The sequence below is a fragment of the Festucalex cinctus genome, chromosome 3, assembly GCF_051991245.1.
Source record: "Festucalex cinctus isolate MCC-2025b chromosome 3, RoL_Fcin_1.0, whole genome shotgun sequence".
Classification (NCBI taxonomy): Eukaryota; Metazoa; Chordata; class Actinopteri; order Syngnathiformes; family Syngnathidae; genus Festucalex; species Festucalex cinctus.
Genome location: NC_135413.1, coordinates 15,955,601 through 16,082,781, shown reverse-complemented (window position 1 = coordinate 16,082,781; position 127,181 = coordinate 15,955,601). Strand labels below are relative to the sequence as shown.

At 37.8% G+C, this 127,181-nt stretch overlaps 8 protein-coding genes across 13 annotated transcripts; 4 read left to right on the top strand and 4 right to left on the bottom strand.

Annotated features, from left to right (window-relative positions):
• The first annotated feature begins 6,012 nt into the window (after positions 1-6,012).
• Positions 6,013-9,004, top strand: svip (small VCP interacting protein). 3 transcript variants are annotated; one of them, XR_013282803.1, is made up of 5 exons: positions 6,013-6,368; positions 6,552-6,602; positions 7,949-8,065; positions 8,183-8,269; positions 8,356-9,004. XR_013282803.1 is itself a non-coding variant. In XM_077516094.1 (5 exons), the coding sequence occupies exons 1-4, from the start codon at positions 6,306-6,308 to the stop codon at positions 8,028-8,030; spliced, it is 243 nt and encodes an 80-aa protein (XP_077372220.1). In that variant the 5' UTR covers positions 6,013-6,305; the 3' UTR covers positions 8,031-8,065; positions 8,183-8,208. The 3 variants fall into 3 exon arrangements, 2 of the variants coding, with proteins under 2 accessions (XP_077372220.1, XP_077372219.1); XM_077516094.1 differs by lacking the exon at positions 8,356-9,004 and adding an exon at positions 7,503-7,549 and having other exon boundaries at positions 8,183-8,208; XM_077516093.1 differs by having other exon boundaries at positions 8,183-9,004.
• A 762-nt stretch (positions 9,005-9,766) lies between these two features.
• On the bottom strand, positions 9,767-37,881 carry gas2a (growth arrest-specific 2a). 2 transcript variants are annotated; one of them, XM_077516091.1, is made up of 9 exons: positions 37,627-37,881; positions 36,880-36,974; positions 29,820-29,974; positions 27,048-27,178; positions 21,068-21,209; positions 16,273-16,336; positions 15,937-16,135; positions 15,755-15,862; positions 9,767-10,491 (listed from the first exon to the last, which is right to left on the bottom strand). In XM_077516091.1, the coding sequence occupies exons 3-9, from the start codon at positions 29,962-29,964 to the stop codon at positions 10,261-10,263; spliced, it is 1,020 nt and encodes a 339-aa protein (XP_077372217.1). In that variant the 5' UTR covers positions 29,965-29,974; positions 36,880-36,974; positions 37,627-37,881; the 3' UTR covers positions 9,767-10,260. The 2 variants fall into 2 exon arrangements, with proteins under 2 accessions (XP_077372217.1, XP_077372216.1); XM_077516090.1 differs by lacking the exon at positions 36,880-36,974.
• Positions 37,437-38,956, top strand: fancf (FA complementation group F). The gene has a single exon (XM_077516092.1). It carries the CDS (start codon positions 37,793-37,795, stop codon positions 38,822-38,824), a length of 1,032 nt encoding a protein of 343 aa, XP_077372218.1. The 5' UTR covers positions 37,437-37,792; the 3' UTR covers positions 38,825-38,956.
• An 8,108-nt stretch (positions 38,957-47,064) lies between these two features.
• Positions 47,065-62,732, bottom strand: slc17a6a (solute carrier family 17 member 6a). Its single transcript, XM_077516089.1, has 12 exons — positions 62,281-62,732; positions 61,031-61,286; positions 60,793-60,911; positions 56,100-56,214; positions 53,741-53,828; positions 53,455-53,541; positions 52,036-52,178; positions 51,793-51,942; positions 51,360-51,492; positions 51,172-51,282; positions 49,897-50,024; positions 47,065-49,648 (listed from the first exon to the last, which is right to left on the bottom strand). The coding sequence occupies exons 1-12, from the start codon at positions 62,367-62,369 to the stop codon at positions 49,319-49,321; spliced, it is 1,749 nt and encodes a 582-aa protein (XP_077372215.1). The 5' UTR covers positions 62,370-62,732; the 3' UTR covers positions 47,065-49,318.
• A 1,185-nt stretch (positions 62,733-63,917) lies between these two features.
• Positions 63,918-85,402, bottom strand: ano5a (anoctamin 5a). Its single transcript, XM_077516088.1, has 20 exons — positions 85,120-85,402; positions 83,816-83,877; positions 77,530-77,631; positions 75,967-76,038; positions 75,610-75,894; positions 74,239-74,358; positions 74,024-74,139; positions 73,811-73,945; positions 73,615-73,720; positions 73,478-73,538; positions 71,950-72,101; positions 69,991-70,068; positions 69,583-69,805; positions 69,306-69,484; positions 69,142-69,239; positions 68,932-69,062; positions 67,917-68,122; positions 67,614-67,807; positions 67,244-67,349; positions 63,918-65,895 (listed from the first exon to the last, which is right to left on the bottom strand). The coding sequence occupies exons 1-20, from the start codon at positions 85,187-85,189 to the stop codon at positions 65,710-65,712; spliced, it is 2,682 nt and encodes an 893-aa protein (XP_077372214.1). The 5' UTR covers positions 85,190-85,402; the 3' UTR covers positions 63,918-65,709.
• A 4,152-nt stretch (positions 85,403-89,554) lies between these two features.
• LOC144015766 (anoctamin-9) lies at positions 89,555-111,865 on the top strand. Of its 2 annotated transcripts, none has more exons than XM_077516083.1 (24): positions 89,555-89,969; positions 94,830-94,904; positions 96,233-96,355; positions 96,451-96,587; positions 96,833-96,882; positions 96,959-97,017; positions 99,152-99,231; positions 100,118-100,252; positions 100,330-100,423; positions 100,491-100,551; positions 101,984-102,066; positions 102,157-102,261; positions 102,472-102,636; positions 102,713-102,749; positions 106,781-106,892; positions 106,968-107,025; positions 107,099-107,196; positions 107,285-107,481; positions 107,561-107,713; positions 109,346-109,493; positions 109,588-109,710; positions 109,791-109,884; positions 109,968-110,080; positions 111,230-111,865. In XM_077516083.1, exons 1-24 carry the CDS (start codon positions 89,949-89,951, stop codon positions 111,252-111,254), a joined length of 2,346 nt encoding a protein of 781 aa, XP_077372209.1. In that variant the 5' UTR covers positions 89,555-89,948; the 3' UTR covers positions 111,255-111,865. The 2 variants fall into 2 exon arrangements, with proteins under 2 accessions (XP_077372209.1, XP_077372208.1); XM_077516082.1 differs by having other exon boundaries at positions 96,227-96,355.
• A 2,746-nt stretch (positions 111,866-114,611) lies between these two features.
• Positions 114,612-119,546, bottom strand: mterf2 (mitochondrial transcription termination factor 2). Of its 2 annotated transcripts, none has more exons than XM_077516080.1 (2): positions 119,427-119,546; positions 114,612-117,755 (listed from the first exon to the last, which is right to left on the bottom strand). In XM_077516080.1, the coding sequence occupies exons 1-2, from the start codon at positions 119,512-119,514 to the stop codon at positions 116,596-116,598; spliced, it is 1,248 nt and encodes a 415-aa protein (XP_077372206.1). In that variant the 5' UTR covers positions 119,515-119,546; the 3' UTR covers positions 114,612-116,595. The 2 variants fall into 2 exon arrangements, with proteins under 2 accessions (XP_077372206.1, XP_077372207.1); XM_077516081.1 differs by lacking the exon at positions 119,427-119,546 and adding an exon at positions 117,856-117,913.
• A 2,689-nt stretch (positions 119,547-122,235) lies between these two features.
• LOC144015763 (uncharacterized) lies at positions 122,236-124,887 on the top strand. The gene is made up of 2 exons (XM_077516079.1): positions 122,236-123,154; positions 123,219-124,887. Exons 1-2 carry the CDS (start codon positions 122,260-122,262, stop codon positions 123,383-123,385), a joined length of 1,062 nt encoding a protein of 353 aa, XP_077372205.1. The 5' UTR covers positions 122,236-122,259; the 3' UTR covers positions 123,386-124,887.
• Positions 124,888-127,181: the final 2,294 nt, after the last annotated feature.

Here is a 127,181-nt window from a genome sequence, read left to right as displayed (position 1 = left end):
CACATCATTTAAAAGAAATTTGATTCAAAGAAGTATGATTCAACCACACGTTGCTTATCTGCTGAATTCAATCAAAATTTAAAAATGTGCAGAATTTCAGGAGTTACTTCATGTTAAAGATTAGATAGCTCTTAATATGAAAATAAAAATGCCTGATCTTTCACCAACGTCTTACAAATGCAATTATGCCATCTAGTGGCAGATAATTGACATCAACACAAATCAATATTACACTCGTTTTTTACAGTACAGCACATCTTTTTAATTTTAACTAGATTTTATGAATTATTATGAAATTACTGTATCATTGACTAAAAGATGCAGAAATTTTTCTATTAGATTAACCTTTTTTCTCCACTTTTATGTTAACAAAAGTAAGAAAACTACATTTCATTGTACTTTTAGAACAGTTACGAAAATCACAATTGCAAATTGTAATTACCTTACACCATTAGTTTTAACGTATTTTTACACAACTCCCATTAACAGCAACATATCCCAAAAAGACCTCTCAGCAAAGATGATCAATTGCGCATATTGGTGGTGCAAACTCACCGGAGGTCTGCTCGCTTTGGGTGTCTCCAGAGTGGTTGTGGCCAGGCGAGGAGCAGCTCCAGGAGGCTGATTGGCTGAGGCCAGCGGAGGAGCGGCAGGCCCAGCTGTCCAACAGGGGCACCCAAATACAACTGTCCTGATGACATGATCCTCCTGCATAACAAGCGCATGTCATATTAATGATAATAACAACAATACTACTACTACTACTACTACTACTAATAATAATAATAATAATTCTAAAATTATTATTATTATTATTATTATTATTATTATTATTATTATTATTGTTATTATTATTATTATTATTATTATATTGGGTATTATATTAGTGCATTATTTTTTAGTTAATTTAAAGTTCCTTTAATGCCACGTTTGTTTGTTTTTTAATGCATAATTAATAACCGCCCCTTACTTGGAAAGCCTGTACAGGGGGAATTCCAGTTGCAACGCAGCAAAACATGTCCATGTCAAAATTGAGCAGGAATAAATGTAATAATAATGCATATATTTGTGGAGAATGGGGTCAAGTTGTATTTTACGATTTTAAAAATGTGCAGAATTTCACAAGTTAGTTCATGTTAAAGATTAGATATAGCTCTTAATATGAAAAAAAAAAATGCAATGAGCAGTCACCAATGTCTTACAAATGCAATTATGCCAACTCGTGGCTGAAAAATGACCTCAACACAAATTAAGCTCACATTCATTTTTTACAGTACAATACATATTTTTAATTCTAACTCAATTTTATGAAATATTATGAAATTATTGTATTAATGACTAAAAGATGGAGCCATATTTCTATTAGTTTAACATTTTTTCCATACTTTTATGTTCACAAACGTATGAAAACTTGAAAAAAATATTTTATTGTACATTTTACTGTACCTTTGGAACAAATATAAAATTTGCGATTAATTGTGATCTAACTATTGAACTCATGCGATTAATTACAATTAAAAATATTAATCACCTGACACCCTAATATATATATATATATATATATATATATATATATATATATATATATATATATATATATATATATATATATATATATATATATATATATATATATTTATTTATTTATTTATTTATTTTTTCCTCCCCCTACATAGTTTCCAAACATCCTGACTCAGTGACGAATCTCCATGCACAGGTTGGCCTACATGACGTCACAATGATGGATCCCCATAAGAAACGAGGCAGTTGCCAGACAGGCTGGTGCATACGGTATTGGAAGAGTGAATTTTGCCCATGACAGCAGCAGCAGCAATCATTACCAGCACGGCTTGAAGCTTCAGAGTGGAAGCCGAAGCATTTTCCCCCTGAATAAGCATATTTAGTCAAGTCCCAGTGGGGCTCGTCTGCCATTAATAAAGATTATTGCACCAACACTGATTGGCAAAGTGCAACTAGACATGCGAGATCTTTTGGCAAGTGGTCAGATAAGAGCGAGAGTGTTTCGGACTAATATGACTGCACTCTCTGAGTGAAAAACTGTCATTAAAAATTTCAGAAGGCATGGAGACATTAGATTAGATCGATACATGAGCAGGTGCTTCCTCGATGAACTTCCTGCCTGGCTGATTATTTATTTAAACAAGAGACAGTGTAATGTCATTACATTACATTCCTCTATTTAAGAAAATGTCCATAACATGCCACTATTGAGAGGGTTAAAAAATGTTATGTGACCATACACTGAAACAATTGTCATTATTGGAATTGATGTGCACGGCCTGATTGCACAAAAATCTTCACTTACCAGCTACTTGATAATAAAACAAAGGGGATATTACCAGGCTGCTATCACGTCATACATAAATACAGTATTAGGTAAATTAGTGTGTATATGTTCGTGTGCAAGCCTGAAGGGCATTTTAATTGCAGCGTGTCCATTACAACATGGCCTCTCAGAGCCTTAAACAGCCTGCATTAGTGATTGCTAAAAGCCCAAAACATTTTCCATCAAATCAGAAGACATCTTTGTTAGTAAGCAGCAAAATCTGGAGCTCATGTTAGCCCTTTCCAAAAAGTAGTCAGATCCGCTTCACTGTTTGTATAGTTAATTTACAGCCTTTCGCTAAAATCAATAAGATTTACATTATTTTCTAACTTAAAAACCAAAAATCCATTTCGATAAAGCAAAAATTAAATTTGATAAAAACTTATGAGAAAATGAAAAAATATATACTGTCCAAGATGATTGAAGACTGGTGTTCAAAATGTGATTTAGCTTCACCCTTACAGGCTTGCATGTACTGGATACTATAGATTTGTGGAGGTACTGTATACAAATAAAAAAAGTACTTTTTTTCTGAATAAGTTGTACAGCAAACTGACAATTAGATATTGGTGTATATGTATGAGTTCAGATGATTCAGAGTTGAAAAATAGTTTGAAATTTAAATTTAAATGAAAAGAATGAGGATTGTGACTTCTTAAAGTTATTGTCTAGTATGACAATTCTCTAGTAGTCTATTTGATTTATGTCTATAAGACTCCAGAGGCTCTATTTTCATAGAAAGCATAAAGCGTATACAGATTTTCACATCAGTGCAAGGCTTGCAGAGTATATTTTCCATTTTGGCGGAGAATCTCCGACACGCATGGCAACTACCTGATAGTTCATAAACCCTAAACCTGCTCGTACTATGTCGAACAGCGGCGCAAGGTAAACACCTGGTCTAACGCCAAGTTTTTCATTTATAAAATTGTGAACAGCAAATCAAACCCTCTGAGACATTATATTTTTTGCCATAATAAAAGTCAGCTCTGACCACTCCTACAGAGGCGCATTATGAAGATCCACCAGCCTATACTAATCTGCAAAATTACCAATACTGGCTCTAACCTGCCTCTGTGCAGAGTTACACCACACATTGTGCAGGCTTAATGCCAGTCACGAAAATAGATTTTTTTTTGGCTTTAAATGATTTCCAGCCCTAAAGAAGCAACAAATGTATTCCACTCAGAAAAAAAGCTTGATTGATAAGTCTCTCATCTTTATCTTATTAATAGCTTAGCAATAGTAAGAAGGACGAGGGAAAAACCTTAAACCCTGTCAAGTCAAATTTATTTATATGACCCTCAATCACAAAAGAGTCTAAACTATCTCAACAAATAGCCACACTGAGTTCAAAATTCAAGGAATGAATTCAAATTCAAGGAATGATTGAGCTATTGAAAAAGGTTTGAAGCTATTTTGCGAACAAGGAACCATATTTCGCAACATCAGTGGTTCTGAGAATGGAGATTTCTCACAGCCAATCAGCAAAGAAAATAATGATAATAATGAAAACGTTGCAAAGATATATATAGTATAGTGACAATAGGAATTTAAAAAAATAAAAAAATAAAATACCAGGTCAACACAAGCTTGAAATTATATTTCAATGTTCTCTCATATTGGCCTTTTAATTTCATTTACTGCAATAAATGCCCTGTGAAGGTTTAACACAGGTTTTTAAACTGGGCTTCAGGCTTCGTGTCCACACACACATATATGTAAACATTGTTCTATTAGCAATCAGAACATAACCACAGTGTTTACATTTGTGTGTACGTATGCCTCGTGATGATATGTACAGTAATAACTAATAGAAGATGCAGTATGCAAACTTGCGCGCATTCAAAACCAGCTCATTAAAATGAATGGCTGTCATGCTCTGGGGCTCACCTATGATATTTATGCACATAGGATAAAATTTGTTCCTCACTAACTGGCAAACATTTGAGTGGAATCATTTTTTCAAAATATACTGGGATATGACTTCTCCATGTGTTGATTGAAAGGATATGGAAAACAACATGACGACTTTGCATGTCTGTCGTATGTTGCATTGTATGTTGCAAAGGTCATGAATAAATCATTACTAAAAGATCTGTTTTCATCTATTGTTTTCTATCCAAAGGTTCGGCGAGTCAACAGCATAACTTTAAGGGATGACACGAGTGAATTATATACTGTACTTGGTGGTTTGCAATCAACTTAAGAAGTTCACGGTGTCCAAAAGATGCTTTTTGGGACTGTGGTGAGATCAATTACTTCTATTGCAAGCAAGCACTGGTAAAGTGATAGCAATGTTGTGAACTTTTAGTCTAGGCCGTTTGTTATGGTCGATGATCACTAATCTGCCTATAATGTCACTGACATAACATTCTTAGCTACATGTTTTAGAGTATTACAATTTTAACTGAAAAAGGGTGATAGCCAAGAATGCATTTGGTGATACACTATGTCTATCATTATAACATAAGAAAAGTGACTTCAGTATTGAAAATATGTTACAAGATGCACAAATAAATGTGAGTTATCTGTGACTTCCTTTCATTGAAAACTATCCTGTTTTGAGTAACTTACCCGAAGAGCCACCAACATCCTGAGATACTTTCCCGTCCATGTGTCATCAATGTAAATCCTCCATCAGTAACTTTGTGATTGACACATGTACACCTGTAAGGGCTGCACAATCAAACGAGGCTGCCATTCCCCCACAGTGCCGCACTTTGAGCTGTAAAATAACCTGGACCGCCGCAGCCGGGATGGAGGGGAGGAGTTTAAAGTGTTTGTTGGGTGAAATCGGCTCCAGCATTAAACTGTCAGGCTTGAGAATACTGATTTGATGGAACTGCTTTATGGAGCATCACTCACCCTCTCAAAAGGCTTGGACGTCACTCTTCCATCTCTCAACCAATTACAACAAGAGGACAATATATTTTCAAAAGTGGGCTTGGGTTGAATTTGGAGGAATAAATCAATGTTTAAAGGTCATAACTTTGTTTCATTAGATTAATGAAATTTTATCGGATGGAAGTCCCACTTCAGGTGTTTCAGCAGCAAAACATTATGGAATTTGTCATTCAGGCTGATTGTGTATTTTAAAAAAAAAAAAAAAAGAAAAGAAATGAAAAAAACGTTTGTGTCGTGGTTACATGATCAAATTGGATTTATTGTGCCAGTCAGGGAGGTTTTCAAAAAGCAGTCAATCATAACTGTAGAGTAGCTGTACTGTTTGAACTACAGTACATTTTTCCTGAGTGTTGACGATTATGCTTCTTCGCCACAAGATGGTGGTACTGCACCAGCTGTTGAAAATGCACGTTTACGTAATTCCTAGTTGTGTTCAAGATCCTTCTGTTAAAACGCAATTCTTAACTAATGAATGTATTTACACAACCTTGTTGACAAAAATATTTGATGTTATTATTATGAAGAGAAACAAGAACAACAAAAATCATATTTTCTCAAAAACAGAGCAACATTTTGTTGTACAATATGTTGTTATCCAAAGTGTAGCATTCATATAGTTGACTGTTCTTGAACATAGCACATTAGGAGTGAGTTACTGTATACCATATATGTCTATGGGTTAAACTGTCATAAAGACTCACCAGAATATTTGGCGTTAAAAGACTACAAATGCAGCGGTGTATAAACAAGAGGTGCGAAGTGAATATGTGTATATCCACTGGGTTGGATGTATACGTCACTCTTGGCGCTGTGCTTCGTAGTTTTAGCTTGAACGCTAATGTCAGCGGAAGCTAACATCGACGTCATGCCCCTGCACGTAGTGTCGCCAGCCTTTAGTAGAAGCTGCTTCTTTCTTCTCTTTTGACCACCGGTTTCAAAGAGTCGCCCAGTTAGTCGTGCATTAGTTAGTTGGCAGTTTTAGCGTCAACACAAAGCAGACAGACGTCGAAAAACTAATTTTCCAACGTTGCCTTTTGCTGGGAAGTCCAGAATGGGGATGTGCTTACCTTGCTTTGGTGGGGCAGTTGACGACGCTGCTGACAGTACCGATCTTGTATGTAACCACGACAGATCACTTTAACACAATGTCTGTGCTATTACTCTGGCATACTAGATTTCGAGAGTACCTAGAAATTGTGTTAATGCTTAGTATTACACTGGCATGCTGGGCCTAGCCTAGTTAACCAAATTTGGGTTTGTTTACTTGCGAAGCTAAAGACTTCGGTCGTTTTTCCAGGAGACGAGGAGGCGACATTTGGCTGAGGCTGCAGAGAAAAGACAAAAAGAGGTAACATTTTGAAAAAGAAGCTATTTCACTGCTTAATACACGACAGCCCTGCAGTAGTAGTAAATAATCCTACATTCATGAAGCTGTCACGTGACGTTTCAGGATGTTATTGGATTTTTGGAAATGTTGGCGTTTTAATGTGCCAGAAAAGTTCATTTATATTCAATAGAACTTTTAGAATAGAGTCCAGGCTAACACAGGATCAAATGACATTGATAAATAGGTATAACAGACATGTTAAAACATTGGAAATACAATAAATCTCATAAGGGAAATGGTGATTGATAAATAAGATGTAAAAGAAAAAAAAATACAGAAATACATATACTATACACCTATTGGAAGCAATAATACCTGTAGAAGACTTGTCTGGAAAAGGCAACAAGTCTTGACGGTGGAGCAATTCTTAAGAGTATGGACTCAAGAGTATGTAATAAAAATATAAGAAAAGTAAATTAGTGTTGCAATAAGGAGTTGTTACTCAAAGTGCATGTAAACTAAGTGAATTTGTGTTCTAAATTTGACATACCTGTGTTGAGATTTATTAACCACACCCTGCCAAATTTGAATGATTAAAACAAAACTTCCGTCTATCTTATTGTGATGCGCGCACACTCTCGCTGGACAATGAGGCACTATAATGCAGCCATGCCAGCTGACTACAGAAATCAGATGTATTTATTATTTTTATTTTTTTTAATCAGTTTTGAATCAGAATGTTTGTTTTTTTAAAGGTATTTTTGAGAGTTGAACTAATCTTTTTTTCCTAGTAAACAGATGTCTATTGTGAACAGAGGATTTGTTATGCAGAGCTCTGTCTTGTGTCCAAGTCAACTGATATATTTAAAAAATAAATAAATAAATAAGATGGTCATTAGTGAGCTATGTTTTACTGTCTAGAGAAGCCACTTGCACACCCGTAAGAGCCACACAAAAGCTGCTCTAAGGTAAGTGGACACAACTAGGTGACTCTGGATTACCCCTTACCTCATCTACCACATCCTCCTTGGTCCCTGTAAAAGAAAGTAAGAGTGGAAGAAGGCTCACTCTGGCATTGTGCAGAATAAAAACTGCTAGCCTCACTCTTACTGCCACAAATAAAATGCTGGATCTTAACCCACCCCTATATTGCAGCATATCTTTTGTGTACGGCGTCTCTGAATGTCATACTTTTCTGGCAGTTACACTGTATGTCGCTTTGCTGGTTGCGATGCACCCTTACTGCTTAATGTATTTTTTTTCTTGCAAAATAGCACGCTGTTTGGACCCAATCCTAGCCCTGTATATATTTGTATGTTCTTTTTCAAAGCAACACCTGCAGTTTAATGTTCTTGGCTCTTTATCAGACATCACACAGGGGTGTCAAAAACCCAGAAGTGCTTGAAAGGAAAAGAAAGAGGCAAGAAGAGATGGCGAAACAGGCGATGAGTAGGTCTGCGGCTGGCGACGGCAGCGGGTTGAGGGTAAGCCATTTTGTGCCTCTGTGCATGAACAATAACAAACGAGAATTGATAATCGAATACACTGACATCAAACGTCGCACACGATAAAAACAATTTTTGTGTGTTTTTGCTTCGTAGTGGCAGATGGGCTGAAACGACGAGACTCAAAAAGTCCAAAACCACAGAGGGATCACTGCGAGATCTTTTGAAAAGCTGTCCACATCTGTATTTATGGCCTTTATTTTCACAATAATTTGAGAAAAAAAATCTTAAAGTGCTTAATGCTGATCCGTTTGATTTGATTGACGCAGGAATACAAAGACTGCAAGCCTTGTTGCCAAACCAGCTGGAAAAGCCCAAGTGTGTCTTACCATTTTCAATTTTCATCAACTCGATAACTTCAATATCCAACATTAGGGGTCCCATTTTCCAAACATGATTTTGACTCAGTACACTGATAAACCCATGAAAGTTCACAGTTTGGACTTCCTCATTCATGTGTTGCATTTCACTGCATGTTGGAGTTGATTATGTAAACAATGATTTTATCGAGTATCAAGACTTTCAAACACCACAACAAAAGTGTGACTAACAACCAGTTGCGGGTGCATCACCTATGACGAAAAACACTACATTTGTTCATCTTATTTTGAGCACAATTTCACTTTACTGCCGTGAACTTCATGTATGAGAGCCACGCGTTTAACCTGCTGAATTTCTTATGAACTGCATTGCCATATGTAAGCTTTTTTTCCCCAGCACAGTTGTCTGTGTGTGCACTTGAATTAGCAGCAAACTGCAATGTGAAGAGAATATAGTGAAGGATTAATAATTAAAGTATTTATCTTTGAGATAAGTGCATTTCTCACTGCTTTGACTTGATCTGTAAACACTTTCGACATTTGGTCGCAAAGATAATCATGCCAATGTAATTTGCTACAATAAATCACATTTCTGATATGGCTGTGTGGATTCTGTTTGTAGATGTTTACTGCACACTAGGAATATGAAATATACATACATTGGTGACACAAGTTGCAATGCCTCATAAGTGCTGCTAATGATTATATGTTGGGATTTCTTTTCCGTTTTACTCACCCAAAGTCAGACACTTAATTAGATTTGAATGACGAACCCTATACTTGTATTTGAAGGTGTGAAACCTGGCATTTATTAATGAAAAGCTACCGAATATATGCATCAGCTGTACATCCTCGAAGAGTGCAAGAACTTTTATTCACCTTTAGGGGGCAGCAAAGCAGAACAACTAAAGCCAGGAGAGATGGACCAGTAGTCAACAGTATACCGTAATCCGTAATGTACATCAAACCTGCCGGTAAATGGGCCATTCCACGAAATAGCCCTAAATTATGTTTTTTTTTTTAAATAATTGTAATAGTCTTAGTGTCAATGTGCTATTATCATAAATATGTGGCTATATTTGCTAATTCTATGCTAAGAAAAAAAAAAAATCACTCGATCCTGTTATTTTTCATTTATGTTACACAAATGAAGAGCTTCAGTTAAAAACAAACAAACATGACTTTAAAAAATGAAGTCGTCTGAGATGGACCTATACACATTTTGAGTAGTTTATATTCATTTGTATGTATATTGAGAAGATTAGAGTTTGAATGTCCTGTCGAAGGACTGGCCCATAAATCGCTTTTCAAGACACTCAAACATGCAGTATCAATTAAATTCAAATCAATATACTGTTGGTGTGTTGTACAAGTCTTTAAAATGAAGAGTAGATAAAATAAGTAATGTATAAACAAATGAGGTTTCCATTTCTTAGAACGTAAACATGTGAGAGTGCTCTGTGAAAAGGCAATACAGTATGGGCTATAGGCTCGGCTTCGTTTGCTTTTTTTTTTTTTTTCTTTGTAAATCAACATTCACTTAATTGTCACAGTTGCATTTTTAATGCTGCACCAACGTGTCAACCTCGTTACCAGAAAACAAACATTGAAAGTCCACTTCAGCTATAGCTACCAATTCGAAAAGTCCAATACCGGGTAAGTTACATTTTTAACAATAAAAGGTACAGTCTTATGAATTCAGATACATAAAGAAAAATAATGTGCAAAAGATATAAACCTAAACTGGTTATAATATTATGAAAGTATATATACACCATGTATAGCCAGTTGACTCATATTACAATGATGAGTTTTAAATGTCTCTACATGACCATATCACAGCTAAAGTCTTCCTCATGGTGCGGTCTCCTGTGTTGGCTTTTTGCTTCGGTAGTTGGCTGCCACCACCAAGTAGCTGTCAGGCGTCAGGTCCTTGATGTTGAGGCCTTTCCCGCCGACGGGAGACGTCTTCCCTTCCACGCGGGAGATTTGGAGCATGCGGCACGGGTCGTGCTTGAGCAGGTAGCTCTCGAACGTCTCCCAGCCTCCGCCAACACGTACCATCACGTGCTTGTTGTGCAGCATCTGACAACACGTAGGCAGGGTTAGGATGCTTGGCATTTCCCTTATTAGGGATTTGGCTTGAAGATGAGCATCACTTTGATGTTGTCGTTGATTGAATTGAGGTAATAACATGGACAGCAAGCTAATACAGGGAGAATCTGTTCAAGAGCAAGTCAACCTTAAACATTTCTTTACCATAATGTTATATGTGATTTCATTCGTCTAAATATGACATTCTGATTAATATTACATTTGTAGAATATGAGTTACGAAGCAAAATCCAGCCATTTTTATTCATCTCAGGGGGTGGCCCGTACTATGTATACTATTGGAACTAGCCACAACAGTTATTAATTTTCTAAAAGCTTCTGTGGTAGAGCAAAGTCAACATAAGGCATCGGCAGGCTGTGCGTTTGCTAACTCGGCGTTCGGCACATACCTGACTTAATCTACCTCTGTCAATACTATAGAAAATTATAATTGTGAAAAGCTTTGCTCTGACGAACCAATCAGAAGATGACAAAATACTGATGATGCCATTGAGGATCAGTGTTCTGGCCCTGTGAGGACGAATTTGAATTCGGACTGGTTGAAGAAACAGTCCTATTGCTGAATTTACATTGACTGGCAGATTAAATAGACATGGCGACACATAGAGCTTGAAATCTGATCTGAAGAAAAAAAAAATCCCACATCAACATAAACTGGAAGCAGACTAGCCAAGAGAAACACGGCAAAATTAAGAGTATAAACTGTTGGGAATAAAGTAATCCAATTTCAAAGAGCATATCAGAATTTAGGTTGTGAATGTCAATCATTTTCACTTCAGTTCATCATCGTTTTCTACTTCACTGGTTGTTGTTGTTTCTGCTCAGTTTTTCTTCCAAATTGTGCCCCCTGCCATATCAGGATACATTCTCACGCTTGGTTACCATGGCAACGTCGTCGAAGAAATAGAGGCTGAGACAAAAGCATTGATCAAGGTCTCATTTTGGAAGCATTACACCAACTACCTCATTAACACATCATTACACGTGACCTACACAAGATGCGTCACAAAATATCCTTCTCAGGCTAAAGATCAAACAGGTATTTAAAAACACAGTTGTTTCCCAATGCAAAACACTCCGCTTGCTCAATGGCTCCAAAGTGAGATCCAGATTGTCACCTCAGTCTGAGATATGAGACTTCCTGCCCCGCAGCAGCGCAACATGCAACATTTATAAGCCTCTTAAAAGAATCAATCTCGAGCCATTGGCAGGGCGGCGCTTCCAATCAGTGACAGCGGGCCTTCAGGCTTTGTAACCGTGGATTTAATGGAGCTGCGTGTCGCTGAGGCGTTTCAATCACGCCGCTTTGGGACGCAAGCCGAGTCCGAGTAACTGGCAGCCCGAGAAGGATGGGGGCCGGGGGCGTGTATTTGACACAGACTCTCACAAACACTAAGGAGGTACTGGAACTACAGACACCTCATTTATTTTTTTCGCAGGTCTGACCTACACATCGTGGCCAACCAATGATTATTTTTTTGCTGTTTTTTTTTTGTTTTGTTTTTTTTGTAGTAAAAACAGCTGCGGGCTGTTTAATTGTTAGCAGAATTTTGATTGAAGTATCTTGAGTGAGTACTGAGTGACACTCAGAGGTCAAATGATTTATATCACGCTTTTCTCATTAGCCCCATGCGAACTAGGGTTATCATAGTTTGGAATTATAGTTAGTTCATATTTTGTTTTGATTATTTTTTTTAAATTCAGTTCATTTTCATTAGTTTTTAGACAGGCTAGTTTTTTTTAATTAGTTTTTATTATTTTCAAAATCCTTAATTTTAGTTTATTTTTATTAGTTTTAGTATTAGTTTTTTAATGTAGAATATTTTATGAGTGCAAGATAACAAAGGGGAGGGACCCCAGAAGCTCATGCTCATGTATTAATTGACAAAGATGAAAACAAACTTGCACTATAATTATAGTTATTTTTATTAATGTAAGATGTCAGTTAGTTTTCGTTTTTTTCAACATTTCCGTTTTTATTTTATAGTATTTTGTCAGTTTTTGTTTTTATAATAACCTTGACCTGAACACTCTAATGAGATATTTTAGTAAGTCTGCCAATCAAGGATAATAGCTTCCAGATATATATTCATTTGAAGTATATGGAATCTATGTACATGTATAAAAAGGAAATTGTTTTATTTAACATATTAAAGCTGCTCCCTGTAACAATTTGGCCAAAATTATCTTTGAAATAGCCTTTTTATTTGACCATTTATGACTCAAACATGTTCTAATTAGTAGATTAACACCTTGTCCCAATAATTCTGAGATAGAATTCGAGTTCAAATTTCCTATGTGCGTGTTGTGTATGTGAAGAAGGGAAAATGCAGTTTCATTTTTCGGCCACAAGTGGCAGTAGCGATTTGAAATTCAATTTTATGCGCCCAACAGCTTTAATATATTAACATAGATGGATCTGGCTGTAAACTGTGAATTTAATTAAGGATAAATAAAAAAAACAAAAACAAAAAAAACATCTCTGACTGTGCCAATGCAAGTGATAATTTTTAGCTTTTAAAGGCTTTTTTTTGTTTGTTTTTTGCGATGCAGCCCTTATATTGAACTCCATTGTATGTTGCAGGTCTACCTAATGTTGTGACCAGTGAGTGTACATAAATATAACACAAAAAAAAACAAAAACAAAAGAGAACTGAGCCAGAACACATAGTTGGACTGCCTGCATGACATTTGTGTCTGACCTGAACAAATTCCTTTTCCGTAAACGATGATGTTGGCATGTTTGTGAAGCCCTTAGAGGCGAGGCAAATTGATTCCAGGCTATATAAATAAAAACGACTTTACATGTACACTGGGGTGAATAAAGACAGAGTGAGCTCTTCTTCGCCACCTGTCCTTGGTTGCTCAGCAACCAAGCCATCAAGATTAAGGTATTCAGTCATTCAACAGAAAATGATGAAAAAGAGCTTACACAACATGTCGTGCTCTTCTCGCTGTAAAGATTTTTATTAAATAAAGTGGTGTGACCTTCTTTAAAAGCAAAACAGCATCTTTAACTCAAACTCGGTTTGTGATTTTATTACATTTGATTTGGGGAAGCTGCTATGTGATGTGCTGACAGTAGAGGACAGCCAAGAGTAAATCCTCTGAGGTGTGAATCCAGGTTGTGGGTTGCCAAGTAACCACTATCTCAAGGGGACGGACAACACATGAATTGAATCGAATATCTACCAACTGGAGAATACATCTCCCATTTCCGTACTCATGGAAAGTTGAGTAACATTTCCTGGACGAGTAGATCCTGACGGTCAATGAACGGTAATTGATCAAATATTTTGAAAGGAATATTTTTGGTCAGCGCTTTGCTCTTATTTTGTCTTTATAGCCAATGAGTCACATTATGCTTGGCTGGGGATGGAAATGTGCCCGCCTAGCATTTTCAGTCAATGAGAACAGCAGCCTCTTTTGCACAATGGATGACTTTCATTCCAGAGTGTGCGTCACTTATCAACATATACTCATTGGCTACAACATTAGGTACACTAGTGCAAATCTAATACAACAGCACCAACAAAGCCTGCAGTGCATCAAACTCAAAACTCTATCAGAAGCAATGACACACATAAAGTATTTATTTTTTTGTCCATTTACATTTAAAATCTTTCAGTGCTGCGTCAATGCCACACTGAAACGTTTGAAAGAGAAAATTGAATATGGCTTTGTAAACGTGATGATGATAAAGTGCTATACAAGTGCACTATGATTTGACATTTTGATAAAACTGGATTTTTCATTTGTTAGACTATATTTTCCAGAAAATACCAAAAGGTGAATGAATTCGATTGTCATTCACTGACAAATAACACAAATGGCAAGTGAAGTGATAAAACCACTGATTGGTTTGCATTATTGTTATTTTGCAATCTGATTCATGACTTGTTTACGCCACACTTGTTTGGTTGTATTTTGTGAAGTGAACACTGAGCAAGTCTGACTCTGCAGTCTTAGCAAGACTGCAAGTGAGTCTTTAGTAAGTTCCATCCATCCATTTTCTTGACCACTTATTCCTCACAAGGGTCGCGGGGGGTGCTGGCGCCTATCTCAGCTGGCTCTGGGCAGTAGGCGGGGGACATCCTGGACTGGTTGCCAGCCAATCGCAGGGCACACAGAGACGAACAACCACTCACACTCACAAGCACACCTAGGGACAATTCGGAGCGCCCAATTAACCTGCCATGCATGTCTTTGGAATGTGGGAGGAGACCGGAGTACCCGGAGAAGACCCACGCGGGCACGGGGAGAACATGCAAACTCCACCCAGGAAGGCCGGAGCCTGGACTCGAACCGGAGTCCTCAGAACTGGGAGGCGGACGTGCTAACCACTCAACCACCGTGCCGCCCTCTTTAGTAAGTTAACAACTCAAATTGAAGTAGATAAGAAAACAAAACTTTCATATTAATTCATGGTTCATTTGTCTATATTCAAGCATAAGCTTGACCTATAAAACTAGAGTATTTGTTTTTTCTAAATGATATTGTCTATTGTAATATATATTAATTTATTGCTTGTGTTTGTTGAAAAATACATGGGAAGAGGACCTTGAATAAGTAACTGCACATTAAATCACAAATTATTTTTCAAAATCATTATAATTATTACTTACTAAAATAGTGCTACTATACTTTACTCATTAGCTCCCATCCATTTTAACAGAAGCAATCCCGTTTTACTGGATTTTGACTGATTTTGCAAGGCCCACAGAATATTGTGTTCTATTGCTATAAAAACATGGAACCTATCAAAAGAAAGATTCAAGTATCTTCTTTCATCAGAAAAAAAGTATATTTCTATCTGTTTCCGTTTTGCTGCAATTAGCATTATAATATAGCTAAATTTAATCAATTTTCACAAATCTATTTAGAAATGTGAGTAAATGTGAGTTTTTTTTCAACATGGCTCTGGTTGAGCTCCTTTGCTCTGCTGCCACCTGCTGGCCATTTGTGTAATAACTACCATTTCTGCTACTGTTCTTTGCAATTGAGAGGCTGCATCAAAGCCTTCTGTATGCTCTAGCATTAAAAAAACAAAACAAAACAAAACAAAACAAAAACAAAAAAAATGTATAAATACGTCTTACTTAAAACATTAAAAAACGTATTTATACGTTATTGGGAGCAAATGAGTTCACAGTATTTGTAGTGCTTGTAATAAATTCTTCCATCTTTTAAATTTAAAACGTCTTCTGATGGATGACATAATGACATATACTCACTCGTATAAAAAGTGTTTTTTCCCCAACACGGTATCGGCCTTGTGAATGCCTCTCCACGTGGAATTTATTGGGACACCTGCAGGGTGGGTCGTCGGCGATATGTCTTACCTGAAAACCGCAAACACACGGGTTATATTGTACACGTTTGCCTTCCGAGGCCACGAGCGCAATTGCTGACTTACAGCGTCATCCAGCAGCTTCCCGGTGCTCTTCTTGCTCGAGGTGACTTTGGGAGGGGTCGGCGATGGGGAGGGTGATGATAAGGGTGATGGAGGGAGGGGCTGAATTGGGGATGCGTGCGACGGTGGAGGTAGAGGGGCTTTCTCTTCCTGTTCGATCTCTTTCTCCAGTTTTATAAGGCCGGGAGGCTCCACGTTGTACCTGTGGAGGCAAAGAGTCCAGTGTCACTGATTTCATATGGATACATTTATGCTGATGAGCTGCTTCAAAAAACATGTCCTAAATAACATTACTATTTTTGACTCATGATAGTGAGCATATCAAAAGTTAAACAGTACCTGGATGCTATCCGGCCCAACTCTAACAGACAGAGGCAGACTTCTCGAGGCTGCTTGTGAAGAACTTCAAAAAGAAAACTGTGTTAATTTGTGGTCATCAGACTATACATTTTTGATGACTCGTGAGTCGTAACAAGCAGTGAATGAAGAAAACAATTCAAAACAACACGCACACACAATACTGTAGAATGGTGAATAAAATCAAATGATTTCAAAAGCATGCTAACATGCTTAAAGTAACCAATAATGTTTCTCGATAGCAATATGCTTACATGCTAAGTTAGCTACTAAAGCTAAAGCTACTTACTACTACCCAAGCCCAGTTTGAAAAAAAAAAAAAATCCATTCCTAGGTGAGTTTATGATGATGATAATGAATATGAATTATATCACAAATGTACATAAATATTTCATCAACCAGTGGTCATGATATTGCTAATGGACCAGTAGGCTAACGTCACAACTTTGGAGCAATTCATGCATTCTTAATCCTATTAGTGTCACAAACTAAAGAACGTGTATTGTTTTTAATTGAAGTAGACATATTACAGCAGACAAGTGACACAAGTAGTCCACAGTACAAAAAAAAAAGAAAAAAAGTAAGAAGTGCTAATGAGAATATAGGGAGAGAGGAGGGGTTCTCTCACGCCCCTCCACTACTCTCTAAATTCTCCTTAGCTGTCGTTTCCCCCCCCCCATTTTCATTTTGCATCGTGTGCAAAAATGAGCAAACAATTGCATGATGTGATAAAACAAACATGAATAAAAATATTCTTGCTTGTACAAGTGTGACCATTATAACCTGACAGGCCACGGTGAACTTATTTGGCTGACTCGAGGTTTTACAAGCAAGAGTGAGAAGCACGGTGGGGTCAAAAAACAAGTTGCGATAGTGTGGCGGCAGCATATTTTTTAGATCTGTTTTGATGACAAATTACTTTTTCCATATGTAATATACTGTTAAGTAGGGATGTAACGATATCCAAACATCACGATACAATATTATCATGATATGAAGCTCACGATACGATAATTATCACGATATTGTGGGGAGGTTGGAGATATTTACAACAGGTCAAAATATTGTAAACAAAATTACCACATACTAAAAAAAAAAAAAAAAAAAAAAAAGCACAATACTGTGCTTTTGTATAATATATAAACTACCTACAATCTCTAATATTTAATATTTACTTGTTAATTGCACGCATACATTGAGTTCCTCCACATATTGACTCGAGTCGGTTCACAGGCATATTACGTTCCCCTTCATCTGACAATTAGTGTAGATTTACATAGAAGGGCCAAAACATCCCTAATGAAAATTAAACTGCACTAAAAACTAGCTACCAGAGGGTGCTAGAACTGCACAAATGGAAATCAACTTGACTTTTTGAACAGATGTGTTGCTTTTAACTCATTCAAACCGAGACATGTAAATACGTTTTTAATACATTGCCCTTCATTCCCAAAAACGTATTTATACGTTTTTTTTGGTTTGTTTGTTTTACTTTTTTTTTTTTTTTTTACTTTTTTTATGCAAGAGCATACAGAAGGCTTTGATGCAGTTTCTGATATGAAGAGGTGGCTTAAAGCAATGGTAGTTAATGGGCAGCAGGTGGCAGCAGAGTATAGGAGATCAGCCTGGGCCATGTTGCAACAAGCTAAATTAATTAAATAAATTAAATTAATTAAATTTAGCTATATTCTATGCTAATTGCTGCAAAACAGACACAGATACATCCATCCATCCATCCATCCATTTTCTTGACTGCTTATTCCTCACAAGGGTCACGGGGGGTGCTGGCGCCTATCTCAGCTGGCTCTGGGCAGTAGGCGGGGGACACCCTGGACTTGTTGCCAGCCAATCACAGGGCACACAGAGACGAACAACCATCCGCACGCACAAGCACACCTAAGGACAATTCGGAGCGCCCAATTAACCTGCCATGCATATCTTTGGAATGTGGGAGGAGACCGGAGTACCCGGAGAAGACCCACGCGGGCACGGGGAGAACATGCAAATTCCACCTAGGAAGGCCGGAGCCTGGACTCGAACCGCAGTCCTCAGAACTGGGAGGCGGACGTGTTAACCACTCGATCACCGTGCCGCCCGACACAGATACAAATGTACTTTTTTTCTAATGAAAGAAGAGACTGTAATTTTTCTTTTGGTAGGTTTCATGTTTTTATAGTAACACAATATTCTGGGGGGCCTTGCAAAATCAGTCAAAATTCATTAAAACAGTCGTGAGCAAAGGGGGTTTGCATCAGTGAAAATGGCTGGGAATGAATGAGTTAAATATCGTGAACATGACGATGATGACTATATAGTGGCAGTTTTAATATCACAATATCACAATACCGCCCTTATCGTTACATCCCTACTGTTAAAGTGAGCTACCAATCAAGTTGGGGATTTGCTGGCCCACACTATGCCACTGCACGTGACTCACACCACAACATACATTACACACAATATCAACAGTAGCAAACCTGGTGGTGTTGAACTGACAAATTCCTTTCAGGGAAAGAAAGAGGCAAAAAAAAAAAAAGTGAGACAGTTGTCATCTGCTCAGTGTTACGAGGGTGTTCACTGAGCGGCTGGCTCAATAAGTGTGAAACGTGGCCTTCAAAAAGGATTTGCATAGCCTGAATTGCTTCGCGGTGGTCCAGCGGCTATTTGTGAGAAAAATTACGATTACATAAACATTCTTGGAATTTATGATACTTCGTGATTCACATGTTGTACATCTGACTTGATTTCATCACAGGCACTGACACGAGATATCCTTTTTTGACAACAGAGGATACTGCGATAACAAGAACTGGAAACAGAACTGTGCCTACTCTTGGCTGAGGAAAACATTTGCATAGTGTTGGCCTACTTTCCTGACACTCTTTTGCCTGTGCTTTTGTTTGTACTGTGAATGCTGAGAACCAAGAATTCATACTAATGTTAGTATGCATGATAGAAAATACTCTTAAAATCCGTTTTTTGTTGTTGTTTTTTTTTTTTTTAATGCTGTGTGCATGACAGCATTACCATTTCCAAGCACATATCCCAAGCACAGACCTCCCCCAAGGCCAAAGAAAAGGATACAAAGGTGAGATCGTGGCAAGGCTATAAACTATAAACTATAACTATAAACCCAGATCATGGGTCAACAATAGGCATATGTTACCTGAATAAAGAGAAGTGTTTCATTCTGAGATGAGGCATCATTTTATTTACAGTTCTTCAATAGCTAACAAAGGCTAACAAAATAACTAAAGCTACAATTAAAAAACATTAAAGTAAAAAAAATATAATGAAAACTAGTTTTTTATTTATAACTTAATACATTTGATGTTCCCAAAACTAAATCTGGCTTCAATTGTGGCAAAAATATCCTTTGTTTTCATTATTAGCTATCTACTGAATGTTAACTATTGTTTTTTGATGCTTATGTGTTATCTTTCCTCGTGTAAAGCACATTGAGTTGCCTTGTGTATGAAATGTGCTATACAAATAAACTTGCCTTGCCTTGCCTACTGTATGCATGTATAAATGTATGTATCTCTCTTTTATTAATATCACACACAAGATATGTCATCTAAAAAAAAACAAAAAAAAACCTAATACTAAATCTAAAAAACTAAACTGAAGCATTAAAAAATTAAATAAATACAACTAAAAACTAGGGATGTTCAATACCACTTTTTTTTTCAGCCCAATATCAGTATGAGTACTCAACTCTTCAGTAGTCAATACCAAGTACCGATACCACTGGTACTTTTGATGCATACAATTTCTATTAAAAACAATTAGATAATTTAAAAAAAGACCTATACAGTGTTCCCTCGTTTTCTACTGTGATTGAGTTCCAAAAAATGCCCGCAATAAATGATATCCGCAAAGTAGTTAGCTTTATGTTTTACATTTATTATAAATGTATTAAGGCTCTAAAACCCCTCACCACACAGTTTATACACTTTTCTCATTGAGGCATTTACATGTTCTCACATTTCTCTCTTGTTTAAACATTCTCAATGTTCAAACCTTCATACATTTTATAAAACAGGTACATCACTGTAAAAAACAAACAAACAAAGTATGCAAAATTGCACTTAAAAAAAAATCCACGAAACAGCGAGGCCGCGAAAAGTGAACTGCGTTATAGTGAGAGAACACTGTATATCTCAATATAGCATTTCCCTTAAAATTACAGGAAATTAATGTCAATTTTCAGATTCCTAATTTCTAGTTCCTGATCGTAAAACGGTGGCAAGTGTGCGGCCGATGCGATCCTGGTATCGGCTGCCTTCACGTGTACCTTGAAATAAGGCCAGGTATCGGTACTCACCAATCCTTAAGAAAAATAAATAAAAACTAACAAAACCACTCTAAAAATGAATTAAAAAGAAATGAATATTTAAAACAAATCTAAAAATAATAATACTAAATATAAAGAAAATTAAAAAAACTATAAACAACACCGATCATGGTATTAAAAACAACAACAAAACAAAACAAAACAAACAAAAAAACAAAAAACCAATAGGCATATGTTACCTGAATAAAGAGAAGTGTTTCATTCTGAGATGAGGCATCATTTTATTTACAGTTCTTTTTCGGCCTGTCTGCCTGGCAACAGTGCATCCCAGGCAGCAATCACATTCCATTTTGGTCAAATTTTAAGTGTTTCATTTGAGAAATATTTTTCCCATGACTTCTGTTCACTGGTCGCCTGTGTTATTATCGCCACATGACGTTGGCGATTTCCACAGCAAGTACAAACAGAGCGTGCACTCACCTAAACCCTCAGACTCAAACAAACACGTTTCCCCCACTCCAACATCACGACACCAAGACAGAAAGTTGGCTGTGTTGTCCCGGGCAAAGAAAGATCCAGACGGCGCAGTCCGCCGGCATGGGATCCTCCGGAAAGGAATAACCTGGTTGAGATAAACAGGTGAGCAGAAAATCCGAATCAAAATTGATCATTCGTGAATAGGTGCATGTAAACCTCACTGCACATAGCACATCGAGCAAAACTTTTCCCACCACCATTTCCTTCTCCATTTGCCAAGAGGCTCTTGTTTCAGCCCAGGATGGGCGACCTTTTTGCACACAGATCAATATGGTAGATGGCGGGTCAGAATAGTGGGAGCTACTTTACCAGGCTCACAATGATTGGAGATCAGATGACATGCTCATGGCCCGCAGCCCCCACATGGTCTCTATGGGGAGATTTATGCGCCGTACTGTGGTTTTATACAGGATATGTGCGTCTGTGCTCGGAGAAAAGGTGCGATGACATCATGCTGGAAATATGCAGTCTTCGTGGGTATGTTTCTTTTCTGTCCAGGCTCTCGTTGGGCTGTTTTTGTCTGGAGGTCTTTACTGTCGAATTGCCTTTCCTGGCCACAATTTCATTTGGTGTGTGAAGTAACAATCTGTGTTTTCCCCACACCTTTACGAATGACTTCTAAGTGTTTTTTTGTACTGTAATAGTGACAAATACTTTAACTCTTCATCATTAGGCCATTATAATCATCAGCACTACTAACATTAGGAAACTACGATAGTGCTATGGACAATTTAGAGTAGTGGTTCTTATCCTGGGTTCAATCAAACTCCATGGGTTCGATGAGTCCGTCTCAGGGTTTTGGTGTGTTTTTTTTGATGATACACCCCGCTTGGCCATCATTGGCTGCAGGTGATCTCATTACATTGTTTGGCCTATCTGGACTGCAAAGACTTCGGTACGCTCAGTAGTCGACTTTTGACTGTTGTGATTGTACGTCGTGTGATTTCTTTATTATTGTAATCCCTTCATACTATGTCAAGCAAAAAACAAAAAACAAAAAGTGATCTGACGAATATGTGCAATATGAATTCACATGTATAGCAGAATGTATGGTGTTCCACAGGGTTCAATTCTGGGGCCTTTGCTTTTTTTTTAATTTTTTTTAAACAGTATCTACTGCCTCTTTGTTCCATCTTAAGAAAAGAGAGGTGATTGATTTAAAGTGCCCTATACATATAGTGTTGAGCGATGGGAGTCAGTGTCCTAAAATTTGCAATGACAAGTTCAGCAATTCTAGTCCAGCACAACAAGCTATCTAGTAACACTAAAAAAACATTCCCTCGAAATGGGGAACACAAGAACACAACCCTTTTTGAATTCAAGGTGAGAGCCAGATTCGATGAGAAGCCTACTCTCCCTGTTCATTTTATCAAATCAAAGCAAATTTTATTTATATAGTACCTTTCATACATTCCAATGCAACTCAAGGTGCTGAACAAATAAAACATCCATAATGCAATATAAAGAAAAACCCACGACTCTCTACCATTTTATTCACTAGTAAACTCTACATATCTTAAATTTGAAAATGAAATACTTTTTTTATCTTTTCAATAATGAAGGGTCCCTTAATTAATCAAATAACAAAAGCAGAAAATACAATTCCTTCCACTGACTGCATTCATATCCATATTTCCCTTAAAACTAACTGCTTGTGCTTTTGTCTTTGCTGGAGCTCGGACCTGCTGCATATTCTCAACACTTCTGCCTTCACATCTGTACATACTCAAACTTCAGCCGCTGAAACAGCAATAAAATTCACGAGATAATGATGTGGTTGTATTGAGCGTACCCCATGGTGGTAATGACGAGAAAGACATATCATCTTCCTGTTTCATGATATTGAAGCAAGACACAAGGGGATGGTGGCGAGACGGCAACCACAAAAGAGTACTTTATCATTTGTCTCTGCTGGAATCACTTAGTCCCACAAAACGTAGGAGTATGGCAGATTGAACACAGATGGACGTTTGCTTAATTGTGGTGAAATATTACATTAAGTCTGAGTCCATGACGAGCTGAAGCATGGAACCTGAAGAGTATCATGTACACTGTTTGATGTCATTGATTCTCCATGTCTCATTGCTCTCAGTGCGACAGTATTAAAAAAAAAAATCTGCGACAATAATATGTTCTATGCAATTTGTATCAGTATCAAGGCGGCCATTTTGCCACTTGCTGTCGAATGAAAATAACATCACAGTTGCTCAGGGCTCAGGTAACAACCAATCACAGCTCAGCTTCAGAAAACAAATGAGCTGTGATTGGTCGTTGCCTGAGCCCTGAGCAACTGTGATGTCATCTTCAGTCAACAACAAATGGCAAAATGGCCGCCTCATGAGATGGATAAGAATGCTGGATTTTGTTTCGTAACTCATATTCCACAAATGTAATGTTAATCAGAATGGCTTGTTTATACTAGTGAGTTCACATACAACATATTATTGCCAAGAAATGTTTAACGTTGACTTCACCTTTAAAAACAAAACAAAACAAAAAAACACACTCACTCTAATACAGCATGTTCTCTTGCACAGCAACATAATACAAACTTTTGTGATCAACTTTTTACTTTGCGACAGCTGTCTGAGAAGACAACCGTCATCTTCTCAGAAGACCATCTGAGAATGTGCCTGCTGTCCTTTCTGAGTCTCCAATGAGATCAATAGCATCTCTATAGCAGGAGCGTCTGTGGTCCCACACTCTTGACCTCAAGCATTTCCTCACATCTGTGCTGGGATCAGGAGACCCACCGTCATCAGCACAACCCTGGCCCACTGCAAACATCAACAACTCGCACTAAAGCGCCAACAAAGGAGTCTTGTGCTTCCCATTTGCCCTCTAAACAGAAACTCGAGCTGATCTTGTTTTTTTTTTTTTTCTCCCTCAGACAGAAACATGTAATCACTCTAGCATGACATGTCTGAGCAAATATCACAACTGAATGACATGCATCAGTCTTTTATATCATTCCTCTTGGATAGTATTCATTTTGAGTCTAGACAGATTTTCCTCATGTCGAATTGTCCCTTTCAAACTTGTCATGGACAAGTGCTGACCAAAAGCATTTGTGTATGAATGAAATCAGTTCATTAATAAATTGCGGCACTGTTTACGTACGGTAAGTAAATGTGGTCCTGTGTGAGGGGCTCACCTCAGATTGAAGGAAGATTCATGAGGCGGTAGAAAATTAGAAGTTAGAAATATTTTCGGAAAATGAGATGATGCTCCCCTTGATCTCATTTCATGCAGATGGAGTGGTGCAGACATCTATTAAAGATGATGTCACGTCATTGCCACGCGTAACAAATGAACCGTCTGCATGGCGGAATTACTACTATCAACACAAATGTCCACTTTATAGCTTCATGTTTCAAGTGGGATTCAATTAAAGCCAAATATAAAAGTAACCCTGTTCCTCTCAATAACTTTTCACATGCACAGACGATTGTCAGTGGTCTCCCGAGCATCGTCCCCCACCCATACAGGCGACATATTTGATGACGTCTAGGTCAGGGGTCTGCAACCTTTCCTGTCAAAAGAACCATTTTTAGGCAAAATAAATAACCAAAAATCTCTATGGAGCCGCAAAACATTTGAAGATTGTGATAAAGAAACATTGCGTTAGTGTTAGTCTAAAGTAATGAGGGCCCAAAAGCTAATTAGAGCTGCACCACAATACAAAAATTTGCAGCATCCAATACTTTGACATTAATTTTCTTCTACAAGTACCTTTCCTCTTCCATTTTTTGGATATATATGTTGTTGGTTTTTTTGTTGTTTTTTTTTAGTAAATTTTCATACATTTTTAGGCTTTTCTGACTTTCTGTTAAAGTTCTAACATTTTATTTCGGGATTTCTTTGTTTGCTTTTGGACATTTTATAGTTACTTATTAAACATTTTCATTTTTCTGCTTTTTTCAAAATACATTTCCCGACATCTTTAGTTTTTGGACATTTCATAGTTACTTTTTGAACATATTCTTTTCTACCTTAAAAAAAAAAACCTGACTTTTTTTGGCAATTCCAAAAATACTTTATTGTCATTTTCTGCCTTTTTTGTTGTTGTTGTTGTTTTTGGAAATTTTATGTTACTTTTTGAACATTTTTTCTGCCTTTTTTTTTTTTTTTTTTTTATTCAATTGTGACTTTTTTTTCTCCTTTTCGTGTTCCATTTTGGACATTTTATGGTCACTTTTTGGAAATTTTTGTATATATTAGGGGTGTTAAAAAAAATCGCTTCGGCGATATATCGCGATACTACATCGCGCGATTCTCGAATCGATTCAATAATAGGCAAAATCGTTTTTTTTTTTTTTTTAAATTTATTTATTTATTTATTTTTGGATTCACACCTTAAGCATGGAAGAATGTTATATGAACGGAACATTAAGCCTTAATATTTTATTTTAATGCTGTTTAAACATGAAACAGATTACAACCTCTATAAGACTGAAATTTCAGATAAATAAATAATACATTTTCATATAAATCTTACACTCTACAAGCTTACTGATTAGTATTTTCTAAATTTGAATGAAAAAAAATCGCAACAATCGACTTATAAATTCGTATCGGGATTAATCGGTATCGAATCGAATCGTGACCTGTGAATCGTGATACGAATCGAATCGTCAGGTACGAGGCAATTCACACCCCTAGTATATATATATATATTTTATTTTTTTTCTTCATCTTTTTCTGACAAAAGTTGGACTTTGACATTTTTGGAATATTTAATTCATTTTTTTTTAAATCAAAATAATAAATTAATTTGAAGAATAATTTATCTAAAAAAATACATATAAATAATGTAAAAACAATATTTATATTAACTCATTTGCTCCCAATAACGTATAAATAAGTTTTTTTAAAATGTTCTAAGTGTCCCAAAGACGTATTTATACGTTTTTTTGTTTTGTTTTTTTTGTTTATGCTAGAGCATACAGAAGGCTTTGATGCAGCCTCTCAACTGCAAAGAACGGTTGCAGAAATGGTAGTTATTACACAAACGGCCAGCAGGTGGCAGCAGAGCAAAGGAGATCAACCAGGGCCATCTAGAAAAAAAAAACGCTCAATTACTTACAATTTTAAATAGATTTGTGAAAACTGATGAAACGTAGTTCTCTTCTAATGCTAATTGCTGCAAAACGGAAACAGATAGAAACATACTTTGTTTTCCTGATGAAAGAAGAGACTTTAATCTTTCTTTTGATAGGTGCCATGTCTTTATAGCAATCGAACACAATATTCCGTGGGCCTTGCAAAATCAGTCAAAATCCAGCAAAAAAAAAAAAAGCCGGGAGCGAACGGGATTGTTTCTGTGAAAATGGCTGGGAGTGAATGAGTTAATTTCTTTTTCTTTTTTTTTCTTTTTTTTTTAAGAGATCCACAGAGAGCCACTGCAGGAGAGGGACTAAGGAGCCACAGGTTGCAGACACCTGGTCTAGGTCAAATGTGTATGGATACACACAACCTGAGCGATCATACTGCAGCCTCGCTGGTTAGCTGTCAAATTCATATCCACAAACAAATGAGGCCCAGGTCGGATTTGGAAAAAAAAAATGTTCATATTCACATTGCATGGGGAAAAAAATGAAAATAAAAAAAATCATATACATGTCTCATATGGGCAAAGAAAAAAAAAATTGAACCTGACCTTCAGTTTTGCCTACAAGAGGCTTCTATTGATCTTGAGTGAAACCTAATAGTAGCATATATCTGTCTTTGAACTTATAGGAGTCAATACAACCTGACTGCTATCGCCCTGAAGCAATCTGTCTTTAATCAATTAGAAAAGGGAGTGCTAACTCATGACGTGTGGGGTGGTTTAATTTGTCTCGAAACGAATAGCAACAGGTTTGAGCATAGTCATTACCATACCAGACTAATGTAATAGTGACAGAGTTTTTTTTTTTACTACCTTTGTGTTGTTGACGGCCGGCAGGACTCCAGTATTTTGCCTGAACTTCTCCTGCAGCGTCTCAGCCAGCTGACACAGGAGGAAGCCGTTGTCTAAGCGCTCCATGAAGCTCTCAGCGGTGATTTCCAGGCCTGATCGGGGGACGCATAAATTAGAATATAGGGAGAATCCAGCACAGGAAATTCACATCAAAATGTGAATAGATATGAAATATCCAGTCCACACCCAGTGGAAGTGGAGAGTGATGCAAGAAAAGACACGCATGGTTGAACTGGGCTTGTTCAGCTCTGCAAATGTTACAACTTACAAAAGGTGCTTCATTACGAGGGTGGCATAGCGAAAGTAAAACGGAAATGTGTACCTGCACAGTTAATCTAATTATGCTGCACACTAAGTGGAGATACAGCAGATTGGCAATCAAAATGTGATGTCCAATTAACTGACTTCCAGCGGTTCATTCTTTCTCAGTGAGATCATCGTGAAATAGGAGGTGGTGGCAAGGGGGTGTCTGTGGAAAGAAACCAGATTTTTTTTTTCATCCCTTTCTGTTTCTTATAGCAGGGGTCTGGGGGGGTTCACAGCATTTAATGAGTTCCAAATGTTGTATTGCGCCCAGAAAAGGCGATTGCAATCTTGAGAAATACTCAGTGAGCTCCCGACTTACAGAATACGCACATGCTCCCTTCAACTCCTGCTGCGTGAGGACAATTTATTCCAGAGAGACTTAGAAGAAGTATTTCATTTTGGCTCCTCGGTCCTATAAATGCCTCTGCCTCCCATCACCACATGACTCATCAATACATCCGAGTGTCATCCACCCACTCAAACGGTAGACTTTTTCCATACTTCTCCTCCCATCGAAACTCTGCTTAGCATAACAGCCCCTTTGCATGTGCTCAATCCCGAGAAGACAGCTTAAACTAATAGTACTGTTTATACAGTATAATGGGCAACACTTAATGGCTGCTTCTAGCCCAGCTGGCTACAATGTACCTGCAGATATCAGGCTTCTATCTATCTATCTATCTATCTATCTGAGGTTCTTCGCGGCATTTCCAAATGTATGCTTAAATACTAATGACATACTACTAAGTAATGTTACACATAAGCAGGACAGCAATTAACTGTTTTGAGTCCCATTTAATTAAGGACAGACCGAAAATCGGCCTGGCGCCGATATTGGGCATTTTGATGAATACCGTATCGGCCTTTTTTAAAGATCTGACGGCTGATATGAGGTTAATCTAAAACCATTTTAAACTCAGGTGACTATTTATTTAAATTTTCAGTTAACTTTATGAGCGATGCTGTTGACCCTGGGAACCTTCTGAAACTTGTTTTTGTTCGACATTAAAACAAGGGAATATGAAAGTTTAAGATTTCAGGTGTTTTTAAATTTTGGGGAAAAATATTTTCAAACTATAGAAAGTCATGGTATTTACTTGTTTAAGTTTCCATTCAAGTTTTTAAGACATACTTAAAAGCTTGGGAGTCTCCTGAACATTTTTTTCTTTAGAAATTCAAAATGAAATATATTGTTGGATTTAAAAAAACAATTTTACACATCGAAAAATTGTTCAATAAACATGCTTTCAGACATTACAAAGTAATGATTGGCATTTGCATTTAAAGAAAATTTTACGCCAATTTTTGCCCCAATTTTTACCGCAAATGAATATCGGCTTCATATATCGGTTATTGTCCTCCTTGAGTATAGGTACTAATAATCAACATCAGTTAAATATAAATATATATATATATATATATATATATATATATATATAAATATATATATATATATATATATATATATATATATATATATATATATATATATATATACATATATATATATATATATATATATATTAAAAATCGATTCGGCAATATATCGCGATATTACATCCCGCAATTCTCGAATCGATTCAATAGGCGGCTGAATCGATTTTTAAATATCCATTTTTGATGGAAAAATATTCACTAAAACGTCTTAGGGTTCACACCTTAAACATGGACGAATGTTATGTTAATGGTACATTAAGCCTTAATATTTTTATTTCAATGCTGTTCAAACATGAAACAGATTACAACCTGTATAAGACTGAAGTTTTAGATAAATAAATAATAATTTTCATACAAATCTTACACTGTACAAGTTTACTGATTAGTATTTTCTAAATTTAAATTAGAAAAATCGCAACAATCGTCTCATATATTCGTATTGGGATTAATCGGTATCGAATCGAATCGTGACCTATGAATCGTGATACGAATCGAATCGTCGGGTACTAGGCAATTCACACCCCTAATATATATACACATCAGTCTATCTCTACCTATAATCCACAAACTGAGCTGACTTACTTTTTCTCAAGTCGTATTATTTACTATAAGCACATACCTGATTTAAATCAAATTAGAGCTACTATGTTATTCATGCATTTGTTTTGTCAATGCATTTCTGTTTAACAAGAGAGCACGCAGTGATTTATTAGACAATAGTAACCCTGCTGCTTCTCTTCCACTCCCCCTCACCACTGGCGCTGCATTATCCCAGAGCCGTAATGACGCCCATTATTCAATTAAGGCAAATCTATAGGCGATTATGTCAAGACTGGTGGTTCAGCTTGACTTAAATTTACAGTAATGCACCTGGAAGAGTTGATTCAAAGGGTTTTTGAGGGTGAGCTATTTTTAAGTCAATGCACTTTCTATGCTTGCATTTTCACAAGGTAACCTGATAGCGGGTTGGCGGGACAAAAATGCACTCACCAAGCATATTAGTGAGCCACAGGGCGAGGTCTTCCTTCATAGGCAACAAGCTGGCTTCATGTCGACTCGCCAGCCACTGGTGGTACTGCTGCATGTCTGTCAGGCCTGGGCTGCTTGGATGTTTGGGACTCAGGGAGCTGCACATTATGGATAACCTAAGGCAGTGAGAGACAGAAGACAGGAAGCATGAACATCCGTATGCATTGGATCAATTTTATTATTATTATTATTATTATTATTATTATTGCCAATAATGCTTTGTTTTGACATTTGAGACAGTGAGCGTCAATGGCCAATTATATTACTACATCTTATTAGATTGTGCCTAATGAAATGGCCAGTAAGTACGTGCGTGTACGTTCCTACGCTAGCGATGTAACCCGAATTTCGACTTAAGTTGAATTTCGCCATTAAAGTCAATATTCACATCAAAATAATTTGCATAAAAAAATCGAAAATACATTAAAAAACAAACAAACAAAAAAACCAAGACGCTGTCCGACTGAAGCTGAAGTCTTTGCCGATGTTCGTCGGTGTCTCTCCCTTCTGTGATCATTTTATGATGTCTAGCGTCGTTTCCATGGTAACTGCTTTTCTTTTCACTGGGCCAACATTGATAGAAGATGTAGCTTTCTTCTTTGGGGCCATGATGTGGGAAAAAATAAAAGAGGCAGAAAAAGCCAAAAATACTCCCACAAGTGCACAAGCGCAAGCTAGCTAAGGGCTAAATAGCGGACAGTGAAAAACACTGCAGACGAGGAGCCAAAATGGCGGACAGGGTGTAAGCGTTGTAAAGTCAAAACGCTTTAGGTCGAGTGCGCCTTAACTCGAGTACTCCCTGTACTTTTACTTTTGTGGCAATAATGTTCATTCTTCAAAATATGTGTGATATAAAGCCAAACTGAACAAGGAGGTTTTAACATGTGATTTGTGTGTGGGAAGTTTTGTTCTAACAGCTGACATTCCGGCCTGTAATTCCCACAAGGAACAGAGGTGCCTTGAACGAAAACAAGAGCAAAAAGATTTTGTCCTGTGGGCCAAATAGCGATGTGGTTTACAGTACAGTACACGTGATGACATCAATGGATGACAGATAAGAAGCACGTTAAAACAGCTGGACTTCTTTTCAGGAAAACAAAATAGCGTCTTCCAGTCCATCGTGTGTAGTTTAAGTTGCTTCAGCAAACTCAACAAGGCGGCAGGCCGTATGAATGCAGCCTGGCGAGGGACTGCACTTGCCATCAATATTCAAAGCCATATTTAACCACTCCTCAGCTCCTGTAATGTCATTTCATTGACTCAACACAGCCTTCCAATATTCAGCTTTGCCAAGCGTTGGAAATCGTTCGCATTTTACTCCACAGATGCAAGTTGGGAATTCCAACGCAACGACTGCTGGCATGGTAACGCGGCTGTGCAGACATGATGACATACTGAGCATGATTTATTGAAAAACAACACATCAAACGTTCCTATATGATTTTGGAGTATTTTTTTTTAGCATGTTATTTCTCTGTACTTTGACTACTGAGGTGCCAAAGGTCTTTGCCCCAAGTTGCTATAGGGCAGTGCTTCTCAAATAGTGGTGCGGGCCCCCCCAGTGGGGCACGAGGCTCCATCAAGGGGACGTTTGACCTCGGGGAACATGCTTTTTTTAATGTTTTTATTTTTATTTTTTTCACTGTCCTAGAATAAAGTGCAATTGCACCTCCACTACATTAGGGGGCAGTGGCACGCTCATTATTTGCAGCGTGTGCGCAGGGAGCATTCGCTCGGTGTGTTGGGGTTTTGTTTGCACTGAGCATGTGCGCTTTGCACACAGCAAAAAAAATAAAAAGTAAAAAAATCAGCACAAATTATTTTATATATTTTTGTTTTGCAGGTTAAACGTTTTTTTTAATATTGTGCTTCTGAGTTAATGTTGGTGATCAGTTTGAATACATTATTATTGATTGATTTTATGTAATTTTATTTTTCCGTATTATATGGTTTGACATGGTCAGTCAAAAATTTTTTATAGTTTAATTAAGGATTTAATTTTATTTTTGAATTTCAGATGTAGTTTAAATCTTTTCTGTTACAGTTAATAAAGCTATTCTTTGTTGTAAGTTGGTCCATATTTCTTCCTTTTTTTTATTCTCTTATACGTTCATACGGATACAGTTTTATGCTGAGGTGTGCTTATAACAATTTTATAGACAATTGATACTATTTATAGTCGCACGAGCGGCGGGGTAGGGGGTGGGGGTGGGGGGTTCTTCTTACTGGGGGGCATGACAGAAAATAATTGAGAAGCACTAAGTAATAGGGTGAGTATGACTATTGTATACCATTTTCAAAAACCTGATTACAATTGTTTTTATTTACCGTAATAATTTCAACATTATGTTACAGTATTTGAAAAATATTTAATTAAAATAATGTAATTAGTTAGCAACAAGAGGCCATTTGAGGAAAACAATGACAGTGCTGTGTGGAGTTAAAACATGAAAACAGTATTATTGCTTTTCTATTGTTATGACTTACTGTTGTTGTTACGTTTTACGACCACTTTTTGATAACAAACGGTCAATTCCAAAGGGTTCACAAGCGTTTCTTTACAATTAATACTGGAATTAGATTAGATTTTTGTAAAAATGACATTGTAAAATTAGGGGTGTCAGGCGATTAAAATTTTTTGTCGTAATTAATCGCATGACTTCAATAGTTAACTCATGATTATTCGCAAATGTAATATCTGTTCTAAATGTACAATAAAGTATTTTTTTCCAAGTTTTCATACTCTTGTTAACATAAAAGTGGAAAAAATGTTAAATTAATAAAAATATGTCTGCCTTTTTTACTCAATGATACATCATCTTCATAATAATTCATAAGAGTTCAAATAAAAAAGATTTACTGTACTGTAAAAAAACAAGTGTGATACTGATTTGTGCTGAGGTCATTTTTCTGTCACGAGATGGCATAATTGCATTTGTAAGACATTGGTGACAACTCAGCGTATTTTTCTTTTTACAAGATCTATCTAATCTTTAACATGAAGTAACTTTTGAAATTCTGGACATTTTTAAATTTGTAAAATACAACTTGACCCCAAGTCTCAAATAGATGCATTATTATTAAATTTATTACTGCTAAATTTTGACGTGGACGTGTCTGCTGTGCTGCGACTAGATTTCCCCCGGTAGAGTTTATAAGTACATGTTTTAAAAAATTTGTGGTGTTAAAGGAACTTTAACTCAAAATTTAATGCACTAATTTTGACACCCCTTTAAAACTCATTCACTGCCAGTCATTATAGAAAATTTTTACATTTCCAATACTCACGTGATATTACATTCAATAATTATATATAAACCGAATCTACCAAATAACAGAATAGACTCCCTACTTTTTGTCCCGTCCCGTTCTTTTATAATTGACAGCAGAAAAATGTAGGTTTGCCAAAATACAGCCATTTCTCCCATGGACTCTGAAACTGTGTTTATTTCCTATAAAATGGGGCAATGATGTCATCTACCGGTTGTTGGGCATCAGTAAAGTTGTTTCCAAGTTTGATATTTACAGTGGAGCATGCTCAGATTCGCCCCCATTTAGCACCGCTCTAAAAAATACAATTGACAAGTATACTTGTCAATGGCATTGAATGAGGTAAAAACTTATATAAAATCATCATATCATTTTTAGATTGTTGTGGCGGTCAGCCAAAGTCAATGCAGAATGAGTTTTCCTTTTGACTCAAATATAACACATATCAGCCCTCATGGTACGCAAATAGCCTCATATGCAAAGTTCAAGAGGAGCTTTTTCAAACAATGAATGTAAGCCTCCCTATATGTTCAAAGAATACATCCAGGACTCTCTCTAAACCTGGATCACACAAAATCATACTATAGACATCTCAACGTTGACATGCCGCCAAGGTCATGTTTTCTTCCTGGAAACGAGCACACCTTGAACTGCCTTTACATCTTAAACTCAGAAGGCGGTCAGCAGCAGCACACAGGTGCGACATTCCCACCTGCACGATGAGCAGACTGGCAGATAGAATGGGGGCAGAGGGACAAGTTCTCATGTCTCACAGCTTCAAACAAGAACATTGTAGGCCAGTCTGGTTGATTTAGCATTGGTTAGCCTCTCAATCAGTGGGGAAAGTTCATTCAGCAGCTACTATATGGTGCATATTCTGTAGCTCTCGCAACTTTTTTTTTTTTTTTTTTGCTTTATGGAACAACGTGCACAATCAGCAATATACATACAAATCAAATTAAAAGTAGTGCAAGTTTAAACAACAACTAGGGCTGCACAATATATCGAAAAAATATCGATATTGCTATATTGGCCCTTGCAATATGTATATCGCAAAGGCACGCAATAAGTTTTATGTGGAATTTTATGCTTTTTATATGAATTTGACCAGTCAGATGCTGACTAAAATGTGCAGCGCCATTCCATACTTGAAAATTATCAAGACATAATTACAATTCATTAACTAAGATTACCTGAAGGTTGCTTATTTTGCCCCATGGAAAATGTTTTTCTTTCATTCGGTAATAAAAATGTAATTTCTTTAGGTACATGTTAAATATCGCAATAATATCGATATCGCTATGTTCAGCAAGCATATCGCATATCGCATGTTTTTTCAATATCGTGCAGCCCAAACAACAACAAGAACAATTATACAACAAAAAGGCTACAGCTCTTTCAACTATATGACAACGCTTGACTGAAGAACTACTGCTTAAAACCTCAGCCATACCAACTATTTTTCTTATAATCTATTAGATTATTTATTTATTTTTTGGAAGCATTATCTGCTAGTCAGTGCTCCACTCCCGAAGTAAAATGAAAACGTTCAAGTATGAATAAACAAGATAAAAACATACATGGTTCTGCATATGGCTGGGTTTAATAAATAAATAATCAATATTGAATCGAATTTACTTTTTAAAGCCTGATATCTATTAATAAAACCCCAAAACTATTATTTTAATAGCTCTTTTCCCCACAAATTTATAATAAAATTAATTTTAATGATGAGGTTTTTTTTGTATTTTACTGTTTTCTTGACATTTACTGTTCACATGAATTTTAAATATGAATTTTTAATATTTGTGACAAACTGACTTACTGACAATTCAGAATCGGAAATTATACTTACAATTATTGAATTAGAACTATGAAAATATTTTCAACTGATCCTTGCTGATGCAAATGTTTGCGTAACACTTAAGTGATTATAACACTAAATCATTTAACCAGTTACTTCATCTTCAAAATTTAATTTGGAATTTAATGTTTGTGGAGTTTTTATCATGTCCTTGATATGTAAAAAGACTTAATGATCCATAATTAATCAATATCGGATGGAAGTGAAGTGAATCAAATCAAATTGAAAGCAAAAACAGAATCAAATCAAACTGAACTCTTGTGAATCGAAATCAAATCGACTGAGGAAATTAGAATCGATACCCAGCCCTAGTTCTTCACCAGTAAAGCCACGTTCAATTACCTATGAGTAAAATGCATAAAATTATGCATATGTTGTTATTTTATTGCTTCTTTATACTGTATTCAAAACCTGACACATACAACACAGAGTTGAATTTAACCTGATCAATTCTGTTGATCTACATTGCCACTCCCACAAGCTAACACACATTTATGTCATGAAATTTTGCCCTAAATTGAACAGTCTATTTGTTGACTACACTAAAAAGTACATTGCCCTTGATGGATACATTGTGAGTCAAAGCACATAATCTCAGTGGTTGATGATCCACCATGTAAAAAAAAAATGTTATTGACCTCACTTAGCAATTCCCATCATTAGACATACTGTAGCTCGTTTGATTTGTCTACATGTATCTCAAAAGCTGCATTGTTCTCTAGAAATGTGACTCAAACATCTCAGTGAGGTTTAAGCCACATCTTCCTTGGGAAATGTCTTTAAAAGAAACAACCAATTGTTGTTCTGGCCTGGCACCACACTGTTGCCTGACCTCCTCAAGTGTGGGTCAAAAAACATACCCGACCTTGCCTCCCTGTTGGACTTTTTGTACGTATAACCATCCCACTAAACCGTCCCGGCATCAGATTCCAGATCCAGATGTTGACTCAGGATTAGGAACAGAAGACCTGCGCAATAATGGTCAAATATACAACGAATATAAAGGTAAACATTCCTCAGACCGAGAGGCCTCATGACTGCCGTGAAGGCTCCATAACATACCGTGACTGGCTGCAGATTGCTGCAGATGAATCAATTACAAAAAAAAAAAAATCAAGAGTGTCTCTGCTGGTTAACCGTTTTCTGCATGTCATGCACTCGGGTCTCGAGATCTGGAGCAAGATTTGTCCATTTCAACAGGGGCAAAAGTTCACTGTGTTCACATGTAAATGTTGCATGTGCCCTCACTGCCGTAAGTCAATTTGCATCATCTGCTGCATTTAACAACAACTTTATTTCTTCTGAACTTGCAAGAAAAGTGTTTCACCCACGAGTCATAAAACCTCATCTGTGATCATGTGCCATGCAGTTAACCCTGGGTTCGTTCATTTTGAAACAGGCTACAGCAGGCCTTTATTAAACCATGTGCTTCGCATACACTGTCAATAAATAACGTTTCGGTTAGTCATCCTATTATAAAACATATGGATGTGTTCATATGGAAATTCCTTCACCACACATGATTTGCCGCTGTGCCTGAATTCAACTGAATAAAATTGTTCTTTAATCATGCTGCATTTTACCACAGCAATGTTGATATATTTCAAACTCATCAGAAAATCCACCACTAATGAGTTATGACACAAATCAAAGCGTCCACTGCCTAATTAAAACCATCCCCACAGCTAGAACATACAAGTCATCATTTATATTAATCTAAACAGCATTTATCGGCTTTTAGCTGTCAACAAGTAACATTTTATTTAATCCTAGAAGTTGCTAAAACTTTCACTGCCATTTAACATGAAATTCAAACAAGTTGGGAACAGGAGTGAAGGCAAGCAGTGCATAAAGTGTACAAAAAGGCAAATTGTTATCAGTGCTCACCCTCAGGTTTCAGCTGCTGGGTGCACACCTTCCTCTCACTCGTCCTCTGAGCTGCCCGGTCCCACTTTTCATGCTTTTCACTGCCGTGCACCCTCCTACAGGTTAAGCTGCAGAACTCAACTACAGATTGGACCGGCAAGATCTGCACAACGAGCTGACTACATGAATACACATAGTTGATGGGAGGGAAGTTTGATCTCCCCACCTCCCCTCACTAACATGCTGCCTCATTCACTGGATTACATTCATTCAATAAAACAGCTCGATAAAGTCACCCATGCACATTGTGCTGTTTCATTTTATTTGTGTGATGATGATAAGGTAAATAGTTGAGAATGCAACGATTGTGAATTGTTTTACACTTATTTTAATCAAAATAAATCTTTCAGCAAAAAAAAAAAAATGCAAGTGGGTAGAAATGTGTCAAATTTATCCGTTTGTGCAATTTGTGTTACTTAGGTTAACAAGTAAATAAGTACAAAGACAATAATAATAGTGTACCACTCAAGGGTTAAAGAGGCATTTATTTTGAAGGAAGTGTACAAGCGTCAGCCCTCCAAAGCGCATGCGCACTAGTCCAAGCGGCACATACAAAAAAGATCAAGGATAATGTGGAAAATTGAACGTAAGTTTAGTGGTTTATAAAGTCTTACGTTAAACAAGCGATGTATGTAGCCCATAAACGTTGTCTGTATTCGGGAGGAACATTTTTAAAGCGCTTTCAATTTACGTGACGTTCGAACTCACCACGCTATCATTGCAGCTAGCCGGTTCATGCTAGTTAACGTGTAGCTTCGAAGGCGCCGCGTTGCTCGTCATAAGGAGAACATTTGGGGGCTATTTCTGCTGCCCTCCGTCTGAGTCGAGCACCGAGGCTGCTCGGCGGTGTTCCCGTGCTCGCCGAGAGCCCCGCATGGAGGCGGTGCTGAAGAACTTGTCGAGGACGGTCGAGTTGCTGGCGGTGGCGGCGCGCAGCAGTGACGTCCGTCTGTGGGAGCGACAGTCTCTCTCTCGGGCATTTCACTGGGCCTGCTACTGCGAGCACCTTTTTTCCAAATTCCACCAAAACCCCGGAATAAGAGGGATTATGGAGATGCAACTACACAACACTAATTGCAGTTTGCGAGCTGTCTTTGCTGACTACGCTGACATCTCTTTTTTGGACCTATCACAATGCCAGCACTTGTTGCTGACAGGGCTGCTGAAGAACCCTAATCTGCCCCTCTCCATCATGAAGATCCTCTTTGACACTACAAAACCGGCACACATCAAACCAAGAGAGTATCAGGATGTCACCGGGATCATTCAATGCAAATCTGCTCAGAAAATCTTGAGTCCTCTCACGGTTCAGTCAGACGCCAGCGCTGAAGTGCAGGCCGCCATGTTGACGGAGAGCCTTCACGCCCTGCTGAGCCGAGGCGGTGGAGTTTGCCGGGCACAGCGTTTTCTTGACTCGATTCTCCAGGGATGCAAAGAAGTGGAACATTTGTGTCTGGTCCTCGCTGCCGCTTTGCTGACTGGAGAAAACGTGCATGGACGAACTGCTTCACTGGATTTTCTCCGGGACTGGCTCCAGCAAAAACACAGCCTGCTGCAGAACATGTGCTTCATACTGCCTACATCTCTTCTTAAAGACCTGACCAAAAAACATGTCAAATTTAGGGACATGTACTGTGTTGTTCTTAAAAAGTGGGTCGGAGATATGGAGTATTGTGTCGACGATGGCGAATGGGTGCAAAGAGGCACAAGTCCCAAAGTGACTTTTCAGGAAATAAGTGAGCGTTTTGTGGTCTTATTCGAGGCATGTCCCCTTCTAAGAAGTAATGTAGAAAAAGAACTAAATGATTTGAGGATATCAGATGGAGACTTTGATGTCAGAGGACTAAGTGTGTGGGGAGATCTCTTAACAGAAATACGCAACTATCAGTCGCAGCTAGAAGGATAACATATTTTCAAGGTTATATCTACTAATTTATTTTAAAATGTCATCTATATCTTTTTTTTTTCTCTTCTGTAAAATTGTCATTAAATCAGAGAAACAACATGCTGAATAAATTTAGAGAATGGGGAAAATAAATTCTGTTTCCTGAACATAAGATATATTTTTTCTTTGCTGGCTCTAACATTTACATCGCATTTATGTTATTAGGTACACAAAGATTTAAGATTTGAGGACTCCTTATGTGTGCCTGGCCTAAGATTAAGATGCTCCTTAACATGGTGGCCTGAAAACAACTTTGGGTTGTCGTTGAAGCATCGAGGAGCTAAGAAGGTTTCAATTAAGAGTAGGGATTGACTGATTATTGGCTGGGCCTATTATAAGCATAGATATTCGACATTTTGACGCATCTCGGCATCTGCCTTTTTTAAAAAAAATTATATCGCCAAGAAGAGATGGTTTAAATGTTCATTAAATTTATAAGAGATGGTGTTGAGCCTGGAATGCTGCATGTTTTGTTTTTGTTTGAACATATAACAAAGCTGAGTGAAATTTCAACAATTCAGTTATATAAACATTTTGGAAAAAAATATTTACTGTAGAAAACTTTAGCAAGCTATTCTAAGTTTTCATTAAAGAGATAGTTCGGATTTTTTTACATGAATCTCTATTTCATCCTCACCTCCAGTGTGTGCGATCATCACTGACTTACCCCTGACAGCGTTCTGTGATACGAGTTCTGGTCCGGTGTTGGTCGAGAGGACAGTAGTCCAGCAAGTTGGCTTGGGTCACAGAGAGTTTTTCTTCTAAAAACAATTTGTGTTCAAAAGAGTGATACATTTGCATCACTAAACTCCTTTCTGGGAAAAAAAAAAAAGTCAGACGCCATTATTACCTGTGGTGTGGGGTGTGCTCACAGTGATACTAACGAACAGAAAAATAAAAATAGTGCCCGGCGGTAATGGCGTCTGACTTTTTTTCAGAAAGGAGTTTAGTGATGCAAATGTATCACTCTTTTGAACACAAATTGTTTTTTTTAGAAGAAAAACGCTTTATTTCCGTGACCCCAGCCAACTTGCTGGATTATTTTCCTCTCATCCAACACCGGACCAGAACTCGTATCACAGAACGCTGTCAGGGGTAAGTCAGTGCTGATCACACACACTGGAGGTGTGGGTGAACTAGAGATTCATGTCAAAAAATCCGAATTATCCCTTTAAATTTTAAGACATGTTGATGAACCTGGGAACTCCCTGCACATTTTGTTTTGTTTGTCCAAGACAAAAATAAAAATAAAGGGAAACTCAACCCAAAAATGTTAGCAAGCATTTTTATTCAAATTTTCAATATTTTGCGTCTTTCTGTGTCAGACAAATTTTGAATTCACACATGGCTGCTTATAGGCCACATCACCTCTGTGGCAAGGGATCAATTAGGCGCATCCTGTGCGTTCAATCACAGGCTGCACAATAGCTGGTGTGTGCTGCGCCGCCGATTCCAGGCCCGACATCGCGTGCATGCAAACACCAACACAGCCACGGCTCGTTTAACACGCCGTGAAAGCAATTCACGCGGTGACAGACAAGGGTCACAGAGTAACGGCCCGCGTGTACACAACCAATTTATTTCCGAGGCGGGCTGAACATATGTGGCTGACAAAAGGGGATGGATTAAAGGGGTCTCACCTGCTCCTCTGTTGTAAAAACATGCAAATGATCGCGATTGGATTTTCATCACGCAGATGTAGCACACTAAAACCAATTAGCAATTCCGCAAGTCCAATGGCAATTTCCACATTTCCAAACAGAGTTAACATGTTTGGGACTCACTTTTTTTTTTTTTTTTTTTCATAGTCTCACACACACAATGCACAGCGGAAATGTTGCCATGGTGATGATTACTGTCAGCTCCCACATGAAAAAGAAACACACCTTGACTGAGATGAAAATAGTTCTATTCTATCTAATTGTAATACATCACAATATTTTAATGAGCTTTTAGTTGACGTTTTTGAACAGTGAAGGTTACATTTTCATTTTTGCCTTTGCTTTCTTTATTAATTAAAAAACCAACATCCAATTCAAAACAGAACCGTGCTGTCGAAAAAGACACAAAAGAGAAAAAAAAGCAACACTTAAAAACAAACAAACACAAAGGTCGAATCAGACAATAAATTCTTCAAGTTATTAAATACCAACATGAAAAGCGAAAGTACTCTAGCAGCATCTACTACATCTCAAACACCCCCTGGTGACAGATAGTGGCATTGGGAAAATTTTATTGCTTTAAAAAATGCATTATTTCCAAATTTCATGAATATTTTTATTCAAAAGTTATTTTTAACACATGAAAAAAAGAACAATACATGCTTTTTAGTGAGCACCAACAGAATGTTTTGTCACACAAAACCTTTTAAAAATGGTGCATTTCACCAAGTCATTTTTTTCTTCTCTTTGGTGCACGATTAAATTATTTTCTCATAATAGAGCTTCAATACCATAGCTTATGTCCACTCTTGATTATTGTGTTAATAGTTTGCAGCAGTTGTTAATTTAGAGCAGTGGTGTCAAACATACGGCTTGCGGGCCAGATCAGGCCCGCAAATGGGTTTAATCCGGCCCGTGAGATAATTTTGTAAAGTAAAAAAAATTGTAATCTCGGACTAATTAATCAGCCGGCCACAATCAAAACATATAGATTTGTAATTTCACAAGCAGTCCTCAGATGAGCAATGCAACTTGTACGGGGAATCGTCATCCTTGATGTCATAATTTTACACACAACTTAAACTACGGTTTGTTTAATTATTATTTTTTTGTAATCATACACCGACTTAAACGTGTTAAATGCGACACAAATTCAATTACTGGTAACACAAATAGATATGACAAGGATTAACATCCTTATAACATCATTAACTGCACCATGCAATGCATTATGGTAACAATATATATACAAAACAGGTCAATTTAACACGTCCGGAACGTATACCGGCAAAGTGTTGCCGCCTTCCATTTGCATTCGTGTTATTTTTCGGAACAATATAATTACAGTTGAGCTCCGTAATTTAGGCCTGGTCCACGAAAATCTGCGTATAAATGACGGCAATTGTTTTTGTTATATACCGTTATTTTCCCGATGCGACCCACTTGATAATGTATTTTCCTCCATGCGGCCCCTGAGCCAACATGAGTTTGACACCCCTGATTTAGAGGGAGGAACAATTGGTTCACATTTGATTATTCCTAATGAAGTGTCTTCGGAGAAAAAGTCTTACTACCCCCAAACACCCAAACAAACTGCAAGGAGACAAGTGGAAGGCGCCTTTTATAGCATGATGAGGGATAGCATTCATTAAAGGTCTCCTCCATCCCCCATCTGGTGGTTTGAATAGAGGCGGGTTGGTTGGGGGGGGGCTGGCGAGGGTTTAGAGCCCTCTCCCTTGGCACGTGCCTAAGATGCTCCGGCGTTGGCCTCGTCTAGCCCCTGCAGTGACAGATCACAGAGGTGGGGGTGTGGGGGCCACTCTTCACACCTGTGTCCCACACCACTGAGGATCATCAACATGCAGAGAAGTCTTCTTTTTTTGTTGTTGTTACCACCAAGTCTTGGGAGAATGCACATGAGCAGTTTTTAGGGACATCTATGAAAAGTGCGCCATCAGACTCCCCAATAAGCTTTGTTGTGCATATACTGCCGTGAAAACACAACTATCCAGTTTGAGCTATTTCATTGTAATTGACAGTCTACAGTACACAACATGTAGCTAATTATTTGACTCTAATGTAATTCTTTGTCTGTTTTTAGGTTAAAACGTTATGCAGGTATCTTCCAAAAGGTCAACATTGACGAGAATACTGCATATGGTAAGAATTGAATAGATGCAGCAACTTTCAACTTTTGTATTCTGTTAAACAGAAACAAACAAATCACTTGATATTTGATCAGTGGGATGTTTTTTTTGTTTTTTGTTTATTTATTTATTTCTTTATTTTTAGCCTTTCACATACTCAATATTTCGGTGACATTATTTTCTACACAATGACATTTTGTTATATCAATTTGAAAATGTGTAGGTCAAGGTTATCAAAAAATGTTATTAAGAGTTTACAATATTTTCCCGTCACTCAGCGCCATACAAATGAGAAAAAAAATATTAAAACTCCAAAATATTAGTCTTAGTTGTACCCAAGAATATTAATCAAAAATATATGAAATTATTTTCCTCTGCATAGCTCAACAAATGTCCCTTTTTAATTACTTTCAAATATTCCTCCGCATTACCTGCACAATTTATCCACATTGTGATCAGAAGTGCTTCACCAGCACAAAGGCTATCTTGTAAAAATCTTATCAGCCTCTCATCCCTTTGTCTCCGTATGTGATACCAATATGAACACACCGCAGAGAGGAGAGCTATGAAACTGTCACCCTAATGTGATATGGGGGAGGGGAACTGGATCAACTTGTGAGAGATGAATTTTCATACAAGCTACAGGATCTGAGCCCCACTTCCATGTCGGAAGAAGTCACACAACGGATAGTATTTAGAAATAGGTAATAAGCAGGTCTGAAAATGTAACCCTCATATAAACAAGTCTTCATCAAAAGCGCCCTGCTGCATTATGGGTATCCAGTTTGGTATCTATAAATGTTTCAGTAGGATGAGAAAGTAAGCCCAGATGAAAGCTTAAAATGAGCCTCATGCTTCTCTGCTGCTCACACTCAACAATCTCTTTTCCTGTAAGAGAGTTTGTATTTAAGAATGACTACAACATATGCACACGTGTGATGTTAATGTATGTAAGCGGGATTGATTGGGACGCCAAGCATGCAGCCATTACTGTTTTATTAATGGGAGGAGGTGTACAATTCAATTGCCCGAGGTGGTGTAACGCCGCACGTGATCGGCTCATAAAACACCAATTACTCCAATGCTACATTTGGAATTTGGGCTTCTAATTACAGCCAGTGACTTGATGGAGGATTATTGGAAAATGAATGACTGTGCGGGCGGCAGAGGAAAGGAGAGGTGGCAGGGTACAATTTGGCAAAGGGGAGCACGGCCAGCGGGATAATTGCATGCAGGCTGGCTCCCTGGAGAGGAGTGCAAGCCCGTCATCAAACACTCATTCGGCTGGGGCCTCATCCCATTACGGTCCCCCAGGAGCCAAACTGCACCTGCCCCACACACCAACAACAGACCGCCCTCTCCCTTCTGCTTGCACTCTCACTATTTCAAAACACTGACATCAACATGATGGTGCACAAAGTCAGCAATGTCACCAAAGCTGCTCCCTGCTATGAGTAAAAAACCCTGACTCGGGATTTAGTCCAATTACATCGTATGCTTACCTAACAAGCTTGTCACCGGTGCAGCAGCCATGACCACTGTGACTGGTGGTGTGGCAGGAGGAAAAACACGTTACGCATGACTTGGGACACAATTGGGTTTTCTGTCAACTTAACACGTGCACTGAGAAGGCGGGCGGTGGCGAGTGTTGATGGGTTTTTACCCTCCTCCTTCACATCCTCGGCCGATGAGGCGATCATCCGAGGAGGCACTGAGATTTATTGTAATTGTTTGCTGCTTGCATAGAGCTTGTGATCAGACAGCGCAGTAAACACTAACTTGACTTGAGCTATATCCATCTTGGGCGCAGAGCCACGTCGGCACTCACCCTGCTGTCATGATGCTGAATGATGCTGTCAAGCTAAGTGGGGAAAAAAAATGAACATGTTGCTTAATATAAGATCTAATGATTTGCTGTAGAACTGAACTGAACACAAAGTTATTGAGCTCACTTAAGAGGCAGCTCCACTCGTTACTAATGGACTATTGTTGAAGTCTGTAACTGACTTTTAAGACACTATTACATGTTTAATGTGTAGCCTATATATCATGATGTGTGAACTAAATGGTCGGGATTGTTTACCTTTGCGCGAATGCTAATCGCGATTGTTGTTTTCCATCCATCCATCCATTTTCTTGACCGCTTATTCCTCACAAGGGTCGCGGGGGCTGCTGGCGCCTATCTCAGCTGGCTCTGGGCAGTAGGCGGGGGACACCCTGGACTGGTTGCCAACCAATCGCAGGGCACACAGAGACGAACAACCATCCACACTCACACGCACACCTAGGGACAATTTGGAGCGCCCAATTAACCTGCCATGCATGTCTTTGGAATGTGGGAGGAGACCGGAGTACCCGGAGAAGACCCACGCGGGCACGGGGAGAACATGCAAACTCCACCCAGGAAGGGTCCGAGCCTGGACTCGAACCGGAGACCTCAGAACTGAGAAGCGGACGTGCTAACCACTCGACTACCGCGCCGCCCTGCGATTGTTGTTTTGCATAGGCTAATTTTGTTGGTGTTTAATAATGCTCGTACAGACAAAAAATAATTAGTAATTATATTCACTCAGTTCAATTCATGTAGATATAATGAGGTATGTGTGAACTAAATGGTGGTTAGTGTTTGTTTACCTTAAATGGTAATTGCTCCATTTACCATAGGCTAATTTTGTTGATTTTTAATAATACATTTGTACATAAGATAACAGGGAGTAATTATATCCACAAAATTCAACTGACATTCATTGATAATCAATTTTAAAAAGATTCAAAAGTGACAGTCTTAGTCTCTATTATTTGGATCGCACCCTAATAATTTCTTCTCATGATCCGTGTTGTAATATATCCTCCTGACTACCAGGAAAAAAAAAAACATTGTCCAATCATGCTTATTTTGATATTCCCCATTTTTGTGAAGTAACTGGAATACTGCAAAAGAATAAAAAAAAAAAAAAAAAAGTTTTTATTTTTAAGCTATGATGTGTCCACTACAGAGGACATTTTTTAAAACTTAAATGCTAGTCTCAAATACAGTTAAATAATCCAACCAATACTTTAATGTGTTCTTAAGAGTCTTATAGAAATACTTTTTTACTGTACTTAAGGGATACTTGACTGATTTAGCCATTTTCAGCAATAAAAAGGTCCGATTATTATCTACTAAAAGCACACGTTTTTCTTTACTTTTGTATTGGACCTCATTAGATTGTGCAGATGTACATAATACTGTATTACGATTGAGCACAGTGATATTCCATTCATGAGACCATCAAATCCTTGTTGCTGCAGGGGAGGGGGGGATGAGGCTCACAGTAACGCATGTGAATGGATGGGCGCCATCTTTGCTCTAAATTATTCACTAGCTCTCAAGCGAGCTTCACCAAGTGTTAGGCTGGGCAAGGCACTAACATGGCTGCTCATAAAAACAAAGACTGAACACAAATGACTTTCATTCATTTTCTATACCACGTATCCTTATTAGACTGGTCGTCACGTCAGTCAACCGTAAGGCACATTGACAAACAACCATTCACTCGCATCCGACTGTACAAATAAACACACAAACACAATATTGTGTAGAAATACCTTCAAATGGATTCGGTTATCGCTGGCTAATGGTAAAGATTAAGTCACTGCTTGTTTACAATGTCATTGATGGTTTGCAAATGTGATCGCAGTGTAATTGCAGTCTTAGTTTACATTTGTTTTGATTGCTTGTCCTCCAAAATTGGCAAACAAAAGCTGCAACGTGACCTTCCCTTGTTGTCAACTCAATTGAAACTTTATTGTTACACTTGATTTTAAGTAATCCGTTATTGCGCTTTGGAGGTATTGATTTGCCTGTCTCGTGACTAGATTTAATTTTGGAGCCAGGTCAATATGTGCTGCGTGTAGCACGACTGACCTCAGAGGTGTGGAGAAGGACAACCTGAAGTGTTTAAGGTGCCACACTTTTGTTATATGTCTCCACACAGTGCACAAATATAACAAAATGCCCTCTATTGTTATTGATTCACTTAACTGTAGTGCAGTCAGTGTGGTTAGCAATTCTTAGGTGGATAAACAAGACAAAAATTAAACATATTTTTTCCTATAATTTAATTTCGTCCGTGCATAGGCTTGAATAGAAGGATTAATGATTCTTGCTAGGATGTAAACACCAGTCATGCCATTACCATTGCTGTTCCTCCCATCTAGCACTTACCATGCTACCAAATCCAATACTTTGCTTTGGACCCTAGAGACTTCTGCCATTGATTTACTAATGAGAAACAAGAAGAGAATGGGAGCACAACATTCTGATTTGTGAAGTTGCTTAACTGGTCTGTTTGCTAAACACCTGAAGAATCATTGCTAAACCTCCACACGACATGAAAAGATGACAAAATCATGCTTTTTACGTTGTTTTCTTTATATATATAAAATGAGCATTTTGATAGCACTTTTCAACATCAACATACCTCTTTGTTAAACACAATATTTGTATCCATAAAATCACATTTATCTGTATACATTTACTTCCGGCATAATACCGTGATAACATCTTTTGGTCATCTTACACATTCTTAAATATTCATATATTTTAATTAAACATCCTTGCAGAGTTCATACAGCAAAGTGGTGGAACCAAATAGCAAAGAAATTCAAATGGAAGAGCCTTTTATGAATGAATGTGGTCCATTCACGTGTCCATAGAGTGGCTTGAGTGAGAACAAGCAAGAAACACCAAAAGAGTCATCCACGTACTGTTACTGCATTCCTCACTGTCAAAAGTCAGCACCATGAGCACTAAAGCTGGATTCTCGGGACACGAGTAAAATTGTTGAAAACGCACATCTTCATCGTTGATCATCACATGACTCCAAAACAAGAACAGTTTGATATAGCAAGCCAGTGTTACGTTTACAAAAACAGAAGGTGGTGGGTAGCAGCCGTTACACAGGATTTATTGCAGTGCACACCAAACTTGAATGAACAACCGCCTTCTGATTTGTCTCACCTCAACCTGCATCTCATTGCGCAAACTTTATTTTCTCTTCTATTATGGCGGGGCGGATGAATGAGGACAATGCTGCATCTCAACATTGATTGGCGCAAAGTCATGCAACAAAACACACTACAATCCTAACGTTCACTCGCCCTATTTTTGTCTTCGAGAGTATTACAGTTCTCGCTCGAGACCTTTTTTGCAAGCAGACATCTCCCTGAAAAGGTGCTGTCCATGAAAAATATGGCCTTTTTATATCAATGTTAAACACAGATCAACGACCCAAATGCACAATAGTCTCACAGAAACAGTATACAGGTATATACAGTACATAAAACACAATATAATCTGCTTTTTTTCTTCGTTTTCTTTTAGAATTCTTGTGGTACTTTCAGTGCAATAGGAGAGAGACCTTGTGTGATGGTCTACTGCAGTGTCATCTGGCTCATGTTGTTCAAGTAAACTGATGAGGTTGAGGTGGCTAAGACTACAACACTATGGCGGACCAAAACTGCCAAAATTAAAAATAAACAAATAAATGACTAAATAAATAAATAAATGACAAAAAATGAAAATAAAAATGGATTTAAAAAATATAATTAAAAAAAGTAATAATAATAATAATAATAATAAATGTGAGAACAGCGGATTTTTATTGATTTATATTTAATTCTATTTATATATTTATTTTTGCATTTATTTCAACATTTATTTCATATTTATTTCAGTGCTGTCAAAGTTAAAGCATTAACTAATTAATTAATCACAAAAAATTACCGCATTAATCATGTATTAACTCAGATTAATCACACTATTAATTTTGACAGCGAATGGTTACGTTAAAGATAGCAGGTTGTGTTTGAACATTAAACATAGCTACATGCATTAAAGTAAAGCATTTAATAAATGTTTGTGTATGACGTTCAGAATATTTGTTCATGTCAAAATATTGTGGTCATTTTTTTCCCCCCATTTTAAATTATGCAAGTAAGTAACTGATTAGAAAAAGAGGAGGATGGGCATGTGCAGTGTTAAAAAATGTTGAAGACGTCCTCATAACATTAAATGTCGAAAGAATTAACACGTAACAGGTGTTCTTCAAATTTGGTAGGCAAAAAATAAAACCCTTTTTAATTAAGTAATAATAATAAGTGATTAAAAGTGATTAATCATGATTAATTACACAAGTTCTAAGATGTGATTAATCTAATTAAAAATGTAATCGTTTGACAGCTCTAATTTTTATTTTTATTTTTTTAATCTCTTTATTTTTGTATTTGTTATTTTCGTTGTTTTTTATGGCTATATATATTTGTTGTTGTTATTATTTCCATTTATATGTATTTTATTGTTTAATTATATTTTTATATCCATATTTATTTTCAATTTTAGCCATTTATTTATTTATTTAGTCTTTAATTTATTTTTGAATTTTGGCAATTTTGGTCCTCCATACAACACAGGCCTGCAGCTTCCTATGCAACCTTTCTACACTGACTGTAGATGTCATAGGAAGTGTGTGAGAATCTAACATGGACTCCCCTTTACACCGGCCGTTAGAAACTAAAACTGCCGTACAACTAGAATACACAGAATGGATTCATCTATCGCGAATGTTGGATTGTGCAATCTTTGATGGAATATTGAACATATTCTCTTAAGAGTAGCCTCGCTCCGAGTACATCTTCCCGGCCGGTTCCTGGACATACTCTTCCGTCTTATCCCAGTCCTGCACCCATCCTCCATTGAGTTGTGCAGTGGCTCCGTAGCTTTTAGCGGGGCCGCCCATGGCGCCGTAACCCTGCGTGATGTCACCTGTCTCTTCGGCCAGCTCGTCCTCATCAATGAAGCCGCACTTCTCGTCGCTTGTCTCCTCCGGGTCGGCCCATGGCTGTTTTTCCCCGGATGCGAAGATCCCATAGAACACCACGCCCCCATAATGCACCAGCGAGGCAATGAGGAAGACATACTGCCACTCTTCCCGAGTCTGGGAGCAAAAATAGTGGTTAGACTTTGTCACAATTTTTAAGCTGATTTAATAGTTGCCAAATGCCAACACTGCAACAATGTAGTAGGATTTAATACCAAAAGAAATTGCACAAAAATAGATTAACACATTTTTTTTTGTCTTAAGATCGCAAGATGCTGACTGAATGCACTTGCTTGTTAAGTTTCAGAGTAGAAGCCATTGCATTAGCATTCTGATCGCTACCTGGCAGAACCAAAATAGCTCACCTTATTCTTTGTCATGGCTCCCACGATTAGAGGGCAGACCATCCCTGACAGGGTGCCCACGCCATTGGAGATGCCCATGAGGATGCTGGCGTAGCGTGGAGCGATGTCTAAATGGTTGACGTTGAAACCTACAAACAGAAGTTTGCATTGAAATTTTCAACCACCCGTAAATGGTGGGTTCAAATACAAATTGCAAATTACATTTTATTTTATTTTATTTATTTTTTTTTGACTAAGTGGAGTTTTTGTACCCTTTACTCCTCAGTTTGACAAGATCATGTGCTACTGATTTTAATTGTTAAAGATCTGGATTGCTTGAGATCTTTAGGACTTATAAGACGGGGGAAAAAAAACAGACAACATGCCGAAACATGAACTGAGGAGGATTTACGTTGATGACGTGACACGTTAGGAGAAAAAAGATATTCGCTATGACCTGATTTAAAGATTTGTTGTTTGAGGTCGGCTGCAAGAATGATTAATGGCGGATATGTTGTCTTTTGCCACCTGCTTTGGCGTTTCAAAAATCTCTGTCTAATCGTTGTTTCATATGAACAGGTATGGTGTACTTTTTTTTTTTTTTTTTTTTTAATTATCCTTAGCTAATTTAGCATTTTCAATTAGGTTCCCATAGCTTTGTTAACATTGTGAAGGAAATAGTTGTTTTGGTAGTTCAAAGGCTTGAGCCAACGCTAGTTAGCACTTGTTTGAGAGAAGTAAATGTTTGTTTTATTGTGCCAAGTTATCAAAATGGGTGTTGTATACACTTGACGGTATTTTTTTTTTTTTTTAATTTAGTAAATTTTAAATGCTAATTTAATGCTTTAGCTAATTTAGCATTTTCTATTTAGTACCTTCACAATGTTAGCAAAGCTATGGGAACCGGTTGTTTTGATAGTTTAACAATACTTGTTTGAGAGAAGTAAATGTTTGTTTTATTGTGCCAAGTTATCAAAATGGGTGTTATATACACTTGACAGTAAAAAAAAAAACAAATAAAAAAAAAAAAAAAAAACAGTAAATTTCAGAGCACATTAATGTAGAATGTAGCTTTGGTGAGAGACTCGTAGGGAGAAGTGAAGTCAAGACTACTGTATATCTAAATCTTGCTAGCAGTAAGAAAACGACAAACTTAGCTTTTACAGGTAAAGCAGTCACATCACTACTTCTACTTTTACCACAGTATTTTTTAATTTTATTTTTTACTCAAGTAGAATGTAACAACATTTCACCATCTGTGCCTAGAACATAAACTGGATTTACTTCAAATCTCACCTGATATTGCAAAGCCACTAAAGCCCACCGCGAGCACCAAGAAGGAGATAGCTATCCCCTTACTGTGCGAATAACCCACCACGAGGAGAAGGGTGGCCTCCATTCCGAATCCTAAAATCAGCCAGACACATGGTGAACTGAAGCAAACTTGTCATCGCTTCACTATTTACACGCATACACTAGCCCACCTCCACAGTTCATGATCTTGCGGACCGTCGTGGTGGACATGATGTTGTGCGTACGCAGGTAGTCGGCTAACTGGCCTCCTAGGGGCACGATGATGGTCATGACCAAGTGGGGGAGCGCTGACACGATTCCAACCTGGGAAGCACACATGAAAAAAGAAAAATGACCCTTTCCGTGCTGGGGTCTAATGTCTGGGCTGTATATCACCCTCAGCAATCACACTCTCCTCCTCAGCCTGAATCACAGCTGCCAGACAAGCTTGATTCATGCTTGTCTCACATGAGGGAGACGAGATTATTCCGTTTGAAGATGAGACAGTCACTGATTAGGACACCACAAATCTAACAAGCACTTCAACTCCAAATTTGTTTCTGTTTCAGTACAGTTGAGTGTCTCTTAAAGGGAAACATTAGACCATTAGTTTTATAGCCTTACCTTGCTTATTTCAAAGCCAAACACCTCTTCAAAGTATGCAGGCTGGCTGATGAGGAGCAGATAAAAGGTCCAGCTCCTGCAGAAGTTTGCCACAATAATTGCATAGACGGGCATGGAGGTGAAGAACTTTCTCCAGGGAGTCTTGAATTTCTGATTAAGAATGGGGGTTGGGGGGGAGAAAGATTGTCAGGGTGTTATGCATGCAGAGTTACACAAATTACTGGACTGAGATGGAGAAGTGACCTCCATGGCACCCATCAGCTGGGCACTTTCGCCGATGCTCTCCTCGATGTAACGGCGCTCCTCCTCTGTGATGGTCGGGTGCTCGGCCGGGCTCTCATAGGACACCATGATCCAGAAGATGTACCAGACTAAACCAAAGGAACCTGCGAGGATTGAACGGGCCAATGGTGAGATACAACGAACAACGTTTATACATGAGTCAATATCATGCCTTTGAGACTTCCTCAATGAGTACAAGCTCTATAGAAAATGCATGTGAGAATGGTTGGGTTTTTATTTCATGATCACTGATGCCTCAGCAAAGAGCTGCAAGGGTACTGACAGTGAGAGTTACCATTGCTATCATAAGTTGTATGTTAGAAGGCTCAAAATACGCTAACATTGCAGTTTGTGAGTGAAAATGTGCATTTTACACCTCATTTTAAAAAACACACTGAATAGCAAATCTGTGAGTCACAGGTTTATTTATTTATTTATTTATTCATTTATTTTTAGATAATTGAACCACAGCATGATTTGGTTTCCTACACGCAGACGTAGGCGGCCAGGGGCTTCGGCTGGCTACTAGTGCGGCTAAACACGTCGCGGAGTCACTTCTAAGTCAGTAATCATCGCCTCCATGGCGGCGAATAAGCAACATTTCTAAGTATTGTTAGCATGTAGGGATGATATGTAGTAATTAACAGAAGACAGAAAGGTCATGCTAATTGCTAAGCTAACCTAAGATTAGCATGGAAACAGGAAACACAATAATTACATCAGTTTGGTCCCACCCTCAACAGACTAAAATTTACACTTGATAGATTAAATTTTACCAACAGAATTTTTAGTGTATACGAGAGAATTTGCTTACACCATGAAAAAAAAAAAAAATTCACTCAGAAATTCTATGTACATTTTGCAAGGAGAGATTTTGGCAAAATGTTACTAGTTTATTTAAAAACAATAACAACAAAAAAAGTTACGTAAAGGTTGAGGAATGAACTCGACCTTTAGTTTGCGAGGCTGCCACGCTACCACCTGAGCTTTACTACCACTACTGTTTGCTTATATCCAAAAGAAACTCTTGGAGTTACGAAGATTCCAGCTGATGAGTGATATACAAACACACAGTAGGAGCTGTATGGCTCAGGATTAGCTGTCTCCCAACCTGAAATTGTGGTTTTGTTCCTTAACACTTGAGTCACTTTTTTTTTTTAAGTGTAAGTTGTTTAGAGTGGGACCAAATAAACTGTTTCAAGAGAAATTTGTTCTACAGAATTTACTGTGCCTCATATATGATCACCGACTGCTGTATATATGTCATTGCGACATTAAAGTTGCTCCTCAAATGAAGTCATTGATTTACAAAACTTCTCATCAAACAACAACAAAAGTTATTTAGGGCTTTGCGGTAAATGAGATGACAGATTCACTAACCGTACACATAGAAGACGGATGACCATCCTGTGTACTGCACCAGAATTCCAGCCAGTGGCATGGCTATGACCGCACCAGCGTAGGATCCTGCACAGGACAAATACTGTCAGACAGCAGAATATCATCCCTGGCTGCTTTATTCATACGAATGCTCTTGTTGACATTGTTACGTCTCCAGCAGATGTTTACACACATCAGAAGATGATTAATATTTTGCAATCATAAACCCAAGTATGTCGTTGATGGAAGACATTTCCGGACATGCTAATGGTGCGTTGTCAAGTACCACAGAACGAGATGGTTGCCAGACGACTCCTTTCCAGTGGAGGAGCCCATTTACTCCAGATTCCATGACACGCTGGATAAGTCACTCCCTGCAAACGGAAACATCGCTCTGCTCAGTTTTCAGTGACACAGTCAGTCAAGTATTTCTTTAAAGTCTCTCAAAATGAAAATAATTGTCTTCTAAATCTCACACAACACAGAAAAGAGTGTTGTTCACAACCCTGCCAAAAGTGAATGAATTGCCAAAAGTGAGCCTTCATAATCATGACAAATCAAGCCATTCTCTCCACTCTTGAATAGTGTGGAAGTGTCACCTGAATGCGCTTAAACAATGCCCCTCTCAACTGTCATTCAAATCCCACTTCTATGACCAGGAAAATGTGTTGTGGCGTAAAATCTACTTAACGTGGAATGCAACCTTAAACATTTCTCGACAATAATGTTATATGTGACCTAAACATGACATTCTGATTATTATTATTACATTTGTGGAATATGAGTTATGCAGCAAAATCCAGCTGTTATTAAAGGGATACTTGACTCATTGAACAATTTTCAGCAGTGAAAAGTTAATATTTTGTCCAGAATGAATTTGATAACTAAATTATTTTTCATGTACAATTAATACCTTACAGGTAACAGCCAATCATGGCTCATCTGTTTTCTGAGTTTGACAGTAAATTGAGCCATGATTGGTCGTTACCTACTTCCTCAGCACGGGTGATGTCATCATCAGTCGACAACAAGTTGAAAAAATACTTTTTAAAGGTATTGGACACGAAAGATAATGAAGTTACCACATTGATTAGGGACAAAATATTCACTTTTTACTGCTGAAAATGGCTCAATTAGTCAAGTATCCTTTTAATCCATCTTGGTGTCGGCCATTTTGCTACTTCCTGTCGACTGAAGATGATCATAGTTGCTCAGGGCTCAGGCAACGACCAATCACAGCTCACCTGTTTTCTGAAGCTGCGCTGTGATTGGTTGTTACCTGAGATCTGAGCAACATTGATGTCATTTTCACTCGACAGAAAATGGCAAAATGGCCGCCCCCTGTAATGGATAAAGATGGCTGGATTTTGCTGCTTAGCTCATATTCCACTAATGCAATATTAACCAGAATACCATATTTAGTCTAGTGGGGCGGCATGGAGCATATTGTCAAAAAAAAAATGGGGTTGACTTCCCCACTCTATCATCACAAGGTTCTTCCATGACGCAACAACGGGGCACTCTAAAGCAGCCAGAACTAAGTCTTTTCAAGTCAACAGGTTGAAGTCCAAGTGAAGTCAGAAGTCATTGTTGTTAACTCGTTCAATGCCAGCCATTTTAGAAAATTTCAAAATTTTTAAAACCCATGTGATATTACGTTCAATAATTATATATAAACCGAATCTACCAAATGACAGAATAGACTCCCTACATTTTTTCACTTCCCGTTCTTTTATAATTGACAGTAGAAAATTGTAGGTTTGCCAAAATACAGCCATTTCTCCCATGGACTCTGAAACTGTGTATATTTCGTATAAAATGGGGCAATGATGTCATCTACGGGTGGTTGGGCATTAGCAAAGTTGTTTCCAAGTTTGACATTTACTGTGGAGCATAATTAGATTATCCCCCATTTATCCCCGCTCAAAAAATATAACTGACAAATATACTTGTCAAAGGCAGTGAATGAGTTTTAATGTCCAAGTTGAGTCGCAAGTTGAGTCCAATTTAGTCACATGACTCGAGTCCACACCTCTGCAAATTGGAACTGATAACAAAGTGCGACATGGTTGTAGGCTTGTAGCTGACCTCTCTAATGTAGACTAATAGGTGAAGTGTGAGTCCATACAAATTCAAGCAGACTGCCACTTGATGGAGAAAAAAAAAATCATCATTAAATCTTCATTAGCCACTAAGTGGCATCCAATCAACTATTGATAGACACAAATTGCTGGGGCTTGCAAAGGGAGACGAGCCCAAATGCTAATGTTTAATTTGCACTAATAAGTGGATGCTGAGCCGGGCACAGCCGTTTCTCGCCCTCTCTCATGGTCACGAAGCGCCATTGAAATGTGGCCGAACAAAACAACATAACCTTCAGTCTGATAATAGCAAATGAATCTTTCTATGGAGCCGCGTGCATTAAGTGTTTTTGCCCAGAGATCTTTTGTTCTGTGCGAACATTTGGAGGAGTTCACCATATAAGCCCTCTTTGTTGACCACTCTGGCAACCTTCTGCTCTACTATGAAAGGATTGATCCATTATGGAAACAAAAGGTGATTAAATAGAAAATGTCAGCACACTAGCACTCGATAATGAGACATAGTTTTGTTGTTTTTAATTTCAGGACAATATGGAACAGTACCTCAACCAAGCCTTGTAATATCCTGACAAAGATGACACATCCGTAGTGCGCACGGGCTGCAGAAGGGATGAACATGTTCAGGGTGGATGTCAGCACAATTGCAGCCCCGAAAACTCTGCACGGAAAAGGCAGTTGGATGTTAACAAACATTACTCAACACAACAGAGTACAGTGGAAGGTCCAGTTTCAAAATCTCATTAATAATCAGTGGCCTAACACAAACAGATGGATAAGGTTGTTTTTTGTTGTTGTTGTTTTTTGTTTTTTTTGAGAAAAATATCGTTCTACTGTAAAAGAAAAAAAAATTACATGTAATTAAATGATTCTACTTTATTCTCAGAATTCTGATTTTAAAAGTGAGAATTCTCACGATAAATAAAGATGACTTGAATTTAATCCAATCTCAGAATTCAAACTTTAAAGTGAGAATTCTGACTTTAATCTCAGTTTTTTTTAGTAAGAAAAATACCACTTTACAATAAAAAAATAAAATAAAATAAATACTAATAATAAAAAAAAGGAAATTATGGAAGTGTATTAGGGCCAGTGAAGAGGGAAAAAAAAGGTTGTCAGGATTCTGACTTTATTCTCAGAATTTTGATTTTAGAAGTGAGAATTCTCAGTACAAATAAAGATGACTTGACCTGATTTGAATCCAATATCAGAATTCTGAGAATAAGGTCAGAATTCTGACTTTATTCTGACTATTCTATTCTATTCTATTCTATTCTATTCTATTCTATTCTATTCTATTCTATTCTGACTTTCGAGTCAGAATTCTCACTTTAAATTGAGAATTCTGACTTTAATCTCAGAATTTTGACTTTAAACTCCGAATTCTGAGAGTGAATTAAACTCAAGTCATCTTTATTTATACTGAGAATTCTCACTTTTAAAATCAGAATTCGGAGAATAAAGTCTAATTATCAGATGAAAATCGGAATTCTCACTGTAAAGTCAGAATTCTGAAAACAAGTCAGAATCCTGCCAACCCCCCCCCCCCCCCCCCACCCCCACCCCCCACCCCCCCACCCTTTACTGGCCCTAATCCTCTTCTGTATGAAATAATTAATGAATTGAACAGTTTTTGCCACATTTTTGATTAGGGTTTAATGGACATTGTGCTACTCCTTCTGGTTTAGCACATGGAGGAAGTGTTGCAGTTTACATGTATTTCAGTTCACTTTGTTTAATACTTAGTTTGACAGTAAATTTCAATTGGAAATAGCGATAAACAGCTTGAATCCTCTTTCTTTGAACTGTATAGTGAGTTGAGCTCACTGAAGAGCTTTATATATGTATTTATTTATTTATTTATTTATTTACGTATTGTTGCAAATGTGTGGTTTTGAGGTTACAATGGCGAACAATTAACTAGTTTGTGCGGCATCATAAGCATACATGAGATTTCCAAATGCAACCACAATTAGGGAACCCACGAGTGCGAGCTCTGCTGTTCCTGGTCTCGATTTTTGTCAAATAAATCTACCCTAAAAAAAAATGTGACTTACACTCCATAGCAGCTTATAGATGGTTTTTTTTCTTCATTTTTGACTGGTGCGACTTATTCTGAAAAATACGGTCATTATGACTTTAATAACTGCAATATTGTATGTTCGTGACTCTGGCACGTATAAATTTTGTCTGAACGTGAACCTAGACCTGAAGTTAACTTCTTTTTGTCGTGTTTAATTGTATGTCCATCCATCCATCCATTTTCTTGACCGCTTATTCCTCACAAGGGTCGCGGGGGCTGCTGGCGCCTATCTCAGCTGGCTCTGGGCAGTAGGCGGGGGACACCCTGGACTGGTTGCCAACCAATCACAGGGCACACGGAGACGAACAACCATCCACACTCACACGCACACCTAGGGACAATTCGGAGCGCCCAATTAACCTGCCATGCATGTCTTTGGAATGTGGGAGGAGACCGGAGTACCCGGAGAAGACCCACACGGGCACGGGGAGAACATGCAAACTCCACCCAGGAAGGTCCGAGCCTGGACTCGAACCGGAGACCTCAGAACTGGGAAGCGGACGTGCTAACCACTCGACTACCGTGCCGCCCTTAATTGTATGTATTCATGTTAATTTTATTTATGCCACAATACAAATCCTTCAAGTAAGTCATTCTGATTTATTTTTCTTAATTTTTGCATGGAAACTTGAGAAACAGAGGAAAAAAAGAATTGACCTTGCAGCAAAATAATTATTTTTCCATTTTTTAAAAACTTGGGATACATAGTGTTCCACTGTACAACGTGATTATTTATATTCCACACCGCATACTGACGTTAAAAAAAAAGAAAAGCAAAAAAACACAAACACAGATGCTGCTTTTAACGCACATAAATCAATCTTAAATGGATGCTATACATACAGGAAAGGGAAAGGGAGAGAAGGAGGTGTTTGCAGCAGAAGGCGTCTGTGGGCTCATCTTACTTGGCAATATGATGCGACTCAAACATTTGCTCCTCTGCTACTTGCAGCAATATTGCTCTTTTCTTCAGCTTTTACATATATATATATATATATATATATATATTATACCATTCAAACGAGTCCATACTGGCTGTTCTTGAAAATACATGCGGTGTGCATACGCTCAGATACCTGTTTAGGTCATCTGTCCCACTGTTTGTTTGCACAACGATGATTATATAGAATGCACTTAATTTAGTATTATCCCATATTGCTCTTCTATCCAATTGTCCCTGTTGAATGAATTCAAGAAATCATCCCACAGTTATTAGTCGCAGCCGCATTTCACACAGGGCTTTGGCTGGTGCGGTCGCCATGCCTACATGTGAACATAAAGGATTAGACACGGCGCCTCCCACGGGAGCTCATTAACATGGAGGGAGGCTGGAGGCACGCCTGGCGGGCGTCGGACAAATCCTCACGTTTGCTTCCTTCACGACACAAGCTCACGTGACCATGGCTGATATTTTTTATTGTTTAACTTGCGGGGATGAAATGTATATGCTTTGTTTTGTTTTTTGTTTTGCCACAAAATTTGGTACACCTGAAGTATCCATGCTGAATGTGTATCATTTAGTCAGTGCTTTTAGCCTTATTATACTAAAAAAAAAACACACAAAAACAAAACAGTACTGCATTAGAAACAGCATCAGTATGATGCAGTACAGTTCTCTACCACTACAATATACATCCACAGTGATAGGCACATTGTCAACCCCATGTAGGGTGCTTGAAAAATACACAGGAACTAGAATTTAGAAGTATAAATGCCATTAATTTCAATTGCAATTTTAAGGTAAACGCTATTACAGTATTGGGGTTCTTTAAAATTATCTGTTTGGAGTAATTCTATCAAATGTACTAGTGGTATTGTGACTTCTTATTGGTATCACTGACTAAAGATGTAAGGAAACCGGCAATATCTCGATATTAAAATTGATAATATCGTTGTCATGTCACGATATTACAAGCAGCATAAAAAAGGCCAGGTTGAATTCCATTGTGCAGTTCTAGCACCCTCTGGTGGTTAGGTCATAAGTGCAGTTTAATTTTAATTGTGAATATTTTGGCCATTGCAGCTGGTTTCACTCCCTTAAATCAGTCATACAAGCAAATATTTTTCAACATCTCCATAAAAAAACAAAAAAAACAAAAAACACGACTTTCGCCTGCTTCGGCTGAACACAGCATTAAGTACATAGGTCAAGCCTATTTTTTTGTCACTGCTTTTATTATGTACAAAAATACAATATTGTGCTTTTATTTTATCCAATATGAGTTTTTTAAAACAATATTGTATTTATGCAGAATCGTGAGCTCTTTTTTTATATCGCAAACCTCCCCACAATATGATAATTATCATATTGTAAGGTAGGGATGTAACGATAACGGCAATATTGTGATATCGCGATATTAAAACTGCCACAATATATCGTCATTGTTAAGTCACAATATTAAAAGCAGCACATCTTTTTAAAAAGTCAGTTTACTTTCAATTTGTGCAGTTCGAGCACCCATGGTGGCTAGTTGTTTTGAGTGCAGTTTAATTTTCACAAGGCATGTTTTGGCCCTTCGAAATTTAATAGAAGAATTTACAATATTGTGAACTTTTTTTGTATCGCCAACATCCCCACAATATCGTTATAGTTATCGTATTGTGACCTTCATGTCGTGATAATATCGTATCGTGATGTTTGAATATTGTTAAATCCCTATTGTGAGGTTCATATTGTAATATTTATCATATTGTGATATTTGGATATCTTACATTTTGGTTCAATTCTGTTCATTTAGTTAAATGTGATATGTTTAAAAATAATAATTTGATAAGTGTCTTCATATATCAAATGTCATTCATGTTTAATAATGACTTAGAATTAAATGTAATTGCAGCAATTTTGTTGTTTCAGAATATGTCAAACTTGTTGTCCGTAGCTCTCAATTTCACAAAAGGTTTGGTGATGTATAATCTTAATTGATTTTTTTTTTCCTTGCAATACTTTTCTGACACATCTGCTCATATTTGGACACACATATGTTTGTATTTATATTTGGAAATGTATTATATTGAGTTTTGTAAGCTAAATGAGAAACACTTTTACACACAATAATAAAATACACCATGTACTGTTTATAATTTAACTTTTTTTTTTTTGTTAGAAACAATGAAAGTTTCTAATGTGTGACATGATGTACAAACAAATTGTCTGACCTGTTGGCAGCCAGTCTGGAAGAAATGTATCCTCCTGGAATTTGGGTGACGATGTAACCCCAGAAGAAAGAACCATGGATCATCCCCACCGTCTCGGGGTCCCAGTTAAATTTGGCTTTCTGTCACAAACAAAAGAATATGAACATATCCCAGTGGACGAGTGATGTGCAAATACGAAGAATGGATTCCCCAAAGTGGGGAGGGAGTCCAATCTGTCGATTCCACAACACACGCGCACCTCCTTAATGATGATCTTGCCGTTCTGGTGGATGGTGCTGTTGTTGACCATGCTGACGATGGCCACGCCCAGATTGCAGCGGATGCCGAAGGAGATGCAGAAGCCCAGGCCGCTCAGCATGGCGATGATGTACCTGCGCGGGAGTCCGAAACACGTGCAGTCGCACAGGGGCCCCCTGCGGCCCTGCTCGGCCTGGGGCCGCCCATCCTCGGTCAGCTCGATGGCCTCGCCGGTCTGCTGCCGCTTCTCTAAACGCCTGCGTGCAGATGGATGCACGGGGCGGTTAACAAAAAAAAAAAAAAAAAAAACGAAGAAAAAGAAAGAAAAGGATAAATAAACATTTGCCGTTTAGCCAATTATAGGCAAATGGGATAAGAAAATTTACAGAATGTGCATATATGGAATTTTATATTTAAATTGCAACGTACTGCCTCAAAAATGCACACTTTTTTTTTCGTTTTATTGAAAATTCTATTCATTTCCACCAAAGAAAGGCAATGACCTTCAAACCGCATTGCAGCAACAATAGCTCACTGCGGTATTTTTTCACCGGGTAAATATGCCTTTTAAATATATTTCTACAAAACATGACGTCTAAGTGCGGCTCTGTTACTCTGAGAATGAAAAGATTGTATTAAAATAGCAAAGATGTAAAATTGTGCAGGCCCTAGAGAAAATGGGCCTTCAGCAGATTTTTTTTTTCACACGTTTGAGTCACGTTTTTTTTTCTTCTCAGAAACAAATGATTGTTTTAAAACTGATTAAATATGTGCAGGTTTTGAGAGAAAATAAGGGAGGAAAGAACGCTTATATGATTTTATTTTCACGTACAAAATTCGTCTCCAAATAATTTGGAAAGAATTTGCTTTGCAATGTCCCGACACTTAAAAAAAAAAAAAAAAAAAAAAAAACAATACTTGATTTGACTGGCATCGATTGTGCATTAATGCAGACGTTCATAGATATCATGGCAGACTTTGGGTCACGACTGCATGCGTGTGTTTCGTTCATGAAAAAAAAAAAAAAGACGCACAGCTGGTGGTGCTGGAGGGGGGTTATCCTCCTGGGAAATATGATCCTTAAATATTCGCGTGCTCTCTACATCCTGACATTCATAAATGATAATTCCCATGCACCTGATTTATTTATTTCGGAATAAACTGACAAATTGTGCCGATTTTTATTATCCCTAAAATGGCATTTTTTGTTCGCTTTCAAACATGCCTATAAATAATAGAAATCCACCTTACCTGTACAGACTTCCGAGGGCCTTTCCCGCAATTTGTTTTAGTCCCTCTTTACTCATTGGAACAGCTCCCTCTTTTTTCTCAGGCTCCATTTCGCTCCCAAAAAATAATGATCTGCACGATTATTCTAATATAATTAACGCAAGTACATATTGCTAGTATAATCCGAATAATTCCACTTTTCTTGTGTTTCCCCCAAAAGAAACGTCTCAATATCCTGGAGCTCCAACAGATTAAGGAGAGGACGAAGACGCTCGGCGTGCAAAAGACTTGCTTCCACAGTCACAAAGCGGCGCTCCAGTAAGTCCGTTTTTGCCTTGCGCAGTCTCTTAATCCGCGCAGAGCCATTTTTTAAGATCCAACGGCCGATGTAGAAAGACGAGCGTGACAAGTTGTCAAGGGGGCGGGGGAGGAACTTCGTGGGGGGGATATTGGAGAGGGATGCAGCGAGGAGGTCCGGGTCCGAAGTGGGAGAATCTTTCAGCACCACGGACAGAGAAAGAGCGCGCCACCTGTGTGTAGCCGGAGCCCCGCCCACTCGTGACCAATTCTTTACGTCGAGTATGCTACTTTTTTTTCCTTCTTTTTCTTAGCCCTCCTCCCTGCCGAAGGTGGTCTAACGATGAGTAACCATGAATCACAGAGAAAGCAACTCCATGACGCTTTGCTCACGTTAAAAAAAACTGGAAAGCAGAAACCCCAAATCAGTGAATCTGCGAAAATGAAGCAATGATGGTTCATAGTATCCTGCCCAATATCATGAGATCAAAAGCAACTAAGTTTTTTTTTTTTTTTTTTTAATAATTGTTGCCTTGATTGAACAGATGAATAAGCTGTAGAAAGCTTCCCCCACCCCACCAAAAAAAATAATAATAAAATCCCTAGGTGAAGATGCCTATGCAGAACATATAAATACAACATTAATTTGTACCATTTCAATAAATGTGTACAATAGTCATAAAATATAAATAAATTAGTGGCATTGTTAAACGCCTCTTAGGCTTTGTAAAGGGACAGTGTGTATAGAAATTTTTGCCATCTAGTGTTGAACTAATAGAATGCAACGACCAAAGCTCGAAGTGCGTTTGAAAATTGGTAAACTGGCAAAAGCCAGATTGATATTTTGAATCACTCAAAGGAGTTTTTCCACAATATCATTCTTGGACTGCTCCACTGTGATCGGATCGGGAAAGGCGGGATATTCAATGCAATATTTCGAGGTGATTGGGCAATGCAGCAGCTTTTGACCAATGACGACCACGGATGAAAATGTATGTTAAAAAAAAAAAAAAAAAAAAAACACAAACGTATTTTCCAGATATGCTTAAATCACCTCTCATTGTTCTTCTTTCAAAAAGGAAACTGTGGGTAATTCTGCAAGAACAGAATTACTGCAATTGCAGCATGAGCAGAGCGAATAGAGTACACATACACGTTACTGTATATGCATGCCACCCCTGTTTTTGTCTGCCAGGTGAGAAGAGCGTGCCAATGTGTTAACCACACCCACTAGTGCGAGCAAACACTGACTAGGAAGTGGCATCAGCTCGGCCCATCTGTTGTGCGAATGTTCATGCTTGCCAATGTCCTCAGCAAAGCAGCAGAGTGGCCAGTTAGAACATTCAGAAATCATGCAAACATGGGTTCTCAACTGGACTTTATTCTGCAATATTGAATACAGGACATGTTGAAAAAAAAATACTGAACCAAATGATTGAATAGCACAAGAACAGTAAACAGCTTCACTTGATAAAAGAATAAAAAATGACAAAAGGCATCAGAACATGTTTGCTATTCACAGAGAAATAAACTGAAAATAAGTATAAAGTTCACGTAAGATTAGCTGATTAAATGACTGAATTACATATTTTACATACAAAAGCCTAAAAAATAAATATCCTGCAAATTAACAACTTCCATCAAGATTGTCACACTTTACTGCTACAAAACACTCAAGACTGGATGCATCGTTGTCATGACAACCGCAATACTGGCATGCTTTTGACTTATGTCATTTTTCATCAAGTGCAATTGTGCCATCAAAAATGAAAAAAAAAAATCAAAACGCGTATTTCTTTTTTGCGTTGTTTTGTGTACTGGAGCAAAGTGGAAAGTGGGTGGACGCTTTTTATCAGCTCCAGCATGTTGGTAAACACGGGCCCATTAAACAGGAATCTCTTCACTCAGTCAAGGCTTTCACTTCTCAACTTGCAGCAGCTGTTAAGCCAGAATGACCCGTCGGCGCCAAACTGCTTTCTTAATCACAGTGCAAACAGCAGCAGATTTTTTGCAACTCACATGATATGTTTCAAGAATGTGGAGGATCTCATGCTAAAAGTTTTTTTTAAAGATTTTCTTTGTTTTAAATATAAGCACTGTGCCCCACAAAGTGTCCCATAAGTTTCCATACATAGTGTAGTTTTTAGCATTTTATTTTTTCACATTTCAGAAACCCTTAAAAAATGCATTTGAACAAATTGAAATCATAAAGAGCGCTGAAACATGTCAGCTAAACATGTTATTTGAATTTTATATTTTGGGGGAAGAATTAAACATTTGCATTTTTTAAATAACCACATAGCTTTGCCTTATAAAATTTAATTACGTCTAATGCTACCCAACAACTCAAACTGCCAATGACAATTTTTATATCCTTTTAAGCAATATATATTTGGACTCAAACGGCACACAAACACATGTAACCAGATCGTGAACAATCCTCGCAGGCATATATTATTTATCCTCTGCATAGAATGACTAATATTTTGCTGTTTGTCTGCCTTATGCTGCCCCCTGGTGGCCAAGCAGAACACATGAGCAGCACGATGTCCATTGAATTGAAGCAAAAAAATGTGGCAAAAAGTACAATATTATAGAGTGCTATATATTTTATACTTTAAATAAAACCCTTTTAATAGGGTTATATATATGTAAACTTATGGGACATCCTGTTTATATTGTTAATAAGCAATGCTCAGGACCTGCAGAAATGTGTAAAGAGAATTAAGTAATGCATGAATTTTTTTGGCATGTAGCACATACTGCACATATCATGGGGGAAACACTGACATGTGAAAGTAAGGACAAAATGTGATATACGTATATATTAAGGCATCTGCTTTTCAGCTACTTATAAGTGGCTACTGCAATAAATAGTTCTGAAAGGCGTGGCTTATCTTCCTTACAGCAAAATGTGATCATTTTCAGCATTACAATTACAGCAAAGAATCAAAGGCCATAAATACGAGGCAGTTATATTCAAGTCTTCTAGGTTTTCAGCATGCTTGAAGCAGGACAGCTGAGGACGGGACTCCTTCATAAAGGCTATGAGTGTACAAGTGCGCGTGTCATCATATAATCAAATAGTCAACACCGGGATCAACATTAACAAGCGGGCGTGCCTACATCACAGAGCAGCAGCTTTTCCATGTGCTAGATATGCTCTTCGCAGGTACAAGCGTCCTGGTTTGAGCTGAGTTCGCTCGTCAGCTTCGCCACTTCGTAGTTGTGCAGGTACTCCTGGACCAGGTAGCGTTCTCTCTTGATGCGATCCCTCACGTCGGCCGGAACATCAGGAATCATCCAGGCCAAAAAGAACTTGACCAGAAAGACCACATGCTGCAGAGGAAGAAAGTATGGTCATGAAGAGACGAGAGCACAAATAAATGTGCTTGGTCATGTAGACACACTGTATGACATGAAAATGAAGGATCAGTGATGGGATTTATTTATGATGAACTCTGGTATGTTTATGTCGTCTAGTTTATCATAAAAACCCTGGAAAAGGAATGCTCGTAACATGCTAAGACTGAGAATTATTGTGGGAATAATTGTAAACCTGACAATTATGTAGTACAATAATGACAAATAATAATTAATAATTAAAAATCCACTTATTTGCAATAAAATAATAATATTAATAATAATCAAAATAATAATGATAAAAATAATAAAAATCCACTTTTTTCCCTTTTTTAAAGGGACAGTGTGTAAAATTTAGTGCCATCTAGTGGTGAACTGCAACGACCTAAGTTCAAAGTGTATTTTGAAGCATGCACACTATGTTGCCTCAGAGAGACCACACATTGCAAGCCTACTACCAATTTCTATGTTCCAAGTCCTTCTCCTTTGGGTATCCCTAGCAGAACGATGGTGGAAACATGTCAGCCTCCTGTAATGCGCAGCACGATATATGTAATTTAATTAGCAATGACTACACCTACGATTATATATCAAAGATGTATGTTGATGTGATAAATATAGATCACTTTTTTTGCATTTTATTGAAATTCATAGTGGGGTTTTAAAATAAATGAATGTTGAAAAAATTCGACACACTGTTCCTTTAAATACATTACAACATAAGATAATGACGTTCAAATATCCTGGCTCGCTCCCCGAAAAAAATAAGTAATTTTTTACCCTTTATCTTCTCTGCTATAAAGTTAAACCAATGCTAAAATTACATATATATTTTATTTATGTATTTATTTGCCAAATATTAGAATTAGCACTGCCCTAAATATGCCTGTATTGGTCAGGCCCTATTCCATATATTTATTTTTGTATTTATTACTATTTTATTTTTGTTTTATGCATAATACCAATACAATATGCATATGAGGTGCAGGTGTTATTTCTTTTTTTCGAAGCGGAAGGGGGTGGAAGGTTAGCCTGTTGTGCAACATCAGTTAGCAAGTGCTAAGTTGGCTGGCTGTTAACTGGCTAATAATTTAGCCACTCTGTGTTGAGTGACTCTGCAAAGTAACAAAAGTGGATTGGCCCCTGTGAAATGTGTATTTTGATCCAAAAATATCAGAGACCTTTGACTAACACCTGGGAATTGTTAAATTGTGGAAAAAGTGCCGATGTAAACAATTTAAAGAACATTTGTTCACCTCTATCCCTTGTCACCTAATGTGGTCAGCAGTTGTTGATGTTGCCTTTCAGACAAACGTTATCTTACCTCCATGATGATAATGAAGACCAGCTTAGCAGCAAAAATGTGCCAATACTGCATTGTATGGGTGTACTGATTTTCATGGCCAGGAGGGTAGCGATAGTCATGGTACCTGTATGATTGGTGAGTTAGCATTAGCATTTAATCAACTTTTCTTTTCTTTTTTTAAGGACAGTGTGCAGTAACATTAAAAAGATGGCTGCACCAGATTTATCACAATGCTAGTTTTCATCTTTAGTCCTCATAATTTAAAATTACATAACAGCGAAAAATTACATACAACCAACATATGGAGCACCAGATACGTAGTACAGCATTTTTTAATTGCAAAAACTGTTTTTACTGACTATATCATCAGCAACAACATCACACACACCTGCAGGATGTGATGGAGGCGTTGAACCAGGGGGGATTCTCCCCTTCTTCTGGTCTGTTGTCCAGTGGCATCTCCGAGATATTGAACACAGACAAGCTGTTGTTGATGTAGCCTTTCATCGAACGATCAGGCTGGTACGCGTACATATACACGAGTCGGGGGATCATTTCAGAGGTGAAGGCCACAATGAATGCCTGCAAAAAAAGAAGAAAGAAACAACATAAGAGAAAGTAGCTGGGACATAATATCACTGGAGTGCTTTTGACGAGAATAAGCACATCTACGAGCGATCTAGCATCTTACATTGGTAACAACAGAGAGGATGGCGATCCCGCTGAGGATTTCCTCCCAGGCTCCGATACTGTGTGCTTTGGCTGCCACAGGACGTCTGAACTGAGTGGTGAGTTTCCAGGCGTCCACTCTAACCTCGATGATGTTGTTGAAGAGAGCCAACAGGGGAGCCAAGGGGAAGGAGGCCACAAACAGAGTGATGAAACCAAACTGGATCACTGGAGCACAAAAAAAGATTAACATTTAGGGAAGAAACAGCCCCATCTGCAGGATGCAATTCTCTCTGTCTAGCTGGATTTGTTGCTCTTACTAAACATGAACGAGGCACACCAAATATCCAATTATCCAATTACTTCCATTTACTTTGTTCATCTATCTATGATGGCGATATCATGACAAGCAGAACAATTAAATGCTCTTCCTTTAGATCAGTGGTTCTCAATCGCAAGCTTTTTCAATGATGTAACCACAGTGAAATATTTTTTCAGCCAAGTACACCCTAACCAGTGCAAAGCATTGTCGATTAGGAACAAAAAAAAAAAACAAAAAAAAAGTGTTGTGCCATCATTTTCTGATTCTTGAAACTTTGGAACTCTATTTGTATTTATGTGGTCTCTTGAACTATTTGAGAATGAAATAATATATACAAATTTTTTTTTATTTAAGTATAAATAAAGATTTGTGCACCTTCAAATCATTATCAACAAAGTGTCATTTTTTGGGATCATAGTAAAGCTCTGTTCTCCAAAAGAAACAATTAACTGAATTTTAAATAAAGTTTTCACGTGACTGACAGGTGATTCTTGGTGGCATGTGACAAGTTGGGTCGAACCATTCTGTTATGGGGGAGGTGCTGGGTTTTTAGCCTAAGCCTACTGAACATTTTTTGAACTTTGAAACTTTTTTTTTTTTCTAAATATATTTTACATTCACGTACTCCCATTTGAGAACTGCTTCTTTAGATGGCAGAATGTATCAGTTCGATATCCCATTTACTGACTGAATGTATTGAACTGGCCATTTTTACCCATTTCCAGGTACTCGTAGAAGAGTTCCAGCTGCCCAACCATCAGCAAGTTGTAGTCCTGCTCCCATCGGGTGTACAGACTCTCTGGGTGTCTCCGAGATTTTCTGCTACGCCACCAGTTCATTAACCAGCTGAAAGAATGACAAGTAGGTGGTCATGTACAGGCAATACAGATGTAAAACGCTTACGGTGATATTTTGGTGTACTCACGGGACCAGAGACTCCTGGATGTTTCCCCACACCTGCTTACCAGTCATCACTATTACCAGCTGGGTGGTCAGCTCAATCAAACAGCCACCAGGATCACACTGAATGCAAACATAGGGAAATTGAATGATAGGAACAGAACAGAATGAAGCTGAAATTGAATCTACCTCCTCATTCCTGAGTTTGGTCCGCTGGCCAAACATGTAAGAATAACCTCCAGGATAGCCAACGAACTTGCCCTTAAAAAAAGCCACGTAGAAGCAGGAGGAGTAATAGTTGACAAACTGGAAGAGGAACATCTTGATTGTCAGCTTGTTCTCATATTCCACATGGGTCTTTGGGATTTCTGTGGCGACGTTAAGCAAAATAAAATCCCGCAGACTTTAGTTCATACACATAAAAAAAAAAAAGTTGACACATTTGAAGTACGCCATTTTGGCTTACCGAGGTCAGTGATCCAAATAGCCACTCGTTCATACATGAGGTTCAGGATCATGATGATGACGAAGTTGATGCAGGAGCCGGTCACAGCCGTGGCCAGCTGCGGGGTGATCGAGGAGCCCATCTTGTTCAGGTGGGCGTTTTCCTTCATGAAGCTGGCGAAGGCGGCGTATACCGCCAGGCGGTACGCAATCACTCCGATGATACAGGCGACGGTCAGAGAAAGCTTTGGGATAAAAGACGACAGCGAACGTGACAAGATGACTGACGGGATAAAAGGAGTGGCAAAGGCTGAATTACCACAAGCTGTATTGTTACAAGTGAAGTGCTGATGGCAAAATACAGACGCAGGCAAAGCAAGCGAGGAGCTTCAAGGAACAAAACATGAAAGATGGTAAATAAAATGCTCACCCACAAAAGGACAGTGGCTCCGGACAGACACATGCGTGCACACCTGCCTGTTGTTATGGGTAAGTAAGGCTCCACTTCCTATACCACGAGCAAGTAAAGCGTGTACACACACACACACACACACACAAAAAGTCAGTCACACTTTGTTATAGCCTGAAAAACAACTAACTCCACAAGGTTCCTTTTAATTACCATTCAAGTTAATTTGAGGGAAACCAAATGAGACCAATTATCACACATACGATAATGGAGCACAGAAGGAAACTTGTGGCTTTGAGTCTTTTTCAGAAATGTACACCACAAGAAAACCTCTCCCGCATTAAAGAGGCAATCCTTTTTCAGCACCACCCTTACCCAGAATAAGACGGTGACCCAGCAGAGAAATAATTTTCCCACTAGATCAGTCGCAGTCCTCTCAAGAACCAACTCTGATTCCTACAGGTGGGCACCATGTCAAGGCATAGTTTAACCACCCAGTTTTTTGTCAATGGCGTCGAGTCTAACATTTTTATAATCGTTTTAATCATTTCATTATTTTAATTCTTACTACAGTGGTGCCTTGAGATATAAGTTTAGTTTGTGCCATAATTCCATCATAAAGAATATGACTAAGTAATTATGTTGAATGTGTAAATGTGTTCACATATCTGAGTTCCCTTTTTGCGTTAGCGTTAGCATTAAGCTAGCCAACTAAAGGCAAGCTATGTTGCTGTTGAAATATACAACGTGTAATTTTGCTAGTGCAGGGGTCAGCAACCTTTCCTGTCAAAAGAGCCATGTTAGGCCAAATTAATAACCAAAAATCTGTCTGGAGCCGCAAAACTTTGGACTTTTTTTTTAGGTATTTTAAAAAACATTTCTATATACTTTTCATCTTTCTTTTTCCAGCAACTTGAACATTTTTGTTTTTTTAGTATTTAATTATTCATTTATTAACTCATTTGCTCCCAAAGACGTATTTATACGTTTTTTATGTTTTTTTTGTGTGTTTTTTTTATGTTAGAGCATACGGAAGTATTTGATGCAGCCTCTGAACTGAAGAAAACGCTTGAAATAATGGTAGTTATTACAAAAATAGCCAGCAGTTGGCAGCAGAGTTTAAGAGATCAAACAGAGTCGTGTTGCAAAAAACTCTTTTCCCCACTGTTTTAAACAGATTTGTGATGAAACTTAGCTATATTCTAATGCTAATTGCTCCAAAACGGAAACAGATAGAAATGTACTTTTTTTTCCTGATGAAAGAAGAGATGCAAATTTTTCTTTTGGTAGATTTCATATTTTGTAGCAATAGAGCACAATACTCTGTGGGTCTTGCAAAAGCAGTCAAAACCCAGTAAAGGGGTTGCTTCAGTGAAAATGGGTGGGAGTGAATGAGTTAATTTAATCATTAATTTATTTGAAGAATATTTTATTTAAAAAAAATCAATACATATTTTTCCAACTTGATAATTTGGACTTTTTTTTTTTTTTTTTTTTTTTTTAGTATTTAATTGTTATTTTTTTATTTAATCATTAATTTATTCGAAGAATATTTTATCTAAAAAACAAAAATATCTAAAAAAACAAACAAACAAACAAACAATTTTTTCTTCTTCTTTTTTTTTTTTTTTTTTTTTTTGAGATCCCCAGGGAGCCACGTGGCTCCAAAAGCAGCAGATTGCAGACCCCTGTCCTCGTGCTATGTTTATTTAGTTGAATCATGTTATGTTAAATTTGTTTTATGTTGACAGTAAACTTCAACTGAGAGTGACATTAAACAGCTTGATGCCTGTTTTTGTATAATTGTTTGCAATATCCCAAAGTAATATTTACTGTCAAGTGAGTTGACTCCCATTATAATGCACCCAAACTTCAAATCAGCACACAATTTGAAAAACCCTCTCAAAACACCACTGTACACTCATTTGCAGTCTACTCAAAGCACGTATAAATGACGTACGGTCATGAGCATGTAAACACCTGAGTGACGGGATTCAGCTTGCGGCTGGTGCACTTGTTCTCGTACTCCGGCCGGATCTGCAGTCGCTGCTGCTCCTCCTCAAAGTCCACCAGATCCCACTCGTACGCCAGCCGGGCCTGACGCCTCTTCCAGAGTTCCAGGAACAATGTCACTGTACAATAAGTCACATGTATACGTGTGGATGCTAATGGTGAGGTAGCAAGCAGAAGCTACAACATATGTCTGAAGTGTTGCCAACTGACATTTTTGCTATATTTTGCAAATTTTTCAAGCCCTCTAGTAACAATTAAAAAAATAAAAATAAATTGCAACAGTGGTCCTAATATTAGCAAAATGGTGTAAGTTTTGACGAGTATCGGTATCGACCTTTTTAAAAAAAAAAAAATCCAACAGGCGATAAATCAATTTAAAACTGTGTTAACTTCAGGGAACTATTTATTTAAAATTAAATGTAATGAAATTAAAACTGAGATGAGTGAAAATTTAACATTTCAGATATTTTGAAATTTTGGGAAGTTTTATTTACTGTAGAAAACAATATGTGGCTAGTTTAAATTTTCATTAAATTTTTTAAGACATGCTAACGACCGTGGGAGCTCCCTGAACTTTTTGTTTTTAAAAAAAGATATAGATTGTCGAAGATAAAAAAAAAGGAAACATTTTGCAGATCTTAAAGGTTTTCAATAAACATACGCTTAAAGGGATACTTGACTAATTGAACAATTTTCAGCAGTGAAAAGTTAATATTTCTTACTTCTTTATTTTTCATGTACAATTAATACCTTTAAAAAGTAATTTTTCTACTTGCTGTCGACTGACGATGACATCACCGGAAGGAGGTAACGGCCAATAATGGTTCACCTGTTTTCTGTGTTTGATCAGTAAACTGAGCCATGATTGGTTGTTACCTACTTCCTTAGCACAGGTGATGTCATCAACAGTCAACAGCAAGTAGAAAAATTACTTTTTAATGGTATTAATTGTACATGAAAAGTAATGAAGTTGCCACATTAATTATAGACAAAATATTAACTTTTTACTGCTAAAAATGGCTCAATGAGTCAACTCAGTCAAGTATCCCTTTAAATACAAGTTCAACAAAGTTGAGAATTTTATTTATTTATTTATTTATTTATTTTTTTATGCCAGTATTTTCCCTTTTTATTAGCAGAAGTGAATATTGGTTATCGGTCTCTTTGATTACTAATAATCAGTATTGGCCCTGAAAAAAAAATCATATCAGTCTACGTCTAAAGGAAACGACCAATGAGTTGTGGTTAGTGCACAAATTTTAGGCTATAATTACAAATTCTTTTTAAATTTGTATTTCTTAATTCTAATAATACATACCACATCTACACATCTAGATTATTAAAACAGTATTATAAGTATTAAAACAAGACATTATACGTTTTTAGTATCCGTTAAAAAATAATATACACAAAATTGAGGTTAGCATGTTTGGCAAGCGTTCCAGTTGCTTATGTGGCCCCACTAGGGGGTGCTGCAGCTCAAGAATTGACTCACCCCAAATCCCCATAAAAACGGCAAAAAACAAAGTTCCCACATTGTCAAACAGGTTGGATTGCTGAAAGAGAAGACATGTCGAGAATGTGAAGAGATTCAGTCGTCAATGTCGAGCGGCGCACAGACAGATGTCTCACCCATGACGCGTTGCAGGTTATGTTGAGCTTCCAGTAGCTACATTTCTTGTCACACAGCGGACACATGACAATGTTGCCTCCAATTTGGTCACTGCAGATTTCTTTACTGAGCATAATTGGAATTCAAAGCATGTGAATCGAACATGATTCTTTGGACAAAGTGTTAGTCGTATAATGCGCTCTGCCTGAAACTCACCTCCACTCATTATCTTTGTATGAGAACAGTCCGTACGTGAAACAAAAAGTTCCCACAATCGCGGCAAAAAACAACATCTCAGTGTAGAACCCCAGCCAGGCGAAATAGAGGCCAATCCTCTCCCCGTAGTACTTCCTGAAAAAACGTGTTTAGCTGTGAGCTATATGAATATTCTCATGGAACAAACATTGTCACTGTGTGCTGTTTTATTACCTTATGAGGTTGAGGGGCTGTTCTTTGAAAAAACACGAGAATTTGGCCCAGTATTGGTACAGATTGTATCTTTCACTTTCACAACTCGTATCCTTTGATCTTGTCCAGTACCTGCTCTGCATGCGAAGACACGCACAAGACAAATTAAGTATTTCCATCCTTTTGTTTTAATAACCTACTCCGATAAATATATTCAATAGCAAAAACGATCTCACATCGTGCAGTGGAAATGCTGCCGTGTAGGTGCCGTTGTTGAGCAACCTCTTGATTCCCTTTTTGTCTTTTTCTACACATTCATCCTCCCCATATGGACATCGGGAGAGGATATAGTATACCTTGAGACAAAAGAGACAAAATCAAAGTTTTGCTAGTTGTATGCATTCACATTTTATTTGAGATATTTATTTTGCAGGGTTTCTTAACTTATTTACTTGCAGCCATTTTCACGGAAGCAAGCCCCTTTGCTCCCGGCTGTTTTACTGGACTGTGACTGATTTTGCAAGGCACACAGAATATTGTGTACTATTGCTATAAAAACATGGAACCAGAGTAATTATAGTTTTAGAATAGAATTTTCATTTTAGTTAGTTTTTATTTCATTTTTAGTTTTGTTTTTTAAATTTAGTTAGTTTGAATTAGTGTTCAGGGTGCTTCTGTTTTAGTTATTTAATAAATGCTTAGTTTTAGTTTCAGTATTATTTTTAGTTTAAAAAAGTGTGTATAACTTGTCCGCAATATTAAAAAAAAACAGCATGGGAGCGACGTCATCTGAAGGTGCTTTTCTATTGGCTGCTGCTAGATGACGTCACTTCTGTGTGACATACTTTCAAACGTCCTTATTCTGGTTAATATCAAAATAAATCTACTTAAAATCATATTTAAAGTCATCCCCAAAGGGTCATGCATTAAATTACCGGTAATTACCAAAGACTAAAACAAAGGACATTTTTGCTATAATTATAGTTAATTTTAGTTAATTTTGTAAACAATAGAATGTAGTTTCAGTTAGTTTTCATTTTTATTTCGTTAATGATTTTTTATTTTATTTTAGTTTTAGTTTTTTTTGTGTGTGTTAGTTTTAGTGTACTAAAATAACCTTGCATGGAACCTACCAAATGAAAGATTAGAGTATATTTCTATCTATTTCCGTTTTGCAGCAATTAGCATTAGAATATAGCTGAATTTCACCATTATTCAAAAATCTGCTAAGAATTATGGGGTAACAGCTTGTTCTCATCATGGCCCTGGTTGATTTATTATACTCTGCTGCCACCTGCTGGCTGTTTTTGTAATTACTCACATTTTTACACCCGTTCTCTGCAGTTGAGAGGCTGCATCAAAGCCTTCAGTAGGCTCTAGCATAAAAATAATAATAATAATAATAAAAACGAATAAATACGTCTTTGGGACACTTAAAACATTTAATATACAACATATTTATACGTTTTGGGGAGCAAATGAGTTAATGTAGTGGGCTGAAAATGTTTATTTTGTTAAGTTTGCAACTGACGATGATGTGAGCAATGATGATGTATTATTTGTCTATTTGCGTTCTGACATGAAGACTTGCATAAAAACATACTTACTATCCTGTTGCGAGTAGCAGGGGTAAAGAAAGTGTCTCTGTCATCGATGAGGAAGAAGTCCGATTTGCTCTTGGTGAAGGTAGCGGTGAAGTAGTCCAGCTCGGGATTCATGATGTGCTCAGGAAGACGAAAAGGGGTGGCAAGACATTTCATGGGCATGGCATATTTCTCGGATATGTCGCTGGCCTTGAAGGGGGCTTTGATTTTCAGGACATCCGCGTAGGTGGCCAACACTTCCCACGGAGCGTGGATCTTCACAAAATAGGTCTTTCCGTCTTCCGATTCCTAAATTGTGGTCATTTGCTTTTCAGGCTTCCATTGTGACACATTATCAAATGAATGACGGTGAAGGCTTACAGATTTGTCTTCTGTCTCCAGCTCCAAGCCGACTTTCTCCAGGTTGGCCTCGTACAACTCTCTCTTCCTTCCCTTTTGGTAGAAAAAAAAAGGCAATATTATAAGCTCAAGTTTTCTTCGAGGAATAATATCCATTCTTATTATACTTCTCGAATAGCACTGAGAGGAAAATGCAGAAAAGCATTTGGATTTAATTATTGTTTTATGTTGAGAGTACTGGCAAAGTATGAGTCTCGAAAATAAGTGCATCATTTTGTGTGCTTTATCTAGCACAAAATGATTCTCACAAGTGTGGCGCTAGTACCGCTAGTGCAGGCGTGTCCAAATTATGGCTTGGGGGCCATTTGTGGCCCCCACCCCTTTTTAAGCAGCCTCCAGCATATACTAAAAATAACATCTGCTACTAATAAATGTGTTTTATATACTGTAGATTGTTTTTGAATATACAGTGAGAGATGCAAATTACCACATTTCTGTGGTGAATGAAGATAATTTTTACAAGCAAAAATATGTTTCTCCACTTTCTGCTCTGTGTCAAGGTCCAAACTGAAAATGTCCCATGAGTGATTTAATTTCAATGTTGCCATCTTAAGACACTGTTTTGGTTCTGAATGTAGAGATGGGATTCGGCTTCTGTTTAGTGCAGGGGCTGATGGAGCACCCGGAGAAGACCCACACAGGCATGGGGAGAACATGCAAACTCCACCCAGGAAGGCCGGAGCCCGGACTCGAACCCAAGTCCTCAGAACTGGGAGGCGGACGTGCTAACCACTCATGCACCGTGCCTTAATGTTACATTGGCTTCCAATAATATTTTTAAGACTAAATCTGTGTCATTTTTGATGACCACTTAGGCATACAGTAGTATGCTAATTCTAATGTTGGTCATGATAATTTTACTTGGTATAATTACATGTCAATCAGTATCTTGTTATAGCTGACATTTACTGAAAAGTGCGGCTAACAGGCAAGACGTGGCCTCCTGTTTCTTCCTCTTTACAATAAATGCTCCTGTTCCCGGCAGACCAGCGATCTGCCTTTTTAATAGAAACTCCTGAAAGTTGAATTCAACAAACCACAACCACATAGAAGTAACGTCCTAACAGGCAGATGTGAAGTCAAACACCCAACTATCAACCTCTTAAAGTCTGAACAACGCTTGCCACAAAGTATGCAGCGTTTGCGGAAAGATCTTGACTTATTTCACAAAATACTTCCACCAATGCTTGCCAATGGGAAAGCGACCTTGTCAGAATAAAGATAACTTCTATACGCTGAGGACACTTGTGCCTTCTTTTATCAGTGTTGCGCTATCTAGAGTATGTCCCTGCTGACTCCCACTGGGGTCGGAGGACATCCTGTAAGAACCGGTTCTTACCAGACAAATCAAAAATGGCCCACGGAATGGAAAAAGGACAGTTATCTTTCAAAGGCATATGTTCTGATCTCTGGACACTGTTATAATAATTAACAAAAAATATTAAGGATATAAGTAAATAATGTTTGAAACCAACAAAAGATGGGTTAAAAAAATAAACAAACAGGTATGTATGTGTTTCTTACATGTTTCCGATCACCTTCCTCAGTGTAGGACAGGACAAAATCAATCCTGCGCACTCCATCGCGGAAGAACACCAAGTCTTTGCTCTGCTGCTGTTTCTCGATCTATGACAAGATTGCAGTGGTTACAACATGCACAATGCTCATATGATTAACTTTACAAGCCTTTTTGTCAATGCAATTAAGCACATCTTACAATATGTGTCAATAGAAAGCATCACACTTCACAAGTTTTCAGTCACCATCTTGACCGTATAGAAATGTCAGTTTGTTGTTAATCTGTTAGTGTTGTGTGTTCATTTTTTTTTTTGTTATGAGGAGGATTCTTTTGATACCATAGTGTCATTTAGAGGTGGGTAGACTAGCTAAAAGTTGTACTCATACAAGAGTACAGTTATTTTAGACTAATGTGGCTCACATGAAAGCAAAAAGCATTCATCTCTAGATTAATTAAGTAAGAATAAAAATAAATAAATAAATAAATAAAAACAATTAAAAAAAACTAAAACAAAACTACTGAAGTATGCCTGCTTGGTAAACTTCTAATTATTATTTTATTTTTTAGCAGATTTATTTTTCCTTTTTTTTTTTTTTTTTTCAATTATTTGTTAAAAAAAACCTGTCGACTGTAGCTAAAAATACAGTATGAGATAAGAATGCTTCACATAAATTAGTCACTTTAAAAACTTTGCTTCTGTGTGAGGCGGTACAGACGTCTCAAAAAATAACCAGGACTCACAGTGTACTCTCACAGCTGCTACCAACTCCTGTTCAGTTTAGCTGAAAATGCTGTTAATTGAAAGTGGGTTTTAGGCCAAGCTCCCAAATTAAAGCCTCAGAAGAGTATATTATCTTAATATTGTGAATCGTGATTTACAGAGGTTTATATTTCACTGGACAGTCTCCTATTATTGAATAATTTTGCATTTTTTTTCTCACCTGATAGGCTTTGCTTTCATTTCATTTTTCATGTTTCTGAAAACATGAAACAGACTAATCTTTTAATAGCACGCCGGGATTTACATTATGAGAGAAAATTTATAATAGAATTCTTACCAATGAAATGTGCCTATAGAGCTTTGCCCAGAATTGTTGTTACAACTATACTGTGGCATTTTCGCCAAGGGACAGAAAAGAATGTAAAAATCAGTCTGTATTCAAGTTAGGCGCGCTTAACGAATGGCAACGCAAGATGGTCGCCGGTGACTTCAGTTCCCACTATGACAATAGATGCTATTACACGCTTAACGAATGGCAACGCAAGATGGTCGCCGGTGACTTCAGTTCCCACTATGACAATAGATGCTATTACACGCTTAACGAATGGCAACGCAAGATGGCCGCCGGTGACTTAAGTTCCCGCTACGAATAAATGCCATTACACGTCGATCGGCCACTGCGTCTGTGTGCGGTCATGTGACTTCCTGGCTCTGTTTAATTGGTGAAAGGGGATTTAAATATCATTAAGGGGTTATCATGTGACCAGAGTGTGAAACCAAAACACAACCAAGACAGAAGATAGAAATGAAAGTAGGAATCATAATGTAGCTCAAAGAAATAGAGCAAAAGAGTTTCTTATTAAAAATCCCCAGGTAAAAGTAAAAAGTATAATTGCCTTTCACTATTATTTTGACAAGTACAATTTATTTAAAGGGATACTCATTGAACAATTTTCAGCAGTGAAAAGTTCATTTGTCCAGAATGAATTTGATAACTTCATTATTTTTAATGTACAATTAACACTTTTAAATAAAAAGTAATTTTTCTACTTGCTGTCAACTGATGATGACCTGTGCTGAGGAAGTCGGTAACAGCTAATCATAGCTCACCTGTTTTCTGGTTTTGGTCAGTAAACTGAGCCAGCGCAGGTGATGTCATCATCAGTCGACAGCAAGTAGAAAAATGACTTTTTAAAGGTACTAATTGTACATGAAAAATAATGACGTTACCACATTAATTATAGACAAAATGTTCATTTTTTACTGTGATTGGCTGGCAATCAGTTCAGGGTGTACCCAGCCTACTGCCCGAGGCCGGCTGGGATAGGCTCCAGCACCCTTGTGAGGAGCAAACGGTTAAGAAAATGGATGGATGGATTTTAATTTCTTACTGCTGAAAATGGCCCAATGAGTCAGTCAAGTATCCCTTTAAGTTACTTGAGTAAATATAATGGAGTAAATGTAGCAGTACACACTACCTCTGGTGACATGAAATTATAAAAATAAATAGCACTTTGAACCAGATTTAAAAACTGAATGAATAAATAATGGGTTTGTATACATTTACACTTGTAAGTTTTGTGTTTTAGTTTAACATATACATATATATATTTTTTGAAGGCTACTCTTTACTTTTTTAATGTCAAAATGACTACTGTGAAAAACATGCAATAGCTACTGTACATAGTTCTAAACCACTATGTTTTGTTTTGTTTTATGTTTTTTTAAAGATAATATTCAGCGTTACATTATTGCTTAAAATAAAACCACACTGGCTTAGCATGGTAATGCCGAGAGAACTACGAAATAATACATCAGATAAGAGTCTTCCAGCAAACTGGTTTAACATTGTGCTGCGTTTTAGCATTTCTCTCCTGTAATTCATGCACTTGTTGGGCCTAAACAAGCTGCAAATGCATCCTGTATAAATGTCAAGGATATGTGTTAGCCAGCAGTAGCCCTGCAGTGCTTTGCTAAAGGGAAACAAATTTACAAAATAATTGCCCAGGAATGCTTCAAGAGATGACGGGACAGTACGTCTGCTAGCGGCTGGTGCTTCTTCAACTGTTCAGGCAGCTAAACATAACCATGCACTACTTAGCATCACCGCAGTGACAACATACTTTTAATACAAAGGCAACACCCAACGCCAACACCGCGTTTAAAAGAAAAAAAAAAACGACCCCTGTCTGTCTGCACTCTGCGAGGAGGAGACAACGCACTTTACCTCCATGGCCCGCCTCCCTTTATGGCTATGATGCATCAGGGGGAAAAGCCGGCTTCCCAAACGAGCACCCTCGCCTTGCTCCAGAGAGTGCAGGCGAGCGCTGAAAGCATTGCTGCCCCTCAAGTCTCCCTGCACTAGAAGAGCTCCGTGCAAGCCCTCACACGCTCGCAGAGTAAAGTGGAAAGGTGCAAGGAGGGTTTATTAAAAAATAAATAAAAAAAAAGACGACTTACTCAGCATGATGACATCACATTGGTGGGAATTGCTACCTGCTAGCAAGCTAATTCAATAGCAGCCAGGCTATTACATGGGGTGGAAGCAAACTGTATAAGAAGTTTATGAATCATGAATAATCTAGTCTGCCGAGGCTGATGAAGCTCTGCGGTCTGGCTACTCAAGAGTCTAAAAGCAATCAATCAATGTATGCAAATCCTTTGTGGGGGAAAAAATCTGGATACTAATTTGCTAGAGAAGCCTTCAAGTCCAAATGTTTAACTTTTTCAACCGCTGTCTTATCCCAAATAAAGCCTGAATTCCCACTCGAGCTCCTGGATGGAATTACTTTATGCTGACCATGCCAGGGCGGCGGCCTTCCTTCACAACGGCAACAACTCTCTCATTTGCTGTAATTACAGAAGGGCCATGTGGAAGCAGTGCTTCTGTTTGGATCCACGTCTGCCAAGTGGAGCCACTCGAGTTCTGTCCATAACCGCAAACTACTGGGTGATGTCTTGCTTCCTTTCTTGTCCGCGTTCTGCTGTCTTATGTATGTGGTATGTGTAAAACATGGTGTAACACAGCAAGTTACTAATTTCTAGGGGAAATGTAAAACTAATATTTTTAATTATGACTTTTTCGGAGCTTGGTGTTTTTGGAACATAAATACTACTTAGATAGAAATTCAACAGAAACAGTGGCTTTAAGAAAAAGGTTTACACACCCCTGTTCAGATTCGAGGTATTTATCCATCCATCCATATTCTAGACCGCTTATTCCTCACAAGGATCGCGGGGGGTGCTGGAGCCTATCTCAGTTGGCTTTGGGCAGTAGGCAGGGTACACCCTGGAATGGTTGCCAGCCAATCGCAGTGCTCGCTATTTATGACTTAAAAAAATTATAATAAAAAGATTTTAAAGCTATATCCACCAATGTGACCTATATCGTGTACAACTCAAATGGAAAAAACTAAATCTTTTCAGGAGGCAAAGTAAAAATGAATTGGATAATGTGGTTGCACAAGTGTGCACACCCAATAGGAATGTGCCTGCCTTCAGAATCATCCAATCACAATCAAACTCAAGTGAAATTACACACCTGCCACCAGTTCCTCTAAATAACCCCAAATAAAGTTCAGATGCTGTAGTAAGCTTATATCCTAAGATTTATTTTCTTCAAACTTGATTTCATTGGACTGTAACGCATTTTCTCACATGCATTTGGGAGATTTCAAATGTGTTTCTTCTTTCTAAGATAGTCTTGTTACCCTAATCTATTGCCTTGGCATAGGAAGATGTGAGAATGTTGTCCCTTGGTTAAAAACCATTACTTGCCAGCAAGTGCTCCAGCTCCTTCACCTGTGTTCAATGGTATATTTAATAGCTTGGAAATTATTTTGTCCCCTCTCCTGACTGATGCTTTGAACAATGAGAACATCTGAACTTTATTTGGGGTATTTGAAATGGTGTCAGATGTGTGCTGACATCCATTTAACATGAGTTTGAATGTGATTTGTTAATTATAATTGTGAAGTGCTGTTTGCTTTTCTATATTTTCTCCTTGATACATTTTTCAGTAGATGTTCATAATAAGTGCAGACTCTAAAGTGCAGACCCTCCAGTATGGCCAGCCACATAAATTCCGTGCAGCGTCTTGATCGATAACATACTGTAATGCTGAGGTCAATAAATGCAAAATAACACACAAACACACAGGCAGATAACAAGTAGCAAACACTTCCAATTGCCACTTTCTCCTTAGTGAAGCATAAAATAATCACAAGTGAGAACAAAGCGGTTTTAATGAACTCTCATGATGCATCACCCCAGCATGTTTCCATGACTTCAGGACTTAAAAACATGCTACAGACAATCAGCTCTTTCCAGCAGATATGCACACTGATATCAGCTCTGACAGACATTTCATTTTCTGAAGCTGTAATTGTGGCAGCAGACGGACAGTACTCAATGAATCGCATCACATCAAAAACATGTTTTTTACCATGCCATACCCTCGAACGAAACTTCAGGAACAGCGCCCGCTTTTTCCAGAACTGTGGAGGAACCGAGTTGACAGTGAAAGTGAGTATGACAACTCTAACCTAACAGAGCAACTGGAGACCAATACATTATCAAAATGTATACAAATAAGCTAAATGTTTAGCTAAAATAATTCCCTTCAAATCTAATATGACAAATAGGGCCCAACCGATAAGCATTTTTTAAGGCTGATTGTGTGTGAAAATTCGTTATTTGAAGGAAAAACACTCCCAAAGGTGATGCTAACTTCCTGTTAGCATTTGAATAAGATCTTCCCTTCACTTTTAGCATTAGCGCTAGGTTAGGGATGTTTTAAAAATGAAGCATGTTTTGTATTTAAATATACAGTGGATGTAATTCTTATGGTCTTATGGTTTAGTTTTACAGTTAACTCCAATAGGGTGTCATTAAACAGCTAAAAGGACACTTAGGGACAATAGAATAACATATGCTACACACTTGATAGTTGCTAATGCTACACAAGCAAAATGGTGCATTCAGGGTACTTTCACAACATCAGAAACTTCAGTTTTCTTCGATGATAAAGTTTTAAGGGGAAAATAATCAGGCATTTAGTCCAATTAGCCGATTTAATCGGTCGGGCCCTAGTGACAAACAACTACTGGCTGGGTTAAAAATCTAAACACGGACGCATCAGATATCCAAACACTCGTGCAAACCACCGCAGCAGCATGCATATGTAGACTGGACTGGTGTCTTACCCCAGTCAAAGAACTGATGGGCTCTAAAGTGTGAACGTCCACCTGAATTTCATCACTGTGGTCTGATGAGGCCAGCGTGGCCATGCTGGTGTTGAGAGACTCACAGGTCTCCACACACACACCATGGCACTTTAAAAAAAGCGGGAAGAGGACACATTTTATGCAGCCTTTTATGTCGAATCCTTGTCAGCGCAATTCCATTAAAATCCAGTTAATACAAAACAACCACCTGTCAGTAACGCACAATATACACAGAACGGTCAGACTAGGATTTATGTAATCAAACTCAAACCTTGATTAACTATTTATTGAAGAGATCTCAGCATTTTTTGTTTTGTTTTGTTTTTTGTTTTTGTTTTTTTTTACCTCTGAGTGTCCATATTGAAGCCCTGGGCTGGTTGAGTTGTGGTAGTAGCCATTCATATCATCTGCAAGACAAACAACATGAGACCCACAAAAATAATGTCAGACCCAGTTTGGAGTAAATACTGATTCATTTGCACATAAAGAATGTGAGAGGCATGTTAGCGGTATTGAAATTGAGTCATAAAGTGATAATAAACAGCTGCAGAAAGGTACAGAGGAGCCAGTGTTGTGGTCTATTTTTATACTTAGGGCTCCCACCAGCAACGGAACGTGGCTATGACACAGTTAAGGTGTCATGTAGCGACTCCAGTAACAAAGTTGAAACAAGATGTGAGATTTGGCAGACTTAACTTAGCCTATATATGTTTACATTCACTTGCTTTTCGTCGCCTTTAGTTAGACACAATACATTCACATATTTTACATAAACATGCAAAAGACTTAAAGTGTATCACCACTAGGATAGCGTAAGATTCTAGACTCACCACACAGTTTTTTACATTTTAGAAGCTTGTCCGCTTAGTGGCCACAAAGACACTATAATCTCTGAAGACCAGACCAGACTGGAGGGATTTTTTAGTTTGACTATTGGCTGCCTGTCTCTGTGAGTTTGTTTCCAGAAAGAGGGCCAGCTGTCAGACTGACTGGCTTGAAAAGTCACTCTTTCCATTCACTCAACATACTTGTGAGGTGGCTAAATTTAGGACACATATTTAAGTTGGATGGTGTTGACTGTTGATGACTTAATTTTAAAAAACAAACAAACAAACGACCATGTAATGCTTATGTGAAAGATCATTTCTGCATGTAAAAGATAGGGCTGTTCTTCTTTGCTCCCTCGTCTGAATCTGACCACAACTTCTTACAACTTGAGACCGCCAACAGGCCGCTGGTGGAACAGCAGGCACCCGGCAACGTTTAGTCAATTAATATTTGTTTGATTTGTATTTATGTACATCAATTTATTTCAGTTTATTTTAAATTGTTGAACTCCAGAAGCAAAACTAATGTGGTAGCTAAATTTCTAAGATATTTTTAATATAATGGATAGTGGAAAGAAAACAAAACAAAACATGCAGTGCATATGTTCAGGGTGATTTCGGCAATGACATAATGTCATTTTTGTCAGCACTGACTGCCTGAAATAGCACAGCAATGACTGTGTTTATATGAAGTTCACAGTGCTTATAGCACTCCAGCGTCAAAACAACTTTTATCATTTGAGTGGGCGTCAATACTGTCTACTTTTAAACACTTTACAAGTCGTATGGAATGTAAGCAGTCCTAATTTTTAAACGACTCACCGTTGTAAGAGTCAGACGGGCTCATCTCTATCAAGTTATCCCCTCCACTCCTGCCCGTTACTCGGTTCATGTCGACTACTTTGGCAGGACAAATGGCGTTAATCCATATCGAGCTGAGTGTGTCCTGAGCCTGGAAGCCTTTTTCCTAGGGGTCCTTCTCCTTGCCGGCTGACGTCTCCTGGGTGACTCAGCAACAGCCCATAGTCCCCGGGGTACCATCTACCCAGTGACCGACCGCCGCCTGCTTCCGTCCGTCCCCCATCTGCACAGAAGGAGGTCCGCGAGGGGCGTGGTGCCCCGTGTCAAGCCAATAATATGAGTCCGACTGGAACCCGAGTGCCTACTTGGAATTTGGATATGTCATATTTAGCATCAAGTCGGCTAACCGGCTAGCTAACTAAAAATCTGCGCTCTTTGCGCATCCTGCACGTGGATAAAAAGGGGTCGCTTTTTGTTTGATTACGTTTAAATTATGTTGTGTTTACCGCATTTAAAGATTGTCATAAACAAAAATAACACACATGGTAGCACGTTATAGACAATTGACAGCTACATCAAATAACCAAATTAGAGTACGTCAAAAATATTTTTACTTTTCTTGTTGACAACTTAAGAAACTCAATGTAACAACCAATATCAGTAAAAAACAAAACAAAAAAAAAACAACCTTAAAACATTGAGTAAAGTTAACAAATTTGGCTTGTATAAATATGAAATTTCATTAACAAAATAAAAAGATCAACAATAGTGCAGATTTCTGTATCTTTGTATACAAAACAAGTGATATTTTTCCCTCAATCTTTACGATATGACAAGTTTGACATATCTATTTTTCTACAATTTACACAGGGGCATTCACAGAAAATATGAGTTACAATATCTTGATCAGTCTCACAGAATAGGCTACACCTATCATGTAATTTAACAAATCTTGAGACATATAAATTAATTGGATGTATGTTGTGAATGCGCAATATCTTTAGATGTATTTCTCTTACTTAATTTTATTTTAGGCCCATTTGTAGTTTCAAGAACTTTGATTGAAAGAAGTAACGTCACACAATCAGAGAATCATGTGTTTGGTTAATTTGTCACCATGACTCCAAAAGTTTTTTTCCCCCCCTTTATTGAGGGGGGGGGGGGGGGGGGTCAATTTTAGTCAAACTGTTGGAATATGTAATACAAAAAAGGCATGAAACGTCTGTTAATATAAAATTATAAAATGCCCTTTGCAAAAAGCAAAAAATAAATAAACAAGTAAGGCACTCGATTTTGTTGTTTTGATATTTGTGCCATTAGATTTTGCACAAGTAAATGATAGTTGGCTCAGTAAAGATTGGGAAACACTGCTATAAGCACAAGTGTTGGTCATTGGCTTGCGAACTTGCAAACAATGAATGTGAACATATGCTATTTTCGATATATAAATAAAGATGAATTAAGTTATTTTTGAAAGGTAAAGTACATTAATTTTACTTTATCAAATTTGTAAAGTACAAATTCAACGTTAGTTAAAATTAGTTAGTTAATAATTAGTTAAAATTATTTAAGTCAGGGCGGCAAGGTGGAATGAGTGGTTAGCACGTCCGCCTCCCAGTACTGAGGACGCAGAATCGTGTCCAGGCGCCGGCCTTCCTGGGTAGAGTTTGCATGTTCTCCCCGTGCCTGTGTGGGTCTTCTCTGGGTACTCTGGTCTCCTCCCACATTCCAAAGACATGCATGGCAGGTTAATTGGGTGCTCCGTAATGTCCCGAGGTGTGCTTGTGAGTGTGGATGGTTGTTCTTCTCTGTGTGCCCTGCGATTGGCTGGCAACCAGTTCAGGGTGTACCCCGCCTACTGCCTGAAGCCAGCTGGGATAGGCTACAGCGCCCCCGCGACCCTTGTCAGGAATTAACGGTCAAGAAAATGGATGGATGGATATTTAAGTCAGTCCAAAATATGTGTCTAAATCCGGTACCAAAAAAGGGGTATAGTGTTTCCTCCGCGTATGACTGCAAAAGTGAGTTGCTCTTCAGTGTTTGATGCTTATGTTAGTGTTTACTAGCGTTTAATGAGCCAAGCCAAAGAAAAATGACACTAAAAGTATTCTTTACTGAAATAAAGATCTCTATTTGCCCCAAAACTCACTTATTTGTGCAGGGTTATGTTATTTTTTTTCTCTGAAACTCCCATAGATGCTGCCAAAGCCCTGCCTAAATAGGAAAGTAGTAGTTGTTCCAATTCAAGGAAGTACTCGTATGCTGAAGCGATTCAAATGCGAGACAATTTTTGTATGGAATGCAAAGTTTTTCTTGTGTTGAGAGTGGAAGTTATACAGAGAGTCTGTATGTAAAAAAAAAAAAAAAAAAAAAAAAAAGAAGCTATTTTTAAGGTTGTAAGATGAAGATTTGTGAGTGCGTTTTTTTCTCTGCTGCAATTCTCGATGTTTAACCTCAATTGCACTCTGCACCCCAACCTCCAGCTCAGGAAGGCCTCTCCCTTGCCATCTCCCATGTAGTTTAAATTTAGCATCCGGGCCCTTTTGCTGTCCTTCATGTGGCGTCCACGGGCCTGTACTCGTGTAATTACGCTGGGCTCCTTTGCCGGGTGTGGCGGCGTGCATGGAAATATAACTACTCATTTCCCCAGACCACTTTTTCTTCGGTCTCATATTGTCCGTTCTCCGCAACATGTGGCACTTCTTGGGTGTGCACTGCCAATGTATAATTGTGAACAGTTGCCAGTAATGACAAGAAGACAAGCAGGACCACCTTTGATTTTGATCTGGTAGACTGATTCATGGGATTATACAGTATGTAATACAGTATATTACTTCTAGTGAATACACCTTCAAAGTGAAAAACTTAAGTTAGGGCACACTTGTTCATGCTATGTAGAAATAACAAGGCTTAAGACTCGTCATGTGCAACAACCCAACCCCACTGCACTTACTGCCAGGTTTGATCCCTCTGCAATCTTGCACATGTGGAGGCCCGCCTTAGTTTCGCCATGTGAACATTTAAATGACACGGAGAAGGCTCTGGAGAAAGATGAGACCAAAGTTGTTGGCATCAACTCAACCTGTCATGTTTGGAAGATGATTAAATATAAGTATGACCCACAGAACACCATTTGCAGAGTCATTTGGATGAGGCAACATGTTTTGGGGCTGTGTTTCTGAAAAGGGTAATGACCCAAAACATACTGCCAGATAACAAAGGAGTGGGTGAAGAAAAAGTATATTAACATCATGGAGACCTGTGGAGCCCCATGAAATTTTCCAAGTGGCAACGATGAAGCCACAAATGCGTTAAAAGTAACGGTTGAACAAAAATCACGGTATTGATACCTTTGTTTTAAGTTTACGGTTTGGTTCACCTGCTGCAGGTAGGGAACAAAATGTAAAACGTATGTTTTGTGTAAATAGGAACAGATTTAATGACATTTTAAATAAAACATCAACAGATTAGATTTTTTGTTTTGTTTTAAAGGCCTGTCCTCCATAGCCCTCATCCTGTTTTTGATGTCTCCCTCCAACAACACACCTGATCAGGATCGTTACCAGGCTTCTGCAAAGCTTGTTGTTGAGTTTATCATTTGATTCAGGTGTGTTGGAGTAGGGGAACATGGAAAACAGGCTTGATTGGGGCTCCGAGGACGGGACTTGGGCATCCCTGAAAGAGTTGTGTAATAATTGTTGCATACGTTTTGGATTATGGATTTATTTATACATATCATGGTTGTTTAATTAAAAAAAAATCCTTCTTCTTCTTCTTCTTCCTTGCCTTCCTGGTGAATATGAGGGGATGTTGTTAATATTTATCAACTGTGGGTCTGCAAAGCCCTTTGAGACTCTTTTGTGATAAATACATTTTACTTGACTTAAAAAGATTAATTTTATTAAATTGTGATAGATAGATAGATAGATAGATAGATAGATAGATAGATAGATAGATAGAGGACGGGACTTGGGCATCCCTGAAAGAGTTGTGTAATAATTGTTGCATACGTTTTGGATTATGGATTTATTTATACATATCATGGTTGTTTAATTTAAAAAAAAATCCTTCTTCTTCTTCTTCTTCCTTGCCTTCCTGGTGAAGATGAGGGGATGTTGTTAATATTTATCAACTGTGGGTCTGCAAAGCCCTTTGAGACTCTTTTGTGATAAATCCATTTAACTTGACTTAAAAAGATTAATTTTATTAAATTGTGATAGATAGATAGATAGATAGATAGATAGATAGATAGATAGATAGATAGATAGATAGATAGATAGATAGATAGACAGACAGACAGACAGACAGACAGACTTCTCTCATCAATCCGTTTTATAAACACAAACCAAATGTAGCCCTTGTAAACAGAAGCAAGCTCGCCCACCCCGGTTGAAATAATTGCGTTTGCTGCCACCTAGTGGCCACCACAAGTCACTCCACCCTTGAGGAGGCGGCAACAGTAAATCCATTCCATCGCACCTGAGAGGAACCTCATCGACACCAGCAAGCAACACAACACAACACACCACACCACGCCGCCCATTCGTGGCTCTTCTTGTGTTTACATCGCCGGCTGCTCTCAGCCAAGCGAAGTAAAGGTGGAGGCTCGTCGTGACGACCGCCAGCAACAGGTGGAGTCGCTTCTACATTCCTTGCAACAACAACGACACGTTTGTTGCAGAGCAGGGAGGACTACGGAAGTTACCTGCCCGATCTCGGGAACTCAGAGGACACCACGGAAGGATTTGGAATTTCCGCCGAGGAGCGCTAGGGGCTTATCTGATTTTCTAATTTTTGGAGGGTGTATTATTTTGTATCGTTAGTTATTATTTGATTGCTGCCTGCCAATCATGTCAGGACACAAGAGGCAGGTAAGAAATCACACTTAAGCTCAAACATACACTATACATATACGTACGTATGGTGTTGCTAGCATACATTCCTTCTGTTTTTACTGTGTCATCCAATCATGCGTTCAGCACCCTCACGAGCACATGCATGCGGTTAACATGACACAACATCTCACAATATGACCTCATGGCCAAAGTGCCTACTGGAATACTGGAATGAGAGGAGCATTAAACTGGCTTCTCTTTAAAAGATAATACTTCGCAGTTTTGATTGACACTGTGATAATAGATTGTTGTGGGTGTAGAATGGCACTGCTTCATACCAAGAGGCTTTTCTCACTGATTTTTGTTTACTGCATGTAGTCACTTGACAAACTTAAAATCACTGTGCTCCATTTGCTTCTAGTTTGCAGCTCTCCACCACTGCAAACTGAAACCAAAAAGAATAAAGATTAAATGAATATCTGTGTCAATCAAAACTGAGCATTCTTAATCTTCTGAGATTTCCAGGTCACAGTTTTATCTGTCAGTACTGTAGCCTAATTGTTGTTTAACAGATTTTATGACGCATATTGTACTGTGTCAGTGGATTTGTGGTTATAGACCAAGGCACTGACTGAAGGCTAGTTATTGTTGTAGTGTCGATAGCAACAATACGTAGTAATACATAACTGTAACGAACGAAAAGAGGACAATATTGTGCCTGAAATTCACTTGTACAGTTAATATAAAAAGTATAAACACCCCTATTCAAATTCAGGTTGACACCAAGATAAAAATAAATAAATACATAAAAAAAATTCCACCATTAATGTGACCTATATCACAATAAAATTTCTAATAAAATGATGCACACAAGAGGTGGTAAAAATTTATCAACTAATTGTCAAGTAACAAAGTATAAAATTGTTATGAAATGTACTTTTTTTTAATTAACTGGGTAATCATTTCGAACCATTGTTTAATATTTGTCCAAATCCTCTGATTTCAGTCTATCAACAGTAATTATTTTCTGATTTCTGTAGTCCTTCATGAAATATTGACTGATTATCTTTTGTGTTTAATCAAAGTAAGACATTTGTAAACAACTGCTTTTACTTGGGAAAACAATGACAGAAACCGCAAGTGAATCTTGTACAACATCAATCCATCTCGTGCTATATTTCTTAATTGTTTAGTTGTTTTTTAAATAACTATACAATCGGTTAATAAACAGTAAACGAGGACAAAAATGGTTCTGCAATTAACTTTAATGCCAAGTAAAATTTTATCTGATTAATTGATGGAATAATACATTCTAAAAATATTTGATAATGACAGCCCTAGTGTACACCTTAGTAGTGTGACGATATATCAATATCGTGATACTTTGTCTCCCAATAGATTATCGATACGCCTACGCAAGTATTGTGATATTTGTAGTTAAAGGCGGGGTCTTCTGATTTCACTCAGGAAAATGCACTATATAAATACAGGATGTATACCCATGAACTCCTACTCTATCTACACCTCTGGGCTTCTGTTAATGTGAGGTGGTGATTTTTTTTTCCCAACCCCCCAGCCTGTATTTTGCCATTTTGTGTTTGTTTTGTCAACAGCGGGACGTTTCTGTGGACAGGCAGTTGTTTACCCCTCCAGCCAATCGCAGAGCGGGGGTGGGGGTGGGGGGTGGCGATGTTGGTGGGGCGTGTCAATCACTGTCGGCAGATGAGGCCAGGCGAATTCGTCGGCTGCATGACGTCACTCCCGCGGCAACTTGACAGGATGCACGGAGATTTTTTTTTCCACTCACTCACTCACTCAGTGAGTGAACAGACGCCCAGAGGTGTAGATTGAGAAGGAGTTCATGGGTTATACATCCTGTATTTATATAGTGCATTTACTCTACTGCATTTACTCTACTCTCGCACGGCTGGAGGTGGGGTGGGCACGTTTTCCCTCTCTGCGCTGCTACCCGGTGCCGGTTTCCGGGGGTGGAGGGGGGCTCGCGGGGGGGTTGGCGGTCGTCGGTTGGGGGGGGTGGCGGCTTGTTTGGGGGGGGGGGGAGGTATGGGTGGGTGGGGGGGTTGGGTGTTGGGGGTCGGGGTGTGTTCGGGGGTTTGGGGGCCGGGGGTGGTGGGGCCTGGGTCGTGGCGGGTGGCGGGTTTGGGTGGGGTGCGGGGGGGTCGATGGGGGCTGGGGACCGGTGGGGCGCTGTGGGGGCCCGCTGGGCCTCGTTCTGCGGCCTTGGGCTCGGGGATGTGGGCCGGGGCTGGGGCGGGGGTGTTCCGGGCGTCTGGGTCGACTCGCCGACCGGTGTCCGCTCGGGTGGCTTGAGGGTGGCCTTGGTGCTGCCGCGGCCTGGGGATTTCGGGGGGGGGGGGGCGGTGCTCGCTTTGCTGGACCGCGGTTGACGGCTTCTTTCTTTGGTGGTGGTCCTTATTCATGCCAGATCCGTCGCACCAGCATCTACTGAAACTCAACAGAAGTAGCCTCTCCCTCCCACAGCCCCTTGAATCAGTGGGTGCTGGGTCTGTGGATCTCACTTTGCTTTATCTATCCTTCCCTCCTTCCTCGCTTTAGTTTTTCCTCTGGTCACTTGAGATCTCAATTTATTGGAAGTTTGAGGTTTCTGGGGTTGGCATAAGACTCTGGTTTTGTAACCACGCAGGAGGGGTTTTGTTGGTGCTGGATTTCACTTTGATGGATTGGATGTACTGGCTTCTATGGATCTCACTCTGCCTTATCGATCCTTCCTCTCTTTAGTTTTTCCTCTGGTCTCTTGAGATCTCGCTAAATTTGCTGGAATTTAGAGGCTTCCGGGGTTGGCGTAAGACTTTGATTTTGTAATCATGGGGAAGGCAGGAAGTGTTTGGTCGGTGCTGGATTTCACTTTGATTTATCTTTCTTTTCTCTTTATTTTTTTTCTGACCTTTTCTCTGGTCTCCTGACCATTTAAACTTCACGACTCTGGCAAGATTCTGAAGTACCTGGTTAAGGCGAAGGGTAATGGGATATTTATAAGGCTTTAGGTGAATTAATGAGTATAAATTTATACGTATTTGCACGCACACGCACGCACGCACGCACGCACGCACGCAAACGCACGCACGCAAACGCACACACGCAAACGCACGCACACACACAAAAAAAAAAAAAAAAAAAAAGAGCAATGATGATAAGACGTTGAATCGGTAAGACTACCGAATGAACAATTCTGAGCTCTTGGGAAAGAAATAAAAAAAAATAAAAATAAAAAAAAAATAAATATATAGTGCATTTACCTGAGTGAAAATGGAAGACCCCACCTTTAATATACAGCCACTATAATGGCTCCATTGTTCATTACTTATTGAGCAATTACTTGGCAGGCCACTAGGGGCAGCGCCTCATAAGAGTGGCGGGGAAATGGACGGAAGTCTTCAGGTGAAGAAGAGTGTTTTCAATATTATTATTATTATTTTTATTTTTATTATTATTATTATTATTATTATTATTATTATTATTATTATTATTATTATTATTATTATTATTATTATTATTATCCATCCATCCATTTTCTTGACCGCTTATTCCTCACAAGGGTCGTGGGGGGTGCTGAAGCCTATCTCAGCTGGCTTTGGGCAGTAGGCGGCATACACCTTGAACTGCTTGCCAGCCAATCGCAGGGCACACATCGACGAACAACCATCCACACTCACAAGCACACCTAAGGACAATTCGGAGCGCCCAATTAACCTGCCATGCATGTCTTTGGAATGTGGGAGGAGACCGGAGTACCCGGAGAAGACCCACGCGGGCACGGGGAGAACACGTAAACTCCATCCAGGAAGGCCAAAGCCTGGACTCGAACCCTGAGTCCTCAGAACTGGGAGGCGGACGTGATAACCAGTCCACCAACAGTTCACCAACGTTCGCCTTATCATTATTCTTATTCTTATTCTTATTATAATATACATATATATATACATATATATAATAGTTATATTTATTTAGATTATTTTATTATTATAATATGAATTTTTTAATTGTTTTTTAAATTATTATTTATTATTTATTAGCATTAGTATTAATGATTTAGTTTATTAATATTATTATTATTATTATTATTATTATTATTAGTATTATTATTGTTATATGATTAGTTTTATTGTAGATTATCGTAGATCTATTACCTGAGTAATATATCGATAATCGCGTTACCGTCGTTTCGTTATCGTGAGCCTATTATCGCATATTGTATCGTATCATGACCCAGAGGTTCCCGCCCCTAGTACACCCTCTGTATAGAATTAACCAAAAATAAAAAATAAAAATTAACGTTCTCCTCCCATGTATGTGTATATGATACTAACTGACGAATATCCACATTGCAATATCGATTTGAATTTGATTAATTGCCCAGCCTTACTATCCACGACTTCCCCAATTCAAGCGGTCACCTACAATATGTTGCCTCCAATCGCTACGAGGCTTGCGTGGGCGTACCCAATGTCGTCCATTATGTTGCCATCATGTCTCAGCACAATGCGGCCTGCCGCATGCAGCAGCGTTGTGCGAAACGCGTCTGTGAACAACACAGCGTGCCATTGAAAATGCACATGCCACCACATGCGCCTCAGTCACATTAGATTAACCTCATCCACCGACTGCGGTGAGTCAGAGATGGCCGCAGAGGGGTGATCAACAGCGGCCTTCTCGTTCCCTCTCACGCGCACAAACACACGCGCACACGCCCACGTGAGAGTTTAACTGGATTCTTTTTCTTGATAGTGATCCTTCTACAGATTTTATCATCAACCTGAGTGTTATTCCATCATGTTTCTCTCACACATTGCCGTGTTGAAAAGGAATTACTCGGTGACTGAGCCTTGCATTGCTTGTTTTTGATGTGTTCAATAGCACAGCATAGAGATGCTGGAGTTAATGGGAGTCGTACGAGAGAATGGCAATGAGCAGATGTCACTTCCTCCTTTGGTAAGTCAATTATGAGTTTCCTCTCAAAAGCAATAGGAAGAACCATGAAAATATCGTTTACCGTTCTGGTTCAATTTGCTTAATTACACCCGGACCTAGAATTTAATTAGATGATATTAATTTGAACATTTTATGTTTATATTCAATAAACACTTGATTGGGGGATCTAATGCAAGAGCTTTCTGTCTTTTACAATAGGCTTGTAACAATATCACGATACGATATCATGATATGAAGGTCATGATACGATAATTATCACGATATTGTGGGGAGGTTGGCGATACAAAAAGGTCACAATTGTATTGTAAAAAAATGAGCTCAGACAAAAAAAACATGCACAATATTGTGCTTTTGTACATTACTACAATGAAAATTATTATTAAAAATATGACATATAAAAATATATAATACATATACTGAGGGACTTGCTAATGCACGCACTTGTTGAGTTCCTCCACATATTGATTCAGTTCACAAGCAAATTACATTCCCCTTCAGCTGACCATTAGCGTGGATTGTAAACATAGAAGGGCCAAAACATGCCTTGTGAAAATTAAACTGCACTAAAAGTGCACCGGAGGGTGCTAGAACTGCACAAATGGAAATCAACCCGACTTTTTTAACAGATGTGCTGCTTTTAATATCGTGACATGACGACGACGATATATTGTGGCAGTTTTAACACCCCGATATCACGATATTGCCGGTATCGTTACATCCCTACTTTACAATAATTAATAAATAATAATGCTTTAGTTGCTTCATTTGGACAAATATCTGCAGCTCTGCACCATTGCCAACAGTCAGTTATTAAATTTGCAGTTTTCCAAAATGTGAATATAAGGGTGATTTCTTAATTTTAACAACATTTTTAGGTATAGGGAATTCCCAGTGTCAGCATCATCTTCTATAAAGTGGAAATTTAAATAAAATATAAATAGAACCCTGAGCGACTAATGCATGCGAACATTTTGAGTTTTCGTCAGGGTTCATAAAGTTTCGAATGATCTTCGTAGATGATGAAAAATTGTATCAACATATTCGAAATGTCTTTGCAACAAGTAAAAACTGTCTGTGAACTTCTTACAAATCCTGATGAAAACCCAAAATCCGCAACGTTCGCAAGCATCCACCGCTTTGTGAGAGGCCAGCTTTATCGGCCTTCAGATTTGCAAAAAAAAGCTGATGTCGATATTTGTCAAAATGCTAAATATCGGCACCGATAATCGGCCTGGCCAATAATCCGTCTGTCCCTAGTGGTAATGATATTAAATGTGTCTGTTAATTGTCAATGATTAAAGTAATGTGACATTGTTTTTGAGATACAGTACAACCCACTTTCATACGACTACGTCCTGGTTGCGAAGACGAGAGAGCACCTGGATCGAGAGTCCATCAAGAAGCAAAATGAACTAATTGAGGAACTGAAAAAGAAGAATTTCAAAATCACAGTGAGTGTGAAAATCAACAGATCCATCTTCTCATGCACTATTACACAATTCTGTGTAATACTTTAAGTGACATTATTCATCTTTCCTTTGAGCAGAAAATTATCAACGACGACCTGGTCTTCTTTGGCATGCAAGCTCCCATCGAGATTTTTGAAAAGTACAGATATCTGCTCAAAGTTTCTGACGCCTGTAACTGGAGCTCAGACCAGAACAATGTGCCTCTCAGTACCAGGTAAAACGGTTAACTAGTGTAAACAATGACAACATGACAAATGTATTTGCATAGGAGATGTACTGTAGCTCTAAAGTTGGCATAGACAGGATAAGTCTGTTTTGATATGCGTGTGTTACAAAGAGCTTGTTGATGGAATGAAAATGCAGTTCAGCATTCCAGGGTGGCCTTCGATGGCGCAATTGGAATTATTTTATAGTCAAAGTTTTTCTCTGTTGTTGAAATGATGGCTTTTCTTTCTTCAGGATTAGGGTTGTCCACTTCATCTTAAATCACACGCCTATCAGTTCAGGAGGTAAGATTTTTGTTGTTTTACAACCCTCATTGAAAATGCAGAATGCTAATCTAGACTGTTCTGTTAATCTTGCCAGAGGGTCTGCGAGACCTGATGAAGATGAAGGTTTTTGAGGCGAGGTTCTGCCTGCATGAGGTAAAAAAAAATCCCAAAGATCTTGGAGAGCCATGAGGGATGTTACAAATAAAAATGATTTGATGAAGCACACATTTATCTTTATGCTGACCTTTTGTACTGACGCATTAAAGGATCCATTATAACAAAGTATGATCAAACTAATTTAATTTTATGACCTACTAATAAATCATACAGACTTTCAATCTTGAGGCGATATCATGCTGCACGGCTCCCACAGAGTGAGGGAAGAGGCGGCATTTTTATGTCCAAATATGGTCAATTCAGTCTTTTTTTTTTTTTAATGACATTATTAATCAAATTAAAGTGCTGAAAATAGTTAAAGAAAAAAATATATTAACTCTCTTAAAGGGATACTTGACTCATTGAACAATTTTCAGCAGTGAAAATGTTTATCCAGAATGAATTTGATAACAATTATTTTTCACATACAATTAATACCTCTAAAAAGTAATTTTTCTACCTGCTGTCGACTGATGATGACATCACCTGTGCTGAGGAAGTAGGTAACAGCCAATCATGGCTCACCTGCTGTCTGGGTTTGGTCATCAAACTGAGCCATGATTGGCCGTTACCAGGTGATGTCATCATCAGTCGACAGCAAGTAGAAAAATTACTTTTTAAAAGGAATAATTGTCAATGGAAAATAATGAAGTTACCACATTAATTATAGACAAAATTTTAACTTTTTACTGCTGAAAATGGCCCAATGAGTCAAGTATCCCTTTAAGGGAGTTAATATTTTTTTTCTCAACCTATTTTCAGCACTTTAATTTGATTATAAATGTCATAAAAAAAAAAAAAAGACCAAATTGACCATACTGTACTTGGACAGACAGGGCTTCTGCCTGTGACACAATCGATGAACTCAAATTACTCAAGATTGACCAAAATTTATCATCAGTTTTAAGGCTTCAGGGTTAAGAAGCTTCTATAGAAAATCGTGTCGCGTGATTGGTCCAATTAAACAGGAGAAAGCGAGCGCTTGTAACACTGTTAGCAACTGTTAAATATCAGCGTATCACAGGCCACCAAAGTGTTTCACATTCCTGTCGAGAAGTGTTAAACAACTCGGCAAAGGCCCTTCCAAAACAATAGACTGGCGCTAGTGAAGTTCACTGACATCGTTTGGTTGTGAGTCATTAAGTGACGTCTCATGCCAGTGAGTCATCCAAGCATTCAAGTGTGACAGTTTGATTTCTTCAAGCATGCACCTCTCTCCATGTCAGCAGGTTTTTCCGGGGAAGTGGAAGCAAAAATGACACGTGCGAGATTTGTGCTTTTGTTTGTGTGGGGCTCATTTTCATAATCATCAATAATAGGAAATATATATAACACTAAAATTCCTTTTAAAAATTACTTTTACTGATATGAGTATTTGAATTTTTTGGCAGTTATCATTCAAATGGTAGTAATTGTTTCTAAGGGGGAAAAAAAATATGAAAAAAACGAATATTTTCCAAGCATTTTTTTAACCCAAAAATTCTTAAATTTCCTTTTGAAAATATCTTACTTTTACTGATATGTGTATTTGAATTTTTTGGCAGTTATTATTCAAATGGTAGTAATTGTTTCTAAGGAAAAAAAATATTAAAAAGTAATCGTTTCCAAACTTTTTTTTTAAACCCAAAAATTCTTAAATTTCCTTTTGAAAATATATTACTTTTACTGATATGAGTATTTGAATTTTTGGCAGTTATCATTCTTTTTGAAACCCAAAAATTCTTACATTTCCGTCTGAAAATCTATTACTTTTACTGATTTGAGTATTTGAATTTCAGGCAGTATTAATTGTTAGTAATTGTTTATAAGAAAAAAATGACATTAAAAAGTAATATATTTCAAACTTTTTTTTAACCCCAAAAATTCTCAAAAAAAAAACAAAAAACAAAAACAAAAACAAAAAAAAACACTCATAAATTTTATTCTGCATTTTCCACAAAAAAGGGTGCTAAAATGCAGGGTGGAAAAAATAACATAAAAAAATAGCTTAAAAAAAATAATACTTGAAAAAAAAAAAAAATTGAATTTAGAACTTTGTGTCCTTACCGTTATTGATCGAATTATATGAAAATGACAACAATAGGTGATGCTTTCGTTCTTTTGATGTTGCCCATTTGTTTTACCTCTGCAGAAAAAGAAACAGCGTGAGCTGACGGAGAGCTGGGCTCGATGGACTGCTTGTTTCCAAGGGCAACCCATTAATGCTGTTAGGTTGGGATTGCAACATCTCTCCACACGACTCGGCTTTGTCCACACATCAGATTCAAGCCTGTGCGGCCATATTGTTTAGCGTTTTCGTTCTTCTTGTGAAGTAGGCTCAAGTGAGGGTGTCGTCCTTCACACGTGACACATACTGTATGACGCACACCATGTTTGGAGTCATTATTTACAATAGACAGTACTTAATGAAGATTGGAGCTGGGTTCACCGGGTTCACTTCATTGTGATTTAGTTTGTGTAAAACCTCCAAGTTAATTTTTTTTTCACAAGGAGGGTACAATTTCAGTGCTCATCCTTTTGTGACATTTGTGTGCTGTGACGTTTTTTTTTTTTTTCTAAACGGGTGTCTTAGCTTAACTCATTCACTCCCAGCCATTTTCAATAGAAACAACCTCCTGGGCTGTTTTACTGGATTTTGACTTTTGCAAGGCCCACATAATATTGTGTTCTATTGCTATAAAAACATGGAATCTACCAATAGAAAGAATAGAGTCTCTTCTTTTGTCAGGAAAAAAAAATTATTTCTAACTGTTTCCGTTTTGCAGCAATTAGCATTAGAGTATAGCTAAGTTTCATCATTATTCACAAATCTGTTTAAAACAGTGGGGGAAAGAGCTTGTTGCAACATGGCCCTAGTTGATCTCATACTTTGCTGACACCTGGCTGTTTTTGTAATAACTACCAATGCTTTAAGCTTTCTCTTCAGTTCGGAGGCTGCATCAAAGCCTTCTTTATGCTATAAGATTAAAAAAATAAACATTAAAATGTATAAATACATCTTTGGGACACTTAAAACATTTAAAATAGAACGTACTTATATGTTTTTGGAAGCAAATGAGTTAATAAAGGTTATGAAACACAGCTGTTGTGTTTATAGGAACTATTTTGGAGAGAAGGTGGCCTTGTACTACTTGTGGCTGGGCTGGTACACATACGTGCTTATCATTCCCGCTGTCATCGGAGTCATCGTCTTCCTCTATGGTCTCGCCTTCTTCAACACGTCGCCCCTCATGTAGGATTCGACTTAAGCATATTCTATATAACAGCAGCCTTTATGAAAAATCCAAGTGTTTTTGTTTTTTTTTCCAGAAAAGAGGTGTGTGACATCGATTTGGTCATGTGCCCTCTTTGTGACAAGAGATGCAAAGTGTGGCTGTTGTCCGACACGTGCACCTACGCCAAAGTAAGTCGGCGAATCAGCTTCATTATTGTTTATTTTTTTTCTTACTGTAGGTTTCACATGTTCGCAGGTGAGTCTGCTGTTTGACAACGAAGGCACGGTGCTGTTTGCCATGGTAATGGCGGTGTGGGGTGAGTCGAGTGTGCTTCAAAAACATTTTCTTTTTACATCACTCGATATGAAGTAGAAAGCTTTCCAATTCCTTCTTTTTAACTTTTGTTGCTGACTTGAGTTAAATGACAATCTCCATGTAGTTTAAGGAAGTGTTCCTTAAGTTTTGCTGGACTGCGCAAGACTTAAATTGCAAATCATGCAAGTTAGGATGCTGATTCCCATCACTCAACTCAACTCCGCTATATTTCTAGAGCAGTTTAAAACAATCACCGCTGTTTCCTTAAGATTGAACCCAAGGACAGCAGATACAATGAAAACAGTAGAGGCCCCAGAATTGAACCCTGCGGAACACCATACACTCTGGCGGTGGAATGAGACACACACATTGGCCTTACTAACTGTGGTCTGTTCTCAAAATAGCTCACCAGTGATGGGAAGAAATAAAAGAAGAAAAATGTCAACATTTTTACTTTTAACTTATCATGGTACATGTTTCTTAATTTCCTGCGACTGGCTGGCAACCAGTCCAGGGTGTCCCCCGCCTACTGCCCAAAAGCCAGCTGAGATAGGCTCCAGCACCCCCCGCAACCCTTGTGAGGAATAAGCGGTCAAGAAAATGGATGGATGGATGTTTCTTAATTTATCAAATATTCTGTTTTTTTTTTCAAAAATGTAGTCAATTGTGTTGAATGAAAGAGCTGTTTTTATTTACTTAAATATTACAACAACAAAAAAGGACAAAAATGGCATAAATTGACTTGTATGGTTTTGCTCACTATTTCTCTGGCTGCATCCTGTGTAGTTAAGCAGTACAATATTGATTTAGCCAATGACTGTTGATCTAACTTTATTTGAACAGCCCTTTGAAGAGCACACTAGTGGGAGGGAAGTGCATGTCTTCCAATTTAACAAAGGCACTACATGACTGGACATAAAAGGGCGGGGCGGGTTAGAAAGATAAAGAATGCATTGAGGGTATAAAAGTAGAGCACGGATGTTGTCATTTATCTTCCTACTTTGCACTTAGTACATCGGACTTTCTATTCAATTTGAAGTCTGACCCACTTATGAATATTTCCCTAAGCATATTATTCACTTGGGGAAATTATTATTTTTTTTTTGACTAATGTTTTTTTGTAAATTTTCTGTTCTATTGAACTTTTTTTTTCTTTGGTGTTTTTCGGATTTTTTTCTTTTTAACATATATTTTTGTCATTAAAAAAAATATTCAGAAAAACAGGGAAAAAGTTACTTGGAAAAAAAGAAAATAAAATACCGGTAATCTTCAGAAATAAATAAATAAATAAATAAATAAATAATGAAACACACAAAAAAAGTGACAATAAGCCATATAGAGGTTGACTATATTAACAATACTATAAGAGCTCAAAGCACAGAGCACATTCTGGTCCACTGATTAATTTTGCATGTTTTATTTTCTTTTTACAGCCACACTGTTTTTGGAGTTCTGGAAAAGACATCGAACTTCCTACGTGTGTGAGTGGAAGGTGTCTGATTGGTGTGAGGAGGAGGTACAATCAATCATCTTTCTTTTGGAATTAAACATATTTTTAGTACTAGGCTAACTCTCACTTGTTTGTCTTTGTTTGTGTCCTTTTTAGGAGGAGCTCATCTTGGAGATTGTCAACGATGTTAATTGTGAACCCAAAAAATTCAAGCACTCCTACCTGCGCAGCACGCTGGTTTTGATCTGTGTCATAATTATGGTGCGTACTTTGTCTTTACCGGTAAAATCACAGAGATTGAAAACGTGACTCAGATGAGTAGCCTGACATATACAGAGGCACAGGAAGATACCTCTGATTTTTAAAATCAATATTATTTCAGTTGCTGATGATTTAAAAAAAAAAAAGAAGAAAAAAGTTTTCAGGGTCCACAGCCCGGTGGTTAGGGATCTAAATAATATGTTTCCACAGATACTGGTTATCATCGGTCTGACGCACGCGCTGGTGGTGTTCAGGGTGATCGCAGCGGTGCAGTTGGCAGAGGGGTCATGGGAGTTCATGAGCACGCACGCCAACAGCATAGCCATGATGCTGGGAGCCGTCCTTCATTACCTGATCATCACCGTCATGACTCGGGTACAAAAAGCCTGAATTGTATCTTTTTGTCCGTTGAGAGACCATTGTGAGGTTGATCACGTCTTTATGTTTGCAGGTCAACAGGAGCGTGGCCATGAAACTCTGCGAATTAGGTACAGTATGTGCAATAGTATCCTACTATTCCAGGGGTCTGCAACCTGTGGCTCTGGGGCCACATGTGGCTCTTCAGTCCCTCTTCTATGGCTCCCTGTGGATCTTTAAAAAAGAAAGAAAAACAGAAGAAATTATTTATTTAAAATATTTTTATATATAAAATATTATTTAAATCAATTGATGATTAAATAAAAATTGACCAAATAAATATTTAAAACATATCAGAAAAAGAGACAAAAGATAGAAAAATGTCCAAAAAGTGAGGACAGAGGAAACGCAGAAAATTATTATTAAATGTCCATGAAATTGCCAAAATTGTCAGAGAATTGAATTTAAAAAAAAGACAGAAAAGAAAATGTTCAAAAGTAACCATATAATGTCCAAAAACAACAAACAAAGAAAGGCAGAAAATGACCTCAAAATGCATTTGGAATTGCTTTTAAAAAATAAAAGTTGTTTAAAAAAAAGAAAGAAAAATATATTATTTTTAACTCATTCACTGCCAGTCCAGGACAAAAAAAAAAATCTTTGACGTCTAAAACTGTCTATGGCAGTGAATGTGTTGGATCTTGGATGTCCGCATGTTTTGAATATTCTTGGAGACTACACAAAAGTTGATTTTTTTTTTTTTTTAACTATGTGTAGTAAACGCTGCAATTTACTGTTGTTGCTTTAATACCAAGTTGATGCATAACGAAAAAGCTTTTTGCACATTGTTTTATTGCGTGTGCAGGAAAAAAAAAATGAATCTTTGACGCCTAAAGCCGTCTATGGCAGTGAATGTGTTAAAATATTTTTTTATATATATAAAATATTATTTAAATCAATTGATGATTACATAAAAATGTAATAAATAAATATTTAAAAAATGTCAGAAAAATGTGAGGACAGAGGAAAAGTAGAAAATTACCATTAAATGTCCATGAAATTGCCAAAATTGTCAGAGAACTGAATTAAAAAAAGGCAGAAAAGAAAATGTTAAAAAAGTAACCATATAATGTCCAAAAACAAAAAAGAAAGGCGGAAAATGACCTTAAAATGTATTTGGAATTGCAAAAAAAAAAAAAAAAAAAAGAACTATAAAATGTCCATAAACAAAATAAATCCTGAAAATTACCATAAAATGCCAGAAAATTGATAGCAAAAAAGGGAGAAAAAAAATGTTAAAAAATATCCATAAAACATCCAAAAAGGGAAGAGAGGCATAAAATTACATATTCATAAAATTCCCAATAGTGTGACTGAGGGAAATGTCATCAAAACACCAAAGTTGTATTATTATTATATTCTTTCTCCATATAATTGTTTTCAGGAGTTTCAAAGTTGTTTATATTTGATCGACAGTCCAAACTGGTTTGAAGCCCTGAAGGCGAGCCAAATTTGGTTCACACACATTCCTGCATTGAGCAAAACAAGAGCATCCAACCTACGCACTCACACACGCCAAACGCAAAGAAAACAATGCCAAAATCCATTCACATGGCGGTGGAATAAATTATTTGCAAAAACTAGCCAGATGTAACCGTAAAGTGGTCAGTCCGCACAACTGTATTTGTTATAAAAAAAAACCCATTTTTGTCTGGTGTCTGCCCACAGAGTGGGGCTGTCAGTCAAACAGGAAGCTGACACACCGCAGTACAGCCTGGCATCAAAATGCGTAACACAAACGTCCAACAGCCATGTGGCCCGCATCCAGTCTTCCACGCACATTAAATCATCAACTGTTCCTTTTTTTTTTTTTCCAACACAGTTTTTTCAGTGACGTTAGCCTATCTGCGGGTTCTCGTAACAGTTTTGACACGTTTATTTATATATACTGTATAAGAGAAAGCAAAAATGTCTTTACGACATCAAGGCGTGGTCCCAAACAAACAATTAGGTGACTAACTGAGTGAACTTTGGAACTGGGCCACCACATATCAGTCACGTGAAACAGCAGGTGACCTCAAAAAGGAAATGCATCGATGACAATGAGAGGCTGGTTGAGGAATTGCACGTCGATTTAAAACTGCATTTGGGGCGGAAGCAGACAATAGGTGGCAGTGCTATGAAGATATTATATAATCAGAATACATAAAACATGCTGTTTTGTCTTTGTGGCTCTGGTTAAATCACAGTGCCTGCTTTAGAATTGTCTTATTATTGTTAGACAGTTATTTGTTGAATGAAACCTAATTTTTCTCACTATGAGCAATGTTTATTAAGTTAGTGCTGTCAGTTAAACTCATTGATTAATCACAAAACATTATCACATTAATCATGTATTAACACAGATTAATCACACTATTAATTTTGACCGCAGATGATCCTTGAGCTTCACAGTGGATGGTTATGTTAAAGGTAGCACAGGTTGTGTTTGAACAATAAACATAATTACGTACATGCTTTTAAAGTAAACCATTTAAAAAATATTTGCATATGACATTCAGAATATTTGTTCTTTTCAAACTACTGGGGTCATTTATTTTTTCATTTTAAATTAAGTAATTAACTTATTAGAAAAGGAGGACGAGAGCGTCTAGTTGATAAAACATGCTAAAGATGTCCTCAAAACATTAAATGTCGAAAGAATTAACACAATAACAGGTACTTTTCAAATTTGACAGGCAAAAAAAAATGTTGATTAAAAAGCCTTTTCAATTCAGTGATTAATTGTGATTAATCTAATCTAATTAATCTAATCTAATCTAATCAAATTCTAAGATGTGATGAATCTGATTTTTAAAACATGTAATCGTTTCACAGCTCTAGTTTAAATTTACATTTTTAATCGTAATTAATCGCATGACTCCAATAGTTAATGTCATGACTGGGTCATGCCAAGGTTAAGTTTGGGTCATGCAAGGGCATGACAGGGTTATGTTTGGGTCATGCAAGGGTTGTGTTTAGGTCATGAACGTGTGGTCAAGTGTCGGTTTTGAACTGATGTAACCAGCATCTAGTTTCAAATGTTAAGACGCTATGTGATGTCAGAAGCTATGTGATGTCAAGAATCTTTAATCTCTTTATCTGGTCAACAGCCAATCAAATAATTCCATGTCAGTCCTGTTACCCGCATGTCTATCCACAACCAATCAGATCGATTTGCTGTCTATATAAGCCTGTCGGAGAAGTGTGTGTTTTTGTCGGATTATTACCTCTGTTCCTCTGTGCAACTCGTTGTTTCTCATCTAGTCAAGTTTGTTCCACGCCTCTCGATGTAAATAAATAGTTAAGGTCTTATTTGTGTCTGCGTTTTTGGGATCCAACTCCAGAACATAACAGTTAACTCATGATTAATCACAAATTTTATATCTTCTAAATGTACAATAAAAAAAAAAAAAATTGTCGAAGTTTTCATACTCTTAAGTAGAAAAGAATGGTAAACTAATAGAAATATAGCTGTATCTTTTAGTTATTGATTCAATAATTGCATAAAATAGAGTTAAAATTGAAAAAGATGTACTGTACTGTAAAATAGGGGTGTGATTAACTTGTGTAGAGGTTATTTTTCTGCCACTAGATGGCATAATTGTATTTGTAAGATGCTGGTGATAGCTCAGTGCATTTTTCATTTCATATTAAGAGCCATCTAATCTTAAAAGTTACTTGTGAAATTCTGCACATTTTTAAAATTGTAAAATACAACTTGACCCTAGTCCCCACAAATATATGCATTATTATTATGACATTTATTAAAAAATAAATTGACATGGATGTGTCTGCTGCCTTACGACTGGAGGCTTTCCAAGTAAGGTGCGGTTATTAATTATGCGTTAAAAAAAATTGTTAAAGGAACTCTAAATTAACTTAAAATAAACGCAACCATTTTTGACACCACTAATTTAAATACACAGAAATTTCTAGAGCAGTGATGTCAAACTAATTGTAATTTGGATGACACATACAGCCTAATTTGATGTCAACTGGGCTGGACCAGTAAAACCATATCATAATTAATAAAAACGACAATACTCTGTAATCAAGATGGCGATGGCCGCCTCGTCACTGGATTTAACCTCGTTGCTAATAAGAATTTTGTCTGCGGCAGAGAAAACCAGATCATTTGCGACCACTGAGAGGAGTTTCACCGTCAAGATGTTCACCTTCCAGTTCTTCACCTATTTTTCCTCGCTCTTCTACGTGGCCTTTTTTCTCGGCAGGTAAGAAACTCGACGATAAACACAATCGAATGCAAATTTCTAGCGACTGATGTTTGTCTTGACTTGAATCAACAGGATAAATGGTCATCCTGGTCATTATGTGCGTATTGCGAGTAAATGGCGGTTAGAAGAGGTGAGTAGGCATGATGCACTTAAAAGTTCCATTTTTTCTTTTGCACATGACTGTTTTCAATGCGTCCATCCAGTGTCATCCCAGCGGATGTCTCACAGACCTCTTCATCCAAATGGCCATCATCATGGTCCTGAAGCAAACCATCAGCAATGTCTTTGAGTTCACCGGCCCGTACGTATCGAGCAGTTGCGTCGACATTCGACACTACCAAAAAAAAAAAAAAAAAAGAAAAAGAAAAAGCATGTCTTTCTGACATCAGGTGGTTTGGCAAGTGGCTGAAGAGGAGAAGAACTCACAAGCTTCAGAGAAAATGCGCCCACTGCTACCTAAAAGAAGAATCTCAGGCTAAACACGGAGCCGAGCTGTGCGATAACTGCAAGCTGCGAGACTGGCTCAATAACTACCGCCTCAATGATGTGGACTCCTTCAGCCTCTTTAAAGAGTTCCTGGAAATGGGTACATTAAAAAACAAAACAAAAAAAAATAAAATGAAATGGCTTCTTTGCTTGAATGATTTGATTTTCCCTCTATGCAGTGATCCAGTTCAGCTTCACCACCATATTTGTGGCCGCCTTCCCTCTCGCTCCACTGCTGGCCCTCATCAATAACGTCATTGAGATTCGCCTGGATGCCATTAAGATGGTCACCCTCGAGCGCAGACTGGTTCCCAAGAAGACCAACGATATTGGTGAGTGGGCAGAGAAATGAGAGCTCGTTCACTGCCAGCCATTTTCGAGCACTTTGACTTTTGCAAGACCAACAGGATATTGTGTTCAATGATTTTTTACTGAACTCATAATAGGACATCATTGCCATGAAAATAGCTCTCTAATACTGTACTTTATAAAAACATATTGTAACAATAACATAAGTAGAAATACTGTAAACCGTGTTTGTGCAATTTGGCCACTTGGTGGCAGTATAATACAGTCATGCAAACAAAGGAGAGTTTCACTCACTGTAGATGACTGACTTAGTAGTGTGCATTGATATTACGTAGTCATTTTGGGGGGGAAATATGAAGAATATATGAGTGTGAGTATTGTTATTTTATCTGTCTAAATGTGTTTTCTCTGGTATATCCCCATTATGTGTAAGCATTATGCTAGTAGGGTAGCCGTTTTACATGCATAGTGTGAAATTTTCTTTGTGTTGTGTTTAATTTTACATATTTATTTATTTATTTTTTTTACTGGGAGTGGCATTTAACAGCTTAAAGGCTCTTTTTTGTTTTTTGAAGATTTGTCCACTATGCTTACATTGTTTATGTTCAAATATCTGTTTCTTAAAGTGTTAAAGGCAGCACTTCTACATGGGTGCTATTTGTTAGCTCCTCTCTAGCATTTCCCATTGTGTTAGCATTATGCTAGTTATGTAGCCATTTTACATATATCGTGTGAAATTCTCTTTGTCATAAGTTTAGTTTGACATAAAGCTTTTACTGCAGTGGCATTTAACAGCTTTAAGGCTCATTTTTGGAAGATAGTCCACTATGCCAAAAAATTTTCTTGCAAGTTGCAAGTAAAAAAAAATAAAAAAATAAATCAAAAATCAAAATCCTTTTTATACTACACCACTTTGTATTATTAAATGTAAAGTGTAGTTGAACTAGCTAACTTGCTAGTACAAACAGCCCCTTAAAATGCTGAATTAAAAAAAATGTTTATGAAGCACAAGAACAGTTTTCATAATGTGATAAACAAGCAAAACAAGTTGTTTTTCATTAAACTCTTCAATATATCTCTTGCTGTTTTCTTAATCTTAATTCTAAATCCAAAGTCAAACTGTCTAATATTCTTAATTGTTTTCCATGTGTAAAAGGAAGTCAGAACAAGATAGTTTAAGTATAAAATATGAAACTTTTAGTGTGAATGTCTTGTGTTTGTGTCCCTTTCTGTTTTTCAGTTGTGCAATAAGTTCCACTTCCTTTTTTTAATTTATTTTTTTTAAAGGTGTTACTTTGATGTAGAAAGAAGTTTGAGAACTTCTGATTTAGACCAGTGGTTCTCAAGCCTGGTCCTCAGGGACCACTATCCAGCCTATTTTCCATGTCTCCCTCAGCCAACACGGGTGAGGCTCGTTATCGGGCTCATGCAGAGCTGGCTGATTAGCTGATCATTTGTATTACCTGTGTTGGTTGAGGGAGATATGGAAAACAGGCTGGATAGAGGTCCCCGAGGACCGGGGGTTGAGAGCCACTAATTTAGACCATAGAACCAAAGCACAAAGGACAGTTTTGCAGTTTGACTCTCATGGAGTTGATCTATAAATGTTCGCTTGGATCAGTTATATTTTTGTTGAAATGTTTGTTTTTCCTCAGGCGTGTGGATCGATTTGTTGGAGGCTATCGGGGTCTTAGCCGTCATTGCAAACGGTCTGGTCATCGGCGTGTCGTCAGACTTCATCCCTCGACTGGTGTACCGTTACTACTACGGACCTTGCGCCAACGGCACGGCCACAGATCTCGAGTGAGCCTGTTTTGCCTTTCAAAAAGAAAATATCAACATTCTGCTCGGCCCTGCTCAAATCAATTTTCAATTATGTATTTCTCTTTTTACCAAGTTGCATGGTTGGCTACATCAACAATACTCTATCCACTGCCAGCATGGATAACCTGGAAATCCGCAAGGAGTTTTCCCCTCTTCAGATGGTCACTCCCAATGGAATGAATGTTTCTTCTTGCAGGTTGGTTAACATTTGCCATAAACCTTTTGACTTTAAAATAGATTGATTTATTCAAGTCACATTAGTCATCCTCTTCACAGCTATAAAGACTACAGAAACAGCGAGGACTACAACCATACTCCGCAATTCTGGCTTATTTTAGCCGTGCGCTTCGCATTTGTTATCCTGTTTGAGGTAAGCTGCGGCAAAAAGGTGTTATCATCAACCTAATTGCAATAACAGCATAGTGTATATCATATCGTCATATCTACTTGCAGCACATTGTGGTCATATGCAAATTTATCGCAGCCTGGTTCGTACCAGCCGCCCCCATGCGGGTCAAGAACGACAGTCTCTTTGATAAGCTCAAAAGACTAAAAGAAGAGCTCAGGTGAGTTTGTAAGGTTCTTTGTGATTTTTTTTCTTTGACTGTTTACATCATCTTTCCAAACTCTTTTACACATATCTTAGAGCCATGAGTGATGCACTAAATAAAACGATACAAAAATAATTCATTAGTTAGTTAATTAATTGATTGATTGACTCTTTTACTGCCAAACGTTATCCACAAAACAACCCTGACAGTGCCAGCCGATTTCGAGCATTTTAACTCATCTTTCAAGGCAAACAGAATATTGTGTGCTATAACTACATGAACATGGTGGGTAGCACACGGAAGATCGCATTCAGTTCTTTCATTTAAAAAAAAAAAAAAAGTATGTTTCTACTTTATTCCGTTCTTTAGTAATCACCATTTGAAGGTAAGTTATTTAAGTGACATTGAGCAAAAATTGAGAAAATAAGGAGAAAACAAGCTTTTTCTACACAACATTGACTTTGCCACAAATATGTTTTTGTTTAGCAACGTTCTGTCAATTAGATTTAATGTGACAAAGGCTTTGATCATTCACGTCATCCTTGAAAACGTTCATTTCCTAAGACCCGCCATGTTTTCTTGTAATTTGATACACATTAGCCCATTGAAAAGAGATATAATGCTGCCATCTGCTGGCCATAGTTAGTGGGTGTTTTTTATATTTATTTATATTTTTAAATGTATTTTATTATTTTTAATTACACTCCATTCATAGAAGGAGCGCTACACAAGACGCTGCATGGCCCATTGGGGCAAAAGCCCCATAGTAAACGTCAATTAGCGTGTTTGGCGGCATTCGTTGTGATTTTAGCATATGTAATTAAACATTTTTTGGCAGTAAAAGAGTTAATTAATTAATTAATTAATTAATTGAAAAACATCCATAGTTAACCGTGAGTGAAAATGTGTAACAGCCAGCCATGCCTAAAAATGAGCCACTTGATCTTTGCAAAGTGAATCAGATTCTCACTGTTCACAGCACATATTTTAACATTTGTCATCTAACAGTGACTCAGCACTTATTTCAAAGCAATCCAATAATGTGTTGAATGTGTTTTGCAGCTTGGCATTTACCTTGCCTTGACTGTTTTTGATGGAAAATGGTTTACTTGAATCCAGCTGTTCCTTGATTTGGAATCTAAAGCCCCATTTCATTCTCCGCAGGTCATTTGAAGAGGGCCAGCGCTGACGATTTGTGGGAGCAAGTGGAATGTGAACCCAGTGCTGCCTTGTGCATTGAAAGTGTCCCAACAACGATCACAGTTGAGTTGAGTCAACTTCCAAGCCATTAATCACCTTGAAGTGTTCAGATTAGACTGCTCCGACTGTCTATCTACCGTATATGATGGCTGTGTGGATTCCCACATATGAAATGAACGGACGTATTCTTGGACTAAACAAGTGTACAGTCACTCATTTTGCTGTTGTCTTCAATGAGATTATTGGTATTCTATTGTAAGAATGCACTGAATGTTTTTTTTTTTTTCTAATTGTCACTTTTTTTGTGGTCCTCGCCTTATGATAATTTATACTACTGGTGCACAGTCTGTACAAATTGTATTACAATGTTGCCTTATATTGTGAAAAGCGTTGTGGTAATCACCATTATTGCCAAGAGACTGACACAGGGCTTAGAAATGTTTTGCATTGTAATGAATTCAAGAAAATGACATCTTCACAGGAATATAAAGGTTTGTCTTTGAGAAATGTTAACGTATGCCAAATGACACATTTTTGACAATGCATGTAAATCTACTTCTGCCTAAGGTTTTTATATACATATAAACAATGTTTACAGTTGCTTGTCAGTGTTATTTGGACAGATTCTCTTTCTGGCCCTGACCTAAATGAAGGTCTTCTAGCTGGTGGTTATGGGGAGCACTTGACTATAGTAATCAGCATACAGTATATTTCTCTACAACGCGCCAATCAACAAATGAAAGGCTGACATCTCAGCAATGAATAAATATTTGTGTTATCGGTAAGAATTATGTGTGATTTTTTTTTTGGCACACTGCATTTGCATAAGATGGAATGTCAAAAGTTAGATCTATTAACAATACTTCATATAAAATGAGAAGGTTTTTATTTTTTTATTTTTTTTTTTATTATTAACGCTGTTAGAAATGTTATTGTGATTGTTTGCAATGGAAGCAGAATGAGTGGATTAGTGGTTAACATAATTGCAATCTATATACTGCACAATTAAACTTTTATATGCACACTGCTGTAGATTGGAGATGATCAGATTTTTTTAAACATCATCTCATGTTTCTTTGATATGCAGTGTACTCATTTAAAAGCAGTTTTACAATGCCAGCTATTGCAATTAATGTAGTGTTTGCAAGTGTTGCAGAAAAAAAAAATAATTACTGTACCTGAGTAGACTTTTCAGATTCTGTGCTACAGTGTTTTTTATTTTATCTTATTTTTATTGATTTTTATTTTTTTAGTTACAACATTTGAAAAACGATGCACGTCGGCTACGTGTTTTTGTTTTTGTTTTTTTTTCAAAATAGACTTGTTACTGTTTCATCCTTTGCGGATAATAACACAAGAAGGATCTAAAAGAGAAGGAAAGTCAAGTGCAGTTGAGATTTCGATTAATAGTTAATAATAGAGGATTTTGGGGGAGCACAGGCTTCTCATGTTTAAAATCATTCAAACTCATTTAAAACATAAACGAGACACGTAGTGTATTTGTTTTGCAGTTATTAGCATACGGTATTTAGTTCATTTTTTTTTGGGGGGGGGGGGGGGGGTATTTGGGTAACCGAAACGTGTGAGAGAGTAGATTTAAAAAAACAAAAACAAAACTGGGCTACTCATATGTACAGGAAGTAAAAGGAAACAACAAACATGTTTCTTATTTGTCCAAATACAGTTTGAGTATTTGTTTATTGTTGTTAAATTGATTAATCTAAAATTAAACGTTATATATATATATATATATATATATATATATATATATATATATATATATATATATATATATATATATATATATATCAGGTTTGTCATTTGTTTAATCAATACTTTTCAACAATATGTCCGTATTTATTTTGAAAGGAATCTTCACTGGGGCTTTATGTTACAGAGTTACAGTTTTTCCTCAGTTGCTTTGGTACATTTATCAGATGAGAATTGGATTTCTCAGAGCTAGTTGTTCAATTTTCACGTCACTTGTACACAGCAGACAAAACAGTTTGTCTTTTTTTTTTTTTTTTAAGGCTGTATGCAAATGATTATGCACAATTTTCTGTTGTTTCCTACAATATTAGTTGCTTGTCATGTTGATCAAAATGTATGCTGTGTTGAGTTGACCCTAGTCTCACACTTTGACACCACAACATTTTTGCATTATTTCATCGTATAAGATTAGCACATGCAAAAATGATTGAACAAGTTACAATAGGGCTGCTCGATTATGGTAAAAATAATAATCCCGATTAATTTGGCAATTGAAATCGCGATTATTCAAATGATTTTTTTTTTTGGGGGGGGACCAAACAAAACGATTAACCAATTAAAACTTTAGAAAGACTGTAATTATGTAAGTTCCTTTTGGACCAAACAAAATTTCAATTTATAATATTTATTTATTTATTTATGTTGGCAAAAACTTAAAAGTGGAATGCAGCTTGTCAGGCACTATTTAAATAATATTCATTTAACATAACACTGCCTTTCTTCTTCATGGGGTCTTTGTCTCATATTGAACTGCTAATTTTAAAGTACATATTACTAAATTGAGTGAACAGATTAGTCAATTGAAGATACAGATTAATAAATTGTTGGAACAGATTATCAATATTATTTTTCTTATACCTTAGGCACTAGGGAAGACTCCACATAGGTTTATTTTGTTACAAATTAGAGTAATTTTTTTTAAGTAAGTGTAGTAGTGTGGTGATTTATATAATGTGGAAGATTTATGCTAAACATATGTGATATCAAATCAAATGTGACATTTTGGTGTGCAGTTTTATTTCAATGAAATTGTAGTAGCACGTCATCCCCACAAGAGGGAGGAAAAGCATTAAACAAACACTGAAGTCTGCACTGCCTCATGAATGCTGGGCAAAAAGAATGCTTCACAGAACAATATCTGTCAAACAAATACGGTATACATTATTGTAATTAATTAAATATGGAACTCATGTGACACCAATTACTCTATTTTTATTATTTATTTTTCTTTAGGTTGATCTATGTGATTTATAAATGTAAATAAACTGAATTGCAGCACACCTTTTTACATCCCATCACCTATCTTTTAGAAGTGTGTCCTTAAAAGCGTTTCAGGGAGTGATGAATGCTTAGAATCTTGACATTCGTTTATTATTCTCACATTCAAAATTTAAACAAGTGAAATAAATTTTGTCACAAAAGAAGTATTTGACTGTGTGTTTGATTTCAATCAGTGACGTAGGACCTCGCAATTTGCTTGCTATATCTGCAAATGGGGACCAACTATTTTTTTTCCCTACGATTCCTACAGTAGAGTATAGCCAACATGGTTCAATACATTTGAAATAACATTTACTGCAGTATTTGAAGACTGTACTTAGAGTAACATATAACAAGATATTAACTTAAACTGACTTCAAATAGGAGGGATTTATTACCACAGTACATGCACTTCAGATGGAATTCATTGCTTTTAATTGCAGATGTCATCCGTTTCTGCTGAGATATGCCCCATAAAGGCAATAAGTTCAGCGTGACTAATATCAACCTGTGCCATGTTGGAAATGAAAAAGGACAATTTCTGCTCACCCTTATTAACCTCTCTGGCTCGACTTTGCCATTAAGGGACAGTCGGCAAAGGACAAATGAACACAGCTGGCATTGCCGTTTTGGAGCCGACGCATAGGTCTTGTGCACCAGCTTCCGTTGGCAGCTCCAAAATGTGCTCAGAACAAAATAGTGATTGAAAATGTTAGGTTTACTGTAATGATTGTGTTTGACGTTTTAAGACATCACTTGCATTGGATCTCATCAGATGAGGTGTACCTTATGTAAAAAATGCTGATATAAAATGAGACTGAGTAGCAACATTTCATCGCTATTCATATAACAGTCTACTAAATTCTGGGGATGATCTGTATGCATTATTTTCCATGAGTGCACAACAGAGGCTTTCAACCGAGCAACATAACAAAGTAAAGGATGTGTAAAATGAGTCTGTTGATGAGTGTACTTGAAGCATCACTCAGACCTCCTTGGGGCTTCGCTGTTGTGAATGGTCTCAATATGATCCCTATTCAAGCATCCATCTGCTGAGCTCACATGCGTTATCACCAGATGCACTCACTTTTTCATTATCCGCCCAGCGGCTATCACCATGACTACACAGTCATGCTGAGTGATGACGACGGCAGCAGATGGGAAGTGGAAGTTGTTAACGTGTATGTTTTCTTCGTGCTCCTCCTCTCTCTGATCGCTGAAAGTCCATGCCTGCTTTCTCCGATTCATGTTTTAAGGGATTTGGTTGGTTATTAAGAGAGAGAAAAAAAACAAAAAACAGAGTGTCCCACTTGTTTACTCCGAAAGAATGTATCTTTTCCTAACTCAAAAGGTAAAAAACATTAGCAATAAGTCCTTTTAAATGAATCCAAACATAGTTGCAGAAACTGTTTTGCATAAACCGAAGGTGACACAAATCCATTTCCAAACTCAAATCAAGAGGACTTTTTGTCATCTCATTATGTGGTCTGGATTGTAACGATAATGAAAGCACATTTTCCAGGTGAAATGGGTCATAATAAAGTGTCCTCATCTGTAAAGTAACAATAAAACTGTTTGACTGCTTGCCGGAGGGAAACAGCTGTTCCGCCAAGAACATGGCGGTAAAATGAGACATTTTCACGGGCTGTAAATAAAACGCTTTGTTTGTTTTCCTTTAAACTCGGCCATACATTTGACACGTGCATAATTCAGCATATGCAAATTTAATGTGATGAGGGGATCAGCTTGAATTCTTTTCCCATTTGGCAGCTGCAGGGTTTTAACAAACATTGTTTATCACACATATACTGTATCTGATTTCACACAAGAGGGTTGTTTTTTTTTTCTTTTTGTTTTTTTGGGGTTTTTCAACAGGCAAAAAAGTCAGTCACTAATCCCTGACGGCCACAACGGTTTTTGGTGTGAAGCACCATGCAAAACATTCATTTGAATATACAGTACATATTGCGTGGACAATATGCCTCAAGGTAAAATTATAGTCCGTTTGCAACTGCAAACATCTAATGGCTAGAAAAAAAAAAGTGCATAGACAACATTAAAATTTGATTTAACTTACATTTAAAATACTGTACATTATTTCATAATGTCACAAACAATATTAGGTTTTAGATTTTTTTTCTTTTCTTGCGTGAATGGGCAACGCAATGCGCTCTTATATTTGTACCTCTCATCCAACTCCGGAACTGCGAAACGAAAACCTTTCTGATGTTGTCAAAGGCGGAACCTTTGACATTGGATTCCATTATATTGCACCTACTCAAGCGTCTGTTAAATTCACCTCAGTTATCTCCTCTTAAAGGAGCAACAGGGTTAAAAAGAGGTCTCTCTCTGCGTAGCTGTAGCTTCCCATAGCTCATCTCAAAGTCCTTCTTAGTACCATTAAGGACGTCCAGACTAGCAGTCCTTACGTCATAACCACGTGACTTCAGTCTCTGTATGCGATAATGAACTATTTGCGTTGTCAGTTCCAGCACAGTTGGTGTTTGCGTAATTTGATGCATGCTGATCCCGGCGCTGAGGAGCCCCTGGAAGCGCTCAGCCAGAATATCTTCAGGGTAGTAAAGTAACGCCGGACAGCTGATGATGATGCCTCGCAGCTCTGCCTCGGAGCACCCCAAGGTGTCCTGGGAGTAGTTCAGGGTGCGGCGCATGCTGTCCGGGTTCAGCTCAATAACAAAGCCTTTTAGTTTGGAAAGGAGGTGGAGGAGCTCTGCTGTGCTGAAACCTCTGTCTTGGAGGAAGAGAATGTTCTGCCTCAATACTTCGGGCGGTTTGAGGAGCACAAAAGGGTTCTGGCTCAGCAGCTTCTGGAGCCAGATCTTCATGTTGGCCTTGTCGCCTCCGAGGTCCCGGTAGGTCTGCTGGAGGGTGCAGACCATGTCCTTGTTCTGCTCTACTGGACGGCTGAAGCTCTGTGGGGCGCTGGCCATGAGCTTGGTGATCATTCGCTTATTGAGGTTTAAGCTCTGAAGGTATGTGATGTTTTGGCGTTGGTTGTCATGGTGACTTGAGGAGGTGAAGAAGGAGGATGGGAATTTCTCTATGATACCAACCAGCACTTTCTGGTTGGGACACACTGACATCCAGAGCTCTTTCTGTGCAAGTACTTGGTCTGGATTGCAGAGCACAGCCTCAGGATGAACGGTTAAGATGTGAGAAATGATGTTTCCTGAGGCACCCAGGTCCTTCAATAAATCTGCAACCTCTTTTGTGTAGGCCGGATTCTGATGCAGGACCCAGCCTTTCAGCTTTCTCACCTTTTGGATGTCCACAGAGAGGTCATAGAGAGCCTCCACAGTCTGTTGGTTCTCTGCTGAGCTGAGTGTCCCACATGGTCTGAAGTTTGAAGGTAAAGATGTCGTCACACGGTGGCACTGAAGGCACAGTGATGCGGTGATGAGGCGCAACATTGATGAAAGTGATGACTTGTGCGGATCACCTATGAAGGAGAAGAGGAAACCGTAGAGAGATGTTAATTATGACTTTGTCACCTCTTAGCAAACATTACATCATTCTAGGGATATAAGACTGTAGGTTACCTAACTTCAGTAGCAGGTTTTGAGTTCCCAGAAGAAATAATCAAGAACATAAAAAAAAAGAAAAAAAAAAAAAAAAAAAAAAAAAAAGAGTAATAACAGCAGTGGTATTTATTAAACTTAAAAAATGTGCTCACTAAAATGACATTTTGCTATAAAAAAGAAATAGGAACATTAAATAATAAGATGACTAGCAAACAATTGGATTATACCCGGTCTCATAACATACAAATACGTAACATTAATTCCAATAGTTTACCAATAGAATGTGGTGTTCCCCAAGAGTCTGTACTGGGTCCAATTTTTTTTCTTATCAACATTACTGATATCAAAATACATTGGAAATGCTAAAACTTAGGAATGAAATGATATCCAAAGGTCACGATACAATATGATCACGATATGATCGTCACTATATAATAATTGGCACAATATTGTGAGAAGGTTGGCGATATAAAAAAAAAAAAAGAAAAAAAAAAGGGTACTGTATATATATATATAAAAAAAAAGACATTTGCAAATATCAGCTTTTTAATGTTATGACATGTTAATAATTTGTGCATTTTCTTCAGTTTGAATTTAGTAATGTCTAACTCATCCAAGACAAAATTATGAACATATTAATCAAGTATTAAAATGATCGTTAGTTGCCGCCCGAGTCAACTCCAAACGTTCCAAAAGTATGGGTATAAAATATTGCACCAGGGATCATCCTTATCAATACAATTACACACTTAAACTTTTGTACGGTAGCTTGTTCCTTTCCCTACCTAATTTGCATGCCTGAAATTTGGAGTAACATATTCAAACTTGCAGAAAATAACTACAATTAAAAACCACATAATTACAATAACTTCTAAAGGAGGCAAATACTAACACACTACTCATTCATTTAATAAATAAGAAACTTTGAAATTCTAGATATTGACTGCTGAACTTAAAACATCTCTTTCAATGCATAATAATTAAATGCCAGGGAATATTTGGCAACACTTTCAAATTAAAAATTATTCTACCAGGTAAGTCTACTAAATCCAACAATTGCATATCAGAACAACGCTAAACTATCAATCCATCCATCTATCCATTTTCTAAACCGCTTGTTCAGGCTCGGAGGGACTTTTTAACCTGCCTACGTATTTATTCGTTCATTATTTTTAAATTTCTCATTTCTTAAATGGTTGAACTGGTCTACATTATTGGTAGATTTTATAAATCAGTAACAGAGTTGGTGTGAGCCTCATGAGAACATTATCGTGACATGATGCGCGCCCCTATTTTGTCAGGTTGTATTGGTGTGTCTGTTTCTTCACATGTTCTTTACGAGGCGACATTCAAAACTGCTTTAGTTATTTATTTATTTAGTTTTTGCAGTATTTGCACACGATGAATATGCCACAATCGAAACGCTGGTTTTATTTATTATTTGAGCGCGGAGTTTTGACTGCAAAGTGTGAAGAAAAAAACAACAACAACAACACAAGTGCGACCAATAACCGTTGCGATTGTGATGGCAAAAGTGATGATTACCTATGTAAAATAATGCACATGTAAAAGTAGGTAGTGAACATTACCTTCAGCTGCGGTTAGCGGATGTGACGTTTTGTTATGGAACGACCTCTTCTTCGTCGTATAAATTGCACCGTTCCCTCTCCCTTTCATATTCAACAGCGACAATGACAGGCCACAACTATTTATGCGGCTACATGTGAAAATAGTGTGCCCTGCGATTGGCTGGCGATGCGTCCAGGGTGTGTCTTGCCGCTCGTTCAAATTCACCTCCAGCTCACTTGTGCCGCTAGTCAAGCAAGGCCCTTGATTACTGTGGTTGCTGTATCTCGCTGCTGTTTTTTGTTTTGATGAGAAAGCACATCATATCATCTGGGATTAGTCCTTAATGCATTGTGGCTCATCTGCGTAATAAACAGCAGTGGCCCATTTATTTATTCTTCTCCACCCTTCCCATTTGAAGCTCTTAGATAAAGAGTAAAATAATGTTGGCAAAAATGTAGATCTCAAACAGCAGTTGGTGCGCCTGAAGCATGTGTGTCCACGAATACATTCTGGATAATCATCCCAGAGTTGAATTGATGGGAGCACATGTAGAGTTTTCTCACAGTTGGTGCTTGATCATGATGCTTGATCACCAGCTTTGCAAGCTGTTCCCCCAGCAGCACGGGTGGGAAGCTGACTTCATTATTATGTACAAGTAAACAGATGAAGTACCTAGAAGGAAAACGGGTCTTTTTTTTTTTTTTTTTTAATGCTTAATATCTTCAGAGGTCCGAGTTGGCTGCTGATATGCCATTTTAATAAAATCACAACCAAATGCAAGTCCGATTTATTCACTGGGTATTAATCATGCGAAACAACTTTCTTATATGGAGCAATATGAGGGCCTGTAAACAATTTTATCCTCTCTCGTCCCATTTGTAGTCAACCTGTCAACAGATTCATTGCCTCTGTGCAGGCTTTTAACAAAACCAAAAAATCACAGTCTAGCATTCACTTCTGAAAAGCTTCTCTTGCTCTGCTTGGAAAAGCACTGTAGCTTAAAACACAAGCAGTACTATAGAAACAAATCCATCCATCCATTTTCTATACCGCTTGTCCTCATTAAGGTGGGCATATGAGTTGGAGCTTATCCCAAAGGCACAGCCTGGGCTGGTCGCACTGAACCCGCAGAGTTTTCAATTAACATAACATGTATGTTTTGGAACAAAAAGAATAGCCAAACAGGCCAAGTGAGAACAAAGTCTCCATACAAGAAGGCCTTAGCTGAGATCAAACCAAGAACCTTTCAACTGTGAGGCAGACATGCAAGCCACTGGGGGGCTGTAATAAAAGTGGAATCTGTTTTACAAAGAACTTTATATCCTCTGAGAGAGAAAATAAATCTACAATAGTACAGACCTGTAAGTTATTGATCATGAGACACTGCAATAGAAAATATTTCTCCTATAGCAGTGGTTCTTAATATGGGTTTGATTTAACTCAGGGGTTTGGTAAGTCAGTCGCAGAGGTTTGGCAAAAGTTCAGACACACACCGGACTCGTGATTCCTGATCACACACCTCGCTTGGCTATCATTGGCTGCAGGCGATCCCGCTACGTCTTGCTTGGCCTATCTGTGCTGCAAGAAATTTGGTGCACTCAGCAGTCAACTGGTGACTGTTTTGATAGTATGTCGTGTGATTTCGTTATGATTGTAATCCGTTCACACTATGTCATGCAAAAGAGAAAGTGGTCAGACAAATATGTGCAATATGAATTCACATTCTAACCAAATATATGATGTTCCACAGGATTCAATACTTGGGCCTCTGCTGTTTTCATTGTATCTGTTGCCCCTGGGTTCCATCTTAAGGAAACAGCGGGTTGTTTTAAAGTGCTCTATAAATAAATATAGAGTTGAGTTGAGTCATGGGAGTCAGCATCCAAACTGCATTATTTGCTAGGTTAAGTTTTAGCAATTCTCGTCCAGCACAACTAGCAAAACTAAAGGAACACTTCCGAGCTGCATGGAGATGGGGAATACAAGAACACAATGCTTTCTGAATTCAAGGTGAAGAGAGACAGATTTGATGAAAAGGCTATTCTCCCTCTTCATTTTGTTCACCAGAAAACCCTATACCTATGTTTAAATCATATTTTATTTTTCAATAAAGCTCAACAAACCTTCAACAAGGTTAAGCTTGAGTGTCCTAGAGCATTATTCTTTACAACGTACAAAGGACTTGCAAGAAAAGGCTCGTTTTTGTTTTTCACAAGTAGTTGTAAGTATGTCATACGTCACAATATGAACAACATTGAAAATAAATACCATTCACTGTGTTGACATTTATAATAATCGGTACTCGGTGTTGTTTTACAGTGTAAAACTTTCCCAAAAGTGGCACTGCAACAACTCTTTTCTTTTGGTTGAACCTGTTCTTCAAGGTTGCACTTGACAAAAGATGACACGGCTTCTTCTTTCTGCTAAATTGCACATGACTTGACTTGTCACAGTTCAAAAGCAGAATATTAACTGCTAATAATGAAAATGTGTACTAGATTGTAAAATGCATTCAGATTTTAGTCATCCAACATAGACCACATTAATGTATTGCATTAAGGTCATTCTAGGCCTGGAATATTTTCAATTGTTGTTTCAGATGTTCTGACTGAATGTTTATAAAAGTGTGTTTGTGTGTATTTATGTGTTTTTCTTCCTGCATTCCAACATTTGTATTTATTTACAGGTACTGTATGTTCGATGCCACACTATCAGGGAAGAATGTTGAAGAGGAGGAAATGGATAATTTTCCCCGAAGGCGGGACTAACGTGACAACTCTAGGTGAATACTTTATAAGAGGTTGAATATCGCCACAAAAATCAGTCTGTGCCAAACACAGCGTGTGAAGCAACATGAGGCTCTTTGTAGTTCTCCAAATTTCGACTTTGTTCCTCCTCCAACAGGTGCACAGTGAGGAGCCAGAGCCTGCGATCAGAGCAGTTGACGGCACTATCGAGTTGGGCTATTGTTTTGGAGCGGACTACATCGTCGTTTTTAAAAGTGGGCCGGAGGGGGACCAGCTGCTCGGCAACTCTTCAGATCCCAGTGAGCCCTTGGGCCCTTCTACTCCCCTCCAGGATCGCATCCACATCAACAATCATAATCAGCTGCTCGGGCTGCAGATCCGTCAGCTCACGCACTTGGACTCTGGGATTTATAGGAAGGAGTGCTGGCAGAACCAAACGCGAGTCAGTCACCACTCACAGCTGCTCGTCGTGTGCGATGATGAGATGGAAGCCAAAAAGGTGATTGCGGATGAAAGAGTTGGCCGGGCTGAGCTGCTGTGCAACAGCACTTCCACAGTCACGGAGGGAATGTCTGTGCGCTGGTATTACGACATGCCGCAGTCCAACAGACTCCAGCTCTTCTTAGATACAAGCGTGTCGCTAGAACCGCTGATGAGTGAGCTGCAGGGTGCTGTGATGGTCAAAAACAATGGCACATTGCTTCTACTGGACAACACCTTGATGAAGCAAAACCAGCAGTTTTACTGCATGGTGACTGAAGGAAGCAAGTGTCGCAGTTTTCAGAATATGTACCAACCTGTCCACAGTGAGAGGAGAACAATCTTTGCATCAGTGGGGGACAAAGTGGAACTGATGTGTCACTTTGAAAGTAATAACCAGCTATGGGAGACACCACTGGGGAACATAAATGCTAGCAGCGTGAGGAACAATCAGATGTACATTTCAGACAAGGACAATGACTACTCACTGGTGATTCCTGTTGTTTCGAACGAACACAGCGGTGAGTACTCATGCGTCGCAGCTACACTTGACCTGCAGTACTCGCTATCGCTTTGTCCCCAAAGTCGACCCGAAGAGAAAGTGTGCGTTGAAGGGGCTAAGGTCTTGCTGGAATGTGACATCAACCAAGAGGATCCCAAGAGGGTGCTTTGGTTCCGCCAAGACTCAGCAGGCAACAACAAGCTCATCCTCGACTCCAGTGATGAGACGATCGAAGTCCCGGAGGACCTGAAACGCAGGATGTCTCTGTCGGAAGGCAAATTTTCACTGACGCTCTCGAACGTTGACATGAAAGATGGAGTCGTTTACTGGTGTGTTGCTTTAGGAGCAACAGACGCAGCAGACTTGGACTATGATTACGTAGATGACTATGATGATGAAAACATTGAATACGGTGATGGACAATACTGGTATCAAACGCCGAGGTGCATATTTAAACAGGAAAACAAATTAATTTTGGCAGGAAAATCCTCCAGTACTTCTGAGTTTGTGATTGTGGTGGTGGCGATGGTGATAGTGGTGGTTGGACTGATTGTTGCTGTGATCGTCATAAAGAGGATGAGAAACATACAGACGAGGAAGCAAGTGGGCAGAAGAAGAAAAAACAAAAAGAACATCAAATCGAGTGTGGATCCTGAATGTACTGAAAAGTTGAATCCTGTTTAAGTTTTTTTTGTATATATTTTTTTTTTGCCATGAAACATCAGCAAAAATTCAACATTTTTATGGTAACTACAGAAATGACTTTAATGAATATTTAGTTAATGTTAGCAGTAACTTGGCAAACAAAATCCCAGAGCCAAGTAACAAACATTAAATAGATACGTACATTGTAAATAATTCATCTACTATGTTCCTTAATGCTGTTAATGATACAGAAGTATTAAATGTTGTAAAAACATGAAATAACAAAAAGTCTACTTATTGTTTCAACATTGATATGACATTAGTTAAAAGCATAGAATATGTTGTGCAACCTTTCACATGTATATGTAATTTGTCATTTAAAATGGGTATATTTCCATCAAAAATGAAAATAGAAAAAGTCATTCCTATTCATAAAAGTGGAGAAAGACACACATTCACTAATTACAGACCAATATCACTGCTTCCACAGTTCTCAGAAATTCTAGAAAAAATATTTTCATACAGACGGGACAATTTTATTGAGAAACATAAGCTCTTAAGTGAAAATCAGTATGGGTTTAGAGAAAAAGGGACCACCTCAATGGCAGTCATGGAACTCGTAGAAGCAATATCTACCAACATAGATAATACAAAAAATACTGTTGTGATTTTTATGGATTTAAAAAGAACATTTGACACCATAGATAATTCTATATTAATGAATAAATTAGAGCAATATGGCATAAAAGGTTTAGCATATATGGATGAAAGTTATTTGGAAAATAGCTATCAGTACTTGCAGTTTAAAAATATGCAATCAAAACATTTGAAGGTCACTCATGGAGTTCCCCAAAGGTCTATGCTAGGCCCTAAATTATTTATACTGTACATAAATGATATTTGCTGTGTCTCAAAAATATTTAAAAGTGTTTTATTTGATGATGACACAACTCTCTACTGTTTGTTTTAAATTTTCTTTTCTGCTACTTGTCTATGTTAATATGTTTAGATGTTCAATAAACAAACAAAACAAACAAACAAAAAATACACTTGTTGAATTTACATTGTTTTCTTTTTGCTTAAGATTAAACAGGTATTGAGCTTGTGACTGAAAAATAATTGTTTCTTTTCTTTCATTATGTAGGCGTATCATCACTATTATGTGCATGTTAGTATTGTCAAAACTAAAGAAATAATAAAAACAATTAAAGGTCAAACCTGTTGATCTTCACGAGGCTAAATGCTAAATACTGTATGTGTTTCAGTGCCAAAAACATTTAAGCAGTGCAATGTTGCTTATGCAAGGCCTATAGACCCAAAGAAACCGGTTCGACTTCTGTCAAATGGTTCTGTGCTATTAATAATAAGCTAAGATAGAAGGTACTCACGCCATTCTAAGACGGGAGAGGCAACTTAACCCTCTCAGACCAGAACACAGAAAAAGATAAAAATAAATAAATAAAAATAAATAAATAAATTTAAAAAAACTACATCCTACTAAAACTACATAAAACTACTCCCTACATACTGTTCCGGGCTCACATCGTGTCTGAATGCCCCACTAGCAAAAGTATAGTGCACTCAGAGTTATTCACAATGCACTTTGAAAAGTAGTGAACATCGATCCTCACTCAAACGGTTAATATAGACGACAATGCATCTCGAGTAGGAACAAAAAAAAAAAAAATGGAGCAAGATTCAAAGCACTACATTAACTATATATCCATCCATCCATTTTCTTGACCACTAATTCCTCACAAGGATCGTTGGGATTAACTATATACTAGGGAAATAATTTGTTTTAGTTGAAAGTATGTACAACAAAGGAAATAAAATACAATTTTAAAACATTTTTATTCACAATAAATAGTTGGTGATTTATGCGCCGGTGTCTTGACAAAATAGCATACCCGTAGCATACCTTGCACTTCTGCACTGTAAAAAAAATTCCGTAGTTTTTACGGGGAAAAACCGGCAGCTGTGGTTACCAGGGAAATTACGTAAAAAAATACAGTGGGGAAATGTTAACAACTTTACAGAACAACTTGTTTATTCTACTGGTATTGAATGTACAACAAACAGTAACTGCTGCTGAATTTTACTGGGATTCAATGTACAATAAACACAATCGGCATTTAAATTTTATAGAACTAAATAGTATAAAATCAGCATGTGCTTGGAAAATGGTACTTCATTTGTATAGCACTGTACTACCTTACAAGGCCCTCAAAGCACTTTAACTATGCATTTCACAGCATCAGAAACAACTGGACTTAGATTACCTTGCTTATGGGTCTTTAACACCGTCAGACTGCACTGGGATCAAACCAACAACCTAGTGGTGCAAACCGACCACTCTACCACTGACCCATGCTAACCTGTTGTTGTTGCTCTGTCAGTAAATGACTGCTGAATCTATGAGTTTTAAAATGCTTTAAAAGTTCTGTAAAGTTGTATTTGCACAATATATATATATATATATATATATATATATATATATATATATATATATATATATATATATATATATATATATATATATATATATATATATATTAGTTGTTAGTTACTTATTCTGGTAATCACAGCTGCCAGCTTTTGTTCCGTAAAAACTTCTCTTTTTTTTTTACACATAGTTTTACTATACAGTAAACATTTTTTACACATGGTTTTACTGTAAAACCATGTGTAAAGAAAATGTTTGTTTTTATGGAGCAAAACCTGGAAGCTGTGGTCACCAGAATAACTAATGATAAAAAAATACTGTGCAAACTTTGAGCACCTTGTAAGATAGTAAAGCGCTACACAAATGAAGTACCATTTTCAAGCACATGCTGATTTTGTTCTGTAAAATTTTACGTGCAGTTACTGTTTATTGTACATTCAATACCAGTAGAATAAACATGTTATTCTGTAAAATTGTTTACATTTCCCCACTGTATTTTTTACAGAATTTCCCTTGTAACCACAGCTGCCGGTTTTTCCCCGTAAAAACAATGGATTTTTTTTATTTTTTTTTATTTTACAGTGTGTGCATGTCGAATACAGGTTATGCACAGTAGGCACAGGTTGGGTGTTGGCTGAGTTTAGGGTGAGGCTACAGATAGAGTTTACTATACGGGTATGCTGGTCTGACAGAACACCGGTGCGTCATGACATGTATGGTGGTCACGTGATTTGCGACGAGGAGAAAGTAGTGAGCTGGCTATCCGAATCGCGTACATATTTGGCCGCTATATAGTGCGAGACTATATAGTGAATGAGAGGTTAAAGGGATACTTCACTTATTTAGCCCATTATAGCAATAGAAAGTTAATATTTTGTCTATAATTAATTCGATGCTTTGATTATTTTCCACGTACAATTAGTACCTTTGAAAACACATTTTGCAACTTGCTGTC

Coding starts and splice junctions, on each gene's coding strand:
- svip (XM_077516093.1), top strand. CDS start 6,306: ATGGGGATGTGCTTACCTTGCTTTGGTGGGGCAGTTGACGACGCTGCT. Junction 6,369..6,551: donor CTGCTGACAGTACCGATCTT/GTATGTAACCAC, acceptor TCGTTTTTCCAG/GAGACGAGGAGGCGACATTT. Junction 6,603..7,948: donor CAGAGAAAAGACAAAAAGAG/GTAACATTTTGA, acceptor GCTCTTTATCAG/ACATCACACAGGGGTGTCAA.
- gas2a (XM_077516090.1), bottom strand. CDS start 37,655: ATGAACCGGCTAGCTGCAATGATAGCGTG. Junction 29,975..37,626: donor CTAGCTGCAATGATAGCGTG/GTGAGTTCGAAC, acceptor TCACTGCCTTAG/GTTATCCATAATGTGCAGCT. Junction 10,492..15,754: donor AAAAAACACTTTTTATACGA/GTGAGTATATGT, acceptor ACGTGTTGTCAG/ATGCTGCACAACAAGCACGT.
- fancf (XM_077516092.1), top strand. CDS start 37,793: ATGGAGGCGGTGCTGAAGAACTTGTCGAGGACGGTCGAGTTGCTGGCG.
- slc17a6a (XM_077516089.1), bottom strand. CDS start 62,369: ATGGAGCCTGAGAAAAAAGAGGGAGCTGTTCCAATGAGTAAAGAGGGA. Junction 53,829..56,099: donor TATTACAAGGCTTGGTTGAG/GTACTGTTCCAT, acceptor TTCCGTTTGCAG/GGAGTGACTTATCCAGCGTG. Junction 50,025..51,171: donor TAGTGGCTTTGCAATATCAG/GTGAGATTTGAA, acceptor TTCTGTTTGTAG/GTTTCAACGTCAACCATTTA.
- ano5a (XM_077516088.1), bottom strand. CDS start 85,189: ATGAACCGAGTAACGGGCAGGAGTGGAGGGGATAACTTGATAGAGATG. Junction 73,539..73,614: donor TAACCTGCAACGCGTCATGG/GTGAGACATCTG, acceptor CTTCTCTTTCAG/CAATCCAACCTGTTTGACAA. Junction 70,069..71,949: donor AGCTGAATCCCGTCACTCAG/GTGTTTACATGC, acceptor CTCGTGGTATAG/GAAGTGGAGCCTTACTTACC.
- LOC144015766 (XM_077516082.1), top strand. CDS start 89,949: ATGTCAGGACACAAGAGGCAG. Junction 94,905..96,226: donor AGATGTCACTTCCTCCTTTG/GTAAGTCAATTA, acceptor ATTGTTTTTGAG/ATACAGTACAACCCACTTTC. Junction 96,588..96,832: donor AATGTGCCTCTCAGTACCAG/GTAAAACGGTTA, acceptor TTCTTTCTTCAG/GATTAGGGTTGTCCACTTCA.
- mterf2 (XM_077516080.1), bottom strand. CDS start 119,514: ATGAAAGGGAGAGGGAACGGTGCAATTTATACGACGAAGAAGAGGTCG. Junction 117,756..119,426: donor TCCGCTAACCGCAGCTGAAG/GTAATGTTCACT, acceptor TCTCCTTCATAG/GTGATCCGCACAAGTCATCA.
- LOC144015763 (XM_077516079.1), top strand. CDS start 122,260: ATGAGGCTCTTTGTAGTTCTCCAAATTTCGACTTTGTTCCTCCTCCAA. Junction 123,155..123,218: donor TGTTTCGAACGAACACAGCG/GTGAGTACTCAT, acceptor TTGTCCCCAAAG/TCGACCCGAAGAGAAAGTGT.